This window comes from Lissotriton vulgaris, unplaced genomic scaffold (genome assembly GCF_964263255.1).
Source record: "Lissotriton vulgaris unplaced genomic scaffold, aLisVul1.2 SCAFFOLD_1309, whole genome shotgun sequence".
Lineage (NCBI taxonomy): Eukaryota > Metazoa > Chordata > Amphibia > Caudata > Salamandridae > Lissotriton > Lissotriton vulgaris.
Window position 1 is genome coordinate 551 of NW_028244753.1, and position 144,179 is coordinate 144,729.

Here is a 144,179-nt window from a genome sequence, read left to right on the forward strand (position 1 = left end):
TTTCTTCTCTGTAGAAGAGAAATATTGTTGTGGAACGCCCTCGAGTGCATGCGATGGCAATCTTTGGTGAGGAGGTGCGTCTCCTGCAAGAGACCTATATCTGCCTCTGCGTGTTCTAGGTAGGATAAGATTGCGCGTCTCTTTACTGGATTGTTGAGCCCCTTGACATTAAGTGTAATTATTTTCACTACCTCCTTAGCCATAGTAGGTGGTTGCGGGCTGATCTATGTTAGCCCCAAGACTGTAACATGTCCTCTTGCACGTGGGAGCTCCCCTTCTGCTGGTCAAAACTGTGTGTCAGTATATGAACTCTTGTGGGAATGCTCTGCTCGTTCAAGGGACTTTGCGCAAAAATATGTTATCGATACCGGACCCTCTTCTAAACCCCCCCCCCCTCCTCCCTAACCCCAACAAACACAACACTCGTTACCCCCAAGAAATGTCCAGGAGCCGCAGTATGTGACCACGTCCCCCTGGTGAAACTGTTTGTAGGGTTCATCTCGTGGCCATTGGTGCCCCTCTTCCTCCTCCCCCCCCCCCCCCCCACCCGCCGCCTCCCAGCAAAGCTCTGATCCACTTATCTGACCCCTGAGTCAGTTCAATCGCCAGCTCTGCAACCGGGTCCAGCAGACAGGGAGGCCAACACTGACCCACGTTTCTGCGCTATAGTCTCTGAGTTTGGCCTTGAGGAGGCGTCTGGCCGCTTCCGTCGTCCAACTCGTTGCCACTTCTCTCCTTGTCCTTTCTTATCTCAACTGTCAGACTCATCTGACTATTTTCGATGCCTAGAACCCGGCATGCTTCCTGCAGTGATCGGAGTTGCCGCTTTTTGCTGTCCCACTTGAAAACTATGCGAAAGGGGTGACTCCTTGAGTCCGAAGGTGTGTCGTGACTCGTGGAAAGTCTCTGCGCTTCCCCGACGTGATCGCTGCCAGATCTTGGTATAAGGTGATGACGTGCCCCTGGTACGTTAGTGGTTACGAGTCCCTTGCTCCTCGCAGGATAATTTCCTTCAGTTGAAAGTCTGGTAGGAATGCCAAGATGTCAGGGGGAGATGCAGGTGCCTTCCTCTGCAATCCTACTCTATGGGCCCTGTCACTTTTGATTACAAAGTCTTGAGATTCCTGCAATACGTGGCGGGAAGAAGCCTTGAAGATACTGGGCAGTGTCTGAGCCTTCTTCGTTGTGAGAGACTCCTTTCACTCGTATGTTGTTTCTACATGAGCAGTTTTCTAAATCTTCTGCGTGTGTTTGAATGTCTATTTGTTGTGCTTGAAGTCGGATCACTTCTTGCTGTAGCTGCTCCACTTCATCTCAAGACTGTTCATGATCCTCCATTGCAGCCACTCTTTCTCCCACTGTGTCCAAGGCCTGTCGCACCTTCTTTATCTCATTGGAAAAGTCTTTTTTTTCTCTCTCTCTCGCTCTTTCGCTCTTTCTCTCTCTCTCTCTCTCTCTCTCTCTCTCTCTCTCCCTCGCGCTCTCTCTCGCGCTCTCGCTCTCTCTCTCGCTCTCTCTCTCTCTCTCTCTCTCTCTCTCTTTCGCTCTCTCTCTCTCACTCTCTCTCACCACTGCACACACCCCACCGCCCCCCCTTACAACTAAGCCCCACTCACCGCATCGCCGACACTCCTGACTTCTGAAGCCACTGCAGGGCTCTCCCTCAGGCATGAGAGCCCCGCGTCACCAATGCTGCTCTCTGGCACTCCGTGGATGCGGGCTTCATGCAGAAGGCGAAAGTCCCGCCCCACGACTGGTTCACGCTCCCGAACATCCGTTTTCTAGGCCAGGTTATAATCCTTGTGCACGGAATGCCATGATCGTCTTGTTTTGAAAGAGCTTCCTAGTCAGGACAAGAGTACATCAGGAATCGCAGTGAGTTTTGTGCTTTTTTCTTCAGCAAGCCACCCATCACGTCAACATGTCCGCTCTTTTCTGTTCACATTCTTTACCGCATTTCCCTCATCAGTACGACACACTACAAACTATTGGGATACGAGTTTGTAAAAATCATAATCGTTACTAGGTCATACTTATGAAAATGTGCTGCCCTTATAAAATAAAATAGCTTCCAGTATACCACAGCAGATTTAATTGCTAATTAACCGAATAATGTCCCGTTGCAAGATGGGCACAGCATTTGTGCTCAAAAAGCAGGTCACTATTGTCTATTCGCGGTGACTCGCGCGCTCCAACATATGACGTGAATTCAGTTTTCAGCCTGCTATTGGGCACGCTCCTAGCCTCATGCGTGCGTCTTTATTCCCTCCTAAACACTCAGGCTTGCTTTCTTAATCCCCCTCTCGCGTTGAAAACTTCATATGTTCCCGGCGTGCGTTGGTTACTTAGTTGCCCATAGTAACCTGGCGTCGCGGAGGAGAGGATGGTGAGTTCTGTCGGTTGGTGCCGCTCTAGGGGTTCTGCCTGGGAGGGCAGGGGGTTGAGATGGGCAGTTCAAGTCACTGGCTTGGGATACGTGGCTTCACTGATACATGTGCTCGGAGCGGGGGCAGGGTTGAGGGCCAGCGCACAACATCCTGCTGTGTTACTTTGCCAGTTACGTTAAGGATAACATGGGATGGTATTCAGGGATGCATGCAACGGGCTGTTATGATGCCTAGCACGCTGTGGGCTATGGACCTTTTAAGAGCCTCTTAGCAAGTTACAAAGGCCGTCATTGAAATAAATCAGCTGTCAATTTTTAAATAGGCTGATGTAACGATTGGCATGTAGAGTATGGTATATTTGTTACACTTTGCCACCTTAGAAACCAACCTGAGTGTCTTCTGTGTATATCGCTGGTATTGTTTTGCTCTCTATTTACTACAGTGCTCTTTTGGAATTCCCGGAGTCTTTCATGTTTTGCAGAACTGACAGGGAATATTAGGAACCAGAGATTTCGATTTAGTGGGCATGGCTATCTACTGGTGTTTCTTTACCATAAATATTTTTTTCCTTTCATTCATGGAGTAATTTCTTCTCCAACATTACTCCGCTGTGTCGCTATATGGCACAATACACAGAAGTGACCTGTCCTTTTGTAGAGGTTTGAATCTGTGTTCGATGTTACCTCACATATTCCTCAAGTACATACCCACCACTTACGTGGATCTTATATCTGGAGAAAAGACCTGAGTGGACCGAAATGATAACTCTTATCAGTCCTGCAACATCTCTATTTGGCTGCATCTGACAAATGAAATAGGAGGTACTTACGATATGTGCTCTATGTTGACTGCAATCTGGGTAATAAGGTTCTTTTTGCACGTGGCGTGTGCAGAATATGAGGCGAGTGGTGTTGACTTTTTAGAGCAACTGTGCTCCATGAGAGCATATTAGTTTGGGACACAACTTTAGAAGACTTTTCTTATTTTTGTCCAGAAATCGGGACTTTGAATTTTATGTCTTGCCCAATGACGCATGCATTTAAGCTGTTGCGATGCTTAGGCTTCTGTCTATAACTCCCTAACCCAGTGTTTCCCAAACTGTTGGTCGGGGGCTGATTTTTGCTGGGGCATGCAAATCCATGCAATAAGTAAAGCTACCTTTAAATTTCTGTGTTTATATGGTCTCATTTGCTGCGCTTCAAAGACATAGGTAAAATGTCAGTCTGTCTTCTAGGCCTCGAAAAATCAGAACAAATGTTAGCAGACCTTTAGGTCTAGTGACTTGACTAGTCTTCTCGACCTAACTGTAAGGCTTGACCCATAAACTCATCTCAAATTATAAGATTCTAACCAAATATTTTATTTCACAGATTCGTCTATTTCTTGATTTTGACATACAAAAGCACCTTAAAATATCTAAGTTCAGCATGTCTGCTGTACAAAAATCTCTTTGATTTAATAGAGTAAGGGCTTTGGTATGACTTTGGTGTGGCAGCGGGCCGCCATGCCAGCACCCTGGCGCCACACTGTCAAATCGCGAACTCCTGCCTGATTCCACCTGGAATTCAGGTCAGGTGGTCCTGTAGCGGCTGACCTACGGAAGTGCAGTGCTAACGCTCATGCATGAACCTTAGCAAGACACTGCAATGGGAATGCCATTGCAAGTTCCAGGAGGGCATGGACTAAAGTCACATGATGCTTTAGTTACATTGAAAAAATTGCCTGCCTCATATCCAATAAAGCAAAAGACACACAAATGATGAATGGAATGCAGAACAAATCTGAACATTTACCTCAAGTCAATTGTTCTGGGTTTAATCAATCATTTTTTTGCTCACCGTCCTCGTGCCATCCCAGTTTAGACCCAGCCATGTGCAAATCAGTCTTGACCCTGTTCCTCATGGGAACTTCCCAGCCTAAACTGCCAAGCCAGGTCCTCCCTGGACCAGAATTATGCATCATCGGATCGGTTTGGGTGTTTCACGCCTCATCAGCCAAGCAAGCTTGAATCCAGTGGCACTTAGGGTGGGAATGCAAAAGACACACAGATGATGTACGAAAGGCAGAACAAATCAAAACATTCGCCCCCACTGAAGAGATCTGGGTTAAATCCATTGTTCTTTTGCTCACCATGCCACCCCAGTTTAGACCCTGCCTGGCCTGGCAGTTCAGGCTGGACTGTTCTCATTGGGAGCAAGGTGAAGACTGATTTGCCTTTGGCTGGGTTTAAACTTTAATGGTATAGGGAGCAAAACACATTAGATTTAGGACCAGAACTCTGTACTGGGGTGAATGTTTGACATTGTTCAACATTCTAGCCATCAGTTGCTCTTTTTGCATCATATCCAATAAAACTAGGTGACTCGCACCACCCCAGCATCACTCAGCACCACTCACCATCACCACATCATCACTCAGCACCACTCAGCATCATCACTCAGCGCTAACCCATCATCACTCAGCGCTAACCCATCATCACTCAGCGCTAACCCATCATCACTCAGCGCTAACCCATCATCACTCAGCGCTAACCCATCATCACTCAGCGCTAACCCATCATCACTCAGCGCTAACCCAGCATCACTCGGCACTAACCCAGCATCACTCGGCACCACCCCAGCATCACTCGGCGCCACCCCAGCATCACTCGGCGCCACCCCAGCATCACTCGGCGCCACCCCAGCATCACTCGGCGCCGCCCCAGCATCACTCGGCGCCGCCCCAGCATCACTCGGCGCCGCCCCAGCATCACTCGGCGCCGCCCCAGCATCACTCGGCGCCGCCCCAGCATCACTCGGCGCCGTCACCCGAGCATCACTCGGCGCCGCCACCCCAGCATCACTCGGCGGCGCCACCCCAGCATCACTCGGCGGCGCCACCCCAGCATCACTCGGCGGCGCCACCCCAGCATCACTCGGCGGCGCCACCCCAGCATCACTCGGCGGCGCCACCCCAGCATCACTCGGCAGCACCACCCCAGCATCACTCGGCAGCACCACCCCAGCATCACTCGGCAGCACCACCCCAGCATCACTCGGCAGCACCACCCCAGCATCACTCGGCAGCACCACCCCAGCATCACTCGGCAGCACCACCCCGCAGCACCACCCCGCAGCACCACCCCGCAGCACCACCCCGCAGCACCACCCCGCAGCACCACCCCGCAGCACCACCCCGCAGCACCACCCCGCAGCACCACCCCGCAGCACCACCACAGCACCACTCGGCAGCACCACCACAGCACCACTCGGCAGCACCACTCGGCAGCACTTGTCATTTACAAGACCAATAGCTCAAACTTTCCTAATGCGAGACCTATTGCATTGCAAATGCTTGTTCTTTCCTAGCAGTGTCCAGATACGTATTGTTTGAAGATCACCTGTTGTGTTTAAAACCTGTTCCTCCATCTCCCCAGTTTTGAGTGGGAAGATGGCGGGATTGCCATCAATACTGCTCGAGCTTGTGAAATTACTGATCTCAAATAAACATCTAAGCAATATGAAAATTCTTTCATGCTCCAAACTTGCCAATGCCGTACCACTGGCCAAAAGGACAACAAGATTAAATATTAGGCTTTTTTACGATCTATTGTGATTCTTGATAGTGGTGCATTATTCTGACCGATTGGTCTCTAAAAGATGGCCATCCTTATTTTTCCTGCAAACCGTACAGTATTGTCAGAGGGACCTTTGTGCTCCATTAACTCTCCCTTTGCATCTTTTCAGCAAGAAGAATTTTGGAATCAGCTACCTGGGCCGGGATAAGTTGGGACAGGAAGCTTATTTGTCACTGGTGTCTGACTGGGACCTAGGCACAGCATTCGGCTGTGCCTCAACACCCTTCCTGCAGCTGAAGGTTGACATCAAGCCCTTGGAAGACAGTGAGTTGAATTGATATGGCTGAACCAGAATGAAATGGTTTATGGCTTCTAAGCACTCCAGTATTATCCCCTCTTTGAAAATACACTTACGTCTGTGTGGCATGATTGGCAACATCCAGCTCTCGACATTTTATATGACAGGTGTTAAGGCTATTCCTGTTGCAGGGTGTTGTTGCAGTTGGATTTAAAGGAATCTTTTTTTGTGTTTTGTAATTGTATTGTAATTGCATTTATATAGCACTTACTACCCCTGACGAGGCGTCGAAGCGCTTTTTTGGCGGGTAGCACGCTACTCCGGGACCCACAGAGGATTAGTTTTGAATTCGTATAGTGAAACATGCAAGTACATTTTAAGTGGTGGATAGGTTAGTCAGTTATTTGGATTTGGAATGATACCTGAAGGATAGAGTAGGACAAAGGTTAGTATTTATTTATTGCTCGCTTGTTGACGCATGCTATTCAGGGAGCCTATAAAGGATTAGTGGTGAATTAATATGGTGAAATATGAGGTAATTTCAGTGGTGGATATTGGTGTGTTACTTGGCGTGAGAAGGATAGCGGAGGGATAAAAGGGGAAGAAAGGTTTGCATTCATATAGCACTTGTTACCCCTGATGGGTGTTGAAGCGCTTTTTTGGCGAGTAGCACGCCACTCCGGAAACCATAAAGGATTAGTGTTGAAAATTAGTATAGTACAAATATGAAGTAATTTGAGTAGTAGATATGTTATTCAGTTATTTGGGCAGTATATTAGTATAGTTGAATATGGAACATGGAATTTGAGGAGTGAACATGTTAGTCTGTTAATTTTGATAGAAAAAGGATAGTGGAGGGATAAAAGAGTGAAGGATTTTTTTTTTAAGAGAAAAAGGGCAGCATTTCAGACCCTAGTCCCGACCAGTCTCGAACAGGCCAAACAGGCAACTACCCTTGTCCTCTCCACCCTTAACAGGCCCAAACAGGCAACTACCCTTGTCCTCTCCACCCTTAACAGGCCCAAACAGGCAACTACCCTTGTCCTCTCCACCCTTCGCTGAGACGCCCTAAGCCTGGCCCTTTTTGTAGCCCTAGTAATCAGGTGACCCCTTCAGCCAAAGGGAACCCTAGCCCTAACACTATCCAATCACAACACTAGCCCTAACATCTTGAACCAATAGGAGACCAGGACCTTGCAGCCAATCTTAACCCCAGTCCAAGCACCCAATCAGTTCAAAAACCCTGATCTCGACATCCAATAAAGGCCTTAGTCCTACCACTAGTCCCAACCCAATTCCAAGCAGCCAATGGTACAAGTAGCCCTAGTCCCTACTTCCAATAGAAAGCCTAACCCTACTCTGAGTCCCACAACTGGTCCAACAACCAATCACACCAGTAGCACTAAATCACTACTTCCAATTAAAGGTCTAACCGTAGCCCTAGTCCCACCCTACTCCCAACAACCAATAACATAGGAAGCCCTAGTCCCTACTTCCTATAGAAATCCGAACCCTAGCCCTAGTCCCAACCCTGCAATGATTGAATCACAGACCGAGAAACCAATCAGAACCCTCAAATACCCAGCCAATGAGGACATTAACCCTAACCCAATAGAAACACCAGATACAACCACCAATCAGTGTACACATGTGCCAACCATCAGCACACCATATAAGGTCCCAGCAACCTCAGACAAGGTTTGCTGGCCAGGGAGTTGGAAGCTGCTTGCTCCTGTTCAGAATCTCCTAGGAGACAGACAGGCTCAATCCACAACTTTGGACTTCAGCAGGTAAAGGCTTTACTAACTCGAAATCTAACAATACTGTTTGAATAAAGCTTTACTCCCCCTGCTGGCCAAAAAACGAAGTGCACAGGCCCCAGTAAATACAGTTTCAACAGCTCACAGAAGCACCCTCTGATGTAGAAAATGGCACTTACGGGTCATTGTCACCAGTTTTAATAAAGGCTGAAAGGTTGTACAACAGTCCTTACTGCGTGCCACATGAGCAGTCTTTCTATTTCTCACCATTGGGAGATCTAACTGGTCACCAGTGTATTTTGTCTGCTGTGGACAGTTGGTTGCAGATGATAGTTTAGGTACAGTTGACACTGTTGCGTAAGTCAAACTTCGGTGTTACTCTACAAGGTCCGCTTTCCCACCCACGGATGACAGGGGTGGACTTGGTTTAATGCACCAGCTATGGATGTGAAAGACAAGTTATTTTAGCTCTGCAAAACACTAGTCAATTTGTTATTGACCTAGAACTATTGCTTTTGGGTTAATAACCATCCCATAAAGAGATCGGGCGCTGTGGAAACGGCAACAACCTTATTTCGGTATTCACAGTATTGCACGCTGTACTAAGAAGAATGAACACTTTTAAAGATAAAAGTTTACTACAGGAGCAATCTGTTTCTCAGTACATCTAAAATAACTATACAAGCTATTATAAAAACAGCAGCAAAACAGGTTATAAATAACGAGAACAAAATGAACATTTCCAGCATTGCTAAAATGCCATAAATGTTGTCTAGAACCAAAAGCCTACTTGTATGTGCTATGCTATTAGAGCATGAAAGGCAGAACAGTTTAGTAGTGTCTGACAGATGATGTGTGTCAAGGTATGCGTCCCAAATATTTCCTTATGAACATATAAGGCCAAAGGATGTAAATTCAAACTACATTTTTTTGGTTGCTTATCTGTATGTGTTCTTATTTACCCTGCAAACACAAGGAGATGTTGGACGGAGCGCTGAAACTTTTCAGACACTCACCCCCGGTCACAGATCTGGGTTGAATCCATCATCATTATTTAGCTCCCTTCGCCACCCCAGTTCAGACCCAGCTATATGCAAAACAGCCTTGACCCTGTGCCTCATGGAAACAGTCCGACCCGAATTGCCAAGCCAGGTCTTCCATGGATCGGAAACAAGCCTCCTGGGACCAGTATGGGGGGGCATGGGGGGGGGGGAGAGAGACACCCTTCTTCAGCCAGGCTAGCTTGAATCCAGTGGTAAAGTGAGCAAGAGACCCACGTCTGTGTATACCCTGTCAAGTTAGGGCAAACAAAGCAAACCCAAGGAGATGATGGATAGAGAGCTGAAACTTTTCAGACACTTCCTACCGAGTCGCATATCTGGGTTGAATCCATCATCTATCTTTGGCTCACTTCGCCACCCCAGTTCAGACCCAGCTATATGTGCAAATCGGCTTTGACCCTGTGCCTTGTGTGAACAGTCTAGACCGGACTGCAAGTCAGTTGGCAGGGTATGCCCGGACGTGGGTCCCTTGCTCACTTTGCCACTGGATTCAAGTACCCTTCACCACAGTTCAAAGAGGTTTCATCTGTCTGCTAAATCATCCTAAATTGTTTTGATCACCAGCTTTATTAACTTGTTTGATCAGTCATGTAAGTCAAGAACTGATTTTGTGCTTAGATTCCGGCCTGGTCCATGGTATCTATTGCCAAGGTGTCAAACTGAATGTTCTTGGCACCTTTTGTGTAGCAAATAGTTGCATTTTGCATTTCAAAATGTCAATTTTTAAAGGCAATATTCCCATTACAAATTGGGTGGAATAGCTGGGGTAATTATCACACCTCCTAAATGCCATTACCCCTGGTGAGGTACTTGCCAAGTCTGGTAAATGCTTTCTGTTCAAAGTCTTCTAAACAAAAATATGGCATAGCCTGCAGATTTGATGTGATTTTCGCATGATTTTTCTTTTTACCCCAATATGTTTTCAGGTTTGACCTGCCAGATTTTACATGGGGAAAACTGTTAAGGTGTGATAAATTACCACACAATTCCGATCCTGGTACAGTCACCTGTTTGCACAGGGATTCGATATTTAGCCCTGAACTTGTAATGAGGGCCAATATATCATAGTGCGATTGGTGGCTTTTAAAAAACTCTACTTGCACCTAGTAAAACCAGCAACTCCTCGTGTCTATTTACAAGCTTCTGATTGCATTGGTATTTTGTGAATGTTTTCTTTTTCTGCATTGACATGTGCTCTTTTCTGCCTCTCCCTGGCCTGGCTGAGCTGCTCACACCCCCAGAGCTTATGTGAGGGAAGGCAGGACTGAGATGAGAGGCCCTCTCGAGCACTGGCGGTGGAGCACCTCTGGGCCCGCGCTGCTGGACCGGACACCCCGTTCACTTGTTTCGTCCTGGGGATCAGCAGTGGCTGTAAACCTGGATGCAGTAGCCCCAGGGCAGGAGGTGTTCCTCACGCTACACACCAGCCCAGAGCAGGGGACACACAGGGCAGAGGTCTGCTGTTAAGCTGGACCCGCGTCAGAGACTGCGGCATCCCGAGAGACGAGGTAAACTCCCCTGAGCTCTTGTGCTGCGAGTTGGACACACACCCTTCCCCAGCATGTAGAAGGGGTGGAGTGAGGCGTGGGCCATGGACTACAGGGCCCAGCACTACCAGCGGCAGGTAGGTGGTGCCAGCTGTTTTAGTACCCAGAGGGGGCTGGGCCAACCTTTTTTGTTCTTCACAAGGTAGGGGCGGTGTGCCCTCTTTCTTGTCTTATTGGGCCATTTATTGTTAGAACTCATGAACTGGGAAGCGTAAGGTGATCGAGGCATCAACTAACCCAGTTTTGTCTGCCCTCAGAACGATGTTAGGCGGCTTTTTACAGAGAGTGGTGGATGTCATTAATATGGAGATTGAGTTGGCTGAATGCCATGTGTCACTTTCCTCATTGCCTTCAGTCTCCTCCACTGGGCGTGGCACCCACAGAATATTTTTCTGCCACTGTTTTGAGTCCTAATATGTCCACTTAACTAGAGGAGGTTGGGCTATTAGAATCTTCACTTAAGTGCCGGAACAAGTCCTGACTAAGGCGTTCTAGAAGGGGAAACCTCATTTTGATCAACAAGGTGTGAAATCGAGGGGCAAAGTAGGCAAGAGAAAGAGAGTGGAAGTGGGTACACCCAAAGAGGCCGTGTTTATCAACTTCCTCCCACCTCTACAGTGGGTGTGAGAACTGAAGATGGCAATAAATCCATGGACCTAACAGATGCTATATGCAATAAAGTTCTAGAGCTCTTGACCAACAAGCTCTACTCCATTTTGGCCTGCTTGGGCAGAATAGCAGTACAAGCTGAGGTTTCGCCTGTAGGGGCTGTGAAGGCTAGTTCCAGCCTCCAACCACCCCCTCCCACCCCACCCACACTCTTTGGTGCCCCAGCCACTTCGAGTATGGCAATACCACTTGGGAATAGGTGCTGCAGCACTCATGGGAGGGGTATCTCAAGATCACAGGATATTTCCCAAAACAATTTAATAGAGGGAGTGGGAGAGAGAGAGGTGCTGCTTTCTTGAATAGATCCCCTATACCTCTGGAAAACGTTCTCTTCCAGGGGATCCATATCAATAGTCATGAGCCCCTTGGAAAACTTTCCCTCCGCTTCCACCAGAATGTACTCCTTATGTGGTGGTCTTGAAGAACATACCAATCCTTAAGTTTGACTAGAGAAAACCACTCTGCTTTGAAAAATAAAGTAGTTCTGTGCTTCCGGAAAAGTACTCTGGCTCCCTTGATTTTGCAAATTAATTTTGAATGGCCTGAAGGTCACCCTTGGTTGGTCCTGGTACAAAGGAAGGAAGTGAGTGAGGGCTGGGTAATTTTAAGTCTCCTACCATGGTCAAGCCCTTCCTAAGGTTGTTTTTAGTAATCAGTCCTTGGCATCTGGTGCTAGTCAGTTATTGTCTCTGGGAAAATTTTATAGACCTGTGGTGCTTTTTCTACGTCTTGGGAAAGGCAAAGAGTCCCACCTACAGCCTGTGAATCCATTATACAATATGAGGGTTTGGAACTCTTTAGAAGCCCTTGCGTCACTAGAGGACTTGCACTGACTTTCTATTAACGATAGTCAAGCATTACTGGCTCCAGACAGCAGGAACGAAATTGGGCTGGGTGGGCCCCCAGAGAGGGGCTCCATTACGTCCTCTACTGGTCCCGGGCCCAGCTCGGAGGGCGAAAGGGCTGAGAACTATGTCTTGGAACATTGCCGGCATTCACTCCAAATGTCAAAATCCAGATTGGCTCTCCAATATTAACTAAGTAGATGTTACCGTACTGCGCTTGAGAACTTTAGTATAAATGGTTTCTATACTTTTGGGCAACGCCGCCACTCCCTCACTTGCAGGTAGAGCCAAGGGAGGTTTGGCTATTTTATAGTGGGAAACATCCTTTACCACGCGGATTTTACTCTGCAAGGCTTTAACAACGCGTCCATTACAACGCAAGTCGTAACCACGACTTGCGCTGGAGGGCGCTAGAGGATTAATAATAGTATATTTACTATTCCAACACCTTCCCTAGTGTCCACGGGGACTGGTGTTAGAATAGTGTTAGATTAGTAAATTATACTATTCTCAATCCGCGCCCCCACGACTTGCGTTGTAAGGGACGCGTTGTTAAAGCTTGCGTTGTGACGGTACGCGTCGTACCGTCATACATCCTTTTATAGTCCATTAATTTATCTGCCCAATCTACTAGAATAATTTATTTTCGACCAAATTATCAGCTGCTTCAATTGCAAACCCTATATTGTTCCAATGTGGTCCTGGTTAATATGTACAATACAATTTTTGATTCACACGTGATCATTCTAATTGAAGAATTGGAGAGATTTCAGGATAGCTATAATGAGGAAACCCTAATAGTATGGACGGGGGTTTTTAACACAAGACTGTGTGGGAGCAGGGATCACTCTTCCTGTGGCTTGGAGACCACAGATGGGGGAGGAGCTTGTACACTTCTAGCATACCCCTTTTGTGCATGCTCTGAATATGGTCAATGTTCTCTAGATCCCAGGTATTCGCCAAAGATTATAAGGCACTGGGATCCCCTTTACCAGCCACATACAATGGTGCTCTGAAGGGTAGTGAGATTGATTTTAGTATGGATTTAGCAAACTTATGTATCCGTCTCCTGGATCAGTGATCTCTGCCCCTTATCTGTCATTTTGGATCTCCGCCTGTCTGACTCGTCCAGTCCCTTGCACTCGTGTAAAAAGGGCACCAGGATATAATGGCAGAGGGTGGATAGGGAGATTTGTATGTGCATGCTTGTGAGTGTGAACAGAGAAGTTATATCAGCACTCTCCTTAGAAGAGAAGCCACATAAGAATATCTTCAATGCTTTAAGGTTTTATTCCCAGCAGTAGGGGCTGTGGCAGAGCAAATCTTCCAATAAACTGTCACCTATAGGCTGGTTTAATCATGCATGTTTTGTGGCCCATACGAAATTGATATTGGTCCTTTTCTCCAAACCCTGGCAATGTTTTGAGGGCAAGAAGAAACTACAAACCCACCCTGGAGGCTAGCAGATCAGAGCTAAGGGTGGAAGCAGGGTTTGGACACCGCCTCGAACTCTAAAGGCTCTGCACTATTTTGGAAGGTTGTTAACTGGCCATTTTCTCCAGGGTCATAAAAGCCCTCACTGGACTCAGTTATCCCTGTGCAGGTTTGGATGGATCACTACAACAATATATTTAACCCAGGTACCATTGAGATTATTCCGGAGAACGATGAGGTAGTCTTCCGTAACCTGGAGCTATATTCCATACTTAGCGATTCCATTTCAGTTATGGACATAATTGTCACCCTTAAATAGAGTCCTGTGGGGAAATCCCTAGGACCCAATTGAGTTCCGGTAGATCTTTTTAAGGACAATATTGCACTTTGGGGACAGATTTTAGTTAATGTCTTTAAAGCTTTTATTAAAGGGGCATCTATTCTGTCTTGAAAGGAAGCAATAGTCGTCCCCATTTTTAAGACCGCGGGCAGACATTAAGCATCCACCTACCAGCCTATCTGCCTTCTGGGCAGCTCCCTTCTACCTTTTGGGTAGAATTATAGCAGCCAGATTTGAGGGATAGCTGGAGGAAATCCAGGCACTATCTAAAGAACAGTTTGGGTTTTGCCCAGGGGTGGACACTATCGAACAATGCCTGAATCTTCAGTTGCTTATTGGCAAGTATACAAGACAAGGAGAGCTTCCATTCATCTAGCCTTTATGGACCTCCCCTCTGTCTTGGACAATAAATCCAAGATGTGGGGTATTATGGTAAAGATGGGGATAGATTATACTATAATTGGTCTGCTACAGAGGATGCACCGAGACTCTCTGAATGGGGTGAGGTATGGCTCCGAGGGTGAACTCTCCCCTGCAATCACATCTTCTATGGGGGTTAGGCAGGGGTGTGTGATGGGCCCTTATTATTATCTATACTAACGATCTGGAGCCTTGATAGAGTAAAGTAGGGAAAGATATGCCCATGGTGAAGTCCCAGTTTTGATGCTTTTTATAGTTTTATGGAGGGGCTTGATCTTAAAACTAATCCCAGCAAATATTTTCCTATGTGCTTCGGTCCAATAAATATCAAAACCAGATCTTTTTATTTGGGAGGCCATAAATGGTCAGGGTAAAATCTTTAAACTACTTGGGTCTCTCCCTGGATCATAATTTAAATTGTCATACCCTTTTTAACAGAAGGGCAACCCAATACCAAAGAGTTAGTCAGTTTTTATTTGTGTGCGTCGACTAGGGCACAAGATGGTCCGTGAAGTCATTAGAATCTTGGAGGCACAGGGTGCTTGGCAGAGGGTCGAGCATAAATGTTTACGTAGACTACTGGCATTTCCCTAATCTGCTTCTTCATATATGTGCTATTCTGAGGTGTGTTTGACCCCATATTGAGTACAAGATTAGGCTGGACCCCCTGGTACTCTGGATTTGGGATAAAGAAGCTGCCACACTTTTCAAAGATCTACTGGAAGATTCTTTTCCAGGATTACTCCCTGACGCTCCCATGGACTAACTATGTTAATGAGAGCTTTAGGAATTTAAGTTTCCCTAAGCTTTTAATTAATTCGGCAAATATCAAGCGGGAGGCAACTACCCAGGTGTAGCGACCGGATTTTTAGACCAAGTTATCAGCGTACCAATTATAGCACACCCAGCCGCCACGTACCACCACCCTTCTCAAGACCTAAGAAACACAATACCTAAAATACCTACCTGAGAATGGGGAAAATGACAATAAACAAGAGAAATACTACAATTAGTTGGACTTTCCTGCTCAAGAGCTGATCTCACTTCTATATCTGCAACTACCCATTCGAGGGGAAATAACCCATCCCTCCGTGAGCATTTGGTAAAGACAGGTCTCAATCCTCCCAAGCAAGAACTGTTAAGCTAAATTATTCTCATCTGAAGTTATTCCTTGCCATGAACTACACATCCTCCTGTCATCTTACCTGTAAGAAGGGAATTACGCATCCTTCTATACGTCCGCACCTGGCTAGAAAGAAAGGTTAATCCTGTGTCAGAAATAACATTCAAATGCAATTGGTAATCATTGGAGTCTATTTATTACACAATGATAGAATGACAAGGAAAGAAAATAATTAGGCAACACAATACTAATAAATCATTGGTATATATGGATACATATAAGAAGCTGAAAGGAAAAAGTGATTAAGCACAAACGAATATAATGAAAGCATTCTTAGTATACCTCACCCTGTTAAGAAGGGTCCAAATCTCTGTCCCTCTCTGGTTGAATCTGGACTCTCTGTCATCACCAAACCACCATCACCAACGGGCAAACTTCTGATGTTCCTCATGGCTTCAACTCTTCCATCTGACTTCCAACTGAACTGGACTGCACTGAACTCCAACTGTCTTCACCAACTCCAAGAACCAACTGCTCCATGACTGTTCCAAAAACCAACTGCCCTCTCTGCTTCCCTACTCTTCCTTAATATAGAAAGCTCTCTCTCTCATGGAAATTTCCAGCAAGTAACCCACCTCCCAGCAGATTCCTTGCTCCACTCTCTGTGCCAAGGATGCACCCTCAGCCGTCCGAATTGTTGTTGCGTCTCCGGCACAGAGAAAGTACATTTCTCCGATAAGGGCCGGTTCCTTCCAGTTTGCAAAGAGCGAACAAGTTATAACCAAAATACCACCCTTCACCTACAAACGCCTCGAAAAGCCAGGGCTGAGAAAAGATGGAGTCTCTTGTATAGGCCTCTAGGCCCAAAAGAGAGGCACAAGATACATAGAATCATGTCAAAGCCAATAGGCAAACCTTGCAAATAGGTAAGATCAAGTCAGAAATAAAGGACCTATCGTCATATACTGAGATGGCAGTGGACAATGGTCACCACCAGTCCAATTGGTACAAATTATCCTGCCGCTACACCAGGTGAGAGAGGCATTCGGAGAAAGGCGGTGCATCCTTCACCAGGCAAATTTCGATTCTGACCTCCTGGTCAGGGAACTCTGCTCTCCCCTTGCGCAGCTCAGTCGTTGCGCTCCTGCCCCCAGTATCTCTCTGGTCTCAGCTAGGTGTTTGAGGTCCCTCCTCCACCCGCAGGCTCCAATGAGAGAGCCTTGCTCTCCTGCTGGTCCGCTCAGCCATTCTCTTCTGTTTTCCGTTTGTCTGTCTTTACTGTCTGTGTGTCTGGTTCTGTTTATTCTGTTTATTGTGCCGGTTCTCTGTTTATCTGTTCTGTTTATTGTGCCTTTTTTGTGTCCTTTTTCTGTGCCCTTTTTTCACCGATGCTGCCCCCGCGGCCTGTACCCCCCCCCCTGCCCGTTCCCGCATCCCAGCTGCGCTCTCTCTCCCATCCCTTACTTAATAGCAGCCAATACGGGGCCACACAGCTGGCGCGCCAAAGGCAAGCCTGTTTGCGCCAGTCTGCGACCCTGTTTCTCCGACCCCCCTCCCACCACTGCGACTAAGCTGCCCTCCATGCTCTCAACCCTGGAAGAAACAACAAGTGCCAGCTGTCAACGCCAGACACCACCCACGACCATTTTTCCTGCTGACACTGCTGCTGAACCTTCACCCACCTCCGTACCGCCACCGCCCCCCTACAGGACGCCAGCACACCCGAACCTCTGAGGTGCATCCTCAACGTACGGTCCCTGCAGAGAAACGCAGTAGAAATCTGGGACCTCCTTGACACCCTATCGCTAGACGTCGCCTTCCTCACAGAATCCTGGGCAAACTCCACCTCTACCACGACATCGCTACCGCCATCCCCGACGGATACAAGATCCTGAGGAAGGACCGCCCCAACCACCCAGGAGGCGTACTCGCCATCACGCATAAGAACTCCCTCCTACTCGCCAATTCCAGCACAAGCGACTCCTTGTCCCACACGGAACGCCTTCACTTCCAGATCCAGACCAGCCCCATAACGACCCTACGCAGCAGCCCCACCTATAGACCTCCTGGACCACGAACCGCGTTCACCACACCCATCACTGACATCATTGTGTCCCCCTACATCTCCTCCATGGACTTCATACTACCCAGAGACCTGAACTTCAAACTCGACAACCTCAGCGACCCCCAACTCCACTGCCCTCCTGGACAACCTTGCCAACATCGGAACTAAACAACTCTTCACTACCCCTACACACGAGTCAGGACACACCCTCACCCTCCATCTTCGCAGGTGAGAACAACATCCACCTCAGCCGCACCACGTCCGGACGGACCACCACTGCATACTCTTCTCCTTTGATCAAACTACTGCTCAAAAACCTACACCAAGCCCTCCGCGAAGCAATTGGAGCAAGGTCACGGAGGAACACCTAAACCACCCTCAACCATGTTCCCCCCCGCCCCCCCCCCCTCCCACCATGACCAACATCAACTCTGCAGTCAACTAACTACACAGATGGATCACCAACTACACAGACCAGCTCGCCCCCCTCCATAACTCCGATAGACAGAGAGCGCCCCATGAACGCCACCTGGTTCACAATTGACCTCCTAGAATCCAGACGCACCTGCAGACGTCTCGAGAAAGTATGGAGAAACAGCAAAACCCCAGAAGCTTGGACCACCTACAAGAACGCCATGACAGAATACCACCAACTCATCAGATCTACCTAAAGGACCTTAATCCAGGACCAAATCCTCGCCAACTCCAGCAACTCGAAAAAAACTCTTCAGCATCATACAGGAATTCACCATACACCCCCCCCCCCCCCCCCCCCCCCAGCGAAGCCTCAGACGTCGCACCTTCCCAGGACCTCGGCAACAAACTCCGCTCCTACTTCCATCTCAAGATCTAGTCCCTCTACGACAACTTCAACGAACAGACACCGAAACCACTCCTACCTCTAGCCACGCCAGCCAGCTTACCTTCTCCGCCTGGACTGCAGTCACTACTGACGACACTGCCATGACCATGAAGAGCATTCACTTGGGAGCCCCCACGGACCCCTGACCGCCGCACATCTTCCACAGAGCTGCCGCTGCCGCCATAGCACCAGAGTTACGACGCACCATCAACTCGACCTTCGATTCCTGCTCATTCCCTGACTGGAAACGCACAGAAGTGAAGCCACTCCTCAAGGAGCCATCTCCAGACCCGACTGACCTCAAAAACAATAGACCCATCTCTCTCCTCCCCTACTTGGCCAAAGTCACAGAGAAGATGGTCAAAATCCTGCTCACAAACTACATCCAAGGCCACTCCATCCGTGACTCTTCCCAATCCAGATTTCGCAGCAACCACAGAGACCGCCCTCCTCGCCACCACAGACTACATGCACACTCTCCTGGACCAGGGCCACATGGCCCTCATCCTACTAGACCTCTCTGCAGCCTTCTACACAGTCTCCCACTGTACCCACCCCCCTAGACTCCATGACTCTGGCATACAGGGTACCACCGCTCTCATAACCAGCAGACTTTACTACGTAAACGCCCTCTACGCTGGAATCACCAAATCCCTGCTCTGAAAACTCCAGACCATCCAGAACACCACCGCCAGACTCTTCCTCTGCATCCCACAACATCACCACATCATGCAACACCTACAAGACCTCCACTGGCAAGGGAGTAACCTTCAAGCTGCTCACTCACGCCTACAAATCCCTCCACAACACCTGACCCCAATACCTCATCGAAAGAGCCTCTTTCTACGCACGCAAGCGAAACCTCCGCTCCGCCAACCTTTCCCACACCCCGCGTACCCACAGAGCCAGAGGGGGTGGAAGAGCCTACTCCCACATCGCGTCAAAGACCTGGAACAAGCTCAACCTGAACATCAGACGTTCCCCCACTCTGCACACCTTCAGGAAGAGCCTCAAGACCTGGCTGATTCGGAGCTGCACCCCCGCGCTTTGAGACCTTCACAGGTGAATTGTGCGCTTTACAAATACCTGAATGATTGATTAAACTTGGTAGTAGTACCAAATATAATTTGATAAAACGTTGCTGGGATGTGAATTTTAGCTAACCTCATTTTTCAGCTCGAATTGCAGATTCTATTTGACCAGGTTTCGCTTTAACTCTCTACATTTACCAGTGGCTTTTCACAAGGGTGTAGATTGCATGTTTCAGGTTACTTTTGTTTGGGCCTGTGTATTTAAAAACTTGTTTTTAATCTTATTTGTGTGCTAATTTTTTTATCACTTTATTTTAGTTTGTGTTTTATGGCTTTGTTCGAGCTGAATTAAGATGTTAGTAACTGACTAACCAGTCAGCAGCCCATCGAAATTATTTTACTATTTGTCAGGGTAAAACGAATCTGTACGTTTAACAATTTAAACAGTATTCAGCTATTTTTGCTCGGAAGAAGGGTGTAAGTTATTTAATAATGTAAAGACCTTTTCACCAATTGAGTTTGTACCATTTGTACAGTTGTATGCCTTGTTCTTATAATGGTGCTGTGTACATCTTTTAGAAGGCTTTAAATACAATATTTAATCAGAAAATGACAAATTGATTTTTTTTTTATTTGACAAATTGACTTTTCAAACTCGTGCTAGAGTTCTTTTTATACATTTCAGACTGTGTTGTCTAGTATGCTAGTAGACTGTTGCTGGTTGGCCTTTAACATTGAACTGGTTCTCAATTAGTAGTTCATGCTCTTGTTTTGTTCAGAGCGGGTACTTTACAGAGAAGAAAGAATATTTCCACGTTTATTTTCTACACTATTTGTTTCTAGCAGGATTGTCCTGGTTGCTGACATACGTCCTTTTCTCCCACAGGCCCGCTGTTGGAAGACTGGGATATCATCAGCCCCAAGGATGTCATCGGAACAGACTTGTTGTCCGTGGAGAGGCGCTCTCTGGCAGCCGCAGCGCTTCCCTTCACTCAATCAATCATCTCACAGGTGGGAACTGGGGCGTGGCTGGCAAATTTTCCATACTTAATCATCGCAGTTGAAAATTCATGCTGAATAGTGTCCAGAGGGTGTTCCTGAGTGTCATAACTAGACCTTGTAAAAGGGTTGTGCCTTGCTTCAGTTAGGAAAGGAAGGCACAACAATCATGTGAGATTTATTCTATCTTCCAATCAAATTCCACACAACTGGTGTTCATCCAGATGAAACTGCAAGAGCCAGACCAGATTTCTTCCAGCCCCTTGGAAGGTTGACTTTTAAGCCTAAAAAGGCTTGCACGAGGGCTACTTCAGAGGGCGAGAGTAAATACTTGATATTTATGTTGTAAATCCATTGCCCAATAGTAATATGTTCATTTTTAGAGGTCCGTGTGGACAAAGTATTGTTAAATCGATCCCATTTTTAAAAAGTCAATGACTTATTTGAGTGCCCTTAGTAGTAAATGAAAACTTTTCCTTACTCTGGCAACTTGTATTGTCAGTTTTCCTTCAAATGTAACTTAGTTTTTTAATATTACGAGGGGTGGAGGGGCTGTATTTGGTCGAGGGGAGTGGGGCAGAGGGCATAGTGCGTCAAATAGCTGAGCAGATATTTCACAAGGAGCCATATATGACTTACAGCCTACTGAAAGACCTTGAACTGTATCCTTTTGCTTTTACAGCCCAGTTACTGGTCTTCATCCATGCTTGGATGTTACATATTCTTTTTGTTTCTCTGTCATGATTTCATACAGCTTTTTAACTGCATTTGGTTTGGTACACTGTAAATAGCACATGCCAGAACTCTCCATTGTCCCAAAAGGTTCAAAAAGCACTGTGGCATCACTCCAAGAACACGGAATACTACATTCTCCGTTTCCAAACTGTACTTCAATTGGGTGTCCTCTTGTGTGATTTTAGGAGTGGGCAGTTTCTGATTACCTAACAAGGTTCAGAAATTCCAGAATGGTTGAGGTATAAACCATATGCTGAGGAGTTAGACTGGGTGGAAGGTTTAGTTTTAACATACACAGAATTTGCTTGTGGGAGGGAAATTAGCTGAGTGGAATACTCCATCTCAGCACATTGTTATTTGATTGTGTAGCATTACCTTTTTATTGGAGTTATAAGGGAAAGTCACCCAGAGGTATCTGGAAATAATTCAGCCCTACTAGTTCAAGGATCAACTCGATGCAGCCTTTGTATAATATCGTATGTAAATGAATAAGAGGTTTTCTGGTGGTCTCTTTTTTCAACCATGTATTGCCTCTGCAAACAAGGAGGGGAATGGGTATCTTCACCTGTAGCTGCAAGATCTGCTCCTGTGGCTCTAGGTTCAGCGGAACCTGTTTTGCTGTTGCAGAGAAGCTCCGAGCAGGGAAAAGCCTGATTTCTTAGTCCAGCAAGGTTGTACCTTGGGATGGATAGGTTTGGGTGGCTTGTCTCCGTTCTTTGGCGGTCTGGAACTCCAAAACGTTTTAAGCCCCAGGTTTTCAGGTTAGTAGGAGAAGTCCAGTTGGATACAAGCAAGGATCCCAGGACCTCGGGAACAGTACTTTGTGAAGGGAGTCAAGTGTCTCCCCAGCAGAGGCCACCAGCAGTATCCAGATCCGGACCAGTAGGTACTGGTTTAGCTTGGAATCTCTGAAAAAGGCCTCCTACAGCTTATTGTGGAGCTCTGTTGCCACACAAGTCAGCCAACTGACCCTTGGAGGCCACCTCTTTGACCAGGGCAGGTCGACCCCTTCAGGGCTCCTCTCATGTAACAGGCAGCATCTCCAGTCCTCTACAGTTCTTCCGCAGCTCCTGAAAGTGTTGTGAAGAGGGTGCTTTAGGATGCCATGTTTATACTTGACACTAGTTGGTGTTTGCATCTGGCCCTTCACTGATGTAGTGCAAGTTCTCAAGGGTAACACAATCCCCTTTTCTGCAGATCCTGTGTAACATATTGCAGACAATCCCACAGTGCCCCTAGCTTCCTAAATCCAAAATGAAGAAAACTTTCTCCCCTTATGCAGAGCCTGTGTATTCACCCAGAGGTGCGGCCAAGCTAATGTGGTGTTCTCTGTGGTCACTTCAAACAATTTCTGGGCGGAGTCGATCTCACACAGAATTTGGTGCCTGCCTGATAGGGAGTCGCTGAACATTTACTTGTGACAGTGGTGTGCCATTTGACGTCACCTACGTTTCTGGGTACACTTTATGGAGACTTTTGGAGACTAGGGCCGGCACCAGGGAAATTCTTTCAGATCCTGACAACCCGAAAGTCCCTGTCTGGAAGAGCCAGCAACTAGAACAGGCGGCCTCTGAGCTAGAGTCGATCCAAAAACATACAGGCTCTCCCAGGGTCTGACAAGAACTAGAGAGAAAAAGGCTCCTCCTGAGGCTCCTTGACCTCTATAGGGTGGAGTACACTCTTTTGCGCCTCCAGCGTAAAGTCTACTTGAGCAGCAACCGCTGTGGACACACGCTGGCTCATAGGCTCTGCAACAAAATCCTCCTCGGCTCTGTTCGAACGTCTTTGGGTAAAGAGGTCCACACAGACGCAGAAATAGTCGCAATCTTCAAAGATTTTTATAGCTCTCTGTACTCCGACTTGGATTGTGCCAAAGGAGACCCATCTACTTATTTCTAGCGGGGTTCCCTTGACACGCTTACCGCCGGAGCTTGCCTCTCAGCTAGACTAATCAGTAGGTATAGAGGAGGTGATTGCAGTTATTGCTTGCCTCAAATATTCAAAAACACCAGTGCCTGATGGATTTACCGCTCAATTTTATAAAATCTTCTATCAAGAGTTAGCCACTCTTTTAACCTTTAGTTTTTCATTCATTTATTGACTCTGGCACCCTGACAAACTCTATGCTGGAGGCATCCATTTCTCTGATTCTCAAACCGTCTACAGACCCTGGGGACTGCGGGTCATATAGACCCATTTCAGCTGAATCTAAAGGCTCTGAGGTACTTGGGTAACTTTTTGAGATATTTCTAAATCTTTGGGTAGCTTCCTCACCTTTCACTACAGGACTAGGCTGAGCTGGTTAGACTTGTTACCCTTCAGGAACTGGTCAAGACAATTAAATGTATGGGCAAAGTACCTACCACTGATGCTATACCCTCAAATTTATCAGACCTCAATGCTTTTAATTGTACCCATTTTCTTCCAATTGATCCAAGCGATCTGACGAGGCAGATCTCTCATCAAACATCATGGAGACATGCCTGTATAATTAACTTTTTTACCAAAGACATACTACCTTAGCTCTTAGTTTCATATCGGCCCATATCTTTATTGTGCAACGATTTTTAACATTTTCTCTTGAATTATTGCAACCAGGTTCGGCCATAAAGTGACTGAATTGGTTTCTCCATTCCAATATAGTTTTGCCTCCCAGCAGAGATACAACCACACATACCAACCTCCATGCCAACCTGGGCCGAGAAGACTACACACCATCCCCTTGATCTAATTGCCTTACAGGGTGCCAGCTGTTTCTAATCAAGGCGGTACAGACAACTTGTATGTGACCAATCACCCCACTCTCAGTTTATGGGTTGGATTCTAACAATTTTCTGATGACCAAGGACACCTGCCAGTATGCCCACCTTCGACCTGACTTTATGCAGTATGCATGAGCCCCCTTCACTCCAGATGCTCATTGAACATTCAGATATTGAACCAAAGTAATAATGTCCTATTAACACCACCCAATCTCTGGCAAACACTAGCAACAATTTATCAAATGGCGGCAGTATTCAGTTGCCTCTCAGGATGCAAACTTTATCTGGGGAAAGACTGAGAGCATTTGTGTGGGTATCTCCGAAACTAATTTTAGATACTGTCTGTAGTATGAAATATTTAGGAGCTAGACTCAATGGTAATTACCAAGGGCTCCAGGAAGTAAACAACAATCATATGCCTAGGAGATACCCTGGATGCTACAAAAGTGAGAGTCTTCCAGGCTCTATGTTGGCCAGAGCTAATTTTATAACCAGAATTGGCATAGCTAATGGGTCTCGCTTTTGGGACTGTAGAAGTGTTTATCTAGAGCTATTGATTTTGACAGTATTTGTTAGCTAACATTGCTTCTCTTCTTGTTAACAAAAGGCAAGGCATGGCTTAGCTGTTAAGGATGGTGGAGAGACGAGGGTCGTGTCCAGGGGAATTAATTACTAGTAGCCAAGATTCATTTTTCAACTACAAAAGCAATTCAGCATTCTGCTAATTGCAAGCTTGCATTCCAAAGGTTCTCTCCCGTACTAAATATCACGCTAGACATATATAGCAAGCATTGACCAAACCAGGAGGTCCGATGGAGATCTGTTTCGAGGCACCCTTTTAAAAACTGCAGGTGATCAGCACCGGTGAGACCCGGCCAACTTAAAGCCCTGGTTTTAGCCAAGTTGTACACCAGTGTAGCTGCTGTTCAGAAGTCAGTCCTACCACTCGTTGACTTTATGCTGAACTGTGACCACGTACAATGCTCGGCTGTCTTTTGGCTTGTGTTGTCTCGTAGAAATACCACATATGTCTCTTAGCACATTTTGACCTAGCACATCTAGCAGTTCCATGCTTTCATCAACCAAAAGAAACCGGACTCAAATTCTTTACTTGCTACATTACAACTAAACTGCTACCTTACTCTGCGGCCACTGCAATAAGTCACCAAACCTATAGAATAGTCTGCCATCATTACATCAAGTGCCAAATTGGCCCTAATAAGCAGAGCAAGACGAGTCCATCCTGTCTTGTCTATGAATAATAGCACATCCCGCCCCCCAACCTCCACAATGATAGCATTAACCAATCCGTTTGTTACCAAATACATAACCAAGGACCCAAACATTTCCACTTAAGAACTTTTTGTTAAAGGCAGACATTTACACCGAAGTGCTGAAAACAAAAACCTAGAATTTTAGTGTTCAGAAAGTGTTGATTAACTAGTGAAGAGGAAATATAGCCAGTGCTCACTTTTATATAATGGCCCAAAAAAAATATATCAACAAAAAAAGACAGAGGACTTCTAGAACCAGCACGTAAAAATTGGCGAAAACAATGGCCTTTGTTCCCGTAGGATTGCATTAATCTTTGGTAATGTGACAGCAAATGAGGTCTACGCCCCCGTCACCTCAAACCCTCTCCCAGGCCTCACCCCACTCGTCCCACTAGAAGAGCAGTAATTTGGCTATAAAGACACTTCCACAGATGAAGAAGGGAGGGCCTTGGAAGTGCTAATTTAAACACCTCCCACTTCCTTTCAACGGTAAAGGCAATTCTTAGGAGAGCAGTCTTCACTTTTTCAAGCACAGCACTCGTGCTTGTGGTGCGCCGCTGCTTGCTCCCGCATGGTGGCTGCCGCCACAAGCATGAGTGCAGTGCTTGAAAATGAGCACTGCTAAAGCCCCTTTTTTGCAGCGCATGTGCGCTGCGTACGCGAGTCCTAAAACTGGTTCTTGATTCCAGAATATTATATCTATTCAGATCGCTCATAATCAATGTTCCCTCTAATTTTTTTTTTTCTTCTGTGTCCGGCAATAAAGGTGCTCCGTGCACTGCAGGTAAGACTGCATGCGCTGAAGACCAGCAGTAACTTAATATGCAAGCACGTGTGGTGTGCAAGCTCCCAAAATCAGTGGCTTAGTAAGGGTGCCCTGGGCCCTAATGCAAACAAGAAAAATGCCCCCCTTTACTTCTGGGTTGATACTAAGAGACCTATTACAGGGGCACAGTGGGCTCCTTGCACCCCAGGCCATTTGGAGAGGGGAGGGGGGGCGCACTCCATCTTGTGTTCTAATCGGTCTACCTATAATTTATCTCTATTTGCTATCTCCATGCCGTTCTGATCTCCTCCATGCACCTTTTCTTATCCCTGTCCACTACCACTCAACCTCTCACGTGTCCTTATCTCCTCCTTCCCTTTTTTTAGGTTTCTTCTCACCTTGCTTCATCTTACCCTCTCCACTTTTCTTTCTCTATTTCTGCTCTACTCCATTTCTCCCTCATCATGTCTCCTCTTTTCAATCCACATCCTCCCCTTCTTCCATAGACTTCCTCTAATCTCCCTGTTCTCTATGGATCCGTCTTTACTCTGTGAAATCTATATCTTGAATATGCTTCCCTCTCGCCCACCTCATTCCTCCTCTGGTCTCTGACCTCTTTGTTTGACACCTGTTGGTCAACCTACCCCTTTTTAGATGTTTTATCGTTCTTTTCTTCCATGTTTCTTTCCCTACCTTTTTCCTTTCTTTTCTACATTTAACTCTCCTTTCTTTTGCTCCCTGTTCTGCTTATTCACTTGACCCTTTTTCTATCTCACTTCCATAGCTTATCTTCTCCGTATGTTCCATACATGCCTCCTTTTTAGGTCTCGCCCTGGAATTCGCATCCGAAGGATGCGTCCAGGGTCGGAGACTTATAGCTGCCTGACACCGGGGAATGAGGGACACAAAACTGTGACGAGCGTGGATTGAGCTGCGTGCACGCGCGTCAACATTCACGCATGCGCACATCACAGCCGCGCACATCACAGTCACAGCCACACCTCCTCCCTCCCCCCCCCTTCGCCGCCGCCGCCGCACCTACACACACACACACAGAGCAGGCTGTTCACAACACATGCACACGCAGGCAGACACTAGCGCACACATACAGACACACACTACACCTCCCCAGGCGGCCCCCCCCCCCGCCCGCCGCCGCCGCCGCCCCCCAGCCGCCGCCGCCCCCGCCCCCCCAGCCGCCGCCGCCCACACACGAGAGTACACGCACAGACAATCCCCCCGCCCCGCCCCGCCTGCAAGCTCTCACTTACCGGCTCGGTGTGCAGGTTCCTGGGCCGTCTTTTGGCACGCCGCAGGGGTCTCCTCACCACTCGGGAGCCCCGTGTTGCCTCTGTTACCATGCAGTCTGCCCTCGCTCTTTCGCCCGGTCTCTCTGAAGCGCCCCGGGACTTCAGCGTGAAGCCTGCATGTTTCGGACGTCCTCCTCGGCAGTTACTTCCTGTTTCTTTGACGAGCCCCGCCCACGTCCAAACAAAGGCTGCCTGACTTCCAGAGTGCGCCCGCGATGAAGAGACGGCCATTTTGTCAGCACACAAGCACCTAGCACTGTGTTTATTTGCATACTGGACTGTCACTGTGCTTTCGGTAACGACGTACAGCTTCGGAGACTGCACACGTTGTAAGCATATTGTGGTGCACGTACAACAGACAGCTGAGTGCATAATCAATCTATGTGAGCAAAGAACATGTTTTCATAACCCTTGCTATCCTTTCCATTTAATTGTTTTGTTCCATTATTTGATTACATTTCCTGATATTTGACAAATGATTTCCGTGTACATGCAGAGGATTAAGCAATTGCAGTGAAAGGACACGCTTATGATGCTATCGCTAATTCTGTGGTTTTATGTATGTCCTGGTGAAATTTCTGTTACACAGTGTAATCTCAGTTAATTTCTGGCATTTGCTTTACATTTGTGATGAAATCATGGCAATTACGTGATTACACCGTGACCAGATCAAGTAAAGAAGCTTCTGTTCGGGTCAATATCCCATGGCATAAACACAGGAAACAAGGTTTGCAAAGAGAACGTGTGCAGATGCTGTTCGTGCACGCGTGATTTTGCGACTTTTTCTTAGTGCAAAATATGTCCTTGTATCCAAGAATGAATGCGAGGATGTACATGGCAAAACAGCTGCCAAATGCTGGACCGATGTTTTTTTGTTATTTCGTGTACTTATTGAAGAATTCCATGTATTTTTTGCAAAAGAATTTACGCAAATATCGCACACTCCTAATATTATATTACATTTCCTATTAATTATCACACACCATTTGCACACAATTGCTAAGGTTATTCTTTCTGAAGGATTTATCTTCATGTTGGGTTTTTTGTTTTCATTATGACGGAAATGAACCTCAACTACGCAGCTAGGGCATGTTTAAAAAAAAATTATTTCTGAATGCAGTGCACATTTTGTGCCTTGCTTCTCTTGGAGCGTGGGGACGCAGAGCCTACATGGAGTGGCTGTATAAAGGACATAGCACCACTTTTTATTGAATAGAAGGTCAATATTTTATTAAGCGTAACATGAGCATACGTGCATAGAGGATGGGCTGGTGGAAGGCTGGGAGAGAATTACAGGCAGTGATGCGGAGAATTTCCCCGTGTTCGTTGATTACAGTTTCCAAGCAGCTGTGAGCACCAAGAGATTACGGTGCGTCCGCTCTTGTTCCTTGAAGACTCTTACTCTAGCGCTCTCTAGTTTGCTGTCTTGCCTGTGGGCATTTGTCCCCAGCCAGATTGCATCTTTAATCTGTGTGGTTTCTGCATGTCGTAAACTCTATCCCAATATTAATAGCTTTTTCGTTTTTTTTCCTTTCTAATTTACATGCGCTTAATTTATTTCATGCCAGCCTTTTAAATCAGAAACGCGCTCCGATTAAGGTCCATTGAGAGCTTTACATTACTGTTGCATGTGTGAGTGCAGAGTGCGTGCAGAGTGACAGTGAGTGCAGAGTGCGTGCAGAGTAACAGTGAGTGCAGAGTGAGTGCAGAGTGAGTGCAGAGTGACAGTGAGTGCGGAGTGACAGTGAGTGCGGAGTGACAGTGAGTGCGGAGTGACAGTGAGTGCGGAGTGACAGTGAGTGCAGAGTGACAGTGAGTGCAGAGTGACAGTGAGTGCAGAGTGACAGTGAGTGCAGAGTGCGTGCAGAAACAGTGAGTGCAGAGTGTGTGCAGAGTGCAGAGTGCGTGCAGAGTGACAGTGAGTGCAGAGTGACAGTGAGTGCAGAGTGACAGTGAGTGCAGAGTGACAGTGAGTGCAGAGTGACAGTGAGTGCAGAGTGCGTTCAGAAACAGTGAGTGCAGAGTGCGTGCAGAGTGACAGTGAGTGCAGAGTGCGTGCAGAGTGACAGTGAGTGCAGGGTGAGTGCAGAGTGCGTGCAGAGTGACAGTGAATGCAGAGTGAGTGCAGAGTGACAGTGAGTGCAGAGTGAGTGCAGTGACAGTGAGTGCAGAGTGACAGTGAGTGCAGAGTGACAGTGAGTGCAGAGTGACAGTGAGTGCAGAGTGACAGTGAGTGCAGAGTGCGTGCAGAAACAGTGAGTGCAGAGTGCGTGCAGAGTGACAGTGAGTGCAGGGTGCATGCAGAGTGACAGTGAGTGCAGGGTGAGTGCAGAGTGACAGTGAGTGCAGAGTGACAGTGAGTGCAGAGTGACAGTGAGTGCAGAGTGACAGTGAGTGCAGAGTGCGTGCAGAAACAGTGAGTGCAGAGTGCGTGCAGAGTGACAGTGAGTGCAGAGTGCGTGCAGAGTGACAGTGAGTGCAGAGTGCGTGCAGAGTGACAGTGAGTGCAGAGTGCGTGCAGAGTGACAGTGAGTGCAGGGTGAGTGCGGAGTGACAGTGTGTGCAGAGTGACAGTGAGTGCAGAGTGCGTGCAGGGTGACAGTGAGTGCAGAGTGCGTGCAGAGTGACAGTGAGTGCAGAGTGCGTGCAGAGTGACAGTGAGTGCAGAGTGACAGTGAGTGCAGAGTGACAGTGCGTGCAGAGTGACAGTGAGTGCAGAGTGACAGTGAGTGCAGAGTGACAGTGAGTGCAGAGTGACAGTGAGTGCAGAGTGCGTGCAGAGTGACAGTGAGTGCAGAGTGCGTGCAGAGTGACAGTGAGTGCGGAGTGACAGTGTGTGCAGAGTGACAGTTAGTGCAGAGTGCGTGCAGAGTGACAGTGAGTGCGGAGTGACAGTGCGTGCAGAGTGACAGTGCGTGCAGAGTGACAGTGAGTGCAGAGTGACAGTGAGTGCAGAGTGCGTGCAGAGTGACAGTGAGTGCAGAGTGTGTGCAGAGTGACAGTGAGTGCAGAGTGCGTGCAGAGTGACAGTGAGTGCAGAGTGCGTGCAGAGTGACAGTGAGTGCAGAGTGAGTGCAGAGTGACAGTGAGTGCGGAGTGACAGTGAGTGCGGAGTGACAGTGAGTGCAGAGTGACAGTGAGTGCAGAGTGACAGTGAGTGCAGAGTGAGTGCAGAGTGAGTGCAGAGTGACAGTGAGTGCGGAGTGACAGTGAGTGCGGAGTGACAGTGAGTGCAGAGTGACAGTGAGTGCAGAGTGACAGTGAGTGCAGAGTGACAGTGAGTGCAGAGTGACAGTGAGTGCAGAGTGACAGTGAGTGCAGAGTGCGTGCATAAACAGTGAGTGCAGAGTGCGTGCAGAGTGCAGAGTGCGTGCAGAGTGACAGTGAGTGCAGAGTGACAGTGAGTGCAGAGTGCGTGCAGTGACAGTGAGTGCAGAGTGCGTGCAGAGTGACAGTGAGTGCAGAGTGCGTGCAGAGTGACAGTGAGTGCAGAGTGACAGTGAGTGCAGAGTGACAGTGAGTGCAGAGTGACAGTGAGTACAGTCACTCAGCACCACCACATTATCACTCAGAACCACCACAGCACCACTCAGAACCACCACAGCACCACTCAGCACCACCACAGCATCACTCAGCACCACCACAGCACCACCACAGCACCACCATAGCACCACTCAGCACCACCACAGCATCACTCAGCATCACCACAGCCCCATTCAGCACCACCACAGCCCCATTCAGCAGCACCACAGCATCACTCAGCACCACCACAGCACAAATATGTTCTCTCAATGTTTCAAGCTTTATTACAAATGTCACAAAAAGATGTTAATATTTCACTTCTGTTCTTGGATTTCGTTACAATAAAATACACTGAACATAATCTTCACAAAAGTTATTTACAAAAGTTTAAGCTATTGCCATTAAAAATTACAATCACTTTTATTAAGTATTAAAAAAAATTAAAAGCCATTGTTATTTGTAATATCAATACATCTAAGTCACGTAAATACAAATGTTGCATTACAAATGCTATAGGTGTCACATTTGCGAAAGTTATAACTATTGGCATTGTAAATGACAAAGCTATTAATTTAGCTATTTTCAAAACCAACACATAAATGAACATTTGGTGAATTACCATTAAAATATTTGACTTTTTTACTAAGATATTATTGTACTCTTTTATGCAAACAAAATTTAGATACTGCATAAATAACTTTAATAAAACATATTTTATATATAGCTTTTTATGTAAAAAAATAACTATAGCACAAAGCAAAAAACAATTGCCATTTACAATGCTAATAGCTCAAACTTAAATAATGCGAGACCTATTGCATTGCAAATGCTTGTTTCTCTACTCACATCTCCCCTCTCCCTCACATTCTTTCTATTATTTTTCTCCTTTCCGATCCAGTACTTTTTACTTTCTTTCCAAACCCCATACTTATCTTTTTCTCTATTCTCCTATCTTTCTTTCCATTCTGTCTTTACCATCTCCTTGTTTATTTTGTAACGCTCCCTGCTCTTCCCTTACTCTCTACTTTATATCCCAATCACACCCCTCCATTCTTCCCCTCCCTTAATATCTCATATTTCCAACCTCATTCTTTCTACCTATGTTTAATCTCACCCTTAAGTTTTTCTTAATTTCTGCTTCCTTTTCGCCTCATTCATCAACTTCCACCCTGCCTCCTTGTCCTCTTTTCTACCATATGACCTGTTTCTGCACAGCCTACTGAATGAATGTTTGGCCTCTGCTCCGTTGTATCCTCTGTTTTGAGTTTCACCTGTGCCTACCTGGGCCTGGTTTCATTCTCTATTTGAATGACGCTTCCCTCAACCCCTCCCAGAGGAAGAGACCACCATTGTTTCTGATTTTACAGAGTACATCAACATTTGCTCTGCATTGCATTAGCTTGCAGCAAGAACATAAAGCGTCCTAATACGATTGCCAAGTTCCAGTTTAGAGATTCTGGTCTAGATTTACTAACACTTTGCACTGAGTTTGCATCACAAGTGATGCAAACCCAACACACAGTATTGTGGTGGGTTTTACTTTCCAATGCAAATCATGATTTGTGTGGGAAAGTTGCCCTCATTAACGCAAAGTACCAGTTTACCCTTCTTTGCACCTCTTTACATCAAGGGAGTGTGCCATGGTTTGTACATGGGCATTTTCATGCAACCACCCATGGATTTTGAGGTAAATCCTTATCTACTAACATTTACAGACCGGGATGTGAGCCAAAATATTATGTCTTGTCGATGCAGTTAATAACAATGGAGCCATATTTTTCAAACTTTGTATGTTTTGCACTGTACTGAACACATGCAGTAGGGCAAGTCTTAACGGTTACTTGAAATACTAGAAGGATCTCCTTCAAGTACAAAGCCTATGCTTAAAAAACCCTCACACCCTTGTACTAAGGTCAGGTGTATGGCTGTGGCCTTTATTGCGTAACTATCGATTTGCCACATAATCGGTCATCTATTGTATACTCTGCAGATTTAAAATAAAAAAGAATTCTAACTTGAATGGAGCCAAAGTTACAAAAAAGTGACTACCTGTATTGCTGTAAAGTTGAAGTCCCTTTGCAAAGGTTAACTGTTCACCTTTCTTCTGCCAATTGTTGTATTTGGGTGTTAAAATGGTACTAATGAGGAGCAACATTTGCCCAGACAGTGTTAGCATGTGTGAAAATGCCAAAATAATATAGTAATACCGATCACAAAATCTGCTGCATTGAGCTGCATATTTTCTTTTTCTTGCCGTATAAATCAACCCTGATGTATATTTTGGTCCTATCCTGCCGCATAATTCCTTTTTTTTTTTTTTTATTGAGAAATTATGATACATTTACAAAGTTCATAGTTCCTTCCAAGATTGACACATCATTATACACATTATATATTAAATACTTAAAAAGCAAATTAATCGATAATATATACATAGTCAATGCTCAAATTTCAGTAAAACTTATGTACAGAATAGTTGAGGTAAAACCATCAGACATAAGTCATCAAGTATTAATGAGGTTAGCGTTTTGAATCCCTCCATTTTTTGAGTGGTGCCCAGATCTTCCTACCCATCTCCCGAGATTTTATGCCCTTGAGTTCATAGAGGCATTCTTCGATATTGTGCATCCCCAGTAATCTGGCAAGCCACATCTGGAAGGTGGGGTCGGTGGTATTCTTCCATCCTGCAGATATAAGAATCCGCAATACCGCTACTGCAATAAAAACCAAAGCTTCGGCGTCCCTCCCCAGCTTCAACTTATTATTGATTCCTAGTAACACCAAAGAAGGGGATAGATTGATTTTCTAATCCAGCAGCCCCTCCAAAAAAGTAGAAATTTCCCTGCGGATCGGGACAAGTTTTGCACAATGAAAAAACATATGGCACCTGGGGCATCTGTCGTCTTCCCTAACTCCCCAGTCGAACAACTTCGCCGGGGTGTAATAGAGATTAAACAGTGTCTTGTAATATTGAGCCCTCAGGTTTGAAGACCGAAATACTTTCTTGTTCAATATTAGGGCAAAATCAAGGTTCGCATCGGGATACCTCAGTTTTTCCGCCACTGAGCTTTCAGTTTTCTCCAGATCGTCTTGGAGGCCCATTTGCAGAAAATTATACGCTATTCTTATCTTCTTGCCCCCTTTTATCAGATAATCAATCATTGGATTAATTGTGTGGAGAGAGATTCTGAGTCTTACAGCCATCAGTGTTTGGACAATTTGACGGTATACCAGCCAGTGATTTTGGGGAATGTCAAATTTCTGCTGTATTGTTTCGAACCCAAGGATTTACTCTCCTACCATAATGTCCCCGAGGCTCCGCACCTCCTGCTCCTTACAAACCTGACAGTCTCTACTTTGACCTAAGTGGGGAAAGAGACTAGAGTTCCAGAGACTGATGTTGCCCGTAATCTTCGGGATATTTAAACATTTCCTGATTTTCCAAGTCCCCCAGACCCCTTCCATGATCTTATATCGGGCCCTCTTATAGTATCTGCGATCAACTTCAGTCATCAGGACACCCAAGGCCTTTCCCCCCCAATAAAAGCTCATAGATAGTTGGAGGAGTCTGATAGTCATACCGCTCTTCCCCTGGAATTGATTCAGCTTGAAACAGTATATTCATTTGTGTCGGAAGACATACCCAATGATAAAGTCTGAGATTTGGCATAGACAGACCTCCTCTTGCCCATGGTAATGACATATAGTTTACTGAACGTCTGATCTTGCCATACTGCCAGATATACCTAATGAACACTGATTCTAATTTCCTCATGACATCTTCTCCTATCAACAATGGGATGGCCCTAAACAGATATAGCACTTTGGGGAACATAGTCATTTTTAAGACATTTACCCTTCCAACTAATGAGAGGTGAAGCACATCAATTCTTTTCAGTTCCGCTTCATTGGAGGCAGCCAAGGGTAGATAGTTATCTGCAATGATCTTATCAACATTAGCATCTACTCTTACCCCCAGATATACGGCTGCATCCACAAAATGTTCATCCGCTCTTCTAATGTTCTTAGTGCAAATTATTTGGGGTTTCCCCTCATTAAGCCGATACCCTGATTGTCTCCCAAAGTCTTTGGCTAATTGGGTCAAAATTGGCTTAGCCTGGTGAGGATCTGTGGCTATTACGGCCAGATCGTCGCGTAGGCTAAAAGTTTAGTAGTGAAGCCATTCAGTACAACTGGACTAATTAAGGGACATGATAGAATCTTCTGTATTAGAGGGTCTATGTAAAGGTAAAAGAGGATTGGGGAGCAGGGACAGCCTGGGCGCGTCCCCCTCTTTATTAGTATTTTATCGGAGTACTCGCCCATAACTTGAACTTTAGCAACTGGGTCCCTATACATAGCTTTGATAGCTCTCATGGTTTTATTTCAAAAGCCTCTACCTGCCAAAATACCCCAGAGGAAGTCCCAGACCACTCGGTCAGAGGCTTTCTCCGCGTCTAAAAGGATCATGGACATCTCTCTCCCCGAGGCAGCATGGGCATCGAACAGCGCGATTGCCCATCTTGTGTGGTCCGTTGTACCTCTACCTGGTACAAACCCATGCTGCCACGGAGAAACGAGACGTCCTATGATCCGACCCAAGCGCTTAGCCCACACCATAGAGTATAGTTTTGTGTCGGCATTAATAAGCGAGATTGGGCGATACAACCCTGGGATCTCTTTTGGTTTCCCTTTCTTGTGAAATATAATAAAATTCGTCTCTCTCCAGGAATCTGGGATTACGCCTGACAAAGTATACCGTTAAACAGATCGAGCAGAATGGGTGCAATCTCGGTTCCTAGGCATTTGTAGACCTCCAAAGGGATTTCGTCAGGGCCTGCAGCCTTACCGGCTGCTAGCTCCTGTAAGGCTGTTAAAATCTCACTTATAGTTATCTCTTTGCAATTCCTCTATATCCTGATCATCTAACCTTGGGCCTACATCCTCGCAATCCAAATTCTGATCATGAATACCTCCCTCCTCATCATACAGTTTTTGGTAATAATTCTTAAACACTCTTAATATCTCATTAGGCTCAGTGTATTCGGTTCCCTCTTCCTGTATGCTGGATATTAAACTCTTTGTCCTGTCCTGTCTGATCTGAAGTGCCAATGCCCTCCCTGCCTGCTCTCCTGTTTCAATACACTTTGCCCTTGAGGATTGATATTGGCTGGTTTCCTTCTGCGTTACGATCCTTTGTAGCTTTGCCTTAATGTTGTTAAGTTTGCTTTGACTCTCCTGGCCATCCACACCTTGTCCTATGTCCTTAATATGCTGCTCTTCGGCCATTGCTAGATCACCCATAAGTCTCTCGATCTCACTTCTATCCTCCCTCCTTAGCTTTGCTGAGCAACTTATTGCTTCCCAAACTGCCGCGTAATTCCAGTGACTCTAAATGGAGCAAAGTACAGGTGGGCAAGCCAACAATTTAACATGGACAACTGAGCCAAGGGTTAGTTCTAGCTGTATAAAGCCCATGCACAAGCCGAGCTTTGAAATTATATGGCATTTCAATCCTGCAGCACAGATCATGTAAGAATATGGTACGGTGTTTTCAAAATGCAAAAATCAAAATGTGGACTGTTTCACCGAAGTCGGGGCCATTGGAATTATCATATTCTGTGGCCATGGCTTTTGTCTTATCATTTTAGATTTGCCGTACTTGCCACATCCATAGTCTGTTGCATAATTTGCAGAGTTTGACAACAAAAGAAGTTTCTAGGTTAAAAAGATCAAAAGTTACTATGAATGAGGCTACATTTGTTCACATGCAATGGAAGGTCCGTCACTAATAATGTTAACTAGCAATTTTCACTTGCTTGTTTCTGCATTTGGTTGTGCTTTGTCATGTGTAAAAACTGAGAAAACAATGAAGTAATACAATGAAAAAACTTACTGCATCATTTGCATTTTCTTGCTGCACAATTTAGTCAAACCTGCTGCATAATTTGATGCTCCTTGCAGCATAATTCCATTGGACCTGACTTTAGTACATTCGATTATATGCGAAGAATTTATTAAAAGTGAGTTTTTATACTGAACTGGGAAAGTTCCTGAAAGTTTAATTTTTTTGTTTGCAGTTTTATGTCGCAAACACGAAGTAATGGAGCACTTTACCTGAGCATCGAGACTAGAACATGTTCTCACAGTTCCTAAGTCAGCAGCTCTGGCAGTAATTCCACATACTCACCCACTCGTTGTAATGTGAAACTCCATCACGCTTGTTTATTTCACACTGTCTGCTGCCGGCTCATAAAACATTCCAGACTTACATCGAAAGCTACAGTGCCCTTTGGTAATTTATGCATTTGCTGGACCTCCGGCTGCACCTGCCAGGAAAAGAGTAAAGGGGAGTTTTCACACCTCCCTTTTATCTCTCTAAAGCCTGGGAACGACTAGCGCGCTCCCTGAGAGTCTGGGCGCTAAAAGTAGCAATGTTGTGCACACGAATATATGCCCCACTATCATTCGTCAAACGAGTGCTTGGACTAATCACCCTTTTGTATGGGCTAAAAAAAGCCAAGAAGGTCTGATTCTTGCAACCCCTCCCCTCCCCTCTATGAGGTGAGGGGGGATAGGTTGGGTCCTATCCGGCTCTCTATTACTGGGTTGCCCTTTGCAGAAGACGCACTAAACTAATCTAGGAACAACCCTTTAAACTCCGATGTTCATCAAGGCAATAGTGGACCACCCACCCAACCTACTTTTATTCCACTTCTACGATCCGAAGCACCACCCCAAACATGTTAAATATGAGCCTTGGAGAATGGCCAAAACATTGTAAGATACACTTAAATACTTGAAGGTACCAAAAATTAATAGATCATGTACCCTAGGACAATTCATAGAATTGTCCAAAACTTCTCGAATAATAATAATTTTACACACCAGCTTCTTTCAGGTGGAGTCTTGAAATCTTTTGATGATCAATCAAGAATGTAATAAGCCTTCCAAGAAATACATTTGTGACCTATAGATGAGGGCTGTACTCGACAATCAAAAGCACAGTTTGCTACTTGAGCGGCTGCCCAAAATCTGCACTACATTAATGGAGGCTTGAAGGTTGAAATGAATGTATCTGCAAATTAATTGACTCTGTACTCTGACAAATAGCCTCATTTTCTACAAAGTGAAATTACACCGGAAAAACTACTAGAATAGCTGAATGTGTTCTTGAAGATTCTAACTATCGCCAAATACCAGGTACAGCGTTACCGTAACCGGTTTACTTTTCTTTGCCGGCATTATGTAAAAGTCAAAGTATGTAAGATCAAGGATCAAGCCTGCCCAAGACGTTCTTAAACTACAGCAGACAGAATTCATATGTTAGCACCTTGCTTGGACCCAAGACCTTTATGGGACCAAGCATTACCGAAAGTGACCTAGTGGCTGAAATTAAATTCCAGAACTGATTGATTGGACACACCATTTATATACATAAACCAGATGTCTTTCTCGCAGTGGAAGATGCATGCTTACTTGAAGGGCAAAACTCTCCTGAAGATCATGCATTGTGGCCAGAAAATGGTAGACCTGCATCATTTTTAACAAACACAAAAATACTTACAGGCCTAATGAAAGGTTCAAATATATCTGGCGGTGAGAGGAGGGATATGGGTAGTGGAATTGTACTATTGCCATTAGGCTCTTTCTAGCTCTTAACACAAAATAATTTTGACCGCCTTTGTAATATGAGTACAAGTGTAACTTTAAAAATAATTAATATTTTATATATTATGTACATACTATACGCTGATGATCCTGACTAATATTAGTTAGATGGTTATTTCCTACAGCTTGATTTTTCTAAACAGGTTCTGTTTTTAAGGTAAGTGTATGCGTTTGTTTAGTAAAGGACTTTTTTGGTGTGCTTTGGTTCTAGAAGAGTTATTTTTTCAGATTTTTTTTCCAAATGAAAATGCTTAATGGCCTTCTCAACAGTATGTGACTGTCCAACACATTCTGACTGTTTTTTCCGCAACTGTAAAAGTTGGAGAGGGTTTTAAAGATGCCCATGATGGAAAACGAATGTTACATAAAAGTGACTCTCTCCTGTCATGCCATAAGTCTTGTTTTATTTCAAAGGTGGGCCGCACACTCTCCAAAGTCCAACAGGCACTGAGCTGGTCCTACGGAGAAGACATAAAGCCCTTCAAGCCTCCGCTTAGTGATACCGAGTTTCACACTTACCTGAACCATGCAGGGCAGCTGAACCGACCTGAGGAGCTTCGCCTGAGAATATACCACGGAGGCGTTGAACCATCACTGCGCAAGGTACGACTGCAATTTCATATCAAGTGAAGGACATAGTGGTTAAAGGTAGACTGTTTATTTCTCTCTCGTTTTCAATCAATCAGAGAATTTATAAAGCGCGCTACACACCCGCGAGGGTCTCAAGGCGCATTTTGGGAAGGGGGTTGGTGGGTGTGCAGGTGTTCCTACCAGTATTGTTTGTCCGCATATCTTTTTTTACTTTTTAAATGTGGGAAATGTGATTGAAGCATTGCAATAGCATCTGAACCCAGTCATTTCTGGTCTCACACCTGCGATACAGGGCGAAAGCCCTGTTGCAGCGCGAGACCTATAGCTAGCTGTCTGCTCTGCATACAAGGAGCCAAAAGGGAGACAAGAGATGGGCACGCGCAGCCTACCGGAATCGGATCAGGTCGCGCACGACAACACACGCTCAGATTCCGGCATGCTGTGCACACACACACACACATCCACCCACACACACACACACACACACAGACGCACACACACACGCAGACGCACACACATCCCCTCCCTCTCTGCCCCCACCACTCACTGGGCTCTTTCCGCGTTACCCCCTCCCTCCGGAGCGGGTCAGTCTCTGCAGCAGGCTCCAATTCAGACTCGGAGGTCGCCGTGTCTTCTCCATCGATCTTCAGCTTGCGCCGGTACAGCCGATGTGCACGTTCACAGCGTCTCGTGCGCTCCCACCGCGCTTTCAGTTTTGGCCCTGCGATCCTGAGCTTGTTATATAGCGCAGACTTTACTCGAAGGTGTCAGAGCGCTTTACAATAGGCTATGTCCTAAAATGTTGCCATGTATGCTGTTGGAGAGTGGTAGTGAGGAAATTCAGGGAGAATGCGGTTATGAGGAGAAGAGCGCCAGCACCAGCTCTCCCCTGGCCCTTATCAGGAATCTTGTTCAGATCTAGTAACTTGCGCCGCTTCAGGAATTAGACCGTGCTCAAGGAGGCGTGGCCTATCCTCCAGCGTAAGTAGGTGAAATGCATCTAACGTGAAGTTTTGGATAGGCGTTTCCAGGAGGCAGTGATGTCATGGCGGCAGCTTTAGACATAGAAGAGGTCCTGTGCCTTGTCTCCCCGGAATTAGTCAGTGCTTACTGTACGAGAGCATGGAGTATGCCCGCGAGTGCGCAAGCGCCCTATCCCCCTGAACCTTGCTCAGGTGAGCCGCATATTGAGATAACGGTGGAGCGACTGGCTTGTGCCATTTTGGAGGGAAAAAGGTTTGACCGTTACATTGTGGGTGTGCCACTGTTTACTCTCTACCGCTGTTTGTTTATGTATGCCTCAGAGTGTGCCAACAACCAGAAAATTGATCTTCTTGGAAGGGAGAATATTACAAAGAACATATTTTTTACGTAATCTGCCGAATTCATCTCGGAACCCATTGGCAACGCCTCTATTTTTGGGGCTAATTTATTATATTCCAGGGAGGTCTGGGATAACTAGTCTTTCTAGGGAGTCCTCGCGCAATTGAGTTGGTTGTTTAAATATTTCGTCTTCTAGATGATTTTAATAGTGGAGGGTTCTGCTGTGTAAAATCTTGTAGGTCTAGTTTATTGTATGTGTGACAGTATCCTGGTCTAATTATGTTTTAGTGGGCAAATGCATCAGCTCCACGAATGTCTGACATTGTAGGCAGGTGTGACAGGCTGTGCACAGTCTTTGCCTGGAGGGTGCTGATTATGTGGTGTGATCTTTTGGCTCTGCCATCTTATTAGTTGGTGCCATGCACCCAGTTTGTTTCCCCTGCCTCCTGAAACAGATGCGCTAGGCATTCGGCCGAGCTCAGATCGTTCTGGTCATACTAATTTTGTTTTTCGATCGTGCCTTTCTCCAATTGCATTGACGCTAAAACCCACTCCACACGCCCTTCACCTGTATGCAGATTACTATGGAGAAGGTCGTGACCTATGTCATGTGCCCTGTCTTGTACCTATTAACACATCAGTGCGTTACCATTGGCCTTTACTGTGGCTCTTATTCAAACCTCAATGTATATAGTTTATCTGAACCTCAAGTTAAGGAACCACCAATCCTATTATACAAGAGTGCCTTCATAATATTAATATTTAGATGGCTTCTTCCCTTTCTTTTATCCTTCACCAAATCACTGGTTTCTTCATTAACTCCCCTCTATATTTCTAAGTCCACATCATGAAAAAGGCAACTTATGTTTAGTTGCACCTTTCATTACTGAAAAAAAGAAATAATCCCTTCTTTGTACATCCGAGGCACAGCCTCTGTTCTGGTTCTGTCTCAAATTGAAAGAGGTAGCACTCTGCTTTCTGGCCTCACTGATCACCACTTTTTCACGCAGTGGCTCTCCTAATCAGTAACCAAAAAATGTTCAGGCATATCCCACTTGAAAAATTACAAACTACCAGGCTCCTAAACTGAATGTGTCTTGTGGCACTCACACAATAAGGAGCAAATCCATTTTCTGATTAGAAATCCAAAAAACCTGCTGAGAACACATGCTTCAACTAGTTTTATTTATTAGTTTTCACTTTCATATAGCGCAAACTTTACCCGCAGGTATCAGAGCGCTTTAAATCAGCATGCTTATAACAAGCAAGACTAGCACTCTGTATTACTGCCAACTTTGCTTAGCATAAGCAACAGCTAACCCTTCACAAACAGTGTTTATATACCAATTGAAAATAAAAAAAATTAATGCAAAGCATTGCCATTTACAATGTCAGTAACTCAAACTTTAATGCTGCGAGACCTATTGCATTGTAAATGCTTGTTTAGAATAATATCAACTACAGATTTTCGATCCTGCCTCAGTCCTATGTATTCTGGTTACTACATGAAAGAGTGATGTAGTATGGTCATTCCACAAGCCAACTGACACTGTGTGAACTTTTCCCTTTGTCTGCATTACCCCTGTTCTCTATCCCTCTCTATGCCTTTTCCTCAGAATTGTGCATTTTCTTTCCTCTAACCCTTTGAACTCCCTCTGCCTCAGGAGGTTGAGTCTGCCCTAGTGGTATGATCCTACTAGGGTGAGGAGAGGTTGCTTATGATGAAACATGACACGTGTGCGAGTCTTCCTCTTCCAAAATGATTGGTCTCTGGTGATTTTCATCCTTAAGAGAACTGTCTCTTGTAAGGGAAAGCCAGTCAAAATACTGAGGGATAATCTACTACAATAGCCACCACACTTGTGTTCTTTGAAGCTCTGGGAGGACTTGCGCTGGTTTCTCTCTCCCTTCTCTACTTTTGTGATTATAGATATGAGGCAATGGCGCTCAGCTATGTAAAGTGTGTGGTCATTATTTTGCATAATGTCTTCTGGTGGACATTGTATTTTTTCCCTAGTGGTAAGGTACTGTACAGGGCACAATAACTTTAGAAGAAGTGGGGCCCCTGTATTCAAAATAAACTTTCCAGTAACAAGGAAAATATGAACTGGGGGAAAAACCTTGGCAAATCACTTCATATATATATGTATGCAGGCAACGAAATCTAAAACGTGAGTAGTTCAATTTCATAGATGTTAAAAAACATACAACATAACATATTCGATTTATCAAATTATTTATTCATTAAAAAAAAATCATTTCTTTAGATAAATGTATATAATGTCTGGGTTTTTTTATATGTTAAAAGAATTTTCACAATTTTTTCAGGTGTCCAAAATCACAGTAAATACATTGAAGGTTGCACATATAATACATTAGTATAGGTTTTTTCCCTCTTTTTCACTTGCACATTACATCAATTGGTAGCATTATTACTCTTTGAAAACCATGCACAATGCGGGTAGTTAAATGATGGATAGAAGCAGGCCGTATGTTGACACTACGCACGTTTCGACTGAGCTTTTGTCAGGAATCCGTTGCAGTATACACTGAATGGGACACAAAACAACAAAAAAATTGATTTTTAAGCTCGCAGGATTTGTATTTGCATATTGTCTTAAATTTAGATCGAAGAATATTTTAAGAGCATGATCAGTGAGTTGTGGCCTGCTTGAAGATACTAGTAATGTGCATAAAAACAATTGCCCGAAAAAGCTACACATGCAAGAGTGGAGGATGAAACTCTAAAATGTGTGATCCTTAGAATAAAACGTTAATTGAGTACAAAGACCTTTTAATGTGTCTCTGTAGCGATAGGAGAAAAGAGGAGAGAATAAGAAATGAAAAGAGAGAAAAGCAAGAAAAAGGGGAAAGAGGGGAGGTGGTAGATAGTTGTGTTAGCTAATAGTCGACATATACAGATCCATCGAGAAACTGCAAGCACCCCATTAGAGCACCGTGCAAGAGTAGACCAGTTTTAGGCAGGCAGAAAGGGATAAAGTACCTATTCGAATGGTAATTCATTGGGGAAAATGTTTTGCAAGGATAGCTGGAGACTGGAGTTATTACCAATGGTAGTGACCATTCCTGTATAAGTACAAAAATCAGTGTGTAAATATTATACATGGGGAAATGTGTTTACATTTTTAGATTCCAAGAATTGGGGTTCTCCAGTATTAGGGTGTCTTTCATAGATTCACATGCTTGAATATTTCCCGTCGTCGGAGTGGGAGTCCCACGGTAAATAAAATAGCAATAATATACCAATAATATGTAAATGTAAAACATAACGGATGAAATACACATTAGAAAAACAGGCAGTAAATGCCTAGACATAATTCCTCATAGGAATCCATGAATAGATAAAAAACACTAGTAGCCTATTCCTGTCATTATGTTTGTCGAAACTGTAGCCAATCAGGCGCTAGCAGTCCTCCAGAACCTTCTCAGAGCTCAACACCTCAGATTTTCTACCGCACGTCATGTGTAAGGGAGTCAACCTGAGCTCTGCTCAGTTTTCTCAGTTTTCTTCAGGTTTTCCTGTGCTTTTCAGAATGTCTACAAGTAAGAAGTCTCTCTTCAGACCTTGCTCTTCTTGTGGAAAGCTGCGTCTTTATTTAGAGGATCCACACAGTAAGTGTATTTACTGTCTTTACCCCCACCATGAAGGGGCGAAAGTGTAAGTTCTGTAGAACTTTCTCCACAAAAACTCTACAGGACAGGGAAGGCCGCCTTCTGTTATGGCTTCAGAGGCTCAAGGACAAGGATGGTGTACTTTCTGATGCCGAAAGTTTCACTTCTGGTCGTTTCCAAGCAGTATCTAAACGTAGTAGTGTGCAGGAGTTGCCATCACCTTTCATCAAGAAAAAGAAAATGTCCCTCTCTTTGGCCCCTGCGGTGTCTTCACCTTTACCTACTACGTCCACGCCCACGAGACCTGGCTCTCAGGCGTCTACTGCATCTTCTGCACATGTTTTTGTGAAAAAACAAGCTTCTGCGTCGGCGGGACCGTCGACAGTCGTTCCGACGACGAAATCTGCCGTCTCCGGATCATCGACGACTGTGACGTTTGCTTCTGGATCGTCGACTACTGTCTCGTCGACGAAGGTTACGCTTAGTTTCAAGACTGTGCCGTCTGTCATTCCGATTGCATCGTCGTCGACTAAGAAGCCTTCCCCGTCGACGACCAAGTCATCGTCGACGAAGGGTGTGAAGAAATCACATTCGTCAACGTCCGCACCGTCGACGTCCACACAGTCGACGACCGCACAGTCGACGACGACCCCGTCGACGAAAAAGAAGTCATCTTCGTCGACACCATTACCGTCGACGACAGTACCGTCGACTATACCGGATGCTGCCAGTGTGGCTCCATCAACGACTGTTTCTACGTTTGCCTCCCTGCCAATGTTGCCATTGTCGTCCACTGGATCTGCTGATGTTGAATCTCTTTACATAGGCTGCAAGTTGCCTGTGGACCAGATTTCCATCTCCAGTGATCCACAGCCTCCCTCGCCTTTGTTTGCCACAGACTCGGAGCAGGACTCAGAAGAAGATGTTCACGAATCATTTAGAGCAGCACATAGTCCATCTGATTTGGTCATCAAATGCCAAGATTACAGTAACGATGAGGAGGACCAGTATTTCCAGCAGGAAACTACGCTGGTTCAAGCTCCTACGGCGACACTACCCTTGTCACTTATCTCTAATCTCCAACATATATTGGACGACTACAACAGACGTTTTCCGTCATCTCCACACGTGCCTGCAGCCCCTGCTATTCTGCCACCGGTTACTATGCCGGCTCCGGCTCCTTTGGCACCTCTGCCTTCTTCTGCTCCTCAAGTTCAAACATCTGTTCGGATACACACGACTGTGTATGCCGACGATGAGGATGAGGTTTCTCCTGACCGCAAAGATGGTGAGGTTCGTGATTATGATGAGGATGACAATATGGCGGAGTGGGATAATTTCCAAGTTCAAACACCGTCCCCATCTTCGGCTACACCAGGGGATTCTCATCCTGTAGATATTGCAAGTTTCCATCAGTTGATGGACAGGGCAGCCCAACGCTTCAAATTGCCTAAAGTTTAAAGAGAGGAGGATTGTTTTCTCTTTGACTTTAAAAACCAGCATTTCAAACAAGTCCATACTGTGCCTATAATTGACTTTATTTGGGCCGAAGGAGTAAAATTGATGCAGACCCCTAATACACTTCCGGCTCAGATGCCCAGGCTGGAAAAGAAATATAAGGCACCTGTTGGCACTCCAGCGTGCCTCATTGGACAGCCAAAGCCCGATTCAGTGGTTACACAAGCAGCTCAGCGTCGTTCACGGAATCCTGCATCGGCTATTACTGCCCCACCAGATCGCGAAGGTCGTCGCATGGATGCTATAGGCCGCAAGTTTTCTACAATGGCTTCCACCACAGTGAGAGCGGCCAATGCTTTGGCTATTTTGGGACGTAACGACTGCCAAATGTGGGCGGATATGACAGCTTATGTGGCCTTAATTCCGGATGCTTCAAAGGCGGAGGCTTTGCAACATCTCCAAGAAGGGGAAAGGACATCGGAGGAGATAATTGATTGTGCCGTGACATCGCCTACACTGGTTTTTGGCAACTCGCTGGAGCGGTGGTTCTCAGTGACAAGGTTGGTTGCGTTCCACATCTTTCCGACAGGAGTTACAAACAAAGATCCTCGATATGCCGTATGACGGCGAGTCTTTGTTTGGGGCTCATGTTGATAAAGCTTTGCAGTCCATTAAAAAAGACACTGACACTGCTCGCTCTATAGGAACTTTGCAGTTTCGGAAACAGCCCTTTCGGGGTGCACGTGGACGCGGCACCTCGTCCACTTTTCGAGGAGGGAACACTCAATACAGTTCCTACAACCAAGGCAACCAACGCTATTCAAACAACAAGCAGCAGTCTTGAAGACAACAGTCTTCTAAAACCTATAGGGGAGATCTTCTTACAGGAGATCTGCTCCCAAGCGACAATGACTTGCCTTTATCCCAAAAAGTTGGAGGTCTAATCTCCCTGTTGGTATCTTGTCCCCCAACTTAGCAATGAATAACACGAGAGATACCAGAAGTCTGTATACAGGAACCTAAATAGTGTTCAATCTGTAAGACAAAACCACAAGGTTAATGTACAGAGTATGACAAACCTAAATGATACGGATGTAAAGAAAAGGAGAAGAAATGTTTGCAAAGACACCCTACTCAGTGCTCAGAAAAATACCCATCAGCCCGCTCCTTAGCGGAACATCGTCATCTGGGTGGTTGGTTGAAAATTGTGGTGTCCAGTATGCCCTTCCTCAGGAACACCTGAGGCTAGCAGAACTTGGACCACTCTGTTGACCCTCAACCATTAGAGATGACCCAGTGCAAGTTGAAAAAGGGGGGGTATTAAGTTGCAGTGCTCAGAACATTGTGAAAGAAATGAGAAAAAGGATGAATTGTAATCCAAGTGTGCTAAAAATACCTAACTTGATGTCATATAGAGAACTTTATTGGGTCTGACCATCAAGGTGGTATGATTAAAATGCAGTGTGAGAAAATAGCATGCAAGGAATTGCTATTTACCATGATAGTGAACTGGTCGACATGTTTAATTTAATTAATTTAATTATGTGCTTATATAGCGCAGGAATCACTCCCGAAGGGGTACCTCCGCGCTTCGACCGCTGCGAAACCCTTCCTGGTTTCCCTGAGAGATGGTCCCTTAATGGGTATCTCCAGGGTGAGACCAGGCATCCCCGGCGGTCTGGTGGGGCCGTTAGTCAAGATGAGGCAAGCTAGTGCCCAGAGTTGCCGAGTGTGATCGCTGATCAGAGTGGGCACCGAGGCGAGAGAATTATCGAGTCCGCTGACCCTGGTCCAGAAACCTGCCGCGTCGGGAATCGAACCCTGGTCCCGGGCCTTCCTCTGCTCTCGGGTCTGCCGCCTCTAACCAGTGAGCCACACTACTTCACAAGTTTCAGCCTATATAGGCTTTCTTCAGGACCTATGATACTCTACTGCAACATTGTACTCACTGTGAAAACTACAGAACCACTCCACTTCCTGTTAGTAAGGAAGATGGTATTTCTTCTCCTGTATGTGAAAAAAATGATACAAATGAAAAAACTAACAACCCTTGTTGTAAGTTACAGGGACTCTCGCATACTTCTGATGCTTTGATTAGTCCTCTATTATTCAACTCACCCAAATTGTTGGGAGGAACAACCTCACCTCACCTGGCACTGGCTCAGAGTGAAGGAGGCCACGCACTAAAAAAGAAAAAGTAAGCAAAACATGCGTTTCAGATAACCAGTATTAGACTAAGACCAGTCAAAAATAATAGTTAATACACCTACAGCCACACAATGTATAGCAGTTTAGGAGGCTACAGATTCTAGATGGCAAAACCCTGTTGTTTAGAATGTAATATATCAATTCCAAGGACCTGACCCTTATATTAGGATCAGCGTCATGAGTAGTTTTGTATGTCCCAGAACAAGTGAGGAAGGAACCCCATTGCTAGAGCCCCACCAAGAGATATCTAAAGGGGGCATTAGCGCTTATGCTCCAGTCAATGCTCTAAAGTATAGCAAGATCGCATTGAGAAAGAGAAGGACAATCGCATTGATAGAGAAAGACTGTCTCATTATCAGACAGTAGGTGTAAAAGCAAAATTGCTCGTCTCAAGTCCTCTTAAGCTTCCATAATTCCTAGAAAAAAGCCCATAGAGAAAGAAGGGGAAACGAGAGGATGTGCACTCTCACCTCTCCGTCGTTGCCTCGCTCCTTATCGTGAGCCGAGGGGGAGGTGAAGCTGCTTAGTCTGCCGTCGTAAGATATATGGCGGCCGCGGACCTCACAGAGAGCAACCACCTCGCTCGATGGTGATACGTTCTGTTAGCAACCATTCGTGTCGCTGCATTTTGAAGAAAAAACGGTGTCGATTATACATGCTGCCACTTTGCGCAAAACGGGCCCTGATTGGCCAACCAGTATGTTTCGAAGACCGTGATTGGTCCGATGTTAACCAATGGATAACGGACTCAGCTTTGTTTACCTTGCTGCGTGCGGTAGAACACACTCACTATGTAGCATATAAATGGCCTCTGCAAATATTGTCTAAATACAAAACGGTCAGTATCCATGAGACCGGGAAATTATGCTTGCTTATATGTGTGTCTCTGTTATGCAGATTGCCCGCGATCTCAAAGGAGATGTCGAGCCTTAGTTCAAAGTGTAACCACCCCAGTTCCGAAGACCGTGATTGGTCCGGTGTAGACCAATGGACTACGGACCCAGCTATTGTTTACCTTACTGTGTGCGGTAGAACAAATTCACTTTGTGGCATATAGGTGGCACGATTAAACCATCTCTGCACATATTTTCTCCATATAGAAACGGTCAGTTTCCATGGAACCGGGAAATTATGCATATATGTGTTTCTCCGTTCTAAAGCTTTCCCGCGATCTCGAAAAAGAGGGGGGGGGGGTGGTGTGTCGAGCCTTAGGTCAACATGTAACCACCCCAGTGCCAAGAGCGGAAAAACTAGTCTAGCAGTACCTTTAGGAGTAAATGCCTGCAGAAGTGAACGTGTGTCACCCAAATGTAAAAGGGAAACTTGAGTTTACTCATTATCCTGATAAACCCTGTAATTGTCATGCTTAGTCATCACTAGATATCGCAAAAGCGCTATATCACTTGAAAATGGCCCCACAATATATAGTCAAGGGGAAAGAAAGTGAATGTTATAAAGACAACGAGTCGTCTTTTAAGCATAAGTGTGGCCGCTGAGGCTAGCTGAAAATGTTGGTCAGACAGTATCAAAACAACACCAAATACCTTGCTGCACCTTGCAGGATGTATGTACTTGAAAAGGTGTTATGTAACCCCGTGTGCATCTATTCTATCACCTTCTCTTGTCAGGAGGAAAAGGATGTCGGAGTATGCTAGTACTGTGGTCAACTATAGCTGAGATCCCTAGAGTCTATATGTGGGTATGACTCGAGAGGTGTTCATTAAAGGTGAAGCCATGGGATTTCATCATTCAAACCCTCTGTGTCACATTTCAGTTTATACACCCATTTTTGTTCTTTTCTCAATAGAAAAAGGGATATGTCTGTGACATGCTTGGGTATGTATGGTTGTTCTAAAATGACCCACTTCATGTCCTCTGCCTGGTGTTTTTCTTCAAGGAAATGGGACGTGAGCCGAGTGGCTTGTTTACTGCGTCGGATCGTACTCTTGTGTTCTTGGATGCGCAGTTTTATTTTTCTTGTTGTCATCCCTATGTATCTTAAACCACAAGGGCATGTGATTAGATACACAACTTTATCACTGTTGCAATTTGTGTGACGTTTGAGTAGCCAGGGTCGAGTTGTGCCTATGTCCACCGATAGGGTTTTTTTAGTTTGAGGACACACTGAGCAGTTCCCGCACGGGTAATGGCCCTGTACAGGAGGTAGGTTCCACAAAGTGGATGTGGAGCCTTCTAGAGTCTCTCGAGGTCTGGTGTGGACTAACTCATCTTTCAGATTCGTTCCTCTTTTAAATGAAAAAAGTGGAAGAGGGATCTTTTCACCAAAACTGTTCAAGATCTTCCATTTCTGTCTGATAATCTTTTGAAGTTTAGACGAGGAAGTATTGAACGTAGTGACACATACCAATTTGTTCAATGGTGGTTTTTCTACCGGTACCTCTAAAAGAGCCTCCCGATGGTTGTTTGATGCTCGTCTCAAAGACTTTTTTATAAGATGCCCAGGGTAGCAGCGCATCTTGAGTTTGTTTGAAAGATCTTTGGCCTGTGCACGGAAATCTGATATGTCTGAGCAGTTCCTTCTTACCCGTAAAAACTGTCCGAAGGGGAGATTTTCCCTTAACGAACGCGGGTGGTAGCTGTCGAATCTCAACAGTGAGTTACGCGCCATCGGTTTCCTGTACAGGGAACTAGCTAGATGACCAGCGTCTGGGAAGATCTCCAAATCCAAAAAAGGCAGTTTTTCTTTGCTATGTTCTAAGGTGAACCTTAAGAACCGATTTTGGTCGTTGAGCCAGATATGAAAGGCCAGCAAAGATTGTTCGTCCCCACGCCACACCACCAAGATGTCATCTATGTACCTCTTCCACACCTTCAAATGTTGAAGGTGTGGATTGGTGGTGTTGAGTATATGTTGGGATTCAAACCTGTGAACATATAAATTCGCCAGACTCGGCGCGAATTTACTGCCCATTGAGGTCCCAGATATCTGCAGATATAGGGAATCCTCAAAAGAAAAAAAGTTTTCCGTCATTGCAATTCTCGCAAGTTCTGTGATAAAGTGGACAGGCGTTATACTGTCTGGGGGAGACTCTTCCAGAAGTTCTTGGATCGTTTGTAATGTCTCCCTCTGTGGTATGCAAGTATATAATGATTCAACATCAAAGCGAGCTAGGATGTCACAGTCTGTATTGAACTCAACTTCGGGAAGTAAGCGAAGGACATCTTTAGTATCTTGAAGAAATGATGGCATCTTTTTGACCAGCGGATTCAAAAAGGCATCTACAAAAGATGATAAAGGTTCTAAAAGAGAACCAATCCCAGAGATGATGGGCCGACCCGGCGGTGGTCTAGTCGGTTTATGAACTTTAGGTAGAGTATAGAAGTAGGGGATGGTTGGAAATTTAGCCACCAAATAGGTAGCCTCTTGTGGTGTGATCCATCCTTCCGTACTAGCTTCTTCTACCAGGTTCTTAATTTCATTTGTGAGTCTCGCTGTGGGATCCTCCTCGAGCAGAATGTAGAATTGATTATTCCCTAGTTGTCTAAGGCATTCTGCGCGATAAGCCGTGGAATCTTGTATTACAATAGCCCCACCCTTATCTGCTGATTTTATTGTGATTTTGGTGTCTCCTGATAGGGTCTCAAGTGCAGTTCTCTCTTTTTTCGACATGTTTTGATAACCATCGTGGCTAGAGAAATCCAAAGATTTCATGTCGTGTAGAACTGCGGCTTCAAAGGTACTGACTTTGGAAGGTACCTGTTGGAGCAAAGGCATGAAAGTGGATTTCCCTCTTAGTCCTGTGTTGGTGTCTGTGGGGGTTTCATGTACCTTATCTTTGAAAAAGTAGTGTAGTCTCACAGTCCTAAAAAACCGCTCCATTTCTTGACGGATTTGGAACGGTTCCCCAGTATTAGTGGGAACAAATCCTAGCCCTTTGTTTAGTACTGCTTTCTCCAAAGGGGTTAACACCCGTGTGCTCAGGTTGACTACAAGATTTTCGGTAGAACCAGACATAATGTTAGTATGTTCCATGTCCGGTGGGTCAGTCGGAGTTATAAGTTCTCTGCCCATTGTACGTGGCCTTGACTTTGGCCTCTCCGCCTCCCTCGATTCCCTCCCCGGCCTTGGCCTAAAAAAGGCTGGTTGTAAGGGTGTTGTGGTTGCATAGGGTAATTGGACATTGGCATTGGGAACTGGGGATAACCCCATGGGGCTGGTGGCCACCATGGTCCCGGCTGGTACATATTGCCACGTGTATTGAATCTCCGATTGGGGCGACCACCACGACCTTTGCCTCTGACCTGACCTGTACCACTATTATCTGAATCAGAAGAATCTGCATCTGAAGAAGTGGCATACGTGGATCCATAAGTCTGTTTCTGTTTGTACACGTCAGAGGGAGTGTAGTTATCGCTGGTATAGGGGTACACTTTTTCGTGTGGAAACTTTGCCAAATCCTTTTTAAATTTTTCTATCTTTGCAAAGAAAATGGGGTCTTTGTACTCCTTATTAGCTTTATTCGAATCTTCCTGTTGTTTTTCGAATTTTTTGGTAGTTAGTGTTGTCTTGATCTGTCCTTCAAGGACCTGAATCTCAACTAGGATAGCATCTGCAATCTTTTTTGCAGTGGCGATAATCGGGATCAACCAGTCTCTAGTACAGCGCCAGGCTATTAGAGACCAATCTTTGATGAAAGTTTTATCCGTCAAAAAAAGTCTTGGCGCATTGGTAACTATGAGGCCCGTGGGTGCACATTTCCCATGTAAGTATTCAGCCATTATCTGACCATGTATTGTGGTCCGAGAGTGGCTTTTCTTCAGGTTGAGTACTGTATCCCAATCTCCAACAGTTGGTGGAGTGGGAGTGGGAATTTGGTCTAGCATGCTGGGATTATCAGTTAGAATTGATGCCAGAGTGTCATCATCGAACCCAAGACCTCCAAAATCAGCCATAGTGTGGTTGCTAAAGTGAAAAGAATACGCATGAATTGCAAAAGTTCTTTTTGTGCTCACAAGAAAGGCCCGCAGCCTAAGCTGCACAGTAGCATCAAATAACAAACAGGGCATACTGGACACCACAATTTTCAACCAACCACCCAGATGACGATGTTCCGCTAAGGAGCGGGCTGATGGGTATTTTTCTGAGCACTGAGTAGGGTGTCTTTGCAAACATTTCTTCTCCTTTTCTTTACATCCGTATCATTTAGGTTTGTCATACTCTGTACATTAACCTTGTGGTTTTGTCTTACAGATTGAACACTATTTAGGTTCCTGTATACAGACTTCTGGTATCTCTCGTGTTATTCATCGTAGAGAAAGGCCATGCTCTGGAGTTCATCAAACTTCCTCCGCCCACTCCACCTTCCGGCCCGCCACCAGCACACATCAGGGAACTATTACATCAAGTTCGTCTTATGATACAGAAGGGTGCCGTCGAAGTGGTACCAAAGTCTCAAAGGGGAATGGGATTTTATTCCAGTTTTTTCCTGGTCATAAAGAAGACGCTGGATTGGAGGCCGATATTGGATTTACGAGCACTCCACAAATATCTCAAGTGCCAATCCTTCCGCATGTTAACGCTGGTGGAGGTCTTACGACTACTCTGTGTGGTATTTCATGGCAACTATCGACCTCCAGGACGCCTACTTCCATGTCCCTATTCTACCGCGACATCGGAAGTATTTACGTTTGTGTGGGACGGAGGGATTTCCAGTTCAAAGTACTGCCTTTCGGCCTACGTTCAGCCCCTCGCGTCTTTACAAAGGTGTTGGCTCCTGTGGTAGCTTATCTACGTCTTCAGGGTGTACAGATTTTTCCTTACCTGGACGACTGTCTCCTAAAATCTCAGTCTCGTACACAGCTGCTTCAGGACACTCGCCTTTGTCAGGAGGTATTTCGCTCCCTCGTCTATCCATCAACGTGGCCAAGTCCCAATTACATCCAGCAACCTGCAAGAACTTTTTAGGGGCCACGTTAAATACGGCTCTTGCAAAAGCATTTGTATCTCAGGAGCGACAACAAAAGATTCTTCAATTGGTGTCTCTCTTGCGCGCAAGACAGTCCATTTCTGTCCGACTATTAAAATCATTTCTAGGAAGGGCATCATCGTGCATTGCATTGATCCCAAATTGCAGATTACGGACACGTCCCATTCAAGAGGAACTGGATGGACACTGGCGCCAGGTCACTGGTTCCTTAAACAACAGTATGTGTCACCACCCGCATGAGAGCGGCCCTCAAATGGTGGGCACAGCCATCCAATCTTTCAACAGGGTCGTCTATCCTTTCCATCACTCCGGAACTTACTGACGACGGACGCCTCGTTGGAGCGATGGGGTGCTCCTCTTCAAGGCCTGTCTATAAAGGGCAAGTGGACTTTGCCTCAGAGAGCCTGGCACATCAACAGGCTGGAGCTGATGGCCATTTTTCTGGCGCTCAAGTCCTTTCATCTCTTGATCCAAGGAGAGTCGGTCCTTATTCAGACGGACAACACAACCAGCATGCATTATATAAGCAAGCAGGGAGGAACAAAGTCTCCAATCTTGTCGCATCTGGCGCAGTCTATCTGGGACTGGGCTCTAAGTCATCAAGTCAATCTCACTGCAGTCCATCTACCAGGGGTTTCCAACATCCTAGCGGATTCCCTCAGCAGGTCCACGTCATCGACCCACGAGTGAGAGTTGCACCATCAATCACTCAAACTGATTTTTCGGAGATGGGGGAATCCACCGCTGGATCTCTTTGCCACACCACAGAACCGGAAATGCCCCTCTTATGCAAGCTGGCATCCCCACCGAGGATCACAGGGCAATGCCCTTTTGATGAATTGGTGCAATCTCTTTGCTTACACTTTTCCTCCAATCCCTCTGGTGCCTCGGGTATTGTGGAAAATGTGGAGACAGCCTTGACACATTCTTCTGATCGCCCCCAGATGGCCTCGTCAGGCGTGGTTTTCAGAGCTACTTCTTCTATCCCAGTGCGAGCCCATCCGTCTTCGTCCTCGGGTGGACCTTCTCACGATGGACAGGGGTCAGATCTGCCATCCAGACCCCTACTCTCTGAATTTGTCAGCTTGGAACCTGAGCACCTTGAATTTGCTCACCTAGCCATCCCACCAGACTGTAGAGACATCCTCGCTCAGGCTAGAGCTCAGTCAACTGTTAAAACCTATAAACTTAAATGGAAGAGACTCTGCCATTGGTGCGCAGCTGCTGGGATCCATCCCATTCATTCCACGCCTGCGCAGCTCCTTCCATTCTTTTTGCAACTTGCTCAGTCTGGACTCTCGCATTCAACTTTGAGAGTTTTTCTGGTGGCAATTTCCCGCTTCTGTCAGGATGGCGTCACTTCCCTTTGTTCTTCCAGGATAATACGTCAATTTTTCAAAGGTTTATTTTGCAAGTTCCCACCGATTCGGCGCCCTCCTCCTACTTGGCACCTTAACATCGTGTTGTCACAACTTATGAAAGCACCTTTCGAACCTATACACAAGGCAGAGTTGAAGTTTCTCACTTGGAAGGTTGCTCTTCTTCTTGCGCTGACATCTTCTCGTCGCGTAAGTGATATACATGCCTTCACTATAAATCCTCCATTTCTGCAGTTTCAACCGGACTGTGTAGTGCTTCGTACTAATCCCACGTTCCTGCCTAAGGTGCCTTCAGATTTCCACATCATTGAACCTGTTTTCCTGAACACTTACTTTGCTAATCCACAGTCTCCAGCGGAGCAGCGTTTGCACTCCTTGGACATTAAAAGGTGCTTATAGTTTTACATCAGCAGAACGTCCATAAGCTATGAACAGTTGATCAGCTTTACGAAAAGGGGCTGTTTCCACAAGGGGCGTCCAGTTACCAAACCTACAAGTTCGAGGCATGTGGGCTGCTGAATTCATATCTGTGCATATATCGCCTCCTGGTGTTAGGTCCGGATGATTGCACATTGTTGTCCTGGAAGAGTCTTCGAAGTATCACGAGATAGGTGGCTCCTCCCCTGGACTACAGTGCGCATGGGCATCGACTCCATCCCCAGATTGTTTTTTTCCGCCATTGGGTTCGGATGTCTTTGGTTCCCTCTTGTCGGAATCAATAAGAATTGACTTAACTTAAATTGACTTTGAGACCAAAAGGTCTTTAGACTTGCGTCGGTATTGTCTTGCGTTCGGCTTCGCAACTTTTCCTCGGCTCCGAGCCGAGCTTTGTACTTCCGCGTGCTTTCGGCGCGGAGGGCCTAGTCGACGCTCCAGACTCATCGACCATCCTGGACCGAAGTCCATTCAAGAGATGTCCGGTGTGTTATTCCAAGTACCCCCACATCGACGTCCATCCGGTGTGCAACAAGTGCCTTTCGCCGGACCACGACGAGGCCAAGTGTATGGCCTGTTCAAGATTCCGGTCCAAGAAGACACTCAAGCTCCGTCGAGCTACGCGCCTGGAGGCCCAGCAATCGGCACCGGCGCCTACGGACATTTTCGATGCTGGGGAGGTCGAGGATGAAGATATCCAGGACATCCCAGAATCTAACCCCGTGTCGGAGGTCGAGGACGACTACGACGCTGAGCCGAAGATTTCGGTGAAGTCGTCGAGGAGGTAGGAGACGACGACGGGGCCCTTGGGGCCATGGAGGATAGCTCGGACGAGGAGCTTCCTCAAACTGACTCTGGGACCGTTCCGACCAATTAGGCCCAGGTCGAGGGATCGCCTTCGGGCCTTACCCCCAAGACCTTGATGTGAGTTCCTCGGCCCCGCCTGCTGGCCCGGCCACGGACATTGGTACCGATTCACTCCCGGTGAAACAGAAACCGAAAGTGCAATCTACGGTCTCGACGCCACAGATATCAAAACCGAAAGTGCGCATCGCATTGGTCGGATCGAAGACTTCGGAGGCCTCTGCGCCGAAGAAATCTAAGATGGCCGTCGAGCCGAAGGGACACGTCAAAATGGCCGACCCGAAGGTTGCTACGTCGAAGCCGAAAGTAAAGGGGTCGGACACGGCCGCATCGGCGCCAAAGGCAGTCGACGCCGGAAAGGGTCGACTCGATCACAAGAAAACGGTTGACGACCCCAAGAGGTCTCTTACCGACCCGAAGAAGCGGCCCGACGACCCGAAAGCCCTCTCTGCCCCGCTTCCACGCGACAAGGCCAAAGGGGCTGCGCCAAGTGTGTCGGTTCTGAAAGGGACCTCGAAGGAATCCACTCCGAAACCGACCTCTAAGGAGTCCGTCGAACCGGCACGTCCATCTGCCGCGTTCACGAAAAAGGTCAGAGTCCCTGCAGCGCATAAGGGACGGCGCCGCAGCAGTCGAGCCGAAGGACCCTCCGCCGGCCAAGCCTCTGGAGAAACCGGCGAAGGCGCCCACGCGATCCTTTTTACCTTGCCGCCTAAGACGGCGCCGAAGGCTTTCGCTGCTAAGCCGGGGGCCGGCGTGCCCGAAAAAGTCTCTTCGACGCCGAAGGCATCGATGGTGGTCCATGGCCCGCGGCCTTGACAGCTTTCAGAAGAGGAGCGTCAAGAACATTTCATCGACGCCGACACCGGCAGGCTTTCCCTCCTGAAGAGGAAAATCACCCCGGAGCCCCAATTGGAGTCGTACAAGATCCCACTAAAGCGGAAGATGAACTCTGCTGGTACTCCAGCCTTGGTGGAGCTCATTTCACCACAAGCTCACGAAGTCTCGCCCACCCACTCCGATGTAGACGCTGGTGAGGGCGAGGACGAAGATGAATATAGCTATCCAGTCTACACAGACCCAGAGTATGTGGTAGAGCCCTGGTCTGGTGCTGGTGAGCCTGGGGACCCGCATTCTGGGCAGGACCCTCAGCTCTTCTCCGCTAAAACTTCGCCCACTGAAGACTCTGCGGCTTTCAATGCCCTCATTGAGCGGGCAGCAGCCAATCACAACGTACAGCTGCATGCTGACCCTGTGGACGTAGACTTCCTCTTTGACACCTTTTCTGTCTCTGAAAAGACTGTGAAAACTCTGCCAATGCTGAAGGGTGTTTTAAAGCACGCTGCTGAAGTCTTCAAAGAACCCACCAGGGCGAGAGTCATCAACCCAAGGATCGACAAGAAGTAGAAGGCAGCGCCTACAGATCCAACTTATATTAGGGGACAGTTGCCCTGTGGACTCCCTGGTTGTCTCAAATGCCCGGAAGAGGGCCAACTCGCAGACTACGGGTGATGCTCCTCCCCCAGACAAGGAATCGAAAGTCTTTGAAGCTTCAGGGAAGAGAGTAGCAGCGCAGGCAGCCAACATATGGCGCATCTCAAACACACAGGCGCTCCTGGCGCGCTATGACAGGGCAAACTATGATACCCTAGAGACCCTTTTGCAACACTTCCCCGATCAATATAAGGAACGGGCTGAGATGCTAATACAGGAGGGGTAGCTGATCTCCAACGCTTCCATAAAGTGCGCTCTAGACGCGGCTGACACCGCCGCACGCGCCATTAACACTAGCGTTATGCTTCGCAGACATGCCTGGCTAAGAATATCTGGGTTCAAACCGGACATTCAAACCACCATCTTGAACCAAACGGTCAACCCAGATCACCTGTTTGGCCCTGAGGTTGATACCACCCTTGAAAAAAGGACACCGACACTGCAAAATCCATGGGTGCCTTACAGTCCCAGCAGTTTCGGAGTGGGTCCTTTCGTCGCTCCAATACCAGAGGCACCTCAAGGGGTCAACTTTCGCAGTCCGCGCAGTTCTACAAAGGCAACACCCAGACTACTTATGCCAACAAGAGTCGAGGTGGATACCGCGGCAACAGCTCCAAGGGCAGAGGACGTGGCAACAACAGCTCCAGGTCCTCTACCGCCAGCAAACATTGACGCATTGTCACTGCCCCCCGACCACACAACACCGGTCGGGGGGAGACTTCAGCAGTTCCTGCCCGTGTGGAAGTCCATCAAAACGGACAGGTGGGTCAGAAAGCTTATCCAATTTGGTTGTCTGGAGCTCACATCCACTCCACCCAACATACCCCCCAAAAAAACGTCCTATGTCAGGCGAGCACTTGCACTTATTGCAGCAGGAGGTCACAGTCATGCTGCAAAAAGGGGCAATAGAGCTCGTGCCCATGCAGGAAAGCGGCACGGGAGTTTACTCCCTGTACTTCCTGATTCCAAAAAAGGACGGATCCCTCAGGCCCATCCTGGATCTCAGGCCCCTCAACTTTTACATCCTGTCCGAGCATTTCCACATGCTAACATTGCAGCAGGTTCTCCCACTGCTACGACAGGGGGACTTTCTGGCAACTTTGGACCTGAAGGATGCGTACTTCCACATTCCGCTACATCCTTCACACAGAAAATACCTCAGGTTCACCATCCAAAACCAGCACTACCAGTTCAAGGTTTTGCCTTTCGGGGTCACCACGGCACCCAGGGTATTCACAAAGTGCCTGGCGACGGTGGCGGCACATCTACGACGTCACAACATCCACGTCTATCCCTATCTGGACGACTGGCTCATCCAAGCGAAGTCAGCCCAGCAGGGTGCCGACCACGTGTCCCACACCATTCACCTCCTGCACGATCTGGGCTTCTCACTGAATTACCCAAAGTCCCACCTCCAGCCCGCCCATATACGGCAGTATCTGGGTGCGACCATAGACACTCTGGCGGCCACAGCCCAGCCAAATTCGGTGAGAGTCAGCAGCATTCAGTTGCTGATCCAAAAATTCAGACCTCAACACTCGCTTCCAGCAAGAGTGTGTTCATACAGCATGTACTCCAATACACGGTGCAGGGACTATGGACGCAGCAACAGGGGAAGATGCACATCAATGTTCTAGAACTGATGGCGATCTTCATGGCATTGAAAGCATTCAAAGTACACCTATGCAACAAGGTCGTGTTGATTCGGACGGACAACATGACGGCGATGTGCTACATTCAAAAGCAGGGAGGCACACACTCTCCGCAGATGTCTCATCTGGCTCAGAGCATGTGGAAGTGGGCCATTCAGAGGAACATCTTCCTCATGGCAGAGCATCTCCTGGGCCAAGACAATCCGATGGCGGACCTGCTCAGCAGGCACAGCCACCAGATGCACGAGTGGGAGATACATCCATCAGTACTCCAGCCGTACTTCCAAAGGTGGGGTCATCCAGAGATAGACCTGTTCGCCACAAAGGAGAACGCAAAATGCCAAAGCTTCGCCACCAGGTTCCCACACCCACAGTCGCAGGGCAATGCGATATGGATGAACTGGTCAGGCAAATTTGCGTACGCTTTTCCCCCAGCACCTCTGATTCCGCTGGTGGCACGCAAACTCAGGCAGTACTCTATGACTCTCATCCTGGTTTCTCCAACGTGGGCTCGCCAACCATGGTACACCACGTTTCTAGAACTATCCGTGGTACCGCATCAAAGGCTACATCTCACACCCAGCCTTCTGACGCAGAGCCATGGCGACATTCAGCACCCAGATCCGCAACAGCTCAACCTGGCGATCTGGCTCCTGAAGTCCTAGCGTTTGGCTACCTAAACTTACCTCCCGACTGTATGGACATCATTCGGGAGGCAAGGAAGCCCACTACTAGAGCCTGCTATGCAGCAAAATGGAAGCGGTTTGTCATTTATTGTGCGGACCACAACATTAACCCGCTGGAGGCTTCTATTCAGAACATCATCTGTTACCTTTTCCATCTTTACAAGTGTAATCTGGCATATGCTTCCATTTGCATTCATCTGTCTGCAATGGCCGCTTATCTCCAAAACAGGCAGCACCTCTCACTCTTCAGGGTGTCTGCCATCAAGGCTTTTTTGGAAGGCCTCAAACGAGTCATTCCGCCACAGACTCCACCAGCTCCTGAGTGGAACCTCAATGTGGTCCTTACCAGGCTGATGGGTCCTCCCTTTGAACCACTGCATTCCTGCGAGATTCAGTTCTTGACATGGAAAGTGGCTTTCCTCATAGCAATTACATCGCTACGGAGGGTTAGTGAATTGCAGGCCCTCGCAATCCAAGAGCCATTTATCCAAATTCATTCCAACAGGGTGGTGCTCCGCACTAACCCTAAGTTTCTGCCCAAGGTTGTGTCTCAGTTCCACATCAACCAAACAATCGAATTACCTGTTTTCTTTCAAAATCCTGAGTCACTGGCGGAGCGCATGCTCAACACCCTTGACGTTAAACGGGCCCTAATGTATTACATTGATAGGACCAAGGATTTTAGAAAAACTAAGTAACTCTTTGTCGCCTTTGCGCCTCAACACAAAGGTAACCCTATTTCCAAGGCTGGTATTGCTAGGTGGATCGTTAAATGTATCCAGATCTGCTATGTTAAAGCAAAGCGCACTCTTGCCATTCCGCCAAGAGCCCGCTCCACCAGAAAGTTGGGGGCCTCTATGGCATTCCTTGGAAACATTCCTTTGGAAGACATATGTAGAGCAGCCACATGGTCTACCACACACACATTTACTAAGCATTACTGTGTTGATGTGCACTCCATACAGCAGGCAGCTGTAGGGCAGGCTGTTCTCAAGACACTTTTTCAAACTGCTGCAGCTGGCACAGGCGGCCGCCGCTAATGGAGGGACTGCTATGTATTCTATGCACAGATATGAATTCAGCAGCCCACATGCCTCGAACCGAATATGCTACTTAACAGTATGCATTTGTTCTTGGCATGTAGGGCTGCTGACATTCATATCGCCCGCCCTCCTCCCCGGCGCCTGTAGCAGCTGCAGTATTCACATATACTCATAGCATGGTCATCATTCACTGAGTTTCACTCCATCTTGGCCACAATGGCTAAAAACAATCTGGGGATGGAGTCGATGCCCATGCGCACTGTAGTCCATGGGAGGAGCCACCTATCTCGTGATACTTCGAAGACTCTTCCAGGACAACCATGTGCAATCATCCGGACTCAACACTAGGCGGCGATCTATGCACAGATATGAATGTCAGCAGTCCTACATGCCAAGAACAGATGCATACTGGTAAGTAGCATATTCGTTGCTTGTTGGGTTTCCTCGGCCATCGCTTTCTGCCATCAACAGGCAGGCAAGCCTCTTCAGTATTCAGTGAGGGCTCATTCGACCAGAGCGATGTCTTCAACTGCCCTGTTTGCCGGTGTGCCGCTGCATCAGATCTGCAGAGCAGCCATGTGGTCAAGCAGGCACACGTTTACGAAACATTACTGCCTGGGTGCCATCTACGAAGCAGACACTGCAGTGGGACAGGCTGTGCTTCGCAATCTTTTTCAATAAGGTGAGCCTCTGTCTTCCCTCCTCCATGGTTTATCTTATTACTGTATGTTTTGCATGACTATACGCATATTGGTTTTTATAAGTCTATGCATATATATCATGAGTGGGAAGTTTTCTTCCGATATTACTGCTTTCTGTTCTATATTCAAGCATGTGAATCTATGAAAGACACCCTAATACTGGAGAAGAACAATTGTTACTTACCTGTAAACAGGTCGTTCTCCAGTATTGGTGTCTTTCATAGATTCACATGCGACCCACCTTCCTCCCCTCAGAGGCTCTCTTCTCCTCATAGACTCTGTGGTCACTCTTGTGCTACGAAAATCTGAGGTGTTGAGCTCTGAGGAGAAGGTTCTGGAGGACTGCAAGCGCCTGATTGGCTACAGTTTGGACCAACATAATGACAGGAATAGGCTACTAGTGTTCTTTCTCTATTCATGGATTCCTCTGAGGAATTATGTCTAGGCATTTACTGCGTGTTTTTTCTAATGTGTATTTCATCCGTTATGTTTTGCATTGACCTATTATTGCTATTTTATTTACCGTGGGATTCCCACTCCGACGGGGAATATTCAAGCATGTGAATCTATGAAAGACACCAATACTGGAGAACCACTTGTTTACAGGTAAGTAACAATTATTCTTCTGAAAGTCGAGATTCTATTACCTTGCGTATTGCGAGATAATTCTCAGGGAACTAACTGCAGCTGTATTACGAATGTGGCCGTCTAGATCAAGTGTTTGGTGCATATAAGATGAATATATAGTAGCTTCAAAGGAAGAAGAAAAAGGAAGAAGGATAAGGTTGAGTGTCCCGTTACATGAACTATGGTGAGTTGCTTGTGCTAATATCGTTAAAACACAACTCTAAACCCACTTAACGTCCCCAAAGAGACCTCATTTATAAAGATAAAACAACAATATATGCCCGGAACGCTTTGGATTTTAGGGGGGAGAAGTTACTTATCCTCATAGTGTACATAGGGCATGGGCATCAACTCCGTTGGATTTTTCTGGAATTGGGCTCGGACATGTATTGAGTGGGCTTCATGTTCATTGTGTCCTGAACACATTCTAGTCTACCTCGTCCGGTTACATTTTGCTCCCATTTGCGTTGGTTTTAACCTTCGATACTTCACCTCCCAGACCCGTGAACATCTTTAGGCAACAAAGACCGGTGTTGACACCCCGGTCTGTTGAAGACTTTGTGCTTCTCAGCAGCCCAGATCAACCTCCAGGGCTTATTTGCCAGAGAAGGCTGAGTTGGTGATAGAATCGACTCCCTTTCCGAATTTCCCTCCCTGCCATTCGAAATACTTGTGGGCAGACCACCATGAGGTGTGCAATCTGTCTGTGCCTCGACCACAACTGCATATCCTGTCTGCTGTCCCTCTTCATATCCAGGAAGACCATCCGATACAGATGGGAAAGGTGCTGCACACAGGGAAAGTTACATGCAGAGCACTACAGACACTCTGGATATCTTTGAGGAAGAAGATCCCTTGGCACCGATTAACATGAAGAAACTGACCCTTCTGCACCACCAGAACCCAGTCCGGAGTCTTTGTCCTGGATCGAATCCAACAGCGCAGAGATGGGGACTTCAGGCCAGCTCTGAATAATTGCCCTCACACAAAGAGCACGGCCAGAGTCATGAGTGTACGTTTTGCCCCTGATGCCCATATCACCAAGCCTCAAAAGAAGTCCCACGCTGTGGAAGTGCACCTCTCCCAAAGGAGTCTAGCGTCAAGCCCTGAGCACAGACCGCAAGAAAAGCCAAGACAAGGGCCACTGCTAGCTTTGGGTTCTGGTCAGCCCCAGCAGATCGCTTCGGAGCCAAATAAGCCTCACCTGTCAATCCTGAGCCGCTCAAGACCACCAAGCACGATCTGTCCCATCCAAAGGCAGCAGATAAGGCTCCATTAGTGCCGGTGCTCATGACCCAGTCTATGCTGAACTCATCCTGGACACCGAAACCCTCTTTGACAATAAAGCCAACCTCAAGGCCTGCTTTGAGGCGACAATGTTAGAGAGGCTCCAACAAGAGTTGGAGGCCAGACAGAAGTGCCTCATCTTCCACCCAGTTACAGGCAAAATCACAGCGAAATAGTCTCTACCACCGTCTCTGGAACATTTTCCACGACAGAGCAGATTAACCTTTGAGGGGAAACTTTTTTTCCATGCCTCCCTCACTCAAGCTGGCACCAAAGAATAAAGGACAGAGCCATCAGTCTTCTTCCTCTACTCCCCCACCCCCATGCCTATGCACCCCCCCCCCTCCACTAAAGTTGTCAGAGGGATCCCCACTTTTCATACTAGAGTCAGATACTTTGACCCCTTTGACCCTGAACCAGCCCTCCGGACAAGTTCCCCTGATGATCCTGGGATGATTACAATTTGGATCCCCCAGGCTGCCCTCATCTACACTATTACCCTACATGCATGTCCTACAGGAAGAGGACCGCTCTCGAAATCTGAGCGGACTGTCCTATTCTCCCCATGCTGAAGAACATGCTAAAATCTGCTCCCTACAATTTTAAGTAGCCTGCCAAAAATAGGGTAGTAACCTCTACAATTGAGATTACATTTAGACGCTCCCCTAGTGAACCAAGATGCAATAAAGGCAAATTCAGCTTTAGACTCTGATGGTCCAAACTGCCCTCGAGCTCACCTCGGCCAGGTCCTCTGGTAATGAGGGTGGCTGGCAGTCGGTGCAGCAACCCATTTACAGATAGCCAATACGTTGGCACCTCTGTCACAGTATGATAGGATGCAGTGGGAGGAGATGCAAGAGCTCATAAACACCTCAGCGAGAAAATGAGGACGGGTTGGTGACTGAGTGCAAAGCCATCTCAACACCAGCATCTACTGCGTGTTAAATGCCACAGATTCAGCCTCTAGAGGAATCAATGCCAGTGTTCTTCTGAGACCACATTCTTTGTTCTATATCTCTGGGTTCAATATCAAGGTGCAGCTGCATTTCTCAGCTTCCAGTAAGACCAGAACTATCTTTTTGGGCCCAAGTTAACGAGGTGCTGGAAAAAATCAATACAGATATTCGGGAGCAACCCCATGGACTGTGCTTTTTGACTACCACATATAGGGTCTCCTTTCACAAGCAGCAGCACATGGGGAGCAAAAGACTACCTTGTCCAAACAACCACACGCCTACCAAAGTCAGCAGCAGTCCTTCCACCAGCAAGTGAGGAAGGGGAATATTCAGGGCTACTACAGACTTAACAACCTGGATATGGGTAAATGTAGCTCCAGAAAAGGAGCTGCCCTCTTTAAACAGTGACTTGCTCCAACACGTCCCCTCACAAATCACCTGTCGGAGGGAGGATATTCTAATTCCTCCCTTGCAGGGAGGAAATTGCATCCAACATGTAATTCTTAACTGTGGTGCAACATGGTTGTTGTCTCAATTGACACCTAACCCACTCAACATCCTACCTCATATACATGTCCTCTTGCTTCTTGAGGAAGAAGTGCATGCCCTCATAGAGAAGGGCACCATAGAGTGTTAAAAATTGGGCTACTGATTGACAGGGGTGTGAACCCTGGTCAAACAGCAATCTCAATCCTAATCCGGCTAAGGCACAAGCAAATCGCATTTCCTTTTCTCACCCTCTGGTAGCTTGGTACAGAGCAGTCGGGCTTAGCTTGAAGGCAATGTATAAAGTATTTGCGCAACACTTCAACCTGTGATAACACCACACACAAAGACCTCACACAGGTTTGGAAAAATTTTGTAGAATTTAATAACTAAAACTACCAAAACAAAAATCCAATCGGGGAAACCGGAGATATTTATTTTTAAAGTTTTAGGGTTTGGTAGCGGCAAAAAGCCCAAGATCCAACAAGGGATATCGGGTCGTACCATGACAAAGTTACAAGCTCAGACCAACCACGATGGAGCATGGGCTGGCTTCAGGGAACCAGTTGGGCCAGCTGAACAAAGCCCCTTAAATCCCGGTTGGGAAGCGTTGCATGGATCTTAGGCGAAGGGACATCGTGCAATGGATTGGTTCCGAGATGCGGCGAGACTGCAGGTGCGAGGCCCTGTTGCATTGACGTTGAGGATCCAATCGACGGGGTTTGTGATGAGGAGTTTGGGATGTGGTGCGCAGTTGCCGATGCGTCCGTTCCGAAGGGCTGCAGTGTTGAGACCAGTGTTGCCATTGAGAGATGTGAGGACCTGGATCTGAGATGCACCGCGCGATCAGCAATGTTATTTGCGAAGATTGTGAGGGAAAAGCAGACTTTCTGCGGTGGGCCCAATCCAATCAGCAGCAGCAGCAATGCGTTGATTTTACTCGAGGATATTTTGCTCAGCCGAGAAGATGTGACTGTTCCGCTCGAGCACATTAAGCCCACTTTCAAGATTCCAGGACTGGGGTGGCAGCACTTGGCATGGTTGTCATACGGTTCCTACGGATCAAGTACGACTGTTCCAGGGCAACATAACCGTCAGAATATAGGGATGAAGTCTACACAGTCAGAATATAGGGATGAAGTCTACACATATCAGAGTATGTTGGCCCAGAGTATGTTGGCCCAGTACCTAGCTAGCTCACAGTGCACCATCTGAACCCCTAACCTTCTAGAGTACCAGATGGTATCTGCAACATAACCACTCTAATTTCCCAAGGAAACTGTGGAAACAGATCTACCCTTTCGTTGTTACTCAGCCATGCCCAAGGGAGAGTCAAGAAAGATACAAATTGGCTTTTCAAACATTTATTGAAACAATTGTATTCTTGTATAAAAAAGCATAAGCTGCAATTATTAAGAGTGAAACAAAGCATTGTAGCCATCATTACAAACATGGCAAAAAAAGATAAACAGTTAAGTCATTATGACGTTAATTTAGGAGTATGATTATATTTATCCTCCTACCTAATACTACCTACATTATTGCGAGCATAGTGGGAGCACACTCTGCCTGATCTCTTGGGCCAACTCAACATCCCAAACCTGTGTATGATATATCAGGAAGCCGAGCTGGTGTAGAGCAGGCTACCGTATTTTGCAAGGTAAAAGGATTGTGTCAACAGGACTGAATCTCAGTCACAGGCACAATGTTCGAGAATCCGCAAGAGTGCCGCTCTTCCGAATTTGCCTCGGAGTTGCTTTATATAATGAAACACTGTTCCAATTACACTACATCAGAGGTGCAGCGCCAATGTGATCGTTTTTCTTGAGACTCAGAGCTGTCTCCATCCGGACTACCAAATGCAAGGGCATAGCTTTCGGTGTTCCTTAGTAGGACAGAGTGCACAAATTACATGATAAAGTGCTTACTGCAAGCAGAATAAGTATGTTATTGTGTGAGTTAAGGACCTGTAAAAAGTCATTTTAGGAAAGAGGTCAAGTTTAAATGTATTAAATAAATTGAGACTTCTATGCAGGCCCTGTTGAAATTTACAACACGGTAGACTCGCAGATGGCTGAATCCAGGTGCAAATGCAAGGTTGTCTGATCCCTGTTACCCCCCCTCACCCCCAACCCACCCCGAGGCTTCGGGTAAGGCGGACAGCCAACTAGCCCTTGGAGTCACTCTTTGGTCTGGGTTCAAGAGATGCAGGTCCAGTCCTCATCTACCAAGGCAAAGGTCAGCTCCGCAGAGTAGCAGTTCTGCAGAGTAGCCGTCCTTTCAGCAGCACAGCAGTCCTCCTCCCTCGAAGACTATTGACAGACCCAGAAGGGTACTGAAGTGGTGGTGTCCGAGGTCCAGTACTTGTTCACAGTTGTTCCTCTGAAGTGGGGAGAAACATTTAGAGACATGCCTTTGAAATGCAGATGCCCCACCCTGACAGCTCTTTGTAGGAAGGTACATCCTGACTATGGTTGCCCCCAACTTTTTGCCCTGTGTTTTAGCTGGTTTTGGACATAGTCGACCTGGGACCCTGCCACTCAGGACCCCAGGCCTACTGCGCTCTCTGTAAAATGGATTCCATGTACCCTAGGTGCATTTCCAATTGGTACTGGGCCACCTTATCAGACCCTGTAACTCAGGGCGTAGGTGTACCCAGGGCTGCCAGGGGCTGCAGCATGTATTATGCCACCCCTGGCTGGCCTCCTAAATTTGACACAACTGGCTGCATGACAGCTGGGGCAAAGTCGTGTAATCACCCTTTGCTGTAGGTGTAGTATACCTATACCTAACCCTAAAATGGACACACAGATTCCTATCAGTCACTCCTATGGCAGGCCTTGACAATCCTGAAGGCAGAGTGCTTGGAATCGTGTGAGATGGTGCTCTGGCATGAGCTGAGCCTGTCTGCAGCTTGCGGAACCAAGTCCTAATAGCTGTTCCATGATATCGCATACCATATACTCTTAAGTGCATTATAATCCTCGCGGTTAAATGCTATCTTTGGTATTGCTTTATCAAAACATGTCGAGTAAGGTGTCATACGAATTGGAATACTAACCCCTCGCCAATTCTGGCGACGGGGTTAGCATTCCACCCTTCTAGAGGGACACGACATGTATGTAACTGTGAACCCCGGTTAAAGTTAACTGAAGCCTCAGCTCCACAAAATGGATGCTGCCACCACAGACACGAGTCTGACCCCCTGCAGCTGGGAGTCCTTCCAGCGAGGGGAGCCTGGACAAAGGGTTTCCTGTCAGGGGCGGTGCTAGCACCGTCCCAGACATGGTTTTGTGTATCCTGGGTAGGCAGGGCTTTTCAGGAAGGTGACTGCTGAGTGGCACCCCGGTGCTCACTACGCATAGGCCGGTCAGAACCAGTTCCAGGGGCACACCAGCCCCTGGCCTGGGGAAAGTCCGGCATGGCAGAGGGGTGTAACCACCCCCCTCCTAGTCCCACCCATAGGCAGGACCTAGTCACCGGGTCAGCCCCCTTTTTTAGTATAAAGATGGGAGCGGGCCCCCTGTTCAAATTAGATCATCTTTGGAATCAAGACACGACTTTCTTCGAAAGGACTTCAAGATTTCTTCTTCAAGATTCTCCCTTGCGGCTAAGGAGTAGTCACCCTGCATCAAGTGGGCACCATCCTAAGAACACTGCGGTCTGCTGCAAGTCCTTCTTCACGAATCCGACGACCCAGCTCGACGAGACCCGGCTTCCCTGGCACCTCTGACCTCTACTCACCTCTACAGCCAAGCTGAGAACCGTGAGTGCGACGAGACCTCGAGGGACCGACGATCGCCAAGACTGCACGACTTCTTTGTAACAAGCCCACCGAGTCTTCCACTGGTGAGTGCTTTGGGGTCCGAGAAGCCCCAACCCTGCGCAGCTCCAGCATCCAAGATCAGCCTCCCTGCATCTCCACAATCTGCGTGGGGCCCTTCTGCTGTTTGCTGTGCACCGCGTTGTTTGGCTACTAGCCGGCTGGCTTGTGGCCTTCTGAACGACGCCCGGCGACATCACTGCTGCTGGTCTGGTTGCTCCAGACTGGCCCTTGCTTCCTTCTTCAAGAGAGGCACCCCGGACCCTCCTGGTCCACTCCAGACGCCATTTTAGGTCCACCGCGTGGGCTTGAATTTGCCAAGGCTTTGTTGCCCAATCCTGGGTCCAGCGACGCCGACAGCTTCTATCTTCGTGGGACAGCTCGCTCCTCCATCCTGGTCGCCGACAACGCCTCCTGGTCCGTGAGATCTCCGAGCACAGCGTCACCCACTCACCTTGTCGAGGTGACTACCATCCGGTGCCCTCCTGGTGCCCACTGACTACTGGCTAGTAGTCACGAACTTGGTCCCCTCTGCTTTCAGGTGTCATCTTCCATCGATCCAGGCTTGGATCCACCGAACTTTCTTCACTGGTCGCCTGCCAGCAACTTCTTTCTTCCAGGCTCCTGGTCCGGCAACGAGGATTCCCGACGTCTTTTGAGACCTATGCAGCTGCAGCCCCTGGGCTAGGTAACTTCGGCATTTCGGTGCCCCAGCATAGCCTCACTATCCAAGGGTCAGAATCCACTTTCGTTTTCCTCCTACCAGGTCGGGTTCGCCCGAGAACACTAACTCTGTGAAATCTAGCTACCATAGACTTTGTCCCGCATCACGCGTGAGAGTGCACACTCTGCACCCGAGTCCCCTGGGTCTCCTAGAAGTAATCTAACGATTCTATAGTCAAGTCCTAGCGATTCCAAAGGCTATTAGTACTGTACTTACCTGCTAGTAATTTCGCATTCCACTTTTCAAGTATATGGTTTTCCGTGCCCCTCGGGCATTTGTATATACTGTGCTAACTTAAGTATTTTCGTAAAGGTTTTGTTTTGTGCTTAGTACCCTGTCCTCATATAGAGTACAGGGCTGTTGTGATTCTTAATAAATAACTGTTTATTTTCATAACACTTGTGTGGTGTCCTTTCACTGGGTGTTCAAGGGGTATATGTGTGGTATAACAGCTGGCTTAACACGCCCTCTCGAGTCTTTAGCCTTAGACTGCTCGTATCCACGCTACTAGGATAGCTGGTCTATAAGGTTGACTTACAACCAATCATCAATAAGCGTTGCTGGACTGATACATAGTGTTCACTAGAATAGTGAGCACTGCATATCAGGCCACCTTCTCACACTCTTGCTCCAGACTAACTACGGGGGTAGGCAGCCCATTGTGTGGGGACAGGATACAGCCTGTTCAGGTGTAAATTAGGCTAGGTCCAGCTCCTCTTATCCATTCGGTCAGGCTAGCCCACTCAGTCACACATAAGCTCCCATTGTGTGTGACTGTCTAGGTGGCATACCCAAACCCAACTGCCTACTAAACCCAGTCATGTGATCAGGGACATGCCTCAGGCACCAAATGGCCAAGGCAAGAAAATGCCAACTTTCCATAAGTGACATTTTCAGAATTGTAATTTAAAATCCAACTTCACCATCAATACAGATTTTAAATTCGGATTCCAGAGACTCAAAATATGAACCAACTATATCTTCCAATTTGGAAATTACGTTTATAAAATGTAATAAGGTAAGCCCAATGTTATCCTTTGGGAGATATAGGCCTTACAGTGGTGAAAAAACGAATTTAAGAGTTTTTCACTACCAGGACACGTAAAATTACATGTCCTGCTCTTTTTTTTACAAACCGTGCACCCTGCCCTCTGAGCTGTCCAGGGCCTTACCTAGGGGTGAGTTATATGTAAAAAAATGGAAGGTTTGGGCCTGGCAAGAAGTTTAACTTACCAGGTCAACATGGCAGTTTAAAACTGCACACATAGGCTCTGCAGTGGCAGGCCTGAGACATGTTTAAACTGCTAAATAAGTGGGTGGCACAATCAGTGCTGCAGGCCCACTAGTAAAACTGAATTTACATTCCCTGAGCACAGGTAGTACACATTAGACTTGGCGCCATTGGTGGGGTTTACCGTAACTTTTTGCCTTCGGGTCTCCTGTTTTTGCCGACTTCATTTTTGATGACTTTAGGATTCTGTGCACCCTGATCAGTGCTAAAATGCTTGTGCTCTGTCCTCAAGACCTGGTAACATTTGCTTATCCACAGTTGGAATATTTAATTTACTTATAAGTCCTTAGTAATTAAAATGACGACAGGTCTCTCAGGCCATCCTTTATCTGAGGCCTCTCAGCTGCTATATCCTATCTCAAAATATCTGTATGATAACTTTGCAGGATATCATTGTCCTCCTCAGTGGTTTCATGACCACGCTCCAACTGTGCTCATCAGCAGTACATTTGCTTTGTGGTAACTGGACAACAGTACCAGTTTGAAATGGAGTTACGGGGAACGCTTTACCCAGTCAGCAAAAGTATCACAGTTTTCCTGCAGCTGCTTTTATCGGTCAGCCCACTCGTGGGGCGCACAGTGCAGACTGTTGTGCAACTTCAAGGAATGATGGCCTCCTCCTTCACCATTGTTCGACACATGACTTCACATGGAGCCCCTCCAAGAGTGACTCGTGTTTTCAGGGGAGGTTCACTGGGAAGAGCAAGTGTTTTTTCAGGCCAAGGCATGCTGCTCTCTGCAAAGGAGGAACGTGTACAGTAAGCCTTTTACAGACCCAGTACCGCAAGTGACAATCCCCAGACTCCTCTCTGATGGGGTGGGGTATGCATCTCAACATGATTGTCCAGGGACCTTGGCCCTCTCAACAATAGGGTTGCCAAATCAACTTCCTTGCGCTCCTAGCCATTCACTAGCTTTGAAAGCCTTCTTACAGGGCTACTGGGACAAAGTAGTTTGCCATAAAGACAGCAGTATGGCCGCTATATATTTCCTAAAGAAGCAGGGCAGTACATACTCTCCTCCGCTGTCTCATCTAGCCAAGGGGATTTGGCTTTGGGCTCTTCTCCACAACATTCACCTCATGGCGGAGCATCTCCTGGAGGTAGAGAAAAACACTGCAGGCCTGCTCAGAGGAACGCATCAACAAGTGCCTTACATGGGTACTTCTAGCATTTGGGAACCCTCACTGATAAATCTGTTTGCCACCACACAAAATGCAGAATGCCCTAACTTCACCTTAATGTACCCCCACCCCCACCCACAGTCCCTGGACAGCACACTATAGATGAACTGGTCTAGGATATATGCTGCTGCTTTTCCAACTGCGTCCCAACGTGGTAATAAAGAGGCAAACCTCACCAACCGGTTTCTGGTAGCCCCAAACAGCCCTAGTATTCCATCCTCCTGCAAATGTCTGTCTTCTCATATGACCGACTCAGCTCATTCGGGCCCTCTCACTTGAGGCCCGGAGCCTGGTCAGCTCAGCTTTGCGATTTGGCACCTTAGGTTCTAGAATTTTTTTCCCCTAGGACATGTGCCCATCTTAAAGGAAGCCCACCTGCCTGCAACACCAGCTTATTATGCAGCAAAATGGAAAAGGTTTGTTCACCACTGCAGTTCTAAGACCTTAGACTTGTTAAATGCTACAGTGCAGGACATTATTGCCTATCTTTTGTATTTGCACAAATCTGGCCTCTCCTACACCTGGCCGCTGTGCAGCCTACATGCAGAACAAGGTACACTTGTCCTTCTTAACACCTTTACTGCGGCGGCTATTCCACTGCAGCGCTAAGGATACGGGGGGCGCACTGCGCGCACATGCTGGTGACGGAACCGCTCCGTCACCAGCCGCGGTTGAGCTGTGCTCATGACGGAGCGGTTCCGTCATGGCCCCGCCCGCTCAATGGAACGCCCTGCGCAGGCGCGGCGAGCGGGCCATGATGGAACAGCTCCGTCATCAGCACAGCGCCACCGCGGCTGATGACGGAGCGGTTCCGTCATCAGCACGGAAAGAGTTAAGAATTCCAGTTGTTAAGGCCTTCATGGACGGTCTCAAGTTAGTGATACTACATAGTGCCTCCCACTCCTGTGTGGAATCTCAAAAATGTCCTCCCCAGGCTCATAGAGCCACTTTATGAATTTATGAACTCATGCCCCTTCAATTCCTCTGATGGAAGATGGTCTTCCCGGTGACCATTACTTTCCTTATTCACATTAGTGAATTACAAGTGCTCATCCTGCAAGAATCCATCATTCAGGTCACAAGGTCTGGATTGTTCCTAAAGTCAGTCCCATGTTCCTCCGCAAGGTGTTCTCAACCATCCACCTTAACCAAGTCATTGAGCGCCCAGAATTCAGAGTCTGTTGCGGACAGAGAGCACTGTCGCATTGGATGCCAAAAGAGTGCTTCTATACTACGTTGACATGACCAAGGCGTCCTGTAAATCAGATCAGCTCTTTGTTTCCTTTGCAAAGCCTCAGAGGTCATCCCATCTGCAAGGTACACATAGCTAGGTGGAGAGTCATAATTATCTAAACTTGCTATTACAGGTTGGACAGGGTTCTACCTGCTCCACCCAGGGCGCACTCCACCTGCAGAAAAGGAGCAACCATAGTCGTTCTAGAAAACCTCTTACTCACCACACACACACACATACCACCACTCCATGTCTGAACTCTTTTACACCTCGACCAGCCAACTCATTGGTGTCTTAAAATGCAACAAACCGGCCAATTGCTGAAGTGTGTGAGCCTTCTGTGGTAAGCTGTGAATCCTTGAGAGCAGCCAAGGCCTGCCTATTTCGCTGTGGATCCCGCAGCTACCCAAACGCACATTACGCAGGTTCCTGAGGTTCAGGGGCGGGTTCCATTTAGGGGAGCCCCATTTAAGCTCAAGGCTATGAATATCTGTGAGATAATGGGAACCTCAGGGACCCCATTATGTTTCGTTACGCTACAAATCAGTGTTGATGCCTCCTCACAAAGTTAATGAACTAATTTCAGAGCGAATACTCGAGTACAAAATTCTCTGGCATGAAGACAATCTCATTCACAGGCAATAATGGGAAAGAGCTCTCTCCAGGTTTGTGGAACCAAGTCTTGTAGGTCAATGAAAGCCCCTTAAGAATGGTATTTCTAAGAGGCTTACAGGTGGGGGGAAACGTATCATATTGTGAGAACAACTTGCAGTGAAGCAGAGGTGGCGTTAAAGTGCATGTCCTTGAGGGCTAATAAAAGCTATCGAATATGTTTGAAGTCCTTTTAACAGTCACAGTAAACACAAGTTAAGCATCACTCCACCTTCTTTTCCCTCTAAAGGTTCTCGCGACTGGTGAGATTTTGATAGCATCTATTGACCAAGCCATTTCTGTCGATCCGTTCAGAGCATGAAGCACGGTCTGGGGAGGTCTAGATTAAGAGTGAACAACAAACTGCAAACCACTTTCAAAGGTTTTCTTCTCCGCAACTCCTCCGATTCAGAGGCAGCACTGCCAAGTAAACAAGCAGAGCAAAGTATATCAAGTCTAACACAGCTGGTATCTAAACACAAACGTAAGGATAGCTGTGCCTCAGATGGTATAGGATCACCCTACATAAAAAACAAGCATTGGCATAGCAAATAGGTCTCGCATTTGGGGCCATATAAGTGTTTAGCCAGAGCTATTGCAATGTTTTTAAGGTATGTTGTAGAGCAATGTAGCGGTTGTGCTCAATAATTGTGTTCCATGACCAAGAGGAAGTACTTTGCTGCCCAGCTCTTCCAGAATCTGCTGACCGCCTGAATGAGAGGCGACCTGCAAGGATTTGTATCCCCAAATCTTCTCACAGCTGCTCCACTGTACACATGCTCATTACTTCGATTTTACCATTCAAATCAAACAGTTTGCATAGTGCTCTATAAGGACATCCTGATGCATGGTTTCCCACAACCAATTGTTCACTTTGTACCTTTCATTAATCTCCTGGGCTGGTATGGTCAGTGTTTTCTCTCAGGTGGAGGGGGAAGCTGTTGTGCCGTTCAATATTCATAAAAACCTATTTATTTCACAATTCTGTGACCCCTTTAATATATTTTGCATCATTGATATTATTTTTTGTTTGTTTTTGTTGGTTCCAGGACCATAAGCCGTGATTACTGCGAGGCTCCAGAGGTTGATATCTTCCTGCAAAATCTCTAAAACATTCTAAACTAAGGCCTGTGCTTACAACCAAAATCCTAATTAATATGCTTGTTTAACTTCAGCCTGGCTTATAGCAAGTAGATTTTACGAGCTCGCGCCCCGAAAGCAAGTGGCTGGAGTGAATAATCATTTGAGTGCATTAAACCAATTTGCCACAAGATGTCGCTAGAGCAAGCGTTGTGCACAAGGGTCTCACTCGGTTGAAAATTCATGCTGCAATGGCGAGCACATAAAGTGAGCATGTGAAGGGCTAGTTTAGGATATGTCTGCACCAGCGTTTTGGGCTGGTTGGTGTCTAGCTTTGCACCAGCGTGCAAACAGTGAGCTGTGATGCTGCGAGCAATGGGGGCGGGATGAGTGAGCTAGAGGTGGTGGGGGTCAAAGACGTGGCAAAAATACGTTTTTAAGTCTTTCAACTTCAATTAACTACTTATAAAAAATAACGCACACCTTAAATTAAAAATGTGTCTTTTCCCAAAAGGTAGGGAAACTGTTTTTCATATATTAAAAAAATCCCGCAAACTTTGGCTACTGCTTTGCACCTTTGGCAGTGGTAAATGTTTGCTTTTACTGTATCTCTAATGAATGCTCTTCAGTTCTTCAAAACATTGCTTACCATCCAATTCCTAATGTCCTTTGCCATAAATGTTTGTGGTTATCCCATCTCGCCATTGCAACATTCCTTTGTGAAAACTGCAGCACTGACTGCTTTCTAGCATCTCCCCACTCCCTTTGAAAGGTTGCACGGTGGCTGCTGGTAATTAGCACAAAGATATCGGTGCTCACTTGTGCAGCTCCCTGCACCCCGACTACGGTTACTGTAGTAACCAAACACCTTAAATAGCGGGGATTTAACAATTATGCTTAGAAGGTAAAGAAGAAATTACGTGGTGCAGCAAGCTGACAAATTGTAAAGCGTAGCGTGTGTTGCATTTCAGGCAGGATGGTTCAGTTAGAGCATAGCTGCTGAGAGGACACATGTCGTGTGACACTTTCAGCTGACTGCGCTCTTCAACCAGCAGCAAACTGCATTGTGGGACGTGTAGTTCCTCTAGTTTCAGTTTTTACATTAGCGCACAATGAAAAAAACCTGCGTGCACTGTGCTGTTGAATAAAACGCCAGCGCTGACTCAAGATGTCACACAACAAGGGTCCACTTGTAGTCATGTCATTTGTAAACTAGCTTCTGGAATCGAGATAGGGCCAATTCAGCTGTTCATTCTCATGAGATCGATGCATTAAGTGCCATTACATTTGTAAAAAGCAACACCTCACTTTCAAGCATTGTCTAACATTAACACTGCATTACTAGACACTATTTAAAAATATATTAATTATACATACAACTTGTTCGCATCAACGCGTTGCAGTCCATTAAATGTGTCGAAAGTGATGCTGTAATTCATGAATGGAGATAAGTTCAAGCTAACAATTTCTGTGAAACAAATGTTTAAATCATTTATTTTGCTATCACTTTCTAAGCATAGAAGTTTGCGAAAGTTGAAGAGATTGAGGGCATTTTCGTAATTGATGCTGAACAAAGTTGTTAACACATGATTGATTAAAGATGATCATTTGTATCAATTTTTTGATGCCCCAGAATAGGTGTAAGTCTGTTGTTCCACAAGACGGCAAACACACGACACTACAAAATGTCTCGCAGAGCAGCGCATGCACTGACTCGGCGAGACCTAAAAAACTAATCAAGCCTCATCCTGTTAAAGAGTGCCCACCATTGCCGATGTTTTGCATTTTGAATGAGAAGAGGTCAGCTGCCTTTAGGGGGAATCTTATGCTCCATTAAAGAGGGACGTTTCTTCACACTTGCAAAATGATTTTCAGAATTCCCATCATAAAATGGATGAATTAAAGAGGGCACAAGTGCTACACTGCCCCATTCCACCCCCTAATCCATCTCCTAACCTAGAAGTGTGATAGTTGGTGTCAAATACTTCAACCACCCCCCTCATGTGAGTCTGTACTGTGGTCTCCTTTTTTGCTAGAGAATTCGACACAGTATTGCATCTGATACTCAGAAAATTGTATTTTATTTTATTAGTAAATCATGTTGTCTGTTGTATGACGTACTAATTGTCTAATCTGTTTGGCTTCTTGATTTTGGAAAATTCCTGTAGTCTTGCTGAATATGGCTCAAAAAACCTTTGAAATCATGGCGTTTACTAACCTTACGCTAGTAACATTTCAGAAATCTTTCTAGTCTCAAGAGGAAGGCAAATTGCTTTTGATTTATTGGTTTGAATCCATTATTACCGACACACTCCCTACAGAGTGTCCGTCCCCAAAGGTTACTTAACCTCAGTCAGAGCTGTATCCACCTCTGTAGCCTTTCAGAGGCCTGTACCTATTGTCATCTTCTGCAGTGTCTCCATTTCGCAAGATCTGTCCCCTGTCATAGATAACAATGCAACTCTTTCTGAGGGAGTGAATGAGTTTTCTGAGAATGAACCTTTGTCTTTTCTGTCCCCAGAGATTTCATCTCCAGGTCTACCTGCCCTAGGCATGCTGCTTCCTTCATTGCCTACACCAGCCCCTATAAGTCTTCCACCCCCCACAGGAGTTTGGCAAGGGAAACTCATTCATGCGACTCACCATTCTGCTAGCTTTGCCATATGTTTTGTTTAAGAAATACATGCTTGATGTTAACTTCTGGCTGTGAAGGCCTCTTCATCAGGCTACACAAAAAATATTTTTGTTAAATTATTTACTGATCATGTTGCTGTCTCCCATATCCTGTTTTCTTGGAATTCTCAACATATACACGACTAATGGCCCTAATGTAAACATTTGTGAGTTATTCACTGCAGTAAATGCTGTATCAAAAGTAATGTATGCCCTTTCGATCCCACAGTCCCCCATCTAGCTTATGGCTGCCATCCTAAGTGTTTTGACTAGGAGGTAAAAGGACTCCTGAGTTGGGGGCTGACCAAGGTAAGAGGGGTGGAGTCTGGTGAAGCTTGCCTTTTGACTCCTGAACTTGGACTTCTCAGAACTTAGGGCCCGATTCACAGAACTAACTTAAGACAAAATCCTAAACTGGCTACCATTTCGGTATTCACAGAAGTTAGGAGTCCTAACTTTAGGACTCCTAAATGCCTTCTGTGAATACCGAAAGTCTTAAAGTTAGGTTTTTCTCAGTTTAGGAGTAGTAAAGTTAGGAGTTCTAACCTCTGTGAATTCCGAAATGAGTAAGTGCCTTCTGTGAATACCAAAATGGTAGTCAGTTTAGGATTTTGTCTTAAGTTAGTTCTGGGAATCGGGCCCTTAGACTTCTCAACTGTAAGTGATCACTCTTCTGAGAGATGTCAGGTGGAGCCTGGACAAGAAGACACTCCTACACCTAGGTCTCTATTTCTTACTTGGCTTTGAAGAGACTAATGGAGTGAGAGTATAGTAGATCCTTAATTGAGTAACTTCAGTCTATTTTGTTTGGAATGCCAAAAGCAATTTATGTGAGATGTTCCTTTACTCTAAGTAATAATAGTAAAATATTGCTTGTCTTACGATCTGTGCAGGTGGTGTGGCGGTACTTGCTGAATGTGTATCCTGATGGTCTTTCAGGACAGGAGCGGATGGATTACATGAAATGCAAGACCCGGGAGTATGAACAGCTAAAGGCAGAGTGGAAAGAACACGCCAGCCAGGAGGATCTAGAATTCATCCGAGGTAACGTCCTGAAGGATGTGCTACGCACTGACCGAACTCACCCGTATTATGCTGGTTCAGAAGACAGCCCCCATCTTCTTGCCTTGCACGACCTTCTTGCCACCTATGCTGTCACGCATCCTCAGATTTCCTACTGCCAAGGCATGAGTGACATTGCTTCTCCCATTCTGGCTGTAATGGACAATGAAGCCCATGCCTTTATCTGCTTCTGTGGCATTATGAAGCGCTTAGAAGGGAACTTCCGCATGGATGGAGAAATGATGTCCATAAAGTTTTCACATTTGAAACTCCTGCTTCAGTACTCTGACACAGAATTCTACAGCTACCTATTATCCATTGGTGCGGATGACCTGTTCTTCTGCTACCGTTGGCTGCTGCTGGAACTCAAGCGAGAATTTGCCTTTGAAGATGCACTCAGAATGTTGGAGGTCACGTGGAGCTCCTTGCCACCTGACCCACCGGAAAAGGAGGTTGAGCTGATCGGTCCTCCAGCTGAAACCACTGAGAGCGGAAGACCGGTGCGTCAAAGGCACATGTTGAGACCGAGTGTTGAGTTTTACCCTGGACCTGTTGACCAGACAATGGAAGTTGACAATGAGGTGAGCCCTTCAAGGATGAATGGTACGTGCTCACTGATGAAGCAGTCCAGCTTTGGAGAGTTTAAGTACTACAGTGCCAACAATGAAGACAGCTCAGAGGATGACCCACCATTTGTAGTGAACGCCAGAATACTGGCAAGGACCAAACAGCCCTCTGAGGAGGAGGGGGACCCTGGCAGTGAAAATGAACCCCTGATTCAGCCACCTTGTTCTGCTTCCCTGAACCTCATGAGCAAGTCCTTCTCTGCTCCTTCTCTACGGCCCTCCTCTCTGCCCTCTCCAAGTCAGGAGACCTCCTCCATGTCGCAAGATCTGTCCCCTGTCACCGATAACAATGGAACTATTTCTGAGGGAGTGAAGGAGTCTGCAGAGAATTCCCCTACATCCTCCCTTTCCCCAGAGATGTCATCCCCAGGACTACCCACCCGAGGCATGCCGCCTCCTTCACTGCCCACACCGGCTTCTATAAGTCTGCCGCCCCCACAGGAGTTTGGTAAGGGAAACCCATTCATGCTCTTCCTGTGCCTGGCCATCCTGCTGGAGCATCGAGATCACATCATAAAAAATAACATGGACTACAATGAGATTGCCATGCACTTCGACCGCCTGGTGCGGAAGCACAACCTAAACCGCATCCTACACCGAGCCAAAGCACTCTTTGCTGATTACCTGCAGTCAGAGGTGTGGGACTCTGAGGAAGGGGATGAAGCTGCAGCAGAATCCCCCATGGCTTCTTGACCATTTGCACTGACTCAGTGCTCTCTCGGCCCAGGCCACAAAAATGTTTTGGCTGTGTTTTTTTTAATATGGATGACATTTGTAAGAGCAAAATATGTGGCGGAGTGGGTCAGCACCTAGTCTGCAGTCAGTTTCTCTCTGCAAGTGCACCCGTTTTTAATGAATGACAATGCCTTACTACTTTCTCTAGTGACACCAGTGAGGGGTGTCCAAAATCGCAATATAATATACCATGTTAAACTGTATGTTCTTGATTGCGGAATCCGCTTCCCGTTCCTGTAACGATACAGTGGTGCATTTTTGTATGAAAAACTACCTTATCACGTGACTGTATAATCTATTTCCATGATTTCCTGCACCACGAGCTGGCCAAACAAAAAGTACAAGCAAACAGTCTATATTAGGCTTAGGTACAGTCTCTTCATGTGAACATTTAAATGATCAATAGCAAGTTGTACTTTGTTTAGATATGTTCCTCAGAGCCTTGCTTGCACAATCAGAAGCAGACAGTGTCCGGTTCTCTCCATCATCCATAACTTTCAGTTGGGGTCCAATGGCATCAGCTTTAAGTCAACAGTTAAAGCCTGGTCATAGACAACCATCAACACGAAAGAGGCCATAGCTGGTATTTGATTGGCGGGCCTGAATCCTGTCACTCTTTAAAAGTTAAAGCTGCTCTGCAGGCAGCATTTTTCTGCCATTTTCTTGTCTGTTAATGTATTCTTGTTTAAGGGAATGAAATGGACTTGTCTTTCATGAATATGTGGTCAGTTGATCTTTTCCCCATGAGAAGTAGTGCCATTATTTAGTGCTCTTATATCAGAACAAAATTCTCCTTTCATTTGCACTCTGCCTTTGGACCTATAATTTGATATGTGCCTCTAAATTCCAGCCCCCCTTGCTACAATATTTGCTGTGTGCTTGCCACTGAGCCATTTTCTTTATTCACAGTTCAGCAGAGAGGATGAAACGTGAGGTGATGCCTCAAGGGCGCAAACCGGCTCTTAAAAGCCTTCAACCTCATGCCTTCTAGTTTCAGCAAAGAGCTTCAAACTTCAAGTTCACCTGTTGCTTTGCCGGTCTTTTGCCATTTCACCAAAGTTATATTTTTACTGTGCTTTAAATCGCTTGGCATATTGTTGTGGAACAGCAAGAGATGTACTTAAATGTGTTTCTGCAACATGGTTTGCCTCATAATGAGGCTACTAGGAAGAAATCTTGTCAATCTGTTTTTTTCAACAGTTGGAAAACATGGAGCATCTTCAAAAGCATAGTAATGAAGATTATCGAGGTTTCTGTGCAATAATTTTTTTTCTTGTTTTTTTACTGTTAGTGGTGGGCTTGAAGGCACGTATCATTGTCTAGTTTTGGATCTTACTTAGATTCTCAGATTCCACTACATCATTTGAGGGCCTGGTAATGTTTTCATAAATGTAAGCAACAAACATTTTTGCTAGTAATGCCCAGTTATAGCTGATGTCCCACGGGGGAAAAGATTATGTGGAGCTGTGAGTTTTTTCTGGCATTAAGCCACATTTCTTGTATTATTAAACCACCCTTTGGCTGCTATTTGAAGTGAGTAGTTTTGAGTACTTCTTAGTATTAATTTGCACTTGGCACAGATTGTATCTTGGTATCTTTTATATAGACCTTGTCGTGGTGTCCTTTCGAAGGCAGCATAGTCTTCAAGATATGGAACCAGAGCCTTGAATAGAAAAAAATCAGGCTTGTGGAAGCACTCATGTAGGTGATGCGTTGCAAGGCTGGCGAAGCAGTTGAATATGAGAAGGGAGTATTTTGAACATAATCGGTCCTCTGCCAACATGTATATCTGACTCCCCTCATGTGATATACGTACAACTTGTATATATTTTGCAGCACATTGCTCTTCATGAGACCAGCTTTAGTAAATGTGCTGTTTTGTATGCCTCGGACATTGACAAGAGCTGTAACTGCTGCCAGTTCTGGCTCCTGTCAGTCTACCCAGTCTGCTTCTTCTCGGATTGAAACCTCTTTAGATCGATCTCCCTCTTAATGAGTGGCAACCACACGGGCTCAGCAGATGAATTGTTGAGCTGTTTCTGTGCTGAGGCACTCTCCTCATTGATGTCACTCTTTCCCCTGCTCAGTAGTGCCCTGGTACATTTCTCCATAACACATTAAGTAAGGCACTCTTCCTTCCTTCGTCCGATGTTTGCTTCAAGCTCATGGACACCGACTCGCTCCATTAACCTTCAGGCTGTCGATATTGCTGCAACCCTGTTGGCAATTCAACACGTTGGTCATCACTTTGAAGAGGAAGCTTACAAAACTCTGCTTTCGTTGGGAGGGATTGGTACTCATTCTTGTCTTTAACTTTAATAATTTTTTATCAGCCAGGATCCTCTTTACAGATAAAATTCCATCACACAGGCTTCAATGCAAAGAATGGCTAACCAATTAAAATGTCTAAAGTTTTCATCTCCTATACTTCTGCTAAAATAGGAGTCCATAACTAATTTCAAATAGTAACAATGAAATATTAGAGCTGCCAAGTCTTTATTTGTGCTTCTGTTTTTGAGTCGTCTTTGTGCCTATAATATGGATGCGAGATTCTATTACTTGCAGACTGTCCTGCATCCTAATGGACAGCCAGACTTGATAATTGTGACCATAGGTATTAAAGAGCCTAACACTGACATGGTGGGTCTGTAGAGCCATACCCCACAGTCTGTTCCATTGGGATGTATTTAAAAAGATACCTTGCTAAGTGTTTGCTAATAAAAATCGTACTCCAGCTATGTTTTATTAGCTAAGAATGTTAAAGTGTAGCTGTTGGCTCAGCTTGTGTGACCTACCGAGTATATTTTGATCATTCTGCTAAGATGTGAAAGCAACTTACAAAGAAAACATACAACTTGAACAAAATGTTACCAAGCTAATAATTCTGCTATACAGTTTTAGCAAATGATACGATTTACATGTCAGTCGTAAATATATTGAGGTTATCTAAACTACCCTCAAAAAATCTTTTTCTAGGTGCAAAATTCAACACAATATTTGCTTGTCTGAAAAAGTATAACTTGGAACATCAAGTACACCAGTTTTCTTAGTGCTGAGAATCTGAGCATGTAGGTCTTGGCTTACCATTCATAATAGCATAGTTACACTGTGCATTGTTTTCTGATCCCAAGTTACAGCCTTGGAGTGGGCCAACTCAGACAATACTGCCACAACCAATGCATCCAATCCAAGGCAGACTGAGGAGCTATGATCTCCCATCCACCGATTAACTGTCCTGTAGCTGTTAGAGGGCATGAACATACTACAAGAGTCTCTTTAACTAATGCCAGTCACAAGCTAAAGGCAAATTGAGTTGCAATATATTTGGTATGAATAATTTCAAATTGAAGGTGCCTTTATTTCTCCATCTTAAGATTTTCATTAATGATCATAAACACTGATATGTTGCCTTATTGGAATGGTTTCAATTCTATTAAAGTACTCCTGTCATTGGAGGGAAAGGCATAAGACCCAGAACCAGTGTATGTAGTCTGCCAATTTGTAGAGAAATGAAACTTGCCTGAACATGTCTATGACTCTGAAAGAGACTGGAAAAATTCACAGTAACACAGTTGCTGTGAAGACAAGGGAAAGGTGATAACTAAAAAAAGACACTGCTCCTACTGGTTACCATCAACTTCTTCAGAACGTACGACAGTGGCATGCTTGCTATTTAGAATGTGTAAAGATATTTAACATCTTTAACTACCTTGGAATACTTCCCTACTCCTTGTCTCATTTCTTTTCACTTGACTCTATTAACACCACACGTTTCTCTGCAGATTGAGATTCCACAATAGCCTGTCTTAGCTGATCCCTACTTCTAGGAGATCTGTCCCGTAAAGAGTTTTTAATGAATATTGCAAACACCCAGATGTGACAAGACTCCTAGAGGTGACCACACTTGATATTGTCAAGGAAAGACTGTACGCCTAAGCGTCTACATAAATCAAGAAGGGTGCATAGTCTGTGACAACTTTCTTGCAAAGCTTCTACTACAGACACACAACTTACAATGGACTAATTGTACACCTACTTTCCCCCCACAAAATCTGCAGCAAGAATGTAATTGACGGACATCTTCACCATGTTTCATGATGTCTTGGTTGTTGCTGTGGCTTAACTCAACATCCCGTTGTTAGCTCTTAAGTCAAACCTTCAGGTCTGAGTATCTGTCAGGCCCCTTCAGCCTTTGGTTCTAGGTCTTATTGAGCTGGAAATTGAGATGAAATGTTAATTGGGGCTGCAACTGCTATTTTTGCTAACCATGGCTGATAATGTAGCATCAACAGCCAGAGCAGAACCCACTTTTTTTTTTAAAGGGTACATCGACGCCTCATTGTAGTAGTGCTATGAAGAAGGCATTCTTCCACTTGTTTGACCTCTTCCCCTCTTTACATTGAGCACACCAATTCGATACTGTGACTTTAAAAGTATGCGGGTCATCCGAGGCAGCCATGAAAGCTGTCGGTGCAGTTGCTATGACTGTGAATTTGTCTGAGAGCCTCTGAATAACACTAGAATTTCCAGGAGATGTTCAGTAAAGGGTTTCCGATTTCCAACCAAGGAGTAAGCATAGGTCTTAAATTTTGTCTTAGCAGTGTGTGACATGTAACTGTAGGTGTACAGTGTTCTTATCCAGCAGACACCTGTGCGTGGCCACCCTTTCCAATTTTCTGTGCTTCTGGTTTTGAAGACGTTTCAAAATGGTCGGCTGATCCTTTATTAGTGTCCGTGATCGAATACTTAATGAACATTGGAGATTTAAAAAGAAAATGTTTTTGTTGTTTACTGCTATTAATGTGTAACAGCCCTCCACTGATGTCCAGGAGAATAATTGTTTCCCAGCTCTGCTCAGAGTAAGCATGGATTTTTATTAGCGATTCAGAGAGGATTGTATACACAGTCTCCTTAATTTTGCGTCCAAAATCAAAGAATCACTGTGGAGAAAACTGACACCCTGATGTAACACTGCTTTGAGGACACCCGTCTTGAAACACCTTTGATAAGAGAGTGATGTCAATAGAGCAAGCGACACTATTGACCAATCGATGAGTCTGGCAGAACCCATTCTGATCAATAAGACTGGATTGGTCCACCTCAAAAGTTGAAGAAAACTCTTAAGAGACTGCAAAGAAAGGAGTAAAGGTGAAACAAATCCAGCCAGCAAGTCCACTTTTCAGAGCATCAGCTTAAGCCCACAATAACAGAACGTAAGTTATGGTTTGTTACATCCAAATCTCGGTATGCTACTTTAATTGCGTCCTGATCAGATGTGTTCAGTGTCCAATATAAAATCCTGTTTTACTATGCACAGACCTAGAAAAATCTCAGTTTTATTGCCAGACCAAGAGACCCTTCTAAGGAAGGTGACATGTTAGAGTTACTTAAAATTAAACGAGTCTACCCTAGGCTAGTCAGCAGAAATAAGCATGTCTTTAGAATGTAAAACTGCTATCTGCTCAGAGATCATTGAACACTGTTGCACAGTGCTCTCCAAAAATGTAGGCCTTGAGTCCGGCATTCTGATAGCCCGTCTGACCCATCTGGAGACGGTTATGACACAAACTGGGTGAAATGTTTATTCGGTACAGGACGAGAGCTTTCCTTTGGTTGGTAGTCAAGTCTCCTCTCCTGAAAGTTTTCCAGTGAAGTCTGCATTATAAGGGCAGAACTGTGAACGGTTTTTGCTGCATGAATGGGCCAGTTGTAATTACATTTGGGTGACATAAAACACTTAAGAAATATGCTGTGATTTAAATTAGAGCGTGCTCCAATGGACCTCCCTGCTCCCAAGAGATACCTCTAAAAGGGACTGCTGCAGTTGCTAATCTCTGCAACCAAGGAAAACCCTGTTAGAAATCCAGACACAATGCACAACTTCTCACATATGAACTCACACACTCCAAGTAAAGATACAACACTTTTAGTGTCTGGGTTCCAAGTTTATTAGACCAGCTTATAAACCAGCTACCCCAGAAAATGTCCATCGTGTAATTGGTCTGAAGAGTTTGTGCTTGACCTGCACCTATGTAGTTCGGTAATGTGTCTGAAACGTGAGCGATGAAAGGATGGTTTCATTGTCATTTGAAGTAGTAATGTGAACTATCTTGGGAAAGTAAATGTGGGGTAACTAATGCAAAAAGAGTGTAAAACCTGTAGAATGTCATGAGATCATGGCAAAGGGTAGGAATGGGTTTGCCATTATTGAAGGCTAGTGCTGCAAAAAGGCATTTGTCACCGGAGGTTTTGGATCTTGTTGTGTCTATGGTAAAACTTTGAAGATATTTTACTGCCAGAATAATGATGTTTAGGTCAATTTTTCCAAAGGTTCATTATGATGTCTGCTATGTTGTTTCAGCGGGTCTCCTTCAACGCCACATGGGTTGTTTACATAACATGGAAAAGTTTCTCAGAGACTTCAGGCAGGACCGGGGTGTGCTTTAGGCCAGGCTCTGTTCAACGATGATTCTTGCCAGATGACTCCTGTTATTTACAGGGAGCCTCCAATGAAGATGGCAAGAATACAGAATTGACACATTTTGCTAGCCCAGAATTTTAATTTCCTCCGCTCATACCCCGACATTGGAAAGTCCTTGTAAAATATCTATTGATTTAGATGGCACAGCAATTTTCAATTTGGAGCACAGCATTGGTTGTAGCCACATAGGCACGCTGTCTTTGGAGCCGAGTCTCTTTGGGGGAGACAACTGTTAAGGCGATATCTACAGAGGTAGCTTCCTGGATTGCCAGCATCTCCTTGAGCTGTTTAGTAAGGTCTTATAGTTTGCATTTTCAATTCCGTTCTTATAGTCCTGACCTGTTTGTTTCAGAAGGTTCTCTCATTAAGCTTACATTTTTAAGATGGAGTGGATCCTGTCCTCAGTCTTTGGGGGCGGAGGGCCAGGACCCGGTAGGTATTGAGGACATTTAGGCCGGCAAAGCTAGTCTATTGTAATATGCAAGTTCTGCACATGATAACTAGTTGCGAGATGGTATATATTTGGCCAAAAAATGTATTCACAAAATGCAATCTTTTGTTTGATGCGTGCAGTTTATCAGTTGACTTAAAAAGGTGACTTAGGTTTCTGACAGACGTTGTCACAGTTCCGTTTGCTTACCTGTAGAGAAAGTTTCTCCTTTGTGTGCATGGGCAAATAATCATGTGCATCAATCTCATAAGATTGTGAACCATCCACTTGATCTCTGCCTGTAACCTCTGGAAAAGAGGTATTGCTGTTCAAAATGCTTTATAATGTAAACCTGTGCTACACGTTTTCTGGCTACAAAGGTTTTGGTTGCGCTGGAGAGGATTCATGAAGATATTAGAACTTCATTGTCCCTTGCCCTCAGTTTTTATCAGCATCTTGACCATAGCTGACTCCACTTCAGAGGAAGAGTGCAGACTAAATTCTACCGTGACTTGAAAACTGCTAAACTTCTGACATGCTTTTTTTTCAATAAAAAATTACTGAAATAAAAAAAAATCAATGGTCATCTTGTGGCAAGGCAGTGAGTGCAGGAGGTGGTGGGAAGCCGAAGTTTCACAGGACATGGTGTTTTGCTGACCATGTTGTTTTAGAAGCCATTGTGACTTTTCTCTTACTCTCCCTTCTTTAATTAACCTCATTTTATTCACAGTGCCTAAATCTATGCAAGATGTGCCAGAGAACTGCGGTATCACACCAAAATGAATGATTTGCATGCAAACGAGGAAGAAAGCGTCTTAAAAAGTGGTCAGGAAACGAATTGATGTACTGACTCATCAGTCATAGGCTGACAACACTAGAACAACCAATAAAGCTCTCACGGTGCATGAAGGACTTTCACCACATAGACAAGTACCTCTGTTATAGATTCATGCACAGGCTGCTTCTGTTTACATATGTAACAGATCAGCCCATGTGTATGGATACGGTAAAGTGCTGTCCAGGCAGTGTTTGTCAGCAGCTTACCTTCCTTTCTAAGCTTTGGGGAGATGTTTTCCCAAAGCAGGTGTCCCAAAGCATTTCCAAGGTTTGAAATCTCCGCTTTAATGTAGTTTGTGATTAGGGCCTTTGGAGTTATGCCTGTCATGGGAGTGACCACACAAACCTGTTTAGGTTTGCTGTATGCGAGTCTGTAAAGCCACTGTACATGTTTACAGTTAACCATTAACTTTATAGTTGCTTGATCTTGGGGCAGCTTTTTGCATTTATATGTCCAAGTGTCCCCCGGGTGCGTCCCGTGGGATATACATGAATGTATCGACAACTTTGCCTGCCTGTTCATAAGTAACACACAGGAATTTTAAAGGCACGTTCTTGGTTTTAGTGCTTAAATTACAAATGTGCACCACAGTCAATGAACCACAAATCTAGCCTGTAACTGAAACTAGAAACATTTTCTTACGGTGGGTGTGATGTAGCCCCATTCATTGAAGTTTTTAATGCTGCTGGAAAGCCATTGGGTCTCATGAATTGATAGGAGTGACTGACAGATGAGTATTTCCAATGGTAATGTAATTGTTTTTTTTATTGTTCTGTTCTTTTTATGCCGTTAAGGCTGGTCTGTATTCTTCAAGAGAAGCAATCTGCAGTTGGATTTGTCTCTATTGACCAGAACATGACCATGCCCGAGTATTTATTGCCTGACCGTTCTATTTCCAAAGGAACCAATAAAACACAATTGGATTATGAAAAAGAACCTTCTAAAAAATGTCCTGAACAACATCTTCAAAATCACGCCCATTGCTCAATTTCCATTTGCTGGAGAAGCCTGTAAAAACAAAACTGTTGAACTGTATACTTAAACTAGTGTGGAAAATGTGGCCAAAAGTGGCCTTCAAACGTCATGTTAAATTATTTTCTATCAGAAGGCGATATGAGCAGAACCACTGATTGGGGAGTTGATTTGGATTTGAGTTTTCTTATTGCAGTAAGTGGTTGGGGTGGGGAGGGGGGGACATGCCTGCCTATGTATGCTCTTCAGTTGCCAGAGACTACTGACCGGTGGTCTTCCAAAGACATTCATAATAAGTTCTGTGATGCTCCTTCACTGATTTTGTGTTTTTATTCATGACCAAGAGCGTTTGAAATCATCCCTCCATTATCGATGTAACATTTATGGAATTTTCTGGGATTATATCGCTCACCCAGAGTGTTTCATTTGGTTTCTCCCAGTGTGTTACATTAAAACATGTATTTAACTTACTCAGGTGGTGTAGGCTCTTTTTTTTTTTTTACACATGCATAGTGGAGTGATGATGAAAGTGACTTGTCTAAATTGTTCTCTCATGCCATGCAGTGTGGTTTAAATTAAACAGCTCACTAGTGAATTTCTGCATAGATTGCTACGTCCTAGAATTCATTTGATGAGGCTCCCTCAATAGGCTGCATTCAGCAGGGGTTTGGTTTTTACTTGTGATGGCTCTTATTGTATAATTGGCCACTTTGAAAAATAAATAAAAATCAAAAATTATTCAGTCCGGCCTACCTTGCAGCACAACTGTCTACTTGCTAAAGACCCATTTTCTGCTTGCCAAAAACGTACAATGGGCTTCCCAGCCATTGTTTACCGTTTGTAGGCTTTGTCACTCATTTGCTTGCTTTTTATTCAATAGATTGCCTTGTCCTTCCCCTGGAACATAGCGTCTTTACTTGTGTCCTTCCACTGCTCATGTTTTTGGAACTACTTTTTTCATTTTGCTTAAGCACTGCATTACAGTGCTTATGTTTTCCAGATGTCTCTCTCGCGCACCTTAGCCATGTTGCTCTCTGATCCATGTGCTCTTGTCCCTCTCCCATGCTCTGTTAGTCTCTCACTGTTTTACTTCCTGTTTCTATCAGCTGTGTTTCTCCCATGTGGTGTTCTCACCCTCTGGTTAGTCTCACCCTGTCCTCTATGTTGCTTGCTCTCTCATGTCATTCCCCACACCCGCTACCCCGACCCGCTCCTATGATTTCCACCTATTTACCAATACTGTAGAACATGAATAAAAGGCATTGGTAGAGCCAATTGATCTCAAAGTGATGTCTGTTGGATTTGCCAGTGCTTGTTTTTGGAATTCCACATGGGTCTAGAATACTCCTAGGATGTTGTCACAGGCATGGATTCCCAAAATAACTCTTTTAGTTCCTTTGAAAGTTTGATTTTCAACCATCCAAAATGCATGCATTACTGTTTATTGTTTGCATTTACACATTGTAATGCTGTCGTAACATAGAGCAGAGGGCTCAGAAGGCCGTTCCAGGTGCAACAATGTGAGAGTCGTGGGCCTTCCAGAAGAAGGGAAGAATGCCGCAGAAAAGTGGATTTGTGACCTGCTGGCAGGAGGTGCATTGTCACAATACTTCATCATAGAACTGGCCCACAGAGTACCAGCTCGACCTCCCCCCTCCGGAAGCAGATCCTAGACCATTATTCTTCCGGGTACTGAATTATAGGGACAGGGACGCGATATTGCAGGAGACTAGAAAAATGCAGAAAGTCCAAGTGGCAAACAGCACAGTAATGTGCTTCCCAAACTATACAGCATCAGTTAAAAAACAGAGGTTCTCCTACATGGAAGTAAAGAGGAGGCTCCAAAGTCCAGATCTCAAGTACTCGCCTCTGTTCCCTGCCCGACTGCGTGTGGCAGCAAAAGGGAAAACTCACTTTGATACCCCCAGGCTGCCTGAAAGTGACTAAACTCCATAGCTCCTGAAGACACAGCCCCAAACAGTGAAAAGCCCTTGAGTACGATTTCCAAAGCAGAATTGAAACAAAGCAGACTAGGTCAAAGGCGCAGGAAGCACACATTGTTACAAAGCTTTGACCCCCAACCTGGAGCAAATGCGTAAAGATCAACGTAACACACAACCAGCTGCAGCAGACATCCGAAGTCAGCAGAGCGACACTTTATCAGAGGACACCGTACTAGATGACAAGATGTACTAGATGACACCGTACACCGAAAAGATGAGCAACGCAGAGTCCACTGACGGCCACTCAAACTCTCATGATTCAGAAACAATGCCGCACATAACACCTCAAACGTCAGATGACATAACTGCTTAGCGAATCCTGGTCAGGAAGCTGCAACGGCGACCACACAAGTACTGTGTATCCTGATGTGTGATGGTCCTCACTCCAATACTAACTGTATATGCCATAAAAGGCCCTTTTAAAAAATGAACTGATATGGTTATTGAACTCAGGATAACGCCTCCCCCCCCTCCACCTCTCATCTACACGTATGATTCTACGATTTTTAATGCTTGGTGCAACATCGTAACTAAACACAGCAGAGGCCCCGGCCATTGCTCGATACCAAAAAAAAGGGGGAACATATATTTTTATTTGTTACACTCTCTAGCACCAGACACCCAGTGACATTAGTTGACATGTTTAATGGTTTAGCTGTTTGGACAACTGCATGCTGCAACCTAGAGCTATTGGTATTAAATGTTTTGATTTAAAGTTGATTTCCTTACACAGCACACTAATACAAACCCATGCTAAAAGCAGCTCGGCAATGCAATACAGAGCCTGGGATCTCCAGCGGACAGCATAGATGCCCCAAGGACCCTCTCATCAGGCACATATACCCTGGGTAAAATGATGCATATTAAATATGCACATGGAATGTTAGGGGAATACACACTCCTTCATGGAGGTATCTGATCTACTCTTACCTGAAAAGGCACCAAGTGCAAATGCCACTTTTCCAAGAAACCCATCTCACCAAAGAAGAATCCTTGAACTTACAAAAAAGATGGAGAGGCCGAATATATGCCACTGGCTACTCAGCCTTCGCCAGAGGTGCGTTAATTTGGGTTAGTGGAGGAGTCGCACATAGATCCGGAAGGCCGATATGTCCTAGTTAAAGGCAGACTAGACGGTAGATCTGTAGTGGTGGCATCTATATACGTGCCAAATTCTGAGTAAGCAGGATTCCTCGATTCCCTGTCGAATAAATGATCTGCATGGCATGGAGTCCCACTGCTATTGAGAGGGAGTTAACTGCGTGCTGGACACGTCATTGGATCGCTCTTTCGCCCCCACCCACTCCCTGGGGCACCCACAGCAGTACCAATGAAAGCACTAAATGCTTTGGCCACACACTGGCATCTGGTGGATGCTTGGCGGCACAGAGGTGGAGTTCCGAGATCTCTGCTCTCTGGGGGAATCTGGACTCCACATCAACATGCTGGAGTTTCAAATGATCTGACTGGCATTAAAAGACTTTCTACCCTCCATCAAGGGAATGCTAGTGTAGGTAGTAATGGGTAACATCACCGCCATGTGGTACCACAAGCAAACAGGGCAGGGGGGGGGGGGTCTTGGACCATCTGTCAAGAGGCCCCTACAATTCTGGACATGGCTGGAACAGCAGGACATATATGCCTGGTGGTGCAACACCAGGCAGGAACTCTGAACGCTAGAGTGGACAAACCAGGTCATCCATGCTTAGCAGATCACGAATGGTTGGAGGTGGCGCACGGTCTTTCATCAGTGGAGAGAGCCTTGGTTAGCTCTGTTGCCTCTGCCGAGAATATGCAATGTCGGCAGTTTTGCGCACTGGAGTTTCAGAAACCACACTCTCTTATGCTTTTTCTTTAGAGTGGAGCTCAGGCCTCCTGTATGCCTTTCTACCCATACAAGTCCTGCACAGGGTTCACAAGAAGACCAGGAACGCCGGGGCCCAAGTCATCCTTGTGGCTCCAGGCTGGGCACGGAGAGTCTTGCATCCCGCGCTTCCAAACAAGAGTATTGATCCTCCAATCAGGCTGACCCTTAAGGAGGATCTTCTGTTGCAGCAGCAGGGGAGAGTCGTCCAACCCGAATCCGTCCACTCTTTGCCTTCTTGCATGGAGATTGAGTGGCGGCAGTTGTTAACTGTCAACCTTCCTCCCGAAGTCTGAAATGTTATTCTGGCAGCCAGGAGTCCATCCACCAAGATGGTATGAGCCTACCGTTGGAAGCGATTTGTATCAAATTGTACAGAAAAGTCCACTGACCCACTCTCTGTCTCACTTTCTGATATTCTGCTTTGCATTCTTGCCCAGCAGGGCTCTGCTTTGGGCACTCTGAAGGGTTATCTTTCTGCTCTGTCTACTGCCTTGCGGTTGCCTGGCCATCCCTCTTTATTTAAGTCCCCTATTTTAAACGGATGTTTGAAGGGCCTTGTACATATATTCCCCCTCCCCGCCCAGCCTCTCCTTATGACTTAGTGGGACCCTAATTTGTTCCTCACATTCATGTTGTGTGCTCATTTCACGCCTCTTCATGGTTTTCCACTCGGGCTGCTCACCATCAAAACAGCCTTTCTTGTGGCAATTAGATCAACCCGGAGGGAGAGTGAGCTGCAGGCTTTATCTATACAAACTGGTGCTTTGCACCAGGGTCTCTATCCTGCCGAAACTGGTGACACCTTTTCATGTGATACAGCAAACAAATGATGGAAGAAATGCTGACCGTGCAAACATTCTACCCCAGTCAAAAGATCTGGATTAAATCCATTGTTCTTTTGCCCACTACGCCACCCCAGTTTGGACCCAGACATATGCAAAGGATGGATTTAACCCAGATCTTTTGACTGGGGGAGAATGTTTGCATTGTCAGCATTCCGTCCATCATTTGTTTGCTGTAACACCTTTTCATGTGAGCCAATTTGTCACCTTGCCCACTCTTGCAGGGATTCTGCTCAGACACAGAACTGTGCACAGAGACTCAGGACCTCAGTGAATTAGGGTGTGCCAAAAACTCACATTAGTACCCAAAATCCCCAACCAGACTAGCATCAGTGTCTCATTAGCTCTTCGTCCTATAGCAAAGTTACCAATGATTAGACAACCCAGAACATGCGACTTAGGATACCTCAGATAAGGTGGGAAACATGAACACTCTTTTGTTATACTATCATACCAGTCCAGAACAGGGAGTAAAGGGAGACACGAGCAAGTTTAAAATGTTTATTTTAATTCCGTGATCTCCGGTACAGCATCTTAGCTAATACAAGCACACATATGATAAGAAATAAGATTGTCAGCATAGTTACTATTCCATCAAATACAAAGGGAGAAAGCATGTTATAATGCTAAATGGAAACCGGTTAAATATATACCTATATTTCACCCTCCCTTGCTAGTAGGTTATTTTAGAACTAAAGAAGGTCTCTTAGGCTTGCATAGGCGACCCCATACCTCAAAGATTAGCAGGAGTGAATCACATTGAGTTCTGCACAAGCTCTCAGCATACCAATGTTCTCCAAGTGTGTTCCATCATGCCTACACAGTGCATTGTTAAAGGCGCCAGCATCTGAGTTGGCCACAGCTGCATATATGTTATGGCTAGAACGTGCGCTGATCAGTTCGAACAACAGCAACAGCGTTGATATAACCTTGAAGGCCTCGGCACTCACTGTTCAGACTAAGCTTACGGAGCAAGTCTAGCAATGTAGAAAAACAAGTTATTCTCATATGAAGCAAAACACTCAGACTAACTCTAAACAATAGCTAACGTGTGTGCCGTGTGCAAAAGGTAAAATGGCGTTTAAACTTCTAATAAGCTCATGCTAACTTAACACTGTATGAATGCAAGGCTCAGCCCCACTACACCCTCCCTTGATCGGAGCACGGACAAGTAATGGGGGCAAAGCAGGAACGCAGAGTTCAAGTTCGAGAGATAGAATCAAGTTCAAATTTGCCATAATGGAAAAACGAGAATAAACTTTGAAAATACTCAAATTTAGTTATCACTTGTGGGCACAGTAAAGCCAATAGGCCAGTGAAAAAAAAAATATCCGATGTCCATCATATGACGTCGGTCGTGAATGAGAGAGAAGGAAATGCATTTCACTCCAACAGTGTATATGCACAGTACGTTGCAACAGCCTCCAACAGGAAGTCATTGTTCTCATCTGAAAACATTTCAGCCATCCAATTGAGTAATTGGAATTAACATACATGTTCCTCAACTAACTGAGCCTCTAGTACCATCAGAGGACAACTCTGATTTACTTCAATACAACTGCATGCCAAGAAATCATGCACCTCTGCAAAAATATTCCAACGTCCCAGGACTCCATGCATCCTTGCAAAGGCCATATTCCCGCAGCCAGAATAAAGCAATTCATGAGCAACTAAAGGGCTTATCAGTTGATCATAATCTGCGTTGGGAGACACTGTACTGCAGAGACACAAATCCAGAGCCCATTTGAAATCGCAGCTCAGGCAATGAAAGACAGGCAGGACGCATGTGAAAAAGGAAAATCGAAACGATAATCCATAAGCTGCACTCCATGTAGCCAGAGGCAGCGCTCCATAGTAATCAAGCATTCGGTTGCGGAGCAGCAACAGCCTGGGTAAATTGTCTCGTGGCACAAAGGTGTGCATCCATTCTGAAATAAACAAAGCAGTAGAAGCACTCCGGCAACCAGAGCGAGCATCAAGGGAAATCTGCCAAAGAGGCTAGAGAAAATCGAATGAAAAAATGCCGGGAACACACTGAATATAGTTTGGGAAGAAGTCACAAGGCTACTACTAACAACTTTTAAAATGTTAGCCAGCCCTGTGGGCGAGGAAGCATTAAAGATAGTGTGAATTAACTCCCCGAAATGCAGGGGCAGATCCGTATTTAATAAGGCATGCACTTCTGTGCGGGTGTTTGCCACGTGAAGGACAAATGTTTCACGGGCAGAAGTAAGAGCGACTTCTTTCTGGGACAAAAGAGCTCTTATTCGACTCCTCTTGTTGAACTCTGCTTTCAAGGTCAGCATCGGCGGCCAGATGGAAACATCCAGCTTCCCATGTGGAGGAGGAAACATTACGTTTTTACAACAAAGTGCACGTTAGGAGACCGTAACAATGTAAGGAATTCCTGCTAGCATCCCACAATTTTTAATATTTAAAAGTAAATGACTACCGTTTGCTAGTAATGTGAATGTGGATGTGATAGCAGGCGTCAGCGTACCTTCTATAACTCACATCCCTACAAGGAAGAGGTTTGACTCCACAGGCTGGACCCAAAAAGATCATTGTTCTTCCACTATGACTGCATACGAGAGTTCCTGGTGGACAACCAACTCTTTGTGGGGTATGTTGGTGTGAAGAAAGGTTGGGCATTGCAGAAATGGAACATCTTTAGATGAGCTGTTCTCCACATTAAGATCTGCTACGCACTGGCGCAAAGAAGCAGCCTCCTGAAGGCTTAAGGGCTCATTCTACCAGAGCTAAAGCTATGACCACTGTGTAAACATGTGGAGTCCCAGCCCTAGGCATCTGCCAGGCAGTAATGTGGGCTTTCCTGTACACATTTACCAAGCCTTACTGCCTGGACAGTCAAGTCTGCAGAGACCGGCATTTGGCCTGTTCGGTCCCGCAGGACTTCTAGTTCATATGTATCTGCAGACCCACCAACGGGGATTGCATTGCTTGGTGTCTATTCAAAGGCTAGAAGTTTCTGTCAGATGAACAAGTCACTTACCATTAGTAACACCTTATCTGGTAGAGACAATCTCAAGCTGCACATTCCTTACCGACCCACCCATCCTCCCCGTTCTGCTGACTGATTTCTAGGGTCATCGATGATCCCTTTCAGGGCCCTAGTTTGGACACACTAGTGTCCATTCACTTCATGGCTCCCCGCTGCTGGCGTGGAATGTCGTCATAAAGTACCTTACATCACAGATGTGACTCTGGCAGACTATGCTGCCGATGCCATGCGGAGCCAACTGATGCCACTTACTGGTGAGCAGGGGTAGTGCTCATGAATTTTTTTTCCAGATCCCGTCTGACGCCTGGGGAAATTCAAAGGTAAGAAATCTGCAGCTAGATATTGTATCTACCTAATAAGGTGTTACCCACTGTAACTTGTTCATTGGGGCCTTTTTGCAGATTCTACTCCAAGTCACAGGCCTGGTCACATGGCCATTTATATGACTGCCCCACTTTGGTGCAAAAACTTTAGGTGAGTTCAAGTGCAAGCAAAAAAAAAGTGAAGCAAGACCCATCTGTGACTCACTACTTTAAGTTCAAATAGAAGACATAAGGTCAATGGCCACAGATACAATTCCTCATTTGGTCCTGATGTTCTCAGTTCCTAGGGCTGTCGTCAGCCCCCCCTTTAAAGAGGCCATGCTGCAAATTTTCTGTGTATTTCCAGTTAACTCTGGCATGCCCTCAGTCTCCACTGAACCACAGGGGCCTCAAGTTGGGCTTCTTCCAGTGGGTTGCTCCCTGTCCTTTTGGGACCCATTCCTAGGCCTGCACCAATTGTGGTATGGACTGCAAATCCGGAACTTAAATCCACAGCAATTCATGCCACCCCAACGCTGGTACGGATGCCACCCCCCCCACCCCCCTCCCCCTACCCACCACAGCCCTGGTGGATGATCTGGTGCTAAGACCCTGAACCATTGTCCGCTGGAGAACGATTGATATTGGAACACAAAATTACAAAAGATCAGCCAGTTGTCCTACAGCCTGACTCTAACCCAGACCTTCTACCTCATCACGATTAGCAGAAGCTCCATTTTCCTTTTGGTTCAGACTCCGATCCTATCCTAGGGCAGGGTGTGCCTCAGGTAAGTGGTGATGAGGGGCACTGGAATGGCTTAATCCTCTCATCATACTGATGTCTCATGCTTTGGTATACACTGGGTTTGATACTTCCCTTGAGACAGAGCTTGGCTCACCATATGGGCCACCAACGGCAGGGAGTCTAAATTGCAGTGGTAGTTCTCAGGACAGCGGAAGTACTAGAATTACAGCTTCCCTCCATTGAGACAAATGTTTTGACAGAAATCTTGCAGCCTGGGTGAGGAACATCTGTGCCCTTGATTCGATTTATTGGTGCCTTCACAGATGGCTTCCTGGTAAAAAATGTATCCCTGCCCACCTGTTAGCTGGCAGATGTCCAGGCGACAAAGGCCAATACCTAGTGACCTGGATTTTCTCAAGCAGGACCCTACTCCGGCGAGTCTCGTTGTACAGGCCACAATCAGTAAGGGTAATTTTAATTTTCAAAAAATTCACCAGATAGAAAATCCAAAAGGATTGATGCCTTGGGGAAACATGTTTTCTTCTGTCAACATGGCACTACGGTCCATAAATGCAGTCTTTCTATTAGGCTAACATGCAAAGGCCCTTTGAGGAATGGCCAGCGAGATCTTGCTAGTAGTCCTAGAGTAACTTAATGCCTCATGGGCTCAGACGATCAATGATAGGCAAGACATGGACAAGTATGTTATCTGTACAAGACATGGACTAGTATGTTATCTGTACAGACTTGGCTGCCATGGACTGCATTTGCAGGGCAGTCGGTAGTACTTCTTAGATCTATCTAGATGAGGTCAACTTGGTTTTCCAGTGATGAATAAGCATCGCTAATGGATATGCCATTTGATGGATCTCGCCTCTTCAGAGAGGTGAATTATGCTTTAGAATGTATTATAGACACCAGAGCTACATCACATTGGGTGGGGCTGGTGGCCTCTGCAGGACAATTTTCTACCAGTTCTAGAAATTTAGGAGCTATTGTAGAGGCCTGACAGGTAGACGTAGACAGTCTTCCCACCTACTAATGCTGCAGACATGCCTGGTCCTCTCAGGACTGCAGAAGAGACAGATTGTATGCAGGCCACCAGGGGCACGAGTCCTCAAACTCCTCTTTCCCTGTTATGGATACCAAAACCCTGCTTTAGTTTTCCCTCAGTGGGGCATTCCCAACAAGAAGAGGTGCAGAATTCAGCTTTTCATCCTGGGTTGGCTATCTATCATGTCCAAAACATGGGTCTTGCAAATTGCTCAAAAAGGCTTTGCTCTTACTTTACTCTTCTCCCTGCCAGACTTTCCTCCCACACAACAACTAATTTCAGAGAAGCATTTGTCCATCCTACTACAAGAGGTACACATTTTATGCTCCAAGAACTCCACAGAAAGGCTACAACACTCTTGAAAATAGTGTGGTTTGTTATTCATGTTTGTACCTAGTTTGGAAAAAGAACAGGGGTTTCACGCCTATCTTAGACCTCTGGCCCTTGAATGATGTCCTGCAGAAGGACACATTCTAAATTGCTCCCTTTTCCTCAGATGCTTGTTTCCTTGGACCCAGGAGACTAGATGGTGTCCTTGGACTTGCAGGTAACGTATTTCCTGCAGCCCCACAGTCATTAACTTACAGTTTAAGGTGGGTCAGGAGCATTTTCAGTGCACTAGGATAACCTTCATCCTCACCATCACCCCTCTGGTGTTTACAGAAGTGATGACAGCAGTCCCCGCCATCTTTGGAGGTCAAGATCTGCAGTGGTGGCTGTAGGAAGCTGGCTTTGTATATGCTATACCAAAATAAGGTATAGTGTGCACATAGTGCAGTGGATACCTAGAGGCTGAAGTAGAATAGAGAATACTAAAAGCTCTATTTGTGGTAGTATGGTCGAGCAGTTAAGCTTATCAGAGGGCTGGGTTAAGCATTTGTTGTACACACACAGGCAAGAGAAGATTATACACACTCAAAGACTGAATCCAAGACCAATTGTTTTGCATAAAAAGTTATTTTGTTATTTTATTTCTAGAACTTAGAGGAACTCAGTTGCAGGTAAGTAACAGTTTCAAGAATAGCAATTCTTTTTGAACACTGTAGGATTTGTGTTAGAAAGGCCTAAAAGTACTTTACAACAGTATTAAAAATACTCAGTATATGTCTATCAAATAGTAGCAAACTTAGCAAATGTAAGAGCTAGATATTTAGGCAGAAATGCAGGGCAATCCTATAGAAGAAAAACAGTTTTATGTAGTTACAGGTAAGTATTTGACTTGTACATCCAGTGTTAGGGAGCTTGGACCAACACTGGGCAAGGGTCAGAGCAAGGTAGGTACTGCGCCACCTGCAGCTCTGGTGCTGCCGGGTGCTGAGGTCCCTGGGCCCAGTGTTAGTCAATGGAGATTGGGGGCATCCGCAAGCAGTGCGGTTTGCAGGTAAGTACCCGTAGTTTGAGGGCACAGGCCTTGGGGTTTAAAGCAAGCATGGGGGCACAAAGCAGCATCAATCAAACACCATCAAGGGCGGCAGGGTGCAAATCAGCCGTGGGAGCCCAATACAGACGCACAAAGAGGCTGCAGGTTTGGATCAGGAGGCTGGACAAAGGTGATCAACAGCTGGGCAAGTAAGTAGTGGTGCCGGTGGATTCCTGGGCACTGTCTGCTGGACTCCCTGAAGTTGGGGGCTGAGGATGCTGGGGCGCCTTTTGATGTCCGGCTTTCTTTACTGGAGCCAGTCGCTGTCAGGTGGACCCTTCTTGAATAGTCTGCAGGCATTCTCTTTGCGTCCATGAGAGGTCAGCCACCGATGGAGTCGAGTTCAGGATCGCTGGGTAGACTTCACTGGACAGGTGAGCTACTCAGACTTCGTAGGTTGCAGGAATCTGTGGATCAAGGTTCAGTTGTGCCCCTAAATACTACACTTAGGGGTGTTAAAGTTACTGGCAGATGGTAGCCAATGAGCTACTTGCCTATAGGTAGACCACACCCTTTTTATGTCCCCTCATTTTGGGGGGAGGGCATACCCTAGCCTGATTGGCTAAAATCCTTCCACTCAAAATGGAGGATAAGGAGGTCCTCACCTCTGTCCTGGGCACCTTAGGGGTGGCCCTGGCAGAGAGGGGATGTACCGCTCCTGACTTCTAATTTTCCTGCTGACCTTGCTGTCAAAGTGGAGCATGGTCAGTGGGGCGGGAAGCTTCACGAGCTGGAGAGGACCTGGTTAACATATCAAAGGGCAGGAAACCATTGAGGCTCACTGATCTGAATGCTGTTCCTGCTTGGGGGTAGGCGAGAAGCACTTCCATCGAAATCAGCTTTTGTCCCTGACCCACAAGAGCTCAAGGACTCCCACCTCAGGGGGTCAGAAACATGTCTGTGTGTGACAAGCTGGTGCAGACCAGTCAGCTGGACAAGAGAGAGTTGGTAGTTTTTCATCTCTAAAATGCCCTGTTAGTGCGTTTTGAAATAAATCCAGCACTAGTATCAGTTTGGGTTTATTATGCTGAGCAGTTTGATACTAAACTTCTTAGCTTTCAGAACTGCTCTTAACCTGACACGTATTTTAAGCTGACACTGCTGCTAGCGCTCTTTACACTTTTGCGTCGTTGACAATTAAGTTATACATTTAAAATTGTATTGAATGTAATACCTGAAATAGCCAGTGTCTAACCCAGGGTGGTGTGGAGTGCAAAAAAACGATGGATTTAGGCCCAGATCCTTGTACTGGGGTGAATGTATGACATTGTTCTACATTCTGTCCATCAACTGTGTTTTTTGCAATTTTCACCCCGAGTGTGCTGGGTATACTCAGACGTGAGTCCCAGGCTCTCCACACCACTGGAGTCAAGCTATCCAGGCTGAATGAAGGCTGATAGCCAGAAACCGGTCCTTGGATGCTTGATTCCGGTCTGGGAAAGACATGGCTTGGTAGTTCGGACTGGACTGTTCCCATGGGGCACAGGGTCAGAGCTGATTTGCATATAGCCAGTGTCTAACCCAGGGTGGTGTGGAGTGCAAAAAAACGATGGATTTAGGCCCAGATCCTTGTACTGGGGTGAATGTATGACATTGTTCTACATTCTGTCCATCAACTGTGTTTTTTGCAATTTTTCACCCCGAGTGTGCTGGGTATACTCAGACATGAGTCCCAGGATCTCCACACCACTGGAGTCAAGCTATCCAGGCTGAATGAAGGCTGATAGCCAGAAACCGGTCCTTGGATGCTTGATTCCGGTCTGGGAAAGACATGGCTTGGTAGTTCGGACTGGACTGTTCCCATGGGGCACAGGGTCAGAGCTGATTTGCATATAGCCAGTGTCTAACCCAGGGTGGTGTGGAGTGCAAAAAAACGACGGATTTAGGCCCAGATCCTTGTACTGGGGTGAAAGTATGACATTGTTTTACATTCTGTCCAACTGTGTTTTTTGCAATTTTCATACCTGAAACCCCAGCATTTCACTCGCATTCACCTGATCCTCCTCGCTCCGCCGCGGTTCATGCAGCTGATTGTGTGGAGGGGGTAGCTTACACTGATTACCCTCACTTCCGGGCGGCCATTAGACGGCTGCCATTTTGGAGGTCTAATCTGCACGTAAAGCACTGCCGGAAGCTGGATTTAAGCCCGGAATGGCGCGGACACACCTAAGGCAACCGTGCCCATCCGGGGCTAGGAACCCTACTCAAACCGCCTGAGAGCCCATACAATTAATAAAATATACTAGCACAGAGCTCCTGGCTCTTAACACAGGAATTCACCCTTCCTGCCAGTACCCCCAAAACGCAGACCAGCCCCTGAGCTGCACGGCATGCGGGTTTACAGCTGAGACCAAAGGGACGCAGGAAAATGGAACAGTAGGAAAGATTAACCATCTAAAACATTGGAAGATGGGATTAATCAACTGCAGATCCCTCCCTACGCATGCAATAGAGATAAGACTGCCTATAGAGGAGGATGAACTGGAGGTCTTATTCCTAAAGGAAACCAGGCTTTGAGAAAGTTCTATCCCAGAGATCATAAATTCCCTTCCCCAGGGATTTGATATACATCGCCTTGATAGAGTGGGAACTATGGGAGGGGGCATTGCCATTATCTGTAAATCGCATATAGCGTGCATCATTAAACCCCTCAACATCGCCAAAAGTGAGGCTCTGGTCTTCAGACTGTCTCTTACCCCGACATGCTCCTTCTCAGGTGGCCTTATTTACAGACCTTATTAACTGGGACTTGCACAGTTTTTAGAAGCTGTCCCAGATATTCTGGCCAGCTGGATAATGGGGAAAAGCTCCTTCACGGTTCTGGGCGTCTTTATTATTCAGTTAGATAACCACACTGATCCCTCAACTAGGAGATGTCTAGCAGACCTGGACGCTCTGCAACTCACACAATTGGTGCATTTACCCACTCACGAAAAGGGTCACACAATAGATCTCATTTTTTCCAAATGATTTCAGATTAGAGGTGCTAGCACCCATACGGATGCCATGGACTGACCCGGTATTGGGCTCCAAATGGCCAAGGAGAGCTCCGGATGCTTGGATCACAGACCTTGAGTCATCTTCCCCGCCAGAAACCAAAGACCCAGAGGAAGCCCATAATAATTGGCTAACCTGGATAAATGGATCCATAGATCGGAATTTCAAGAAACCAGGTCTAAAGAAGTCTAAAAACTCCAACAGATGTGCCTTGTTGCAAAAAGCTAGAACGAAACTGGAGGAAAACATATGACACTGAGCTTAAAATAGCCTACAAACTCTCCATCCAACAATATCATAAAAACATCAGGACAGCGCAAGCTGCCTTCTTTGAAGAAAAAATAGAGAAGTCCGCTAACTACTCTAAGGAGCTGTTCAAAATTGTAAAGTCGCTCACTACAATTGACACAGGCACAAATGGCACCCAAAACTCTAAAGAAAGATGTAATGGGCTAGCCACATTTTTCAAGACCAAGGTTGGAAAATATTTATAACTCTCTACACTCTAACACAAGTCATATATCAGCAACCCTTGATGCCGCCAATAGCATTCAGGATTCAACAAACATGGGAGCACAAACACTGCCCATCCCCCCGTTCTACTTTCCCTTCCCAAACTGAGTGAGGTACAGTTTGGCTCCTTGTTACTGATCATCAAATCAGGGACCCCTTTGGATCTGGCTCCACCCCATATTCTTGCTCAAGGGGGAGATGCATTTTAACTCACCTGTCCCACCTGATCACCCTTTTCCTCGAAAATGGCACAGTACCAAAAGAGTGGAAGCATGCCATCATTAAACCGTCATTAAAAAAAACACAACAAAACCCCTCCTCTCTGGCAAACTATTGCCTGATCTCACTGCTACCCATCCTAGGTAAGATTGCCCAGAAGCAAGTGATTAGCACAATTTCACATTTCCTTGAAGACAACGCCATCATACACCAGTCCCAGATGGGATTTCGACCAAAATGCAGCACTGAGTCGGCGCTACTCGTGGTCATTGAAAAACTAAAATGCATTCTTGACCAGGGAAGAGCTGTGGCGCTCGTATTACTGGATTTAAGCGCGACAATCGACAAGCTAGACCACGCCGTATTGATCAAAAGGCATAGAGAAATCGGAATCCGAGGCACAGCCAACAAATGGGTGCCCTCATTCCTGAGTGGGAGTACCTTTTAATGCATGGAGGCAGGGATCCTATCAGACCCCGTCTCAGCCCGTGGGGAGTCGTCAGGGATCCTCCCTAAGCCCAACCCTTTTTTTATCATCTATCTTCGCCCACTTGCCCACATAGTTCAGGAGTTTGGCCTCTCCATTGTGTGATACGCTGATGACACACAACTAGTGATCTCAATTTAAGATTCAGCTAACTGACTACAGGCAACTAGCTTGGAAAAAATTGGAACATGGATGGCCGACTGTAGCCTGAAGCTGAATGTGGATAAAACTGAGCTCATGATTCTTGGCAATAACTTCTGCCCTTGCTCAGAAATCCCCTGGCCTGCCAATCGGGTGCCTCTCCCTCCCCCAAAATATCCAGATCAAATGTAGGGATGTGGCTGGATCAGAATTTAAAAATGGAGGTCCAAGCCAAAAAACTCTCGAGTATCTGCTTTGGGATACTTCGCATGATTAGGAAAAAAATGAGCCTTCTCCCAGAAACCTCTAGGAAGACGTTGGTTCAAGCCCTGGTGGTGTCGAGGCTTGATTACGGCAACTCTATATACCTGGGCTCCCCCAAATATGTCACAGACAGATCACAAGTGGTACAAAATGCAGCCGCACGACTGCTGATGAAAACGCCTAGACACCAATCAGCAAGACCCTCCCTTAGGGAGCTTCACTGGCTTCCGGTCCAGGTGAGGATCAAATTTAAGTCCCTCTGCCTGGCCCACAGAGCTATGTTTAGGAGAGGTCCTGCTCTACTATAAACATTGATCTCACACTACTCACCTCGTCGTCATCTCAGGTCAGGAGCCAATTTTCTGATGAACACAATCAGAATTAAGAGATCTAGATGGGGGGGAAACCATTCACTCACCTGGTACCCAAACTCTGGAACAGTATGGACCCAGAGCTTCGAAAGATTTAAAATGAACTCTCTTTTAAAAAGAGGTTCAAGACCTGGTTGTTTCCCTAAATTTGCGTGTAAATATCTCTCTTGTCCTGTTTCACCTCAGTGCTGGGCTGCCCAAGGTATCTATGTGCTTTACAAATCCATAAACCTAAACCTAAACTCAAACCCAAAGTCATCGTGAAGCTCGTAATGATAAACTCCCAGACCATGTACTTGATATGGCATCACTGCACTTAAAATGTCTAGAAATGAACTTGCTCCTGCAGCTATGCCCTCACCTGTGGTATAGTACACCCTGCCTTAGGGATGTGAGGCCTGCTAGAGGGTTGACGTACGTATGCCACAGGCAGTGTTTTTTGGGCATGGCACACAGGGATGTGAAATTCACAATAATAGGACCAGAGGAATTTTAAAGACCAGCGGCTGATTCCCCAATAAACGACTAGAAAACACAATGATAGGCCCCTGGGTCTAATTTGATATAAAGGTGTTTGGGTATCCCTTTCTTAGGACTATTCCCTTCACCCACCCATAGGTGGGATGCTTCATCAAAGGGGATCTCCTTGCACTAAGAACCTGGTCATAGTGCGGGCTACCACCCCCCTCACTGAGAGGGAGGAGCTTGGGGATGTTTTGATCGAGATAATGAGGTAAGCTAAACCGCTAGATGAGCAGAGTGTGGCGAGTGAAAAAGTGAAAGTGATTAAAACGAACTCTATGATATGATAGACGGTTTTAATGTTTCATTGATAGGCCAAAGTTAAAACATGAAACTAAGACAGAGGGAGATTCAATCTGTCAAAGCATTAGAAAAGGTTGACATGTTTCAGCCTGACGCTCCCCATAGGGATGCAACGGCTTTCATCAGGGCCAACAGAGTGTGCATAGAACAAAGTGCCAGTGACCACTTCAATAGTCTTGAAACTGTGGAAAAAAGTGTGTACACAAAACCAGTAGATGGAGTGGTATGTCACTCAGACTTTGTACTGGTCCGCAAACTCCAGAGAAAGAGAAACAGAATAAGTGCTTTTAACAAGAGTTAACTAAAACACTCAACCCCTAATATGCATGACTGATTAAAGTGCATGCAATGTTCTAATTTAATGTCAGAGTAGTTTGAATCACCTACCCAAAATGTCGGGTGAGCACATGGATACTTAGAACCATGGTATGACAGACTCAAGACGGCATCAAAAACCTATGTGAACACAAGTGGTGCAAAGATATGACTATAAAATATAGTCGGAAAATCACACGCAGAATTTATAGTGGACGTGGCAATTAATAAACGAAGAAAAGCGTCATTGTTAAACAGTGTGAATGAAAAACCTGATATACTACTGAAATCAGAAGCTGAAAAGTCAGGGTGTGTCCCGTTGTTTACAACAGCACCCAGGCTGTTTAGAAGCAGGCCGCATTGACTCTGGCACCACAAAGCGGGACACTTCTGGTACGTATGCTTGATGTGTCCACAAAAAGCAATAACTGTGAGCAATGACCCTAAAGCCCACAGAACTGCAAGCCCTGCATATGTGTCCATGTTGTATACTACAAGGGATCAGAAAGCTGTGTGAGCGGCACCATTGAGTTAGACCATGCAAGTATCAGCCTGGTCATACCGCGAATGCAATCCGCATCACCGAAGCCCACAAATCCAATAACCCTGCAAGTATGTCCATGTTAAATGCTGCATAGGGTCAGGAAACTGTTAAAGTGGTATCTTTTAGATGGACCCTGCGGGTATCTGCAAAGTCATGCTGCCAAATTGTACCAGGGCATGTTCCCGACTAGACCTGCAACCGCTTACCTAGCCCAGTCTGTATATTAACCCACAATAGGACATACCTTTACTCGGAGAAGCACGGTCTCAACGTAGCCCCGTCCCAGGTAAAGGGTACGACCAGAACGCCTCATCTGAACTGCCCTGCACACATCAGGAACGCCATCTGCGTGATGACATCTGACGCTCCTTAACGAGGGGGCGGAGTCTTCGAAATTCAATGCACGTTCAGAGGGTGTTGGGAAATATAGTAAAAGCTCTGAATCGAAGAAAACTGAGCGAGAATTGCTGATAAAGCTATCGCAATACCATATATTGTCTATCACAACTATAGATAGGATTCTGGGTCTTTAGTATATAGGGACTGAGTCATCCTACCACCTCAGTACCCATGAGCGCAGGACTGACTAGCTATAGTGTCTCACTTGCCCTGCTACTCACTTACAGAGGAAGTGATTAGACACCCCAGAACACAACACTCCTGACACTCTCAGGAATCACGGTTACAAGACACACCCTTTCGCTCACACTCTTGTACTTGTCCACAATAAGATCTGACAGAGACATAAACAAGTTTAAAATATTTATTTTATCTAACATGCTCTAATATTCAGTGTACGTGCCACAATAAGCAGAACAATGCATAACACAAATACGGTCAGCATAGCAAGTAGTCCGTAGATCATAAAAGAAGCTGTTATATAGTGAGAGACAGAGTAGCCTAACCTCCCTCCCCTTGCACAGACGCAGGATGATTATACATTAGAAGATCTCTGGGTGTTATCTGCAGATTGTACTTCAGTCTATAGATGGTAGTTCTACATCAAATGTGCTGCCATGTTCTCCCTGGAAAGATCCCTCTCCAAGTGTGTGCTACCTATCTGTGAATTCCAGTAAGACCAAAATACGTATTCCCAAACAACAGCTGCAACTGTATGTTTTGTCTAGGTACTAGGGCCTGACCAGAACAGAATAATAAGGGGCATTGTTGTTTAACCTGGTTCACAATGTTCAAACTAAATCCCAGGAACCAGCAAAGCGTGAACATAACAGTGGGTTCTCATGTGAAAATATCAAAAGAAGCATTTGCAAAATAAACTCTTGTAGTAACGCGCAAAGCAGCGGACAGTATGCAGTGTGTTCATGCTAACTTAGGGAACACGACAAAGTCCCAATGGGCCACGTGACAACTGGTCATGAATGCAGCACCTAAAGTGGCCACTTGTGAGCTGGCTCTAGCTCCCGCACTGAGAAAGGTGTTTTTCCAAGATCATTTTTTCAATCGTTTTTTTTCTGGAATGCTGTGCATTTTTTATATTACTGGATATGCATGACTGCTAACCTGGGGTCTGCCACCATTGGTGTTGTCCCCTCCATGGATGTATATGTTCTTCTTCAAGCAAAAGCTCAAACGTCGGATTAGACTCCAGTCCTAATATGGATAAGAACAAAAAATCTGATCTAATCCAGCCAATCGCATTTTTTGAAACTTTGAAAATGTTCAAATTGCCAAGATGTACAAAAGCCTTAACTCACTAAAGCTGTCTCATCGCATTTTTAAATGACTAACATCTCATTGGTCTGCTCACACCCACTAACCCCGAACACCTGACCAGCCACTAGGACCCTCTAACAACTCAAGCCACAATCTCCATCATGGAATCTGTGTACTTGAGTGCAACCACGGACCTCTGTCCCCAAAATGTCTTCAATCACAGGAGCAAGACAATCGATGATGAGCTGAAGAAAGTCCTGAACACCTCCATCACCTCGTCCTCCAACCCTGAGGAGTGGAAACATGCTGAAGTGAGGCCCCTCCTGAAGAAGCATTCTGCTGACACATCAAAACTACCACTCCATCTCCCTGCTCCCCTTTCCAGTGAAGTTTCTCGAGAAGACATTCAACCGGCACCTCACCAAACACTTGGAACGCAACAACCTCCTGGACCCTTCTCAATCCAGATTCCGAGCCAACCATAGCACCCAGACAGCCCTGATTGCAGCTACCAATAACATCAGCGCTCTTGGACCATGTCAAAATGGCAGCCTTCATCCTCTTGGACCTGTCAGCTGCCTTCCACGCCATCTGATATCACATCATGATCAACATGGTATCTAAGGACATGCCCTCAATTGTATCGCCTCATACCTCACCGGACAAACCCAAAAAATCAGTCTTTCACCGTTCACCTCGGAACCCAAAACGATCATCTGCAGCGTCCCCCAATGATCATTCCTCAGCCCCATCCTCTTCAACACATAAATGTCCCCACTGGCCAGTACAGTCATATTACACAGACTCCACATCATCTCCTACGCCAACGACACCCAGATCATCATCTTGCTGTCTGAAGACCCCTCCACCACCAGAGCTGACTTCCACAGATGTATGATGAATGTCGACGACTGGATGAAGGACAACTGTCTCAAGCTTAACACGGATAAGATGGAAGTCCTCATCTTTGGGAATACCTTTCTATGGAATGACGCGCAGTTGTAGGAAATGGCCCCTTTTTGACATGGTCACCCCCATTTCTTTTACATGGTACTGATGCTTTATGATTGATGTTGCACTGGGTCCCTCCTAACCAGGCCCCAGTGTCAATGCTTGTTTCCTAAAAACAATCTAAATGTTCAACTGTACCCCAATTGGCAAGGACTTTAACACCCCTGTAAGTCCCTGATAAATGGTACCCCTGCTACCCAGGACATGGGTACTAAAGTGGGTTCCTAAGGGCTGCAGCATGTATTATGCCATGCTAAAGACCCTCACAAAAACTACATGCAGAGTGCCATTGCAGGTTGTGTGATATGGTGCAACCCATTCTGAAAACATGACATGGCCCCCTCCTTGTGTGCACACTGCATATACTATATGCAAGTTATCCCTACAGCAGGCCTTGGAGCCCTAAGGCAGGGTGCATTATGTTATATGTGAGGACATATCTGCATAATATGCCCCTGTGATGTCTGGTTCCATTGCCACGATATTGCAAGTGATCAGGACTCCATCTTAAGCATATGTACTGGGCATAGTCATTATGAGTTATCCAGCGACATATTGGCTTCACTGAAAATAATGGTGTTTGGTACCTCATCTTAATAAATCAGTTCTGATGCCAGTACTAGATTTCTTATGACATGCTCCCAGGGGGCACCTTAGAGGTTCTACTTGAACCCGGCTAGTCTTCCAGTATGATGGCTGACTGGTATCTTCCAGCCTGCGACCACAGATAAGTTTCTGACCCCCTGCAGGTGAGAGCCTGCACTCTTCGAGTTCAGAAACAATGCCTGCTCTGGAGGAAGGTGATCACACCTCCACAGGATACTAGTAAATTAGCATGTTCAGACCAGAGGCGTCAAATCCACTGCCATCTTTGATATGCAACAATGGCTTCCCTCCAGACCTGGGGGAAACCACCACCTACCCTGGGTCCCTTTTGACACCAGAGCAGGCAGGAAATTAGATAGTCAGGTGGCATGTCACACTTATAGTCCAGACACACTCCTAAGGTAAGCCATCTGAGGTGGAGAGCTGATAAAGGACTACACCATTTTAAATTTGGTGAAATTAGGAACTCTGGATCAGGATTATGCCCACTTTCCTCAGGAAGTGGCCATATAGGGGGTGTAGTCACCCGAGGGGTAAGTAGTACAAGTGTAATACCTTACACTCTCTTTAACGCCCCTAAATTCACAGTTTAGGAGGCCCCAACACTATTCATCTACCTGGGATCAGAAAAAGGGCAAAGAAGGGCTAACAATGCAAGAACTGCAGACCAGTACCGACATTGGTGCCAAACACTGCCTGGCTGCTGTTCTCCTGACAATTGCAAGAAAAGACTCACCCTGCCATTGAACAACCTCCCCAAACCTTTGAAGGACTGTCCAATACTTCAACAACCAAGCAGCATCTTCCTTGGGGTGGAGGAGCCACTATCCTGCATCTGCAGGCAATAATCGCTCTTGTTTGGCACATCGTCTTCCTGAGCACTGAGTCCATCAAGGATGCATCATGCCAGGAAGAAGTCACTGTGGTTCCAAGAGGTCAGATTCATCTCCCTGCCAAGTTTGGAGATGCCAGGCTCTTCAGGAGCTGCCCAGCATCAATATCTTGGGTTCCCGAGCACTTACAGCAACCAAGGCTTGTTGCATGTTCAGTCTGGATACCACAGATGGCAACCGATGAGTGACTACAGGATGGATGACAGCCTTACAGAGAGTGGTCCAGTAGTTGTGTTTTAATCCCCTCTCCAGGTGAACCCAAAAAGTAAGAGCCTCTAACTCAAGAGACCCACTGGTCAAAACACCTACACCCAAGCCCTACAGCCCGAGTTCAAGTAACCCGATGGTGGCCTTTTGTCCCAGAGACCCTCAAAAGTCAACCCCATCATTGGGTTCCACAGGACAAGTACCAATGAAGTGCAGCCTTTCTTTTTCAGGTACTTTTTTTTTGTGAAAATTTCTTTATTTGCAAGTTAGGTCACTGTGTATTGTATAGACATTCATACAGTAGTTCTCCACGCTGTGACATATATTTCAGTATACATTGCAAATATTTACATTTTCCGTTTTCTGCGTTCACTAACGTCCCAACTCCCTTAAAGCCTCCCCGTTCCCCCCCCACCCCCCCGGCACTCAACATTCCACATAACAGCAATGTATTAGTTTTGCATCAATGTGTACAGTACAATCTGTATCCAGTAGGGTACCGATCCCCGTTTGCATCATATATGCGTATCAGATCATTTCCAGCGTGTCTGCAACTCGGCTCCCGTGTACATTACGTCACGGGCGTAGTATCCCCCTGTGAGAGATAACAGACTCATACTAGTCCTCTTGGTCCTGCACACCTTGCTCGAATTCTATGAGTAGGGCGTTCCATTCCATTGAGATGGGATGTTTCCTAAGGCCTCTACGCTCTTCCCTGCCTAATTCCTGTCCCTCGGCCTTGCCCCACCTGATCACCTCCCCGCCCCAGGTCTCTATGTCTGGCGGCCTCGCCGACTTCCATCTCATCGCCACTGACCTCTTCGCTAATAGCAATGCCAGATCCACAAATCTGGACTCCACACTTCTCTTTTTCTCTTTGTGTCCTATCCCCAGCATGCAATAAGAGGCAGATGTGTAGGGTCTATCCGGTACTATATCATTCAGTATGTGATGTATCGTGGCCCAGTAGTGTCCCAGCTTAGGGCATTCCCAGAACATGTGTAACATGCCTGCGTCTTCCTGCCGGCATCTGGGGCAAGTATCGGGCCAGTCGGGAACATTATGTGAATTCTTCGAGGAGTCAAGTATGCCCTGTGTATAATCATCAATTGTATAAATTTAAACCTGGGGTTCCGAGACACTTTCTTCGGCAATTTCAATACCAGGTCCCATTCTTTGACACTCAACGCCACTTCCAGGTCCTCCTCCCATCTCAATTTCAGGGGTTGTAGGGGGTCAGCCCTGCCCTCCCGTATCCCAGCAGTCAACCATTTGGTCAAGTGTCCGCCCGCCCCCATGAGGTACTGCATAGTGATCAGCGTGTTGGTGGTGGGCTCCACCCCGTCCCCCGCCCAATGGGTGCCTATGTAGTGTGCCAATTGTGCATGTTGCAGAAAAAGCGCCCTTGGCGCCTGGTGAAGCCTGGCGAATTCCTCATATGGCAATAGCCTGTTAGCCAAGAAGAAATCCCCGATTTGTGTTATCCCCGCCTCCTGCCACACCCGTAGTCTTCTTTCCGTCATCGGACCCGTCCCCAGCGGTATGCCCAGCAGTGGTATCGAGGGTGCATAATTCGACCGCCCGTTTGTATACCTGACCGCCCTCTTCCAGTACACGAGGGCCAGTTTGAGTAGGGGTGGAGTCGACGCCGGTGCCTTGGCCCCTGGCAGTAACAGCCGATGTATGTCCCCCCGGAGTCTGTCGTCCTCTGTCATGTTCAGTTCGTGTAAATTGCGGCCCGCCAACCAATAAGCTAGCCATTGCAGCTGGCACGCACAGCTGTAAGCGAATAAATCAGGCACTCCCAAGCCGCCCCTATCCGTGGGTAGCTGCAGCCGGGTCATACTTATGCGTCTCCTGCCCTTCCCCCATATTAGGTCGAGCAATAGAGTGTTAAGTTTCTTAAAATAAGGCATAGAGATTGGTAGATTCGTGAAGAAGTATAGGAGACGCGGCAGTACCACCATTTTTGATATAGCCACCCTCCCTGCCACCGATAGCGGTAAAGTAGTCCAGAACTGTACCCGAGCAGTAAGGTTGGTCAGTGCTCGCCCCAGGTTCCCGTCCAGCAGGTCCTGTGGTTGCCGGTATATCTGGAGACCCAGGTACTTGAATGTTACAGGCACCACCTGGAAACAGTGCGGCGGAAACTGAACATGTGTTCCCGCCACCGGGCCCCGAAAGCCAAACCCATACGACTTTGTCTCATTAATGGTGAGGCCCGATAACTCGCGGAAGGCCTCAAAGACCCGCGGCAGCGGTGTCACTGGGTTATTTATGTCTCTGAGGAAGAGCAGTATGTCGTCGGCATACGCCGATATGACATGATGGGTATTGAGCCTAGTAATCCCCACCGCAGCCGCCATGGTTCGGACTTTCAGCATTAGGGGCTCCAGGGCGATTATAAACAGCAGTGGCGAGAGAGGGCACCCCTGCCTTGTGCCTCTCGCTATGTCTATCCGATCAAAGATGCAGTTGTTGGTCCGAACCCGTGCCGTAGGCTTCCGGTACAACAGAGATACCCAGTCTATAAATCCAGTGGGCAACCCAAATTTGGTCATGGCCGCGAACATGTAGTCCCATCTGAGTGTATCAAACGCCTGCCGTAGGTCCAGCGAGATACAGCCCTCGGTGACACTTCCCCCTGCGGTGGGAGACATTAGTTGGTGGAGCCTTCTCAGATTTAGTGCTGTGCTCCTGTTCGGGACGAACCCGCATTGATCGGGGTGTACCATTTCTTGGATGTGTTGAGACAGGCGCACCGCCAGTATCTTACTGAGTATTTTGGAGTCAGTGTTCAAAAGTGATAGTGGTCTGTAGTTGTCAGGTCTCAAAGCATCCCTACCCGGTTTCTGAAGGGAGACAATTAGGGCTTGCAGTGTCGTGTCGGGTAGGCCATCGCTTTTCAGTGCCTCGTTATACACTGCATGCAGGCGGGGGGCCAGTAGGTCTATGTATGTTAAGTAAAACTCCGCCGGGAGTCCATCTGACCCGGGTGCCTTGTTTCTAGGCAGAGCCCTAATCGCCATTCTAATTTCCGCTACCGTAATGGGTTTCGCCAGTTCCACGCCATGCGCCGCGCTCAGTTGAGGAACGCATACATCGGAGAAGAAGTCCTCTAACGCCGGTTCCGAGAGTGGAGGGTGCGGGCCGTACAGTGCAGCGTAGTAACGCCGGAACGTCTCGTTGATTTCCCGCTGCCCTTGCACTAAGTCCCCTGAGGGCCCCTGGATCTCCATGATAGGGGTAGCTGTCGGCGCGTCCCTTGTCAGGCGCGCCAGCAGCGCACCCACCCTGTCCGCCTGTGCGTGTTGTCGTGTGGTGTATTCCCTATAGTCGAGAACCCTCAACTCCTCTAGGAGTTCTGCATACCGTATATTAGCCTCCTGTAGTTGTGTGAGGGCGCCGCCCGTGCCTGCGGCCTCGATTTCCAGTGCCGTTAAACCGCTTTCTATCTCTCGCAGGCTCCTCAGTACCTGGTGTTTGATGCCTACCTTGGTGCCCATGGCCACCCCGCGAATGGTCGCCTTGAAAGCGTCCCACTCGACTTTCCTGGAGCTTGCTGAACCCGTGTTTTCCGTGAAGTAGTGTGTGGTAGCATCTGATAGGGTGGACTTAAAAATCGAGTCTGCGAGGAGGCCTGGGGACAGCCGCCATGTCGGTATCGGGGTAGGTATTCTTCCCCATGATAGGGACAATTCCACCGGGTTGTGGTCCGAGAGCGTCTTCCCCATATGTCTTACCTGCACAATTGACGGCGTAAGTGTCTTGGAGCAAAAGATGCGATCTATCCTGGTGTGGAGGTTGTGTGGTGGGGAGTAGAATGTGTATTCCCTGTGTGCTGTATGTAGAGCCCGCCATGAGTCAACTAGGTCCCATCCCTCAGCCCAATGTGCCAATGCCTCTGCCTGTTTTCTACTCTCAGCTGCGTGCAGAGGGGGGTGGGATCTGTCGAGCGTGAGGTCCAGTACCGCGTTGCAGTCTCCACCTATAATCCAGTCATACTCCACCCAATCCGTTAGTGCTCCACCCAGGTCCACAAAGAACTGCGATTGCCCCACGTTCGGGGCATACAAGCAGCCAAGCACCACACACACACCATTCAGCAATCCCTTAGCAAGCACGTAGCGGCCTTCCCTGTCTATCTTAGAGTCAATGAGCTTAAACAGGACCGAGTTGCTAATCCAAATGGCCGCCCCCCGGGAAAATGAAGAGTACTTAGTGGCGAGGAGCTGGCCCCTCCATTTCCGCAACATTTTGGCCCCCTCTGATTCATTCAGGTGCGTCTCCTGCAGGAATGCTATGTGTACCCTCCGCCTACGCAGTTGTGCCAGAACTCTGTGCCTTTTGTGTACTGAGCCCAGTCCCCGTACATTCCAAGTGCAGACCACATAATCATTAGGGGACGACATTACCCTGGATATCCTCAAAATGTTCCAAAACCATTGTCCATATCATCATTGACCACAAAATGGAAGTTTTTAGTGCCACGTTTGCAAACATCACCCCAACTCTCAGGTCCCCCTCTACAACTTCAGAGGACCAAACCGTAACACCCAACATGGGTATAGAAATCTTGGAACCGTGCCTAGGCTTGGAGGTGTGAGCCCAGTCAAACATTCACAACAAAGTAGGTTCAAAAGTCTCGTAACCATTGTCCCCTAGGTTCAAAGGTGTCCCAGGTACCTGGTTCCCCCCCCCCCTCCCTTTGTCAAATGTGAGCATCCGCTACTTTACCAGTCCGTCGCTGCAGGGGTTACGATCACATGTCTGCCGCCATCTGTGCAGTAATTTGGGGAAACAGCTGAATGCTTCCATCCGTGTCCGAGGCCGCTGTGTGGGAACTCGTCCGGCTCTCCGATGGAGATCCGTTGTGCTCGTCATGTTCCGCCAGTGCGTTGGTGGTTAGTCGTGCTACCGCTGCCGAGCCGTTTTCTCCCTCCTCCTGGCCTGGATGTCCCACGTCGGCCCCCTCCGTGTCCGGGTGACTAGGGCGACCCTGGGGCTCTGTCTGGCTGTCCGTCCTCTGTGTTTCCGGCACCTCCTGTTCTCCGTGTGAGGGGTGCACCGGGGTGAGCGTAACCTCCAGCCACTCCGAAGCCTCCTCCGGATTGTCAAAAAAGTAAGTTCTGTGGTCGTGAATGACTCTGAGGCGTGCCGGGTAGAACAGGGCATATTTTATATTTCGCTCCCGCAATAATTTCTTCACTCCCCAGAAAGAAGCTCTGGCCCTTTGCACTGCTTGCGTGAAGTCTGGGTATATGGATACTGAGTGGTTCTCAAATTTTATGGGGCCTTTTTCCCTTGCGGCCTGCAGGATGGCGTCTCTGTCCCTAAAGTGGAGCAGGCGTGCTATCAAGGGGCGAGGGGGAGCCCCCGGCTTCGGTGGTCTTGGAGGGACTCTGTGTGCCCTTTCCACGCTGTACATCTGGGTGAGGTCCGCCGGGTCTGCTACGGTCTTTAGCCATTCCTCCACAAAGCGGGTCGGATTTTTCCCCTCACTCCGTTCCGGCACGCCCAAGATGCGTACATTGTTGCGTCTCGAGCGCCCTTCCGCATCGTCAACTCTTTCCCTCAGGTGTTGCATTTGTTTCTCCAGATTTTCCAATCTCGTGGAGTGTTCCGTTTGCTGGGGTATCAAATCGGCAAGTGCGAGTTTCTGCTCCGACACTTTCTCCGCCAGCTTCTTATGATCGTCTTTAAGTAGCGACAGGCCGGTTGACATCGTATCCATACGAATTTCGAGAGCCTCTCTGGATGCCCGGATCTCCGACAGTATGAGGTTCAACTTAGCCTCTTGGGAGGTAGTACCCGTGGGCGGAATCGCGTCGTCATTTGAGGATGCCAGCGGGTCCTCCGATCCAGACGCCTGCGCGCCCCCACGAGGAATTCTGTGCCGCCCCATCTCGCACCTCCACCAGGTACACCGCGGGCGGTATGTCGTCGCCCTGTCTTCCTTCCCCTACTATTTCCGGTCTCTCACCGCAGGGCCAGGTGTGGGTAGCGCCGTGTAATTGTGTACCTCAGGGGGTAGTCTGATGCCTCGGCCCACCGTGCGACCAGCGGCGCCAGGCACGCCAGTGGTCAGTCCAGGATCTCCGACCCACCTCTCAGCCAAGCCAGGTGTAGTGTCGCGTCCTGAGTGGCGTGGAGCGCAAGGTGATAAGCCCTCCGGGTCAAGGGTGTCCGGGTTTCTGCAGGTCCGAGCCAGTCCGCAAATCTATCGCGTGGCTCCAGTAACTGACTGGTGATTAGCCCCCTTCAGCCCTGGGATGAGGTGTAACTGTTCCGGCGTTATTGACGCTTGAATGAGATTCCCACTACCCTCAGGGACAGGCCACCATCGCTGCAGCCCATACGGCGCTATCACTGGAGCCGGCCGTGCAGGAAGCTGTCCCTCCGGTGCGTGGCAGACTGCGCACCCCAATATCCATTAGGCCGACATGCAGGCCCGCCTAGCAAGGACTGACCCTCCTCAGCAGCAGGCGCGTGACCCCCGCCAGCGGCTCCGGCCGCCTCCCTGCTCGTGGGGTTCGCTGTGCTCCTCCGGGCGTCAGACACTGCCTGTGCCGTGGTCCGCCGTCCCGCCCGATCCGGCCATCACCATCCCCGCTCACCTCGTTCAGGCCTGTCTATTTCCTGGTCGTGACCCTCTGCAGCGGATAGCTCCGTGTGTCAGGCGCCGGCCGTAATTCAAGCTCCGCGCGTCCCACCGCGCTCCGGGTCAGACCCCCCTAGCCGCCGGCGGCTTCCCAGCACGTTCCGACCTCTGCCGGTCAATCCGCGGGTGTCGCGGTAGCAGTGTGACCGTTGGTGTTGCTCCGGTGCGGTCAGTGCCCCAGGGTCCACTCCGCCGTGCTCGGCGCTTCCACACAGCCGTGCGCGCCGCACTTCCGGTCCGCCCACCAGACCACTGTGGGCCGCGGTCTCCTGGGCAGCAGTAGGCCTCTCTTCCTGTGTGCGACGTCCTTGGTCGGCAGCTCTCTATCAGGGTCCCGGCGCCGTCAGCCAGGCCCCCGCAGCGCAGATCAGGCTCGGCGAGTATCAGGCGAGGGGGTTAGGGGCCAGATCCCACTAACACAGGATAGTTGCCAGGATTATAGGGGTAGCTAGGACGGAGCTCTTCTAACTCACGTCCACCATGTTCGGCTGTTGGCCACGCCCCCCCTTTTTCAGGTACTTGCCCATAGACTTTCACGTGTAGCACTCGATGCTAACAACGAGACCAGCACCTCTGCACCTGGACACATCAGGGAAGGTAAATCTGAATTTCTGGTGGTTTCTTGAAACTTGGCCCCAAAGCACCTTAAGTTCTAAAAGATACCCCAAGGAACCGATTTCAAGTAACTTTATGCAGTGTATGTTTTTTCCCATAGGATAACATTACAGTGTTCGAGGCTCCTACCGCAAAAAACGTTATTCTAGGGTTTTATTGTATTATTTCAAAAATCTATAACTCCAAAAGTACGTACCTGATTCCGATGATGGTGGTGTTTAAAATGATATAAAAGTCTGTGTTGTTTTTCTAAATTCATCTAATATTTTCTATTGAGAGTGTGTCTCATTTATTGACTCTGTGTGTGCAACAAATGTTCAACACTCCCCTCTGATACGTGTAAGCTCCTCAACCACACTACCACAAATAGAGCACTTGGGATTATTAAAGTAAGCCAAATAATGGTAGTCTGGACTAGTTGTATGGGGTACCCTTACATTGGTACACTTCATAAATAGCCAGCTTCCTGCAATGGTGGGCTGCTAAACTTGGCCCAACCCCTTGCTCTGACAGATCATGTCTGCAAGCTCAGCATCATCCTGGACAGCAAGCTTTCTATTAAGAAACAGGTAAACGCAGTCTCATCCTCCTGCTTCCACACCATACGCATGCTCCGCAAGATCTGCAAGTGGCCCCCGGCTAACACCATAAGGACGGCCTTTCTGGCCCTTGTCACCTGCAGACTGGACTACAGAAACACTCTCTACATAGAAACCACTGCACGCCTCCTGAAGAGACTACAGACAATACAAAACTCAGCAGCCAGACTCATCCTCGACCTACCCAGACGATCCCACATCACAACCCACCTCAGGAAGCTACACTTTCTCCCGATCCAGAAGAGATGCCTAGATGTTGACCCACGCATAGAAAGCCCACCACAATGAAGGACCAGCTTACCTCAACATACACCTGACCTTCCTCACAGCTATCCACCGAAGCAACAGCAGAGGACACTCCTTGTCACACCTGGCAGCCAAAGCTTGGACGGTTCTTCCCCTTCACCTCAGGAACACCCCATCACTCCAGCAATTCAGGAAAGGACTTCAGTCCGTGCTGTTCGAATAAACAGATCACCATGAAGCAAGCAGCAATCTCAGCGCCTTGAAACCCTCACGGTTGATATTTGATTGATTGAAAAACAATCAGTGGGTTCACACTAAACCAAAAAAGCATACTTTCTAAGTAAAGTTCCTTAAATGTCAAGTATGATGTAATCTGTTTAGCCGTTCAAGCTATAGGTAAGAGCTAAACTTACCATGGGAGCTAAAATGGGAAATCACTCATTTTTTCATCCATTCCCTGAATTCTATGGACAGGTTTACATGAAACTTGACAATCAACTAACTCAGTTAGCAGGGGGCGCTAGAGGGCGCGCTTACGGAATGGCTGCCTAGACGCGCAGCTCCCGTTCCTTGGCACATAATCCTTCACCGACCCTGCGCCACGGGTGCTAAATCACCCCAAAAAGGTCGGATCCTGAGTCCTGCATCGTTCCCCACGCTCGCTCCAAGTTTGGCGGCTCTACGTGCTCCGGAACCGGAGATACGGACGGTAGCAGTTTGACCGACCCTGCCACTGGAGCTCGGGCAGGCGCCGGACCGGCTGCTGTATCCACGCGACTCTGGGGATCGCCACGAGATTACAGGCCGCACCTCGCCGCCACAACCTGCGACCCTGCTGGGAGGGCGTGCGGCGATCGCCGCGAAGGTAGGAGACGTCTGGCCGCCCTGCCTATAGCTGCGTCCCCCCCCTCCCCATCGCTGGTGGACCCTTGTTGTTGGTGCTAGGGGGGGGGGCTGCTCCTCCCATGCTGGACGGGGCTGCGGCCTGCCCGGACTGATTCCCGCCTCGCTACCATAACTGGCCGGCACAGCGAGTCTTGACGGACCTGCAGGGTCTGAGGCCTGATCCCACCGCGCTGGGATTTACCCCTGCACCGTGCTCCCTGCCGGCGGGCCCCTACACCGTGGCCACACCAGGGGATACTGTCGGGTCGGGGGCTTGCTGTGTCTCCCTCCTGCGTGGGGGCCCTGGATTGCCCCCCTGTGTGGCGATCCCCGGGGGGCTCTCTTCCTCGCTGCTAGCCGATGCTGCCTGTCCTGCTGGCCTGAATCCTATTGAACTGGAACTGCCACGGGCCCTGAGGCCTGGGCTTTGCCTCGATCAACCCTACGCCACTAGTGTCCTCTAGGTGCTCTGCGCATCTTTGCTCATACATCCACTGTCGCTTCTCTGGAGCCTGGGGGGGCGCAGACTGACGGGGCTCACCGACGTCTCTCCTGTTCTACTCTTCTAAAATACACTGCGGTGGGGCCATCCTGCCCCCTCCCGACTGACCACTCCTTCTCAAGACCATTGACTTGCCCTGCTACTGCCCATCCGGGTTTGTGGACTGTCGCTGGGAGCTGCCATGGGGCGCCCTGAACACCGCCAGCCTAAACTGAGCTTCGACAATGCTCGCAGAAGCGCTAAATCGACGCCGATGAACCCAGGGCCTAGCACATCTTCTCCACAACCCCCCCCGAGCGGCCCCTGCGGCGGATCTCACGAGTCTGATCCAAGAGATGCGACAGGGCTTTGCCACTGTCGTGGAAAAAGTGGACGGGGTAACGGCTCGATTGGATGCCCTTGTGCACAAGGTTGACCGCCATGAGGAACGCATTACGACTGCGGAGCAGCGGATATCCGACAACACAGACACCACCGCGACCCATACGTCGCAATTGGCCAGGATGGACAATTTGCTACGCGTCATAGCGGCGAAGAACGAAGATTTGGAGGCGCGCAGTCGCCGCAATAACATACGCATAACGAATGTCCCGGAATCCACAGCCACAGGCAGAATGGAGCTGTACGTGGAAAAGTTGCTTAGGGGTTCCATCGGAGAGGACGCTTTTTCTCCTCAGTTCATAGTGGAGAGGGCCCACCGATCACTGGCACCAATGCCCCAGCCTGGCTTACCTCCTAGGCCTATAATAGCACGGCTATTGAACTATCGGGATCGCGACACGGCCCTCCGGGCGGCCCGCACTCAGAAATCGCTGCAGTACAATGGGGTCACCTTTTCAATATATCCTGATTTTACACCGATGGTCCAGGACGAAAGGCGCAAGTTTCTGCCCGTAAAGAAAAAGCTGCGGGAGGCCCAAATTGACTATGTCCTCCTATATCCGGCGAAACTGTGAGTTACCCATCAGGGTAAGCAACGTTTCTTTACTAACCCGCAGAAAGCAGAAGATTTTTTGAAATCTGTGCGTGCGGCGCGCAGGGGCGGGAATGTGCCTGCAGAGGACCTGGAGAATGCTGATTTACCCCCTGAACAACAAGATGACTAACTGTACTTGCAGGATATGTGCACAACGCCGGCCACGCCTGCTGTCTCTCCAACAGCATATGGAACTTTGGTAGCTGGAGTGATGAGAGAATGATGGACATGCATGGACACTGCACCCCAGTGGTAATGTACGCCAAGGACCACTCCCTTGGCCTTAGTCTCCACCGAGGGTAGTACAGTACTGGAGCTAAGGACCAGGTGGTGGCAGTACGCACTCTATGCTTTACCCCTACTGGGTGCTCCCCATTACATGGTTGTGTTTTTTGTTGCTGCTGTTGCGGTTGGAAGGGAGGTTGGGGCGGGACTATGAGGGGGGGATTCATGGCTACTGGCATGTTTGGGATGCTGGGGTGGGTGGGGGGAGGTTGGATTTTACGAGGCTTTTGTTGCTCAGACTGTATCTTTATCTGCTGATATGGTGTTTCTTTGGGTTTGGGCGGGATGGCTGTGGCTATATCACTAGGGCCCTTCGGGCGTTTTCACATATAGACTTGCTGTATCTATGGCGGCATCGAATGCAAGTGCGAGATTGACATGCATATCGTGGAATGTCAGGGGTCTAAATAATGCTAAGAAATGCAGAAATATAATTGCCTATCTGAACAGACATCATGTGCAGGTTGTTATGTTGCAGGAGACGCATCTGCCTGCTCAGGGCGATGCCACATTTGCGACAAAATGGGCTAGTGCCCGTGTTTTTTCCTCATACTCGACATATGCAAGGGGGGTTGCGGTGCTCATTGCCCGCGGAGTGCCTTTTCATCGTCTCGGAGAGGCGGTGGACAAAGAAGGGCGTTATGCTTTACTGTGGGGAAGAGTTGGCCGCGACGTCTATGTATTTGTATCTATGTACGCACCGAACGTTGATACTCCTGCCTTTTTTTCTACGTTGTGGGGGAAGATTGTAGCTGTTGGGGCAAGACATGTTGTATGGGGTGGAGATTTCAACCTCGCACTAGTGCCCCCCATGGATAGGGCGGATGGTGTCAGCTCCTACAAGCCCAAGTCTAGGGAGACATTGGAGGGAATCATGGAGGAGGGTGGACTCTTGGATGCCTGGAGACCCCTGCATACCCAGGGGCGGGAAGGGACACACTTTACCTCACACACCGGGACATGGGCGCGTCTCGACTATTTTCTAGTTGACAGAGAGGTTACTGCAGAGTTGATAAGAGTAGAACACCTGCCTAGAACCTTTTCCGATCACAGCCCTGTGTCTATGCAATTCAGCATTCCTGGGTGGGACGATCCACGTCCTCAGTGGCGACTGCGTCCTGATGTGCTTTTGGACAATGTCTTCTGCACTGAGTTGGGTGAGGAGATAGCAGATTTTTTCCCAAGGAATAAAGGCTCGGTAGAATCAGTTGAACACATCTGGGAGGCTTTTAAGGTCACCATTAGGGGCTTCTGCATCTCCAAAAGTCACGGGGTGCTGCGTGATATCCTACAGTCCATAGCTGCATTGGAGCGCGACCTGCGAGCTCTGGAACACCGCATGATCACGAATTCTGACCCACACCTACACGCCACCTTCAGGGGGACACTATCAAAGTTTGAAGAGGAGGCAGCCAGGGAGGCGAAATATCGGGGCAAACACTGGGTGGCTCGGAAATATTGTGAGGGTGATAGGCCTGGAAAAGTGCTCGCTGCAATCACACGACCATCACGGGTGCACAACACTATACTTGAGCTTACTGACGACACCGGCACTGTAGTCAGGGACCCGGCAGAAATACTGTCCACCTTCACAACACACTACTCTTCACTATATACTTCTACGGCAGTGGAACACACCTCATACGCTGAATACCTTAACGAGGTGGCATTATGCTGGCTCAGCGATGGGGACAGGGAGTTTCTTGCGGCTCCTATCGAGCTAGACGAGGTTCGTGAGGCCATCATGTCCCTTCGGAATGGCAAGGCGCCGGGGCTCGATGGCTTACCGGCCGAATTTTATAAAACCTACGTCGACATAATGGCGCCGGTGCTCCGCGAGGTCTTCACGGAATCCCTAGCCGATGGGATACTTCCCCGCTCTATGCGTGAGGTGGTCATCACCTCCCTTCTGAAACCGGATAAAAACCCCACCACCTGTGATTCATACCGACCACTATCCCTCCTAAACTGCGATGTCAAGATTCTAGCCAAGGTCTTAGCCACCCGACTGTCGCTGCTCATGACCAGGCTGGTCCTACCTGATCAGTCTGGCTTTGTGGCGGGAAGGTCTACGTCCCATAATCTTCGCACCCTCTTTGCCTTGCTTCGCACGGTTCACCCCGACATCCCTGTCGCAGCCGTGTTCCTGGATGCCACTAAGGCATTCGACTCGATCGAATGGCCTTACCTGTTTTCGGTTCTAGCCAGCATGGGTTTCCCCAAATTATTTCTCTCTTGGGTTCGACTTTTGTATACGGACCCCACTGCGAGAGTGCTAATCAATGGCCGCCTGTCACTACCTATTGCACTTACTAGAGGCACCCGGCAGGGATGCCCGCTCTCTCCCCTACTGTTTGCCATCGCGGTCGAACCGCTCGCCTGTCGTTTACGGCAGCTACACCGAGAGGGAGCAGTGCAATGTCTGCAACGGCAAATAGATGTGTCCCTATATGCTGATGATATCACATTATACGTTAAACATCCCGAGACGCATCTCAATCCCCTGCTTCGAGAATTTATAATGTTCGGAGGGGTATCGGGTGTCCACATCAATTGGGCAAAGTCGCAGTTTTTTCCCCTCACTGATGCAGTGCATGTCTTCCCTCTCGATTACCCACTAGAGTGGTGTAGCGAAGATCTTAAATATTTGGGGATTCGTATATCTCGCGATAGAGATGAGGCGTTACGTGCCAACTATGGAGTAGCCATGACCAAGTTAACTGCTTCAGTGGACAGATGGATCACTCTGCCGCTCTCCATGGCGGGTAGAGCCTCACTCATTAAAATGGTGATCTTACCTCGCTTCCTGTATCTTTTCCTTAACATCCCCTATTACCCTGGCGCTTTTTTCTTCAGAACGCTCCGCACGGAGCTGCGCAGGCTTTTCTGGGGTGGCAAATCCCCCCGCTTAAAATGGTCGACGCTGACCCTCCCCTACGATAGAGGTGGCTTTGACGTCCCTGATTTTGAAACTTACTACCAATGTGCACAAGCGCACTTTGCCTACCATTGGATGGCTCCAACTCCTTTCATGCCGCACATAGCGGTAGAGGACTGGATCGTACACCCTATACCACTCAACGGTCTGCTGCACTGTCCTGAGACGTCCGTCACCACTGCGAACACCTCAGTTTCCTGCACATTAGATGCATGGCGCCGCATTGCTAGACACCGGTCATGCCCGTTACCCTACTCTCCTAAATTGCCACTTTCTTACCACCCACAACTATCTCTCTTGTCGGAACGTGGTTTCCGTCAACTATGTTACAAATTACTCATCGCCTGTTGGGGCGACCTGTTCCATGAGAGTAGTTTCAAGACTAAGGAACTGTTCTTTAAAGCACAAGCGCACACCTCCCTTGAACTCTTTTACTACATTCGGCTACGTGCGGGGATGCGGGATATCTTACCTGATTATCCCAATGAACCTGAGACCCTAGCGCCATTGCACTTCCTGCTGGGGTCACAAGACGGGTCCCACTTGGTCTCCGGTCTTTACCGCCAAATCCGCAATGCTGCCCCGGAGCCGGACTCTAGTGCTCGGTTGCGCTGGTCTGCTGAACTCGCCATCGACATTACCGATGAGCAATGGAAATATTGTTGCACGCTCACCTCTCGCGTATCTGCTAGTAGCAGATTGAAAATTATTCACTACAAATTCCTTCAGAGGATATACTATACTCCGGCTCGGAAATATAGGTTCGGTTTGGCTGACAGCGACCGCTGTGAACGCTGCCGTGCTGACCATGCTGATTTCCTGCACCTGGCATGGGACTGTCCTCAGGTTGCTCATTACTGGCAGCTGGTTGTGGAGGCTATTGCGGAGATGGTGGGTGAGGCGGTGCCCGCAGACCCCTTGGTCGCCATACTCGGATACACGATGCAAATGCCTAAAGGGTGCCGGAAATTTGTTGACACCGCCTTGCTCTTAGCCAAGCGACGCGTTGCTTGCCGCTGGGGCAGAGGAAGAGCGCCTAAGTTTAAGGACTGGCTTACAGATTTGACATATTGCCAAGATCAACACACCACTTTTGCCGAATTGGTACCCCTCTCTTGCAGGCCCAGAGATATTTGGGAACCACTAATGCACTATCTGCTCACGCGCCCGGACGACGATGCACGCTCGGGCGACCTGCCTCCCCCTCCTCAGGGCGCTGACATCCCTCCCGGATCGCAGCCCCTTGATACCTCCTGCGACATCTGACTCTCCTCGTCCCCACACGCTCTCATGCCCCTGCAACGTCCTGTATGAACTAGGCCGCCCTGTCTTGGCCTGACCCACACCCCCCCCTCCTCTTTGGGCATGAATGTTCTCTTTTTTCTGCATCCACAGCTCGTTTCACGCTCTTGCTAGATGACACCCCGTTTTATTTTCTGCATCTATAGGACACACCTTTGCAGGCTTCTGCCACACTAGGATAGCAGTCCCGGACATCAGTTCCGCCATGGGCTGCGGCCTGCCTGACCCACCTTGCTGCACCACTCTTCATTTGCACTTTAGTACAGTCACATACGGCCTCGTAGTTATAACCTGAGTTGGGAAGTTTTGGGTTCCTGTTTGGAAAAAAAAAAAAAATAAAGGAGAGGGATTTCATCTCTCGACTACAAAACCCTGTTCAACTGCTGCTCATCCTTGCCTGTCCTACTCCCTGGGCTGCAGAACCAGCATCATGTATGTTTTTTCTATACGCCGCCGGGCCCCCGGGATGCCGGCTACTGGGCTGTGTACTGTTCATAACTTTTGCTGCCAGCCTCCGGGTTGTAGGCGGACCAAGCTGTGTACCATACTCTGTTTACTCCAATAAAGCAGGTTGAACCCTCCCCCAAAAAAAAAAAAACTAACTCAGTTAGCAAGCTTTCGCCATGTCCAGTTTCATGAAGATCCTTCCATAGGAAAAAAGTGAAGGCGGGGTGAAAAAGTAATTTCACATTATAGCTCTACTCTGACATTTTACCAAAACAGAAAAAAACGTGGAATAGATTGACACCAGATTTTGCAAGAAAACAGAACTGTAAATCGGAGCGGGTGCTTTTTGATTTGGTATAAATCAGTTCTGTAGTTTTTTAGATATTCATGTTCAAAAAAGGTCCCTGGGTTACCAATTTAGTACATCTTATCAGTTGAAAAGCCATTTGTTAATTTACTTGTAACTTTGGCACTGTGAATATGCTTGAAATTTGGCAGACACTTGGCACATTCAGATTACTATTGTCATTACTGAATTTGGGGGACACAGCGCACTCACCGGGGTGCAGCGTTGCTGGAAGAAGGGTCCGCTTGCAGCAAGGAGCCAGGAAGGAGCCGCGGCGCTCTCTGCCATCGAGCGCCGCCGCCGCCCAGCGGGGAAAAACTACATCCCCCAGAGTGCCTAGCGGGAGGAAGGAGCGGACCACGTTGTGGCGCCAGGCGGCGCATAAAGCCCAGGACTTCCCCCGGCAGAGCGGGGGACACAGCGCACTCACCGGGGTGCAGCGTTGCTGGAAGAAGGGTCCGCTTGCAGCAAGGAGCCAGGAAGGAGCCGCGGCGCTCTCTGCCATCGAGCGCCGCCGCCGCCCAGCGGGGAAAAACTACATCCCCCAGAGTGCCTAGCGGGAGGAAGGAGCGGACCACGTTGTGGCGCCAGGCGGCGCATAAAGCCCAGGACTTCCCCCGGCAGAGCGGGGGACACAGCGCACTCACCGGGGTGCAGCGTTGCTGGAAGAAGGGTCCGCTTGCAGCAAGGAGCCAGGAAGGAGCCGCGGCGCTCTCTGCCATCGAGCGCCGCCGCCGCCCAGCGGGGAAAAACTACATCCCCCAGAGTGCCTAGCGGGAGGAAGGAGCGGACCACGTTGTGGCGCCAGGCGGCGCATAAAGCCCAGGACTGCCCCCCGCGACGCGGGAGCAGCCCGGGAGAAGCCCGGGACAAGGGCGGGACAGTCTACGGCAGTCCACGGCAAGACCAGGCAGGGCGGGGCCACCCTCCGTACATCTCCTGCTAATATGGGTAAGCGGAAAAGCGGAGCTACCGCAGACGATGGGGGGAAAAAGGCTAAAGTGGCTAAACAATCTGACTCCATCTTGTCCTACCTTACTTCTGCGGTGGGGGCTTTAACTAAAGAAATCGCCACAGCACAGCAAGAACTGGGTATATTAGCTAAGTCCCCTTCCTCATCTATACTACCTGAAGCACAAGCCATTCCTTTAGAGCCTGATGTCATCATAACGAAACCCACGACTGCTACTGTTTCCAATTTACCTCAAGCTTGTGCATCCCAAACTTTGCTTCCCACTGTGAGCCTGGACCCATTGGGAAACTCAAAATCGTCCTCGAAAAAACGTAAGAAGAGGGAGGCCCCTCCTCGAGTTACTCATGGGATGGAGGAGTCCCTGAAGGACCTTATTGAGGCTCTTTTTGAGGAACGGATTGAACCCCTTTTAGTGGGAATTGCAAAGGACATAGTAGACACTATGAACACATGTCTCGAAGGCTTGCTAAAAAAATGTGTCTTGATAGATGATATAGCAAAAAAACTTGATAGCTTGCCTTTTGGCGATAAGAAGGTCGTAGATTGTCACAGCGCACAGCAGTTACCTTTACCACTTCTTGAGGCCATTCCCGAGCCCATGGAATCAGACACAGTAGGCCTACAGGTCCCCCAACCACCCACACCTATCACCCGACAGGAGGTCCCCTCAACATCAGGGGAAACTAGTTACTTGGGAAGCAAGACTCATCTAAATCTGCCCCCTGCGGTAGTACCCAATGTAGCTGTTTTCCTAGGGGTGCCCCCGCTAAGGCAAGGCGAGGAGGAGTCAACTCCCGCACTTATAGGAAAAGCCAAAAAATGGTGCGATGATTTGAGCAGCGGTGACTCAAATACATCCTCTAGCATCATAGCTGCAAGAAGGGTAGGATGGGTGGGTAAACGGGTTAAAAATGTGAAAGGTGACTGTGTGGTGATAAACTTTAATAATGACCATTGCCCGAGTACCCTGTTCTGGGATGGATCAGATATTAAGGAAAACGACAGCCTCAGGGCGGTCCCATTAGGCTTCTTTTATCCCCCACAGCCCCACTTCAACTCACACAGGATGGCCCCCCCAAATATGGTCCCAGCAGCTAATGGGTGGCAAACTGTAACTAGGAAAGCGAGTCGAAATTCATCAACGTTCCATAACACAGGCCCTATTATGGACCTGGTTAATCGCTTTAATCCCCTAAGTGATTTGAACACAAACGATTGACTACCTACACCCTTAACATCACCTATAATAGCCAAGCCTGAGAGGGTCACTTCCCTACCATGCACATTTATGACCTGGAACGTTGCAGGAATAAGAGCTAAAAGATCGGACCCCACTTGGATTCAATACATTTCTAAACATAAGGTCATAGCTCTGCAAGAAACGTGGGACACTTCACTTTCCTTTTCCCTAGATGGCTTCCTAAGTTTCATAATACCCGCTAGTTCTAGTAACGCGGGGAGAGCAAAAGGGGGGCTTATTACACTTTTTTCTTTAGATTTAGCAGGAACTTTTAACCTACTGAATTCAGGTTCTCCAAACATCCTAGCAATAGAATGGACAGTCTCCCCGAGCTGTATTATACTAGTAATTAATTTCTATAATGCCTGGGGTGGACCAAATGAATTTGAACACTTGCATTGTTTGGTGAACTTGATAAACAAATACAGTCAAAATTCACATACTCCTTTCGAAATTTTTTTAATGGGTGATTTTAATAGCCACAAATGTCAATTGCCCTGTCAATCACTAGATGCAGATCCTCCTGCCGGAGTCTGCATTCCTCATTTCGAACACACCAAAATGGGGGAGTCACTTGACCTATTGTGTGCCAATTTTAATATATATGAATCATACAAAACTGCTACTAATGAGAAGGTCCCCACCTTTAAAGGTACAACTAAGGGGTCGATAATTGATTACATATTTATGTCCGTAGGCTTAATTTCAAAGACAAGAGACTATAAAGTTACTGTCTCACCCCATAGTTATCATAACCCTCTGTCAACTGAAATACACTGGAGTGACTTATGGCGCAGACAGGTGGACCAACCCCGGGTTTGCGCCTTGGCGGTGCCCAGTGACCAGGGCAGACGGCTCAGATGGGGTATGGCCATGGAGGAAAGGTTTATGGAAACCTTACTTCCTAAAATTGAGGGACCGATAGATACTTGTCTAGATCAAACTTCCTCGAACCTTCAGGTTGTTACAGCTTTTAATTGTATTTGTGCACAAACTGTCAGGGATCTTACAAAACCCAAATCCAAGTACCCCACAAAGCCCCACAAATGGTTTGACAGCAAATGCTCAAGGGCACATAGAGAATTGAAACTGGCCCTTAAGGCCAAGGATAGGGATAAAGAATTAATTTCTCACCTGAGACGGGCCTATAAAGCCAATGTGAGGGCAAGGAAAAATGAGATCAAGAACAATGCATGGAATGATCTACTTATTGTAGGTGTTCAAAAAAATAGTAAACAGTTCTGGGAAATCATTAACCACTCCTTTTTTACAGGGGAGAACAATCTGAATACAGATTGTGTAATTCCCGATGAGAGATGGGTACAGCATTTTAGCAATATTTATGGGGGTGAACCATTAGACTGCCCAAGTACTACTGAGGTGGTTCACTGTGCAGCCACAGTGGTATTCACGGAAGAGGAGGTCCTTAAAGCCATTATGGATACCACAAAAAACAAGGCACCAGGCCCTGATGGTGTCCCGGCAGACTTTTTTAAATATTGCCCAGTACTCTGGAGCAAAGTACTGACCAGAGTGTTTAGAGCAGCAACCGAAGGATTCCTACCTCAAACTTGGGCAACATCCATAATAGTTCCCATCTTTAAGAAAGGAAATCGGGAGGACCCTGGGTGTTACCGCCCAATTTCCCTTATCGACTCCACTTTTAAAATCTTAGGTAGAGTCCTTCTGGTTCAATTAAGGGAAAATTTAGAACTGAATGGGGGACTCAGTTCAGTTTATAACTTTATTCGAGTGTTTAAAAAACATCATAAAAGTATACAGTTAAAAACATTACATATACATGATTCACAAAATGATGAACAGGGATAACCTTGTCACATGGTGTGGGGGTTGCTGCACATAAAATTACGGAAAAACCATACTAAGTCTAGCTCTAATAGATTTCAGAATAAAAGTGGCAGTAAAAAAACATATATCAGGGGTTGAAAGTGAAAAAAGAAGCCTCATGGCGTTACCTGTGGTATACATGGAATATTTAAGGAACATAGGCTTGAGGTAACAAATACGCTGCGCTTTATACAAAGGACAGAGTAGTAAAAAGTGCGATGTGCTTTGTTTGGTAAAACCGTCACATGGACAAGGAGTAACTGGATGAGATTTCATTGTTGGGAAGGCAACCAGGTTATGTACTATACCTAATCTCAATCTTGAGAGAACAAACTGGTGAGACTGTCTGTGGATAACATTAAGGTACATAGGAATACCACGACTATCATCTTTCAATGAAAAGTGAAAAATATGTGTGGAATATTCTCTGGTAGCATAACTTCGCACATCCGATTTCGCCCTAAGATAGTCATTTTTTAGTTCCTGTTTGCTTAGTGAATTCAAACAGGTGGGGTCGTTACATAAGTCCATGTCAAACAGGTCCTTGACAGTCAAAACTACATATTTTAACCATGGGATACTTAAAACTTTATCCAAGAGTAAGCAGTCCTTGATGATGTCTTTGGTAAAGGCAGTTTCCGTCTTGGTAAAAATGGATTTCCATACCAGCAGTGGCCTTAGTCCGGTAAGATCGGACAGGTAATCCAAATCTAGTTCCGAATGAGTTAAAACAGTAGATGCCGAGGAGGGAAGACAAAGCAGCCGTTTGATAAACTTGTTTTCTTCAGTTTGCAGGGCCCTGGCATTGCAGTGTCCCCACACCCCCGAACCATACAATGCTATCGAGGTACATCTGTGTTTGTATATAGTCAGCATGTCAACAATACGGCGGCTTCCTACTTTAGGGGCAAAGCGGAAGACGCCTGAGGATGCTTTCCCCATTCTGGCTTTGACATTAATCTCCTCTGGGGCCCACGATCCTCTGTCATTAAAAGTAACACCCAAATAACAAAAATTGGTAACAGTTTCGATATGGTTTTCCTGAATGGGGGACTCTCGAACATTCAATACGGCTTTCGTGAGAATAGGGGGACGTTGGAACAATGTTCCAATCTCCACCTCTTAGTCTCCAGGTATACGGTGGCCGGGGAGGGGTCAGTTTACTTGGCTTTTATGGACCTCTCCTCGGCCTTCGACCTGGTGAATAGGAGTAAGTTATGGACTATTCTACTAGAGCTAGGTATAGAGGAACCCTTGGTGGCATTTATGGCAAGGTTACACCAAGATTTCAACGCAAAAATAAGAGTCACCAGGGATGGAAGGTGCACGGAAAGTTTTAAATCCGAAAAAGGGGTGCGCCAGGGTTGCATCCTGGCCCCCCTTCTTTTTACTATTTATATAAACGGTCTGGGGAAATACCTAGAAACAGGACTGGCTGATGTTCCCCGTGTAGGAGGAGCCCAGATTCCAGCCCTCCTATACGCGGACGATGCCGTCCTAATAGCACGAACAGGGATTAGCCTACAGATTCTTCTGGACCGCTTTGGCTCCTTTATGGAGAATCTAGACTTGAAAATTGACATTTCCAAGTCCCACACTATGATTATTGGTCGTAGAGTAAATATGTTGCAGACAAAATCTTTTATTTGTAAAGGGGAGATACTTTCTAGGGTCCCAGTTTTTCCTTACCTGGGAGTCCTTTTTGACCAAAGAGGGTCCTGGGTCCCCCAGATCAAAGCAAAGAGTCTTAGCTTAGCACGATCTTCATCAGCCCTGCTGGCCTTTACAAAAAGATTGGGAGCCAAACCAATGGAGGCGGTGATTAAAATATATAACAGTAAGTGCGTACCAATCGCTATGTATGGATCTGCGATCTGGGGTTACGCAGAGACGGCAAAAATTCAGAGGGTAGAAAATGGTATTATTAGGAACATTTTATCTGTTCCTGATTCCACACCCACCTTCTCTATCCATGAGGAAATAGGTTTACCATATATCTCTGATAAATTAAAATTAGCCCCCCTCCTTTTCTGGGCCAAAACATGGCTGAATCCCGAGCTAACTCTAAACCATGCTATCCTTAAGGACGTCATTGCAAGGGATAACGCCATGAGAATTCCCTGGCTAAAATATATTAAAACTACATTACTAATGCTGGGGAGACCGGAACTTTTTAATGACCCAACCAACATCAGGAGGGAGGATGTCAGATGGATTAAGCAGATGTTTCTGGAGAGGGCTCGTATGGATAGAGAAGAGCTGGAATTGAGGAAACCCATGGTGAGGGCACATATTGTTTTAACGACTTCGCCCACCTTGGAACCATATCTAAAAGATGTGACTAATCCTCTTCACAGACTCCTACTAACTAAATTCAGGATGAACTTAATTCATTACTCCCTAGGAAACTTCCCGGTGTGGTCAAAACCTGAAGATGGTCCGCCATGTGGATGTGATCAATTTTCAGTTCAAGACACCCTTCATTTTATATTTTTTTGTGACTTTTATAGCAGTGAAAGGAAAAAATATTTATTCCCTGTCTTGAAAGCGGCGGGCTTTACTCAAATAAGGCCAGCCTTAATCTCCCTCCAAATGTTAGCAGATACTCACACCATGTTTAGTGTTGCTTGCTATCTAACTGCTGCATTTAGATCTAGGAAGAAAAGACTACCCCAGATAGACCTGTTTTAACACAAATTTGTTTTTAAAGGAACATTTTTAATATTTGTAAATAGATTTGTAAATTTTGGTACTTTTGTGTAACAATCTGATGAAATGAAATAATTAAGCAGAACACTTTTGTAATGAAATCAAGTGATGTTTTTAAAAAAGTGTATTTGTATTTGCATTGTGCCTTTTATGATTTTAACAAAAATCGAATAAAGAGTATTTTGACATTACTGAATTTGAGTATAACCATGAAAGGGAGGGCAGTTAAAAATGTGGAGAAAACATGTTAATTTACTTTAAAGTTAAACACTGTGTGATGAATCTGCTCAAAATTTAGCAGAAGCTCGGAATGATTCGTTTTCTATTGGTATGTTAAATAGCTTGCCAATGCAAGGGGGACTCTAGATAAAAGGGGAGGGATCAATAATGTTTTCATTTGTTTAAAACTTTAGCACTGTTTGACCTATCTGGGTCAGGTGTGACAAGTAGTTACTCTTCCAACGTATGCCCCTAACCTACTTCTCTGGGTGTTACCTGGTCAAATGGGAATGCTGTCTCAACCGGAAATGGCGGGGTGGGATGGGGCAGGCATCACCTCATGGGGCGACCTGTTCATCAACTACACCAGACATAGGACAGAAAACACAAGGAACCTGAGACATCTAAGTTACTTCAAACGTTGCTCACCCACGGTTCTGATCGCCGGGCCATCACAATGCAATACAGTTCTATGAGACAAGACACCGCAATCCCATTGACTTTGCTCCGTACTTACTAGGAAGCAGCACTTTCAGTAGCATTATCAGACAAACAATGGGAACAGTGCCTGGGGGTCCCCACGATAATCTCGACAAATGCTAGGCTCACGTAAACTCAATTTAACTATCTTTATCAAGCGTATATCACCTCGACAGACTTGCATGGATGTACCCAAACTCCACAGATATCGTTCCTGTTGCACTAGTGACCAGGTCACCTTTGCACATATGGTGTGGGACTGCCCAGGGCTGGTGGGGTGTTGTACCATCAAACTGTCGAACTGGGGACACTACCGCGGGATACAACGCCTCTGCCAGGATTAGATGGGCATATTACAGCCCTGGCGAACATACGTGACTGAGAAGACCATCATTTGAGTATTGAATTATGTGATACCAACTATATGGAATAGGACACATATACTATAGATAGGTGGCATATATTTAGTCTAGAAAGGAAAATTGCTGAAACTACCCATCCGCTTCTACTTTGCACCTATTATTTGACTGACTGGTGATCAACGTCAAATTGATGGTACAACACTATTCTAATTACTGGATTTTTGTGCGCGTGGATCAACAGGGAATTAAAATTATAATACCTGTCTCTGGAAATATAAGCCTTGAAAAAGTTACCATCGTAACGAAACACGTGTCAGCTGTTTCCATCGTTGACAACATACGAATAGTACCTTCGTGGGACTTTCAGTAATCTCAGACACCTTTGTGATTTGTCATGCGACTTTGCCTTGCACTTTGATATTTAGGTCTCCATATTTGGACTGTAACAGTGTTAGCTGGTATTAAAATTGATTTTTTGTAAATATTTTTTCGTTGGACTATTTTTCCTGGAAGGAGCTATATTGGTGAACCATATAACCGACTACAGTTTGTAAAATTGTGTTTACAAAGAAACATACAGAGTGCCGAGGTATAGTGATTTTGTTAATGTTCAGCACGGAAGTTCTCTGGTACTTCTGTGCAGTTGACACCCTTGGTAGTTGGGTGTTTTTTGTTGTGATTACCTTGAGTGGCACCTATACTGATTGCTGTCAATGGGCTGTATCCACTTTTCCTTTTAATAAAACCTCTCTACTCTATGATACAGCCTACTGAACTACTGTATCCACTTTTGCTTTTAATAAAACCTCCCTACGTCATGATACAGCCTACTGAAGTAAAACAAACACGGAAAAAACATATCAATGATTATTTATTTAGAATCCTGCTACAAAAACACAGTGAGATTTTTTTTGGTTCGGTTAAAAGTTCACCCACATCTTCATTGTGGCATGCTTCATCGTAGTGTCATCATTTGAAATGTAAAACCACCAGGATGTGCTTGGCCTTAGTTAAGGGAGCTTTTCTTGTTATTGTGCATAGGGGATCTATACAATAATCAGTTAAGATTACCTATGGGACTGACCTACATTAAATAACTTTAATCTTGCGGCCCCATAGCAAGTTTAAAAACTCAAAATGATCCATGTAGTGTATCAGTGCTCCTGTGTCAATAGGTCTACATGTTACAGTCAACTTTCCATGTCTGTCCAGGTCACACAGCCATTGTCAGGGCCATAGGTCCCTTTATTACTATATGGGTGGAACCCTTCTAGTGGTTCTATTATTTAAATTAATGTAATCATCCATGTATATATACATGCATGCATATGCCCACAATGGAGACTGCAATGTTGGTATCTGTGGATGCAGAAAAAATATATATGTTGGTTTGGAACATATGCATGATTGAGAACATATATGGCCCTTTTTAACTTAGGTGATCACACTGTGTATACCTACAGTATTGTCTTCTGGATTTTGTGGGGCAAAAATGCACACGTGACAAAACATGTACTGGTACGTGCAAATGTATTGCACTAGGTATTCTTCGTTACCAGGCATCAAACTTTAATGGCATCTATTTTGCAAACACTTTGTTACAAAGAACAACATCTTATGCTGTTATTATAAATTCCAAGCAGGAAATGTAATCTATGGTTCATGCTCCAGTATCGTACTCATAAACAAGTCAGCAAGGGAAGCTGACTCCTGGGGGTTTGTTTCTGATTCCAACAGGGGCCTAGAGAAGTGATCCTTATAGTCACACATTGCTGTATTAAGAGAGTGATGACACGTATGACTATTTAGAATTTAGTTCTAGAAAGTCAAATGGACCTTGCACTAAGAGAAACCTATTCTGTGTTTCTCACATTGTCAAAGGATCCAGCCTGTGTGCCACATCTATTCTATCTGTTAGTCTCTTAATGTTGGTAAACCTTTAGCAAAGGCAGTATTTATGTCAGCATTCTGGAATGATCCCTTTAGATGAACCCTGGTCCATTCTTTTCCCTCTAGATCTAAGATCTGTACACACCACACAGACACAGAGGTACTTAAAAGGTGTTGTGTAATTATGCTGGTGAATACCATGACTCTAAATGCCATTCTTTCTGGTCTCACTGCATTGTGAACCTCATGGTTCTTTTTGTCATAGAAGTCCAAATTCAAATGCCAAAGGCATTATGATTATTGGAGTTACTTCACATGCTATGCCTTTTGTCTAGAAAGCGACTCGAAGTATGTACTGTTTGGAGTTCATCGAAGACCTTCTGCTCTCAAATGAGGACTCGCTGCCAATAAAATATTTAGTGTACAGTCCAGTGTTAATTTGAGCCGGTGGTTTCCTGTGCTCGGTACTGGCACTTAATTGTCAGCACCGGCGTTTGTGACACTCGGCCATAAGGTTGTGCTGTCTGGCTAATGTGGAGGTGACTACAGCAACAATTGATTATTAATTCAATACATATTAAAAATTACTATTACCTGCCGCCCAAGCCTTTCTTATAGCTTTGGGGGCCTGAGATAATCCGAATTGTTGCATTTTTAGGAGTGTGATGGTTAGTTGTTGTGTTGGTACTGTAATTGGCATATGGTAGGGGCAATGTGTGGGGCAAGCTGCAGTGGCCTCCTGACGAGACCCCTGGCACTTATTATCTTACAAATTAAGAACTGGGTACACAAAGCTTTTTCCCACAAATAAAGACAACTACCAATCCTTATAGCTGGTGAATCGAAATTTGCCTAGCTTAGTAACGGTAAGTTTCAATTCTATTAAGGACACAGAGGCGAGGATTATGCTTTTCCTTCTTCGCTGTTTATTATAACACAAAACTTACAGCAGCCCAGAAAAGCTCCACAAAATGCTTACATGTCCCCAAGCACAGGGGAAAAAAGCATTAATCCAAGAAATAATTGTGATTTTGATAGAGACAAAACTACAAATCCCATCAGTCCATCATAACAAAGGTAGCATCAGTCCTTTCACAGTGTCCATAACATTTAGATAGGGCGTCCATCTTGTGCCATCTTCCTCTTTCTTCACACTAGTCAATCCAACAGCTCACTGGTCTTGTTGGGAACCTTCATTCCCTAGCCGAAGAGACACAACAGCGTAAGCGCTGTAAACCAAACTATACGCTTAGACCAACGCAAACCTAATGACATTTGAACAATTTAACGTCACCCCAGAAAAGTAAAAAACCTGACTACTTACTGCATTACGGGCGGGAATCTTACCCCAGGAAGACCTGGGAGGGATAATCCTCACCTCTGTGTCCTTAATAGAATTGAAACTTACCGTTACTAAGCTAGGGAAATTTCGATTCTATGTCAGGACCGGAGGCTTTAGATAATGCTAGTTCAAAGCTTAGTTACCAGTAAATGTGCACTCTCCACCACCGGTTTGAAATAAAGCCTCTTAAAGGTGGAATCCGAGGACCAGTCTGCAGCATGGATCAAATCCTCTAACCAAGCGCCTAAAGAAAAAGCTTTCGCAGCCATTGCTCCTCTAGCCGAGAGAGCCCCAAATAACTTAATGTCAATGCCTGCTTCTTGTAAGACCCATCGCACCCACCTGGCAATAGTGGGGGAGGAGACCGCCTTGTGTGGCTTTCGCAAGGCAATGAGTAATTGTCTTTCGCCCGGAGGACGAAGGTCTGTCGTCATGTCTTCATATGCCTTTAGGCATTGCACCACTCACAAATTTGGGAGTGTCTACAAAAGCTGGATAAGAGATCGTCCTTGACGCGGACTTTGTGCGACGGCCCACTGTTAAGGTAACACCGTCCGGCGAAAAAATGTGCGCCAAAATTTCCAGGGCACGCACATCCGAAACCCTTCGACAAGAACCCAAACACAAAAGCATGGCCAATTTGGCAGATAATTCTTTCAAAGAAAGATATTTGTTAGGTGGCCATGAAAGAAAAAGATTCAGAACGACGTTAACATCCCAAAAAACAGAATATTGCGGTTCTGGGGGTAACGAAAGCCGAATATCCAGCAGGATCTGACACACAAAGGGGTGTTCTCTGACTGAGACCCCTTCTAATGGTTGGTGAGCTGCCGAATTCGCCGAACGCATTGCGTTAATGGTGCGATATGCCAGGCCGGCTGATGCCAATTCCGCCAAAAAATTCAGAATGGGCACGACGCCTGCGACCAAGGGATCCAGATCCTGTCGAAGACACCAACGCACCCTCTTGGTCCAAGCGTATAGATATCTCTTAGTGGTACTGGGTGCCCATGCCTTTGACAAAAGATCCTCAGCTGATCTCGAAAGGCCTGAGAGCGACCAACGTCGCCTGAAAGCCGCCATGCCATTAGGCGGAGAGAATCCTGCGTTAGAAGGTGATGCGGCTCCCCGTCCGGATTGAGAAGAATATGAGGAAACCGGGGGAGTAGGATCGGAGAATCCCAGGAAAGTTTCAGAAGAACTGGAAACCAAACTTGAGATCTCCAAAGAGGCGTCACCGCCACCATCTCCGCTCTCTAACGGCGAAGTTCCGCACTACCATTGAAAAAGGAGGGAACGCATAAGCCCTCTCCTGACTCCAATCCTGGAGAAAAGCATCCGTGGCCTCCGCGAGAGGATCCGGCCTCCAGCTGAAGAACCGCGGGAGCTGATAATCCAAGTGGGATGCAAACAGGTCCACCAAGAAAGGACCTCAAAGATCGTTCAGACGCCTGAATACCTGAACATCCAGTTTCCACAAGCTGGAGTCCGGTAGATGTCTGGAGTGCCAATCCGCAACCTGATTGGCCCGTCCTGGTAAGTATTCCGCTGTCACGGATACATGATGGTCGAGACAGTAGTCCCAAAAATCCTTCGCAAGGTACGCTAGCGCTCGAGACCGAGGACCACACAGGTGCTGTGACCTCCATTCTCAGGAGAACACAGGAGCTCGCTGATTCCCTGGTCCAGCAACGACCTGCCAAGGACCCTGCCAGGAGTTACTAGCAGTTTATGTGCAATGCCTGTTCCTCTGATGACCAAGCGCAGCCTGTGGAGAATTCTCCGCAGCGGGCGCCCCAGCCCGACCTGCTGGCATCGGACTCTATAACAAGGTCTGGGGCTGACCCGAAGATTGCCCGGCCGTTCCAGGCCTCCATATGGGAGAGCCACCAGGACATCTCTCCTTTCACCTCTTTTGAGGGGAACCAAATGATCGTACGTCACGCGTCTCCTGAGGTGGTGTGCCTTGAGACGTTGAAGGGCTCGATAATGGAGGGGCCCCGGAAAGATTGCCTGGATGGAGGAGAAGAGAAGCCCCACCACTCTGGCAATCTGGCGTAGGGAGGTGTTTGATTTGGCCATTGTCTGCCGCAGCACATCTCGAATCTTGGCCACCTTCCGGGACTGGAGATTTGAGCGAGTCCACAACAAAACCGAGGAATACCACGCTCTGGGATGGAGAGAACACAGATTTGTCTTTGTTGATGGCAAAGCCTTGCTCTTGTAACAAGGAGATCGTCTGCTGAAGCTGAAGGTTCAGCTTCTCGGGGCATTGAGCCATCAAGAGGATGTCGTCCAAATTTACGATCATCCTGATACCCTGGCTCCGCAGAACTTCCCCCACCGGATGCAGTAGCTTGGTAAAGCACCAAGGGGCTGAGGAAAGTCCCAACGGAAGTGCAGTGAACTCGAACACCTGATCGTTCCAGGCAAACTGAAGGAACCGACAGTGAGGTGGGTGAATGGGTACCACTAGGTCCAAACGGACCATCCAATCGTTCGGGAGGAGCACATCCCAAAGAAGATGGATCCCCTCAATCTTGAAATGACGGTAAACCAACCACCCATTGAACTCTTTGAGATTGATTACCGGATGCTTGCCCCATCCGTTTTTTCCACAAGGAAGAGATTCCTGAGGAAACCTGAGGGATGACGAGTTGATCGACAAATGGCCCCTTTGCAGAGTAGCGCAGAGACCTCTTCGTCGATCAACTGTGCATCGGCCAATGAAAAGGTTATAGGGCGTGGAGGTTTTGACTGGTGAGGTTGATCGTAAAACTCTAAATGAAAACCGCGCACCATCTGTAGGACCCATGCGTCTGCAGTAATTGCTGCCCAAGCCTCTGGGAAGGCCGCTAACCGGCAGCCAATTTGAACCTGGTCCGTCAAGATAGGACTTACCGTTGGAACCATTGTTGCCGGCGTTGTTCTTGAAACCGCCTCGCCCTTAGAAGCGCTGGCCTCTCGTAGGGTAAAAGTTCGAATAGTTGGCTGAGGTGTTATATTGACCTTGTCCGGAGCCTTGCCCCTTGTTGGCAAAATTTTGGCCGCCACGGCCTGTCGTGTGGCCCCTGCCGCGACCGGCCCCTCTGGAAAAACGCTGTTGAAACATCCTTTTGTTATTATAGGAAATAAAACACCCAGGCAACAAATATACACTGGCAAAAATATTTGCTATGATCTCCACATTGTATCACTCCACTAAAGAAATCATAACAAATTTTGTATTATATCAATTGAGAAACCTTTTTTATTTATTTTTTAACTATAATGTAAATGAATCTGTTCATGATAGTTTTATACAATTTATTAAATTGAAACTTTTTGTGCTAATTTCAATGCTTCAATATTTTTAATTTATCTGTTGTGTGTTACTTTGCCAGTGTATATTTGTTGCCTGTGTGTTTTATTTGCTATAATTCATTGCCCTGACCCAGGAACTGTATCCTTATCAGGGGGTCCTTGTTAAGTACTAAAGAAACACCCTTTTGATACTGGACTGGGCCTTGTCCAGGGACGTGAAGGTTGACACAAACTTCCCTAACTCTTTAATGAAAGGGTCACGGAATAGATCCCCTTGGGCCACCGCCCCTACCTCTGAGGAGGCCAAATCACCCAACTTCGGGTCCAATTTAATCAAGAGCAAACATCGACGCTCTGTCGAGAGGGCGCAATTGGCGTTCCCTAAAAAAATGACCACCCTTTGAGCCCAAGAACGTCGGGGGAGATGGCGGCATCTGACACCTTCGCCTCCTCCGCCATGTCCAGGATCTTAGTGATAGGACCTATTGCATCAAGCAATTTATCCTGGCAGGAACGCCAGGAACGGTCAATGGCCTTGCGTGGATCCTTCACGAATTTAGCTATGAAAGTGTCCATCTTCACATCCAGCTCCGGTGTCAGAGCGACTTTCCCTTCTAATTTTGAACGCGGACACTCCTCCCGCAGACAGCTATTCGCCTCCTTCTCCAAGGGTTTGTGGAAGCGCCCCACCACAAAGTTCGCCACCTTGTCCCCAGGCGCCCAAGCAGCTGACCGCGGATTAATTATTTCATCCGGGTCTAGCATGCCCGAGCTGTCCTGGGGTAACTTGGCGGCGGAGCCGGACTGACGCCAAGAACGCACCGACCCTTCGTCATCATCTGCAGGTGACATCTCCCCCGGGGATGAAGGAGCCGTTCCCATAGACCCTGAGGGGACTGGGGTCTCTGGTGGCGCAGGGATAGGGTTGGTCGCCTAAGCCAAAAAAGCATCACGTAGACGCTCAAAGGCGTCCTTATCTACACCCTGCGCGCCCCCCCCCCCCCCGAGCTCCCCTCCCTGCATGGTCTCTTAGAGGCAGGTAGGTCTCCCGCAGAAGGGGACGGGTCATTAACCGGTGCTCCTAAATGCACCTGTGCCAACTTTGCGCACTTCTCCACTATACGGGTGGAAAGGCGCTCCTCCATGGGGCCTACAATCTCAGCAACGCAGAGGTAGATAGAACTGTCCACCCCATTATAAAACTCATCATCATTAATATACTGATGAGTCTCCTCCTCCTCATAATATCCCTCTTCCATGCCTAGGGACTCTAATGCCAGGTAAATGGCCCAAAAAGTGATGATGAGGACAGTGCTAAACCTCCCAGCACCGTTTTTTGGAAAGCCTTAGGCGAAAACACACTTTTGGGCTGGCTGAAAAAACAGATATCGGCACAGCAACAGCCCCTGAGCGCGCAGACCCTCTAAGGAAGACCGGGTCTTAGCCGGCCCCCCTGCGCGCCCTCTCAAGGTCTTATCACCGAGCAACAAATATGCATTCACAGGCGCGGGACCAACACGCGGTAAAAAACGCTTCACAGTGCAGCAATACGCCCGCAGCCGTCAACGCAGTATTCACACCGCAGTACGGACCCTTGCGGGGGCGTGTAACAGGGCAAAAATAGACACACAAAGAGGGCGTTCGGTTTAGGCGGCGGGGCGAGGCTCTGGAGCGTCTCTCTCCTCAGCGGGGTTTCCGACTCTAAGGAAAACCGTGCTGAGGACCAGCGAGATGCAAGAGCTCCCCCTAGCGGGCGAGAAACGCACCGCAATTACACTGGCGGATGGCGAAAGGGACGGAGAGCGTCCCCGCGATCGGAACGGGCTCTGCAAGGGAAAAAAGGCACAAATAAGTTAAATGCCACAGAGCCCTCCCCAAAACGATTAACCAGGCATACCAATACCACAGTAATCATGAGAAAACCACAATGAAATCACAGAGCACATAAGGAAAACTACTTAACTGGCTGTGAAGCAGCGAAGAAAGAGGAAGATGGGACAAGATGGACGCCCTATCTAGATGTTATGGACACTGTGAAAGGACTGATGCTAACTTTGTTATGATGGACTGATGGGATTTGTAGTTTTGTCTCTATCAAAATCACGTTTATTTCTTGGATTGATGCTTTTTTCCCCTGTGTTTGGGGATATGTAAGCATTTTGTGGAGCTTTTCTGGGCTGCTGTGAGTTTTGTGTTATAATAAACAGCGAAGAAGGAAAAGTATAATCTGAAGCCTCCGGTCCTGACATAGAATTATTAAAGTAAGGCAACGGGATTGGACCTTTTAGCAATAATGAATCACTCTTAATCTATCTCTAGGGGAATACCATGTGTAATACAAACTATACCTGATGGAATTATTGAGATGAAACTGCACTTTTTTTTTTACCAAACAAGTTCATGTGTCATAAACTTGTGAACGCATGCTTGAGGGCTCTTCTTTGCTAAGAGAATGACAACACATATTCAGTTATCTGCTAGACGGGTACTTCCATGCTTCACTAATTGCCATCCAATCTGAACATAATGGTTAATGTTATCGCTGTAAGCGTGTGTAGCCAGTCATAGAACTGTATCCTGGTTGGCGCAATGAGGAATAGTGACATTTGTACTTATAGTGTTCTGAGGTCCCAACCTGCGACTGAAAGCACTGTGAGCTTGGAAGTCATTTTAAAATT

The 144,179-nt window shown here is 46.8% G+C and overlaps 1 protein-coding gene across 1 annotated transcript; it reads left to right on the forward strand.

Moving 5' to 3' along the window:
- Positions 1-6,112: 6,112 nt before the first annotated feature.
- Positions 6,113-89,481, forward strand: TBC1D25 (TBC1 domain family member 25; the record flags this gene model as incomplete). Its single annotated transcript, XM_086948902.1, has 4 exons — positions 6,113-6,267; positions 20,285-20,409; positions 38,852-39,040; positions 78,761-89,481. Coding segments are annotated over 4 exons (1,957 nt in total), but the record flags the coding sequence as incomplete, so codon positions are not given.
- Positions 89,482-144,179: the final 54,698 nt, after the last annotated feature.